The sequence below is a fragment of the Dermochelys coriacea genome, chromosome 8 (genome assembly GCF_009764565.3).
Source record: "Dermochelys coriacea isolate rDerCor1 chromosome 8, rDerCor1.pri.v4, whole genome shotgun sequence".
Taxonomy (NCBI): Eukaryota; Metazoa; Chordata; order Testudines; family Dermochelyidae; genus Dermochelys; species Dermochelys coriacea.
The window spans coordinates 89,998,319-90,127,047 of record NC_050075.1 but is presented as its reverse complement, the minus strand read 5'-3'; the positions used below and the strand labels follow the sequence as shown (position 1 = coordinate 90,127,047).

The following is a 128,729-nucleotide window of genomic DNA, read 5'->3' as shown; positions in this document are numbered from 1 at the left end:
ATCTGACACTTACTCATTGACTTTAAGGTCAGAAGGGACCCCCTGCACATTACTCCTGGGAGAATTCTGCATCACTATGTGCGCACATAATTGATAAGCCATGCAAATTTTAAATTTTTCTTGTGCAGAAAAAAGCTTCTGCTGGAAAGTTGCTAGAGTTCTGCCTTTTGTCCACCAGAGGGCACTATGGCAATGGAACAGAGCTGCACCTTCTGGCCAGCTAGGAAAGAGAGAGAGCCTGCCTTCTTCATAGCACCTGGGTCAGGAGATGGCATATGGGGAGATAGACAGCATGGGGCTGCTGGGGGGGGGGGGGTGTGTCCAGACAGAGTTTCATAAGGGCTAGTTGGGGAGGACAGACTGGACCAGGGGCTGAATGGGAGTGGAGGCACAGGGCCACATGGGGACAGGGAGGTGGTGTCTTGGGATGGAGGGACACATGAGCAGATGTGCCTTACTGAATGGGAGAGGCTAGGGGGCAGTCAGGGTCTGCATGGGGGAAGCTCCTTAATCCCTCCCTGCCCCCCTTCTTCCCCCCAACCCCCCCCCCCAATCCGTTGCATATTTTTCCCACCCATACCTAACAACCCTCCAGTTCATACCCAGGCTTCTTCCCAGAAATTACTTGACTCCTGACTCCCCCAAACCTTTGCACTGCTTCTGGGGGGTGTGGGAAATACATTTTCTGTATTGTAGTTTAAATGAATTATTATTCTGAGTTCTGTATTAATATGCCTGGTAAATCTGTCAAAACATTTCCTGAATCTTTTTTGTGGTCTGTATTGTTACAAACCCGCTTGCTGACACATTTTGAAATAAATGACCAAAAATAATTGAAACTGCTGTGATTCTATTATGTTATTTTGACAAAATATGCAGGATGTGAAATATTGTGCACAGAATTTATTTTGTTGCAGAATTTAATGTTTTGGCACGTAATTGCCCCACAAATAGCACATTGCAGGCACAGAACCTCACCCACCCACTGAGCTATAGTGGTAGGACTCCTCTTGAATAAATTAGGCAGCCTGACCTGTGGGGGCCTGAGTCAACTTAACTGAAGTCAGTGGGCTTGGGATTAAGCCCTCCCTTACCATATGTGCGAACTACATATGCTAAACAGTCTGTTCCACCTTTCATTTTGCTGTGACACTTGGGATTCCTTTCCCGGACCTGCAGAAGAGCTCTATGTAGCTTGAAAGCTTATCTCTCTCATCATGTAATTTGGTCCAAGACAAGGTATTACCTCTCGACCTTATCTCTCTAATATCCTGGGACTGACATGGCTACAACTACACTGCATTTATCTCCTCATTGACTATTTGAGATCATGTGACTAGTAAGGACATCAATGCATCATGAGCGTAGCCTAGCTTCAGTACGGATCTTTCCATTGACTTCCAAGCAAGTTGGCTTTAGATCCATCAACACTGATTATATACTTAGTGATTCATGAGAAGACACAATATAATGGAATAATTTGCCTGCAATAGCGGGGGGGGGGGGGGGAGGAGGCGGCAATCAGTTACTCAAGTTAAGGTTTCACAGAGGACCACAGAGCAGCTGAGATAATACTCTACCATCAACAAACCAAGGAAGGGTTATGGTTGTGTTTTCAGAAGCAGTTGTGGTGTAATGACTTTTTTCAAAAGCCTGTTGTATGTAAGACTAATTTTAGATCCTTTTATTATGGTATTATTTGGTATACAGTATGTTTTACATTATACTTAAACAGGCATTTTGGGTAATGTTTATGATAAATATTCCCATGTTTAACATTTTCACTACAGTCTTGTTCTTTATCTGAATGTTTCAAAATACTTTTGTCATCTCTAATTTGGTTTTCTCTGAAATAAACTTTCTAAAATGTTCTGTATTTAATATAAAAACAGAATGAGCTGTTTTATATCTCAAAGTACCTGGCCTGGCCCTGTGTGTGTCTGTCTAACTTTAGTGTTTAATATGTGATCCAGCTGAAAATACTGGTGTCTTCTGAAACTTTTCATGGCATGGGGTTTCTCTTCAAATAAAAAAATAAATAAATGTATTTATGTGACAGTTTTAATTAACTTACTTCTAGCTTCAGATTCTGTTATATAATGCTGCTGCTGACAAGTGATGGATGAATAAGTAGCTAATAATAACTCATGGCTATGCATATTACATTTTCTTCAGTGCCAAGAATAATTAGACTAATAGACCAACAAAAAGTAGACTTTCAGTATCACTTCCCATAGGGAAGTACTGAACTTTCTTATTCTTTGTAAAAGAGTTTAAGTAAATCAAAGGGTAAAACCCAATGTTTGTTCTTCCATTTGTTCTTCTGACACGTAAATGGACACTTTATTGTATACCTCTCCACTAAGTTATGGTGCCAGGTATTATAAGTTCCTGAAACTAATTTTATTTTCAACATTAAATCTCTTTTGTAATGTGAAGGTAATGAGGAAGCCTGTAGGTAAACTCATTATGAGGATCAGTCAATACATGTTTTCCTGTGGTGTTTCTAGTAATTGAATTAACTCAATAGCATTTCCCTGGCTTTCTGCAAACTTTTAAATTGCAGTAATAGACACTATTATTGTATTTTTCCTTAAATAAGATGCATAGGAACAGGTTTTAGGCTATTTTGCTCCCATTTAAACATCTTTGGATCAGAATTTCCTGCCAAAACTAAACATCTTTGAAGTTACTTTCATTAGTTGTGGTTGATTTCCTCCCCTTCCCCTCTCCTCCCGCTCTCTCACACAGTGGGATGGGAGTGAATGGAATGACAAGTGGCAAAGCAGAGGAAAAGTCACAGGTAAACGTTGGTAGAATTATCAGTGGGTAGAACATAGTTGGCATTAATTTAGGTGCCCATTAGTATCCCAAAAATATCCCCTGGAAGCCTGGTTCTCTTAGTACTTGAGAACAAAGCAGGGGTCAGAAATATTTGCAATTAGTATCTTTCATCCAAGAATCTCAAACTGACTTGCAAATAATATATTTAAGCCTTCCAACATTTTGAAGTGACGTGCCCAGCGTCCCACAGCAAGTCCAAGCCAGCACTAGCACCTATGACTTGTCTGTGTCCCGTGCTTTTATCCACTAGATAATGCTTCCTCTCTGGTTGGGAATGTGGTATCTGAATTGATTATTTAAAAATGAAAGGTTGAGTTCATAGGTGCCGGAACTAAGGGTATGTCTACACTACCCAGCGGATCGGAGGGCAGCGATCAATCTAGCAGGGATCGATTTATCGTGTGTAGTCTAGACACAAATTGATCCTGAGCGCGCTCCCGTCGACTCCTGTACTCCAGCTCCGTGAGACGCGCAGGCAGAGTCAACGGGGGAGCGGCAGCAGTCAGCTCACCGCGGTGAAGAAACCATGGTAAGTCAATTTAAGTCCATCGACTTCAGCTACGTTATTGATGTAGCTGAAGTTGCACAACTTAAATTGATTTCTCTTCCCCCCCCCCCATCCCCCCCAGCGTAGACCAGGGCTAAGGGTGCTGCCGCACCCCCGGCTCAAAGTGATTTCCATTATATACAGGGTTTACTGTTTTTTGGTTCAGTGGCTCTCAGCAACTCCCCTGTAAATATTGTTCCAGCACCCCGATTGGGTTTGTACTAATGTGTTTCATGTCCTCATTAGTATTTAACACTCTTGATATAACACGACAGAAAGAGAGGGGAAAAAAAAAAAGAGGTCTACTTCAAGAAAGTGATGGGAGGAAATACCTGTGATGTGGTGTGGGTTCTTATTTTAGTGTGTTAATGTAACTGCTAGTTTCAGTTTAACAGGCTGAGATAAGGTGGTCTCATATTTAAGCCCTGATTCTGCAATTAGCTCTGCTTGGATGAACCCCCATTGGAAAAAAAAAATAGGGCTCCGTATGAGCTCAGGGATGTCTATGCAGATTCAGTTTCAGGACATTAAACCGCAAGATCTTTGGGGCAGGTATGAGGCTATCTATGTATCTCTAAAGCTTCCAGCACACTTGTGGTGTGCTACACTGTACGCCTGGCTTGACTTGAGTAATTCAACATGGTGGAGGTGGTCTTATTTCTTGGGAGACAAGATTAGGGAGGTAAATAGATCAGCAGGCTGGAAATACATCTGTGCTAACTAAAATAGGTAAATGGGTCAAGTAAGTTTGAGACAAAATGTCTGAACTTGCCAAGATAAGGGTAAGGGGGAACCCCTGGAACCATTTATAATAGACAAGCCTGAAATGTAAAGTGAGGTAAAGAGTAAATCATGCATGGACAGAACATGCTGTACAGGGATGGGTTCCTACAAAGTAACTAAAAGTGCATTATGCATTTTGTGACAGTGTGATAATGTGATGTGTAAATTTTATATACACACACACACACACACACACACACACACAGAGGAAGAGGGTTTGTGTAACTTTTTTGGATTTATGGATCCTGCATCCTCCCCCTATGCTTGAGTCTGATCAACTCAGAGTAGCTTTGCTGTATACCCAATAAAAATACCCGAGTGACAAAATCTGAAGTTGAGCTGAGATCTTGGCAAGCCAAGTGGAAAGAGGTCTGAGGGAATCCCAACATACACAAGGATATTAATAAAGTAGTGACTTGGAAATGAGACTACTAAAATTAAGAATGAATAGGGACACTTTCAGTGGACACTTACATTAGTTGCCTTCTTGTCACCTCTTTCATATACATGGTTCTAGTCAAACAAGATATAGCAATCTCTTCTTAAGCTACACAAGTATCCTCTTTCTAGAATCTATTTATATGTAGCTAATATTTCCAAAATGACTAGTTCCTAGTGACTTTTTTTAAGTGCCCCAATATTTGGGTGCCCAAACTGAGATACCACACGGTGGCCAGATTTTCAGAAAGTGCAGAGTGCCTGCCCTTTCAAGATGAGCACCCAAAATCACTTGTCCCCTCTGAAAATTGTTTTTGGCCATATACTAATACTTGCACCAATCAGGAATAAATGAGATTAAACAACTGTACAATGTTGCTGAATCTTAAAGTTGCCTCTTAAAGTTCTACTTTCCAGTATACCGTTAGTGACAATCTATTTAAATTATATTTGAAGTAATTTGTTATAAAATCTAACAAAGCAACAGGACAGAAAATGCTCCAAAAGCCTATCATAAGATGTATGTTGGAGTAATACTGTATTAAATATGACCTTTTACTAGAAAAAGAGCCATCTCACCTAAATCAAATCAGACTTGCATTTGACACATTTCAAGCAAAGACCTTTTGGTTACAACATCTGATAAATAAAAGGGGATCATGTTATTCAGAGAGGAGAACAGCTAAAGGTCCAAACCAAGGGCTATGATCTTTTAAACAAGATCCAAGAACATAGGCTACAGGTGAAATTCTGCAATATGTTTTGTAGTTGAATTTTCTCATGGCTTTAATGTTGTGATTTCATGTGGATAGCTCGGATGAATTTGTATGCAGTGTCTACCTTTGCAGGAAAACCCATGGGAGGAGGGGGAAGTTGTTTTGAAACTTAAATTTTACCTCATGGTGTTTGACCTCAGACAGAGATGTGTGAGTGTCCTGTGGTTTCTTGGGGTCAGTGGGGTTATCCCAATGGACTCCATCATTAACCGCAGGGCAGGAATACAAAAGAGCTTAAGTTTCTGTGGTGCTCTCTGAACTCCCCAAAAGGAATCTTGATGCCAGAGGAAAATAGAACTGACAACCTCCATGTGTGTGAGAGGCTCAAAGACAGGAGTTAATATTGCTTGAAGCAGCATTAATTCCCATGTGGGTTTCCTGTTGAAATGGAAGAATACCACATAGAACAGCTGTTCCCTGGATCTGTCTGCCTCAGCGTAACAATGCACTACCATATACCTGTGGAGCTTCAACCACGCAGTGACAAGTGAGTGTCAGATGAGCTTCCACATGGCTGGGGGAGCATGCTGTTGGCATGCACCTTCCTTCTAAATATGCTTCCAGCTCTCTACCTATTTTTCCCTCTCCTGTCACAATTTAGGTTGAGAGGAGCATCAAGTCCATGGTTATTAAAACAGAATACAGTTGATATAGTACCTACCAGCATATTGCCTACAGTTTGTCTTCAGCATTCCAATTGCACTGTGAAGTAAACATATTAGCCAAAATTTTCTAACTTCAGTGCCTACGGTTAGACACTTCAACTGTTATGTCCCTGTACCCCTCTTTTCCGCTCTCTAAAAATGGAGATAATGATACTGACACTCTCTGTAAAGAACAGTGAGCTCTACAGATGAAAAGTGCAATATAAGAGCTAGGTATTACTAGTTACTTGATAGCTATTTGAGTCAGTATTGATTTAGGTGTGTGACAGGGTTCATTCACTAGAGCAGCACCTTCTGCTGACTGTCTTGGGGATTAGCTCTCTCAGCCGACATGCTTCCCACCACCACCTCTGCCTGTAGACCCACCTCAGTCAAGGAACCTTAGCATCCTCTTCATGACTCAGCCTCTGGTGTCACTATCCACATTTGCCCCACTTCCAGGGTTGGGGGCGGGGAGAAGATAGATCTCAGTCTAGTCTTGTCACTTCCCCAGTGGGCAGGGGGACCTGGACCATCCACTACTCTGGATTCTGGCCCAGAAACCCCTAGATAGCAGCCTCCTGCTACCTCTCCTTAAATTCTCCACCAGTGCTGCTTCAGTTCTCTGGGCCACTTCCCTTTGGCCCCAGCACCTTCATCTCAGCCCCTCCAGTCCACAAGTCCCAGGAGCTCCCTCTTGCTCCCTGGGTCCCTGCCAGCAACTCCTCTGTCCAAGATGCTACCTTCCTACATCTTGCTAGGAACACAGTTCTCTTTCCTTGAGCTCCCTGCAGCAACTGACCCTGCTCTGCCCTGCAGCTCCCTTTTATGTGAGCCCTCTGGGCCCAGATTGGCTATTCCCTGTACAGCCTCTCTAGGCTGCTTTTAACCCTTTCCTTTCTGGTGCAGTGTGAGCACCCCATCATACTCCACCATCCAGGTTGGCCAGTGTTGAGGGGGAGGGTATCCCTTCCCCTTCTTCCCTCACAGCTGCATTCTGACAGCATCCTTCTCCTGCCTTATCTCACCCATCATGCAAAGTAATTTCCCTTTATCGTCCATGGTCTTTCCTTAGTTTCTTTTGCAGGAACACCACGTCTTGCACAGCCTCTTGCAAGGTCTGCTCTGCAGCTACAACTCTCCCCTGCAGCTGCTTCACCTGCTCCACAGAGTCCTCCAGTACCCTTCTCCCAGGGTCTGAGCCTGGTATTGGTCCCTGCATCACTTGTCTCTCTCCTTGCCCCTGTTTCTCCTCATCTTCTTCAATATGCCCCGTGGGCTTCCCCACCTCACTGGTCTTCCTATTGGCCTCTCTTTTTCCCCTCTTTATATGGCCACTCTCCCCACACCAAAAAACAGGATTTTTCTCCCTTTTCCCCCCCCCAAATCCCTTTACTGGGTGGGGCCCCCGGGCCCTTGCTTCTGTGCTTGCTCTTGGTATGGCTGTGTTTTCTGAATTACATGGGGATACTCTGCAGGTGCCTCTTACTCCCACAACCATAACATCTGTGGGGTTTGGCCTATAGTCTCCCAGTTCTAGAGTGCCTTTTTGGTTCTTGGCCCTTCTGCCTCCTCCCACTTCTCTCCTGTGGCACCCAGCATGAATACTGCTGGTGAACTGGTACCTTCCCCAAGTAGTCCAGGATGTATACCAAGACATCCCACAGTCTTTGCTGATTTTCTATAATCAGTTTCCATGTGGCACAGACCTACTCCCTGTTGCTTCCCTACTCCCCTTTGTGGGAGCATCCACCCTTGTAGGGGATAATTTCCCTCAGTAAAGTACCGGGGGTATTTCCATTCTCTCTCTTCTCCATTTGGGATCCTTGTCCTGCTCAGTCTATCTATCTCTAACCCTTTGTATCAGGGCAACTGATATATATGCAGACTCTCTCACCCCCCCCCCCCCCATCACTTTCTCAGCAGTGACAAAATGCCTGCATTCTCCACCATGTGTGATGGGGTTCACTCACCAGAGTGGCAGCTCCTGCTGGCAGCCTTGGGTATTTAGCACACCCTGACCTGGTGGTACCTCTCCCACTGCTATCTCTGCTTGCAGACCCACCTTGGTCCAGGAACCACAGCATCCTCTTAATGACTCTGCCCTCTGGCTGTGTCACCATCCATGTTTGCCCTCTTCCAGGAGGGTAGGAGTGAGGATGGATAGCTCAGTCCAGTCCTGCCAATTCCCCAGGGGTGAGTGTGGAGGGACCTGGGTCCATCCACTACTCCAGGTCCTGACCCTGGGACCCTGTAGATAGCAGCCTCCTGCTGCCTCTCCTTAACTTCTCCATCAGTGCTATGTCAATTTCCTGGGCCAGTTCCCTGCAGCCCCATCGCCGCAAGTCCCATCAGCCAGCCAGGAGCTTTTGCTCCTCAGGTCCCTGCCAGCAACAGGGCTGTCCAAGCTGCTACCTTCCTGAAGCCCACTAGGAACACAGTCCTCTCTCCCTAAGCTCCCTGCAGTAGCCAACCCAGCTGTGCCCTACAGTTCCCTTTTATATGAGCCTTCTGGGCCCTGATTGGCTGCTCTGTGCAGCTTCTCTCCCATTGGCTGCTGCCTGTGCAGCCTCCCTAGGCTGCTTTTTAACCCCTTCCTTTATGGTGTGGGTTGAACACCCCATCACAAGATGCCTAATCTTAGGCACCCAATTTAACATTTTGGTCACTATCTTTTATAATGTAATTGTAGGAAATCTCTTCAGCATTTGATTACTAAGTGCTTTAAATTTGTGTGTGTGTGGGGGGGAGGGGGACTCCAAATCTGTACATAAAATGCCATGATCTTGCTCAAAAACATTTGACCTAATTTTAAATAAAGATCTGTTTTCATCATTGCAGTGACTCTGGAGCGAGTTAAGCAATTATGAAACACAGCTAGAACAAAGTTTGTTCTCTGTACAGTTAGCATACAATCTATTATAAAGTGGAGCCAAAACAGAATGAAGGCCTGATAGACCTCAAGTAAATAGGAGGCTAGAAAGTCGCATTAAAACAGATAACTGTTACTTGAAAACTACAATGGTTGTTTAACCAGAACTACAAGCCATAGGATAATACTTCAATGTGCTTGGATACTACAGTGATGGAAGCCATGTAAGTAACTGGACAGAAGTATGAACTGACACACGTTCTGTGTAACTTTAAGTGGCATGTACTTCTGGGTGCCATATCAAAAGTGAATTACAAAAAGGGACACCTTATTAGCAGTATTAAATGTCGTATGATCATTCTAAATAATATGAACCTTTTTTTTTTCAGCTGGTGATAAAAAAAAAAAAAAAAGCAAATGCTCTATGTAATGTTAGTGGCTCCAGCCATAGTTCTGATAAGCATAAACATATTCAACATGTATATGCAGGTGATATACTACATGATCTGTGCAAACCACTCATCAGTAATGCATCCATCCCAGACCCATGCCAATAAGAGTTTATATTGCCTAACCATATTCCAGTCATGTAGATAAACTCACAAGGTTCCCCAAAGAGCTTATAGGCTAATCAGTGTACTTATTTGAACACTGACAATGGGTTCAGTACTGTATGAGCCACAAAAATAAAGCAACTTTATCTCAGCAGTTTGGCCTTAAAGACACCGGGATAAGAAGATGCTCCAGGACATTTGGAGGGATGGAGTTTAAAAAAAACAAGTTAAGTATTAACTCTGAGCTAATTCGCCTTCCTCTCTATCCCATCATTACATTAGAAGTGATGTTTGATATGGGTAATGTGGAAGAAATGAGTCATCAGAATGGATTTGAAATAAGAGAATGGGGAGGTTATCTTATGCACAGGTACACTCTGTGCCTTCTTCCAGAAACAGGAGTGGGAGAAGAGATAATGTTAAAACTGGCCTTACTGGCAGATCAGAAGGAATGATGAAGGGACATAAGAGACATCAGTTGAGAGAGAGGCTCAGCCAGAGTTGTGCAGGGCCATGAATGAGGCCTAGAAGTGATGCATGGCACAAATGTTTGTTTATTGGTTTAGAATCTAATTCAACCACAGGTTGTTAGGCTTGATGCAGGAGTCACCGGGCAAAATTCTGTGGTCTATATTATGAAGGCAGTCACACTAGATGATCACAATGGCCTTAAAGGCCTTCTGGCCTTAAAATCTATGAAGCATCAATTGAAAGACTAACCTCAATGTTCTTTTAACATATACCTAAGGCTCAGAAATGAAATGATAATGTGAAATGAAATGATCATGCTTCAGACATATTTAACTGAGTGTCTTCAACCATCTTACAAGTTCTGATACTCCTGAATAATCCCATTGATGCACTACTACTACAACTGATGTTATGGCCTAATGGAATAGATTAAATCTATTTTATATTTTTATTTTAAAAATCACTAAGGACTGCTACTTAATACTGATTGAAACATCTTATCTTCTTGTTTAAAGTGTCTTCTTGTTTTATGTTGCAATGAAACAGCATGACACAAGAAAATAAGATAAGCACTCGGCGTAGTAAAGAGAGGAGCAGCTGTCTTCAATATCCTTGTATTAGCCTGGAATTATTTTCTAGGATATTGGAACACTTGCTCCTCTACTTACTACTCTGTTTACTCTAGTTTTCCCTTCCTTTTCATTTATTCATGAGTGTACAGAAGGGTAACTCATCTGAATAGGGCTGTACAAGTTGTTCTCAAAGCGAGGAGAGGATTTCTTGTTTGTCTGATTTACAAAATAGTCACTTTTTGAAAAGCCTGTGAAATCTTGTTCTAAAATGGGTCTGTTTTCATTCAGAAATGGTAGTTTCAGGTTCCCACAAAACAAAAAATGTTTGGTATTTTGTCTGGATGAATACCAGCTTTCACATCTGGGGTGAAATCCTGTCCCCACTGAAGTCAATGGCAGAACTCCAACTGACTTCAATGGGACCAGATTTTCATTATGGAAATATTGAATTCATTGATGTGAAATTTTCCAAACCTGCCTGGTTTCACAAGATGCAAGGCTTCTGAGCTCCAAAAAAGGCCAGGAATAAAACTGAATAGTTCTGCATGAAATTTTATAAAGTATTGTGATTTTCACTCACCACCTAGATGCTATGCAAGATGCTTGTGAAACTGGGTTCCTGAGCAACTTTTATAAAGCTCATTTTTGGAGTTTTTTTTTTCTGCATAGGAAATAGCATTTACCTTATTTTGGTGCTGTCATAAATATAAAGGGAAGGGTAACCACCTTTCTGGATACAGTGCTATAAAATCCCTCCTGGCAAGAGGCAACATCCTGTAAAGGGTTAAGAAGCTCAGCTAACCTGGCTGGCACCTGACCCAAAGGAGCAATAAGGGGACAAGATACTTTCAAATCTTGGGAGGGGGAGCGGGGGGGGGGGGGAGGAGAAAGGCTTTTGTTGGGGCTCTTTGTTTACGTGGTAGTTCTCTCTTGGGACTGAGAGAGGCCAAACAGAAATCCATCTTCTCCAACCCATCCTAATCCAAGTCTCCAATATTGCAACCAGTATAGGTAAGCCAGGCAAGGCAGATTAGTTTCTTTTGTTTTATGTGATTTTTCCTTATGTTAAGAGGGAGGTTTATTCCTGTTTTCTGTAACTTTAAGATTTTGCCCAGAGGGGGATCCTCTGTATTTTGAATCTGACTACCCTGTAAAGTATTTTCCATCCTGATTTTATAGAGGTGATTCTTTTACCTTTTCTTCAATTAAAATTCTTCTTTTAAGAACCTGATTGATTTTTCATTGTTCTTAAGATCCAAGGGTTTGGGTCTGTGTTCACCTGTACAAATGGGTAAGGATTATTATCAAGCCTTCCCCAGGAAAGGGGGTGTAGGGCTTGGGGGAAGACATCTCCAAGTGGTCTCTTTCCTTGTTCTTTGTTTAAAACGCTTGGTGGTGGCAGCATACTATTCAAGGACAAGGCAAAGTTTTTAAACCTAAGCTGGTAAGAATAAGCTTAGGGGGTCTTTCAGGCAGGTCCCCACATCTGTACCCTAGAGTTCAGAGTGGGGAAGGAACCTTGACAGGTGCATATTGTTGAACCTCAAGCTTATTCCAGTAGAGGATTATATGGCTAATAGATTTGACAATACTTTTTCCTTTTAAACTCATGAGCAAATTTTACTTTTGACTTAATTACAGCATCAGCTAAAAGGAACTTTATGTGACTAGCAATGTTCCTTCTGTGCCAGTGAACCATTCATGCACATTTTCACTACAGTCTGAATAAAGCATACATCAAGAAGGAAAATGGGAGGGAAAAACCAACTAGTCCATTGGAGACTGTTCTGTCTGGAGTTACTAATGCTGCTTATCTTCACTCATTCAATTATCTGCCTCTGCTCTCTTATGTTGTCCAATAGCTAATTCAAGGCAGGTAAGTGCATGATCTAGAGGCGTTTTTACTGGAATCAAGAAGCCTGGCTAAAACACCAGTAATTTTTTTCCCCCCCCATCATATAAAACTACATCATATTTGTTCTATATTCCTCTTCTTCCCCTCTCCCCCAATATTCCTCTCCCGTTTCTTTTTTAACTCAAGGCCCCTTCTTCTGTTCAGAATGGACCACTATAGGGAGCACACATGGCCTATTAAGTGTTGAGCACATTTGTACAAAACAGGAAAGTCTTGAATTACCTTATTCTGTTGCTGTAGCTTAGAAATCAATATGTGGCATGTGACTCATACATTGGTCTCCAAACAGAAAGGGAAGCATTAGGGGAAAGCCCTTCAGAAACTGGCCAAGTGCATCATTAGAAACAAGCAATGGGAATTGGGATTTTAGATTCCTTTTCTGTTTGGATCCAGATGTGGGTGTGGATCTGAATAGTTAGTGACATCTTCTGCCATCTAACCCCATCAGTTTCCATGAAGTTAGAACAAGGATAAATCGGATCATGGTATCATCCAAACTTGCGTTCACATTATGACTTAAACAAAGTAGGCTATATCTTTCCAGCCCTAAATAGGGATGCCAAAGGATGGCAGACAGATAGACAGATGGCCAAGGATCTGCAAAAGCAACACTACACAACAGTTAAGCAAGGGTGACAGGATGTGCTGCTCTTTGTAGTATTGAGCACAACAATGATGACGCAGACTGACAGGTGTCTGGCAATGTGACTATAATGGACTGATGCAGGAAACTGAAAATGCAAAAGTATTCGTAAGAGTAAGGGTGAAGGAATATAGAGGTAGCAAAAGGGACAGTGTGGACCAGGAAGCGCAGAGATCGCTTACAAGTCATCCTATGTTGCTACTGCAATGGAACAGGCAGCGAGAGAGTCTATTCTCCCAAAGGAATACTAGTCATCATTTTAACATGCTTCCCCCAAGAGAAAACCAAAGTTAGAACTAAACTGTTTGAAGCGTCTCCCAGCCCTGCCTGCTGCCCCCCTGGGCAATTTAAAAGGGCTTGGGGGGGGCCCCCCAGATACTGCCACCACCGGTAGCAAAACAAGGCTAAGGCAGCTTCCTGCCCACCCTCGCTCTGTGCTACTGCCGGAAGTGGCCAGCACGTCCCTATGGCCCTGGGAGGGAGTGTGTCTGTGTGCTGCCCCTGCCCCAAGCGCTGACTCTGCAGCTCCCATTGGCCAGGAACTGCGGCTAATGGGAGCTGCAGGGGCGGTGCCTGCAGGCAGCGGTGCGCAGAAACCCGACGCCCCTGTCTAGGAGACGCTGCCAGAGAGGTGTGCGGATTGCTTTCAGGAGCTACCTGAGGTAAGCGCCGCACCCTCTCCCGCACCCCAACTCCCTGCCCCAGCCCAGAGCCTGCCCCCTACACCCCCTCCCAGAGTCTGCCCCATTTCCTGCACCCCAACCCCCTGCCCCAGCCAAGAACCTGCACCCAAACTCCTTCCCAGAGCCTGACCCCTCACCCCTCCTGCACGCAAACTCCCTTTCAGAGCCTGCACCCTACACCTCCTCCTTCACCTGACCCCCTGCCCCAGCCCAGAGCCTGCACCCAAACTCCCTCCCGGAGCCTTAGGCAGGTGTTGGGGGGCGTTCTGGGCACCACCAAAAATATACAAACCTGCCGCCCCTAGAACTAGGGGTCACCAAATAAAATTAATAGGCAGCAGGTTTGAAACAAACCAAAAGAATATTTTTTCCACACAATGCACAGGCAGTCTGTGGAACTTCTTGCCATAGGATATTGTGAAGTCCAAGACTATAACAGGGTTCAAGAAAGAACTAAATAAGTTCATGGAGGATAGATCAATCAATGGCTATTAGCCAGGCTGGGCAGGGATGGTGTTCCTAGCCTCTGTTTGCTGGAAGCTGGGATGAGCGACAGAAGATGGATCACTTGATAATTACCTGTTCTTTTCATTCCCTCTGGGGCACCTGGCATTGGCCGCTGTCAGAAGACAGGATACTGGGCTAGATGGACCTTTGGTCTGACCCAGTGTGGCCATTCTTATGTAGCCTATTGTAAAACTAGGCAAATATCTAGATGAGTTGATGTACCCCCTGGAAGACCTCTGTGTATCCCCAAGGGTATGTGTGTACCTGTGGTTGAGAGCCACTGCTCTAAGGTTAGTCATTTAAAATAAAAGTAGCCCAAATGTATCTTAAATTGTAATCGAGTAGTAAAAACCTTAAGGACAAAAATGTCAGTTTTTTGGATAATAGGTTTGCCTTTAAAAACTGTGAAATACAAAGGTTCACATGTCAGGTTGGTTTTCTGTATCTTGGAGGCACCGTAAATACAAACTGTGATGTAAATGTTACTATAGTAACTTTTTTTTTTATTTAAAAGGCCAGTAAAAAGACATATGAAACCCATATAATTTGTTGATGTGTAAATTAAACTGCAAAACCCACCAGTCAAAGGGACTTTTTTGCTCTACATTGTAGTCACGCTGCAGCTTCCTCGCATGCATGTATTATCCATACTGGAATATCCAGCCCTTTCTTCCACCCCTGTTATCTATTTTTTTGAGTTGTACATTTCTAAGCGGTGCTTGTAGAGTGGGGGTGCTGGGAGCTATTGAACCAAACTGTAAACCCTGTATAGGATGGACACCACTTCAAGCCAGAGGGTGCAGCAGCACCCCCAGCACCGCTAGTTCCAGCACCTATGTTTCTGCAAAATGGTGAAATGGCCAGTGTTAAGGTCATGGTCACAGTGCTAGTCATCTGGGGCCAGGTTGTGCCCTGGTCCTATGCACCCATGTGGGGGCACAGAAAGGAACAAGGGTTCATCCCACAGCTTGTGTCAGGGTTCCCCAGATCACTGCTCTGGGCACGTGGCGTAATAGGGAGGAGGGACAGTAGGTGCTGTACTAGAGATGCTCTCCAACCATAGCTAGCTTGCCACATGGAGCAGGAGGGAATATATTGTACTCCATAAAGATAAGTCATAAATTCCTCCCTTGCCTTCTATTGACCCAGCACAACAGGGGAGAACTGCCAGGCACTGCATCTCTTGAAGCACCAAGCCTTCTGCTGCTTCCCTGCCCCCCGTGGTAGTGCAATATCATACCACCCCTTACTCAGTACAGTGTCTTAAACAGCACAGTCTAGCCCTCCATCTGTACGCATCTCTGCGCTGCAACTCTTGGTCCTCTGATTTCCAAAGGGGGCGGGCATTTCTATTCTGGCATCATGTGTGCATTACATGCTTCTTTTTCCGTCATAACTTACTCAACTCTGCACATGTTTCAATGAGAACCTCCATCATGAGTTAAATAATAAATTTGTGCTCAGGCCCTTCTATGTTGAAAACTTTTTCCAAGGATCTGTGAGTGTCAAGTGTTTGCCTAATAGTCTGAGAAGAGCAGGTAAGTGCTAAATTTTTACTTTCCTTGTTGCTTCACTCTTGTATACCATTGTTACTTCTGTTTTGGAAGGTGCTGCTTCTCTAATTAGAAAATCAGTAAGCTGTTAGCCAAAACTCCCTGGTCACATGCTGAGATGGAAGGAGATGTGGGAGGCAAAAAATACAATACAATCAGGTTTTGTGTAGCATATTTCCTGTAGTGTAAGTGACTGGAAGTGTCACAGGGTGACCTGGGCTTTTAAGGGGCCTGGGGGCAGGGCTCAGCCTCCCTTGTTTCAGGCTTAGCCTACCTCCCCAAGTGGTAGGAATGACACTAGAGTCAGATGGTGAGAGTATGTGACGAAGAACCAGGCCTGCTGGGAAATAGAAAGAGTAGCCTGAGTGAGGGATCAAAGAGATTCTCTTTAGCACCCAGGTGGCAGGTCTGGGAAAATGTATCCTGCCAGAAGCAGGAGCCAGCTAGGAATGCTGGAGTTTGAGAGAACAGGGCTATGGATAAACTCCAGTGAGGAGGACTGTGAGCCTGGAGGGTGGGCTCTATGGAAGAGGATGCCCTGATAAAGGACTGGAATGCTTTTGAGCCAAGAGGCCCTTTTATAAACTGAATATTGTTATTGAAGCCCATTTATAAACTGAAAAGGCAGACTGATCCCCAGGGAAGAGGGCCAGAAGGCTTTCAGTATTGTATAGTAATAAACCATGCCCAAAAAGGGAATGATATTAAGAACACCTGTAGGGTGAAGTGTCTTAACTCAGGAAGGAGAAACTGAGGCCATGGTAGAGTCTGAAACCATACTGGGTAAGGACATTCCCTGTACTGGTTAGTTGTAGAGAGCTATAAATATTAGAAGGAGTATTTGTGGCACCTTAGAGACTAACAAATTTGTTAGTCTCTAAGGTGCTACAAGTACTCCTTTTCTTTTTGCGAATATGGACTAACACGGCTGCTACTCTGAAACCTATAAATATTAGAAAAAAAAAAAAGGAAAATGTAAGAGTTAGAGGCAAGAAATAAAAAAGATGTTTTCCTCCAAGATGTGAAAACGGCTCAAAGATAACTGAAGATATTACATATAGCAAGGCTGGCCCAGGTGGCAGGAGCTACAGAGGAAAAAGCTCTTGGATCAGCAATGGCAAGAGTTTATTATGGGGCAGAGAGACTCTGAGGGTCTGCACCCACTGGGAGGGAGAACAAGAGGCAACATGCACTGCAGAATGCTATGTTCTTGAAGGAGATTATGAGAAGTAAACCGATGAGTTGTACACAGGACTGTGTGTAATGCTTGTGTTCTGATCTAGTGCAAAGAAAAATAAAGTTTGACTCCACAGAAGTATAACTAACTGGAGGATAATAAAGTGTGGATTGACTGTAATCCCTATTTCATGTCATGACCAGGACGTGTATGAAAGATTGCAAGGGTAAAATACCTAGCATCATTCACTTCCCTCAAGCTGAGTATAATCATACTATGTTAATGCCTACAGTCTGAGATCAGTGCCCCCATAGTGACAGGCACTGTAAGAGAAAATTCCTGCCCTGAAGAGATTGCAATCTAAACAGACAAGACGGAGGGAGGGAACACGATGCCTATATTATAGGCAAATAATTGAGATGCAGAAACTAATTATGACTTCCCCCAAGGTCACAGCAGGATGTCTGTGACAGATCTAGGAATTCAGGTATCCAGTCTCAATCTAGTGCTTTGCCCAAAAGACCATTTTCCCTCAGCATAATATAGTACACTATACATGCAATAATCCACAAAATTGTCTGTTACATATACATTTATAAAGAAGCAAAAGATGTATATTCCGAGTTATCTTGTTTAAAATAACTTTTCCAGACATTTAAAAATGTAATATGTTGACTAAATTGCGACACTGACCTGTAAGTAGTACTTTCTTCTTTTAATGACAAGATGTAACATCCGCTAGCCGGAGTGGGATGCATGCATCCAGAAGAGGATATATGCTTAAATAAGAAATCCCAGGAGGCTGTCCGGTTTCTGCCTTTTTCATTTCGTTTCTGCCTTTTTCGTTTCTTTAAACATATTACACACACTTTATAGATTAGTAAATAATAAATTTTAGAAACTTGAAAGTAGTTTACATGAGTACAGCTGAAACTTGGTGGATTAGAAAACTAAAGAACCCGGAGGCTCGGTGCTGGCTATTGGCTTCATTTACTAAATTGTGAAGAAAGCCTGATGCAAAACGGGGAAATTACAGTAGTACATGAGTCAAACATATTACACTTGTGTCATGAATAGTTATCTAATTCTATATTATCCTCTGAGATTCCTTATGGGTCTTGTATCATCACTTCATTTACTTCATCCTCTGTACATATTTTCTTGCCTCAGAAGCTTTAAGGTGATATGGCAACTGCAGCTTCTATTACAATGTGCATTTGTGTATGTATTTAGGGCTCTGTCCTATTTATTTTTTTCTCTGCACGCTGAAAATATCGTGTTTGGCTGCACGCAGTTCTATCTAGTGAACATCCCGAATATATAGCTGCATATAAATGTCTCGGGGAGAATATTTCTTATATTACAGAGAGGCAGTTAGTTTTGTTTCTTTTTCCCCGGGTGGAGGTGGGTTTTTTTTTTTCCAATCAGGCTTTTAACAACACCCTGCTAGATATCTTTCTAACTGCACCCTCTGAGTTAGTGACTGTATTCAATGTGGAATAATACGTCAATCTTGGAAGACTGGTATCATGCAGCTGTGTGCAAGGATACATTTGCAGTTTCTTAAAACTAGTGAAAAGCCAGATAAGATGAAGGTTGGGGAAGGAAAAGGTTCTAGCAAAAGCTCTGTCCAACATTTCTTCACTGTTTCCTTATGCTCCCCCCCGACTATCTGTATCCACTTGTTGTCTCTTGTATTGTATTTCATGTGTTTGGAGCAGGATCTGTGTTTGTATGGTGCCTGGAACAATGGGCTCCTGGTTCATGCCTGGGGCTCCTGGCACTACAATTATTATTACTTATTTGTATAAAGAGGCAGAGTGGAGATTGAGTAGATTTACCTCATTCTAAGAAAATTCCTTGCTCTGTGCTAGAAGCCAGTGACTTTCAGTAATTCTTTACTCTTGACATGACAGTGAATGCACTTATTTTTTAAATGCTAGCTACAGCAGTAGCCTGCAGGGAAAGGATAGGATGACTGTGTATTGAACCTGCAGGTTGCAATGGGGTATATGCAGTTCCTTTTTACACCTCAGTTATACAAGGAACAACATGTGTAACTTTACCCTGCATTCTGCCAAAGAGAGGCTGTGATAAATAGTGATCTGGACCTCAAAATGTTGGGTTTTTTGTTGCTTTCTTTTTTGTAGGATTCCTGAGATGGAGGGTTGGAACATTGGGGGAAGAAAAGAGTTTTATGTCTCCTCACTGCCGTATGACAGGGACATAAGCAATTGGTCCTAGTGGTCAGAGCAGGAGACCAACTGCCAGAGCTGAAGTCAAAGGTCAGGAATTGGAGTGGAGGGTCAGAGCCTGGCATGAAGTAAAGCAGGAACAGGGCTGGGAATAAGCTGGCCAGGCACAGGAGCTATCATAGCTATGAGCAAACATTTTGAGCTGCAGCTGCTGGGCTTAAGAGACATTTCCAACCAATCAGGTGGTATAGCCAATTAGGTAGCCTCATAGGCCAGTTGTGCTCATTAGGTTACCTACAGAGTGGATCTACTGCAAGTCCCAATTCCTGACACCTGTCACAAGACCTGTGATTGGTCTAACTGCTAAACAATCGACCATCGCTCACAGGGGTATTATCTTAGCTGGCCAGGCTGCCCAACTGGGAAAAAACCGAGTAGAAGGAAGACTTCACAGGTAGGCCTTGTAACAAAAAAGCATTGAGCGATATGATGATTGGGCTCAGGCACACACTGGGCAGGGGGAGGAGGCTTGGAGAAAAGGGAATTTTCCTGTGTGTGTGGCAGGGTGGGAGCAGAGAGGGGTCTATCTGGAAGGCAGAGACAGGACTAGGTCCCAAGAATCCAGCGCTTGCTAAAAGAATAGAAATGGGGCCTGTTCTGTTCCTGTAACTTGAGGGAAACCCATTTAACGTAGGGTACATCTACACTTTGAGCTAGCACAAGTATGTCTATTCGAACTTTGAATCACACACAGTGCTCTAACAAGGGTAGCCTCCCTGAGGCTGCATGGGAAGTGGTGAGTAGCTACTTGCCCCATGGACATACCCATGGAGTCCAGTCAGGTTTGTTCTCAGGGGGCGGTTAACCTGTGCTGCCATTCACCACTGCCCAGTGGTGCTAGAACAATTTTTACAGTGGGGGTGCTGAGAGACATTGAACCAAACTGTACACCCTGTATAGGATGGAAACCACTTCAAGCCAGGGGGTGCAGTAGCTCCCAGCACCTCTAGTTCCAGCACCTATGCCACTGCTTTTACTGAAATTGGGCCAGTTAGTAAGCTTAGGGAGGACTAATGACCCACCAGAGTTTGGCAGAAAGCAGCACGTTTATTATATTGATAGCTAAGCTCAAAAGAAGCGGGAGAGGGATCACACTCACATACTCGTGCTCCCAGGACAGGCCCAGCACTGGAGATGTCAGGATCCTTCAAGGTAACTGTCCCACAACGCAACGATGGATGGTGTGATGAAGGTAAGTCTTCCCGAGGCACAATGGAATGCAACATGGCAAACCACTAGCCAGGTGTCCAGGCAAAGGGCCTTCAGAGGAGGTACAAGCTTGTGAGTGCACTGCTGAGCACATGGCCCCTTCCTCTTTTAAGGACCTGCTCCTCATGACCTGCAACTAGAGATTACTTGGCCGCGTCTGGTTGGTTACACTCCACGTGGGCCAGTGTCCATGCATTGGGCATGTGATTGCTGCCTAATTAGAGTCCCAGACACCTTGTCTTCCTGGGAGCTCTTCTGATCTTCCAGCTGTTCAACCAGCCCATTCATCCCACAAGCATTCCAGGAAGGAGGAGGAGGAGGGGGAAAGCCACTTTGCAGGTATTCAAAGAGGGAGAGGAGACAAAAAGGGGGGGAAAGTATAACAGACCTTTTGAGCATACAGATTATACATAGCATAGTCATACAGATCACTGCTGCTACTACAACTGCTCATGCAACCAGGGCTACACTGCTATTTCTAGCATGCTGACTCAATGAAAGCTAGCACAAGTAAGTCTACGCCAGGTGGGAATCACAGCCCTCGCTCCCAGTATAGCTGTAGCCTGAGTTTGTAATGAAGCACAAGGTTAGATGAGCTTAAATGTGTGTATGTTGGTGGTTGTTGATTTGAAATTTTAATTTTTTTTCCAATGCTTTGTTCCATTTGCTAAATGAACCTACTTGCTTTAAGAAGGTTCTTTACCACCTGTGTATAGCTCTGATCACCAGCTCCCACAGGAAAGAATTGCTTGTGTTCCATTGGATCGCCATGGTAGTAACCAGTTGGCACAGAGGGGGTGTTGTATCCAGACCCCAGTCTGAGTGGGAGAATTGTGAAATTCCACTCCAAAGCAGGTGGGGCAGGAGGCCTAGCATCTGATCAGATGCACTCAGAGAGACCAGAATAGAGACAGAGGTGCAAATAGCCCCTGTAACCATGACAAGGGCAGAAGTCATCAGCAGAGGAACTGCCTGGATTTTTTTTCCCCCCTGGAAAATGAGTAGTAGACCTATCCTAGTATAAATAGGTTATGCTGACACTCTTAATGAGCCAGAAACTGTTGCCTACATGCAGCCTATTCCTTTTCAGTCCTGAAAAATGGGGCAATGTAAATTTCAGACCCCAAAATAAGATTAACAGAAATCTCAGTCAGTCCAAGAAATAGAACAACAGGGTCCTGATCCTCATTGGGGCCCATAGATGCTATTGGAATACAAAGGTGTGTATACAACTATATGGTCATAACTATTGGTTATGGGGAAGTGCACGAGACATGGCCTACTGGGTCCTTATCTCCCTGCCTCTCTACACCAGATGTGTATGCATGCACACCCATGAGATTTGGGACTATGAATCTACTCGCCATGTCCCTTTCATAACCTTGACTTGCTTAGATTTCCCTCCTCCACACTGAGCAGCACTAAATTGTTCTGGAGCTCTGTGCCATGCTGTGCAGAGGGGTCCTTAGTTTTCTTGTGCAGATTCTCTACTTCCCAACACTCCAACCCACACAGCAGGAATAGCATCATCAGGCAATGCTTTCTTTGTACCCTTTGTAGTTTTGAGTGTTAAACCGTAATCCAGTCTAAAAGTCACAAGACACATGGATAGCAAATGCGGTGAGGTATGGATCTGAGAGAAAGGACAGCCACTACAGTATTGCCAACTCTTTTGTGGTTTTGTTTTGTATTTTTGTTTCCTTAAAGTCTCAGCTCCTGGGGCTCACCAACCGAAGTGGGTTACCTCACTCACCTTGTCTCTCTAATACCCTGGGACCAACACAGCTACACCAATATTGCTTATCCCCTCAGGAGACATACATGTATAAGGTGGGAAAAAGACACCTACCTATCTGGCTCAAAGGCTGAGGAAATATGGATTCATTTAGTAGTGGACAGAGGGGCTAGAGTTTCCTAAAGCTACACAATGGGATCGCCTTTCTAGAAGCACTCATTTGGCACCCACAACCCCAGCTGGAGTCAATGGGAGCTGTAGGTGCTCAGCACCTTTGAAAATGAGGCCCTTGATTTTATTGTTTCAGAGGTAATAGTTTTAGTTACCCAGATCTGATTTTGATCATGGTGTATATGTGAAAGGGCAGCTTTCTTAAAATTTATTTTAAGAGTTTTGAGTCCTTGAGCAGTAAAAATGAAGTAATTAATCACTAGCAGGCCCAATCCTGCTATCACTAAAGTAAAAGGTAAAACTTCCATTGACTTCAACAAGAACAGGGCTGGACTGGCTCCTTGTTGAATTTGGAGAACTTCTTTCAAAGCCTGTGTTGTTAAAAAGTTTTTTCTCTTGATACTGGCGTAATAAGTTTGAGAGTGAGTCAGGGTTTGAAGGTCCCTACTTTGCTGCTAGCATCTCTGTCATTAGTAAACTGTGATTCATTCCTGAATGCCTCCAGGGTGAATCACTGTCAGTGAGGGGTAGACAGCTAATGATGAATGATTCTGTCCTAGAAGGTAAACAAATGTGCACTTGGATACCAGCAATTGTTTCTTAAGTTGAAAGTGATATTTTTCATTCTTCTTTAACAAAATGACTCAGTTAGATATCCTTCAGTATAGGTGCGGGGGAGAATCCTGCTCTCAGTTATGAGGCCGTAAATCTGGATTAACTCAGCTGAAGTCAATGGAGTTACACTGGTGTCATTCTGGAGTAAGCAAGGGAAATAGCATTAAGCTATTAAACATTTGCCGCAAACAAAAACATTGTGGGTAAGGCATATGACATATTGGCTGTAAGAACCTGGCATGGTACAGTGAGCCAGTTAGAATGAGATGTTCTACTAACAAACCAAATAACATGATTAGATTTTCTCATACAGTTTTCTACTCTTCATGCATTCAATCTTGTAGTCTTTACTTGTTCCTTATTTAGGCACTACTTCCATTGAATTCAATTGGAGTGTTGTCTGAGCAGCAACAATAATTTTAGGCTGCAAAAGTTACAGTGTAATCATTGTATATAATTCACAACTTTCCATCTGAGGATTTCAGAATGCTTTAAAATATTAGAAAGTAAAGCCACACAACACCCATGTAGGTAACTAATTACCATCATTTTACAGTTGGTAAAACTGAGGCACAAGACCAAAATGGTGCCTATAATTAAAGATCTGGCAACTAGGACCAGTATTTCCCAAGAAGTCCAAGAGAGTTAGGTGCCCAAGTTCCATTGACAGTCAGTGACAATTGGGCACCTAACTCTCTTGGCCTCCTTGGAAAATCCCCACTCAAAACCCATCTTTAAGCATTGAAGCAAGTGCCTGACTTGAAACCAGAGATGCTAAGTCACCACAATTTCCACTGCCTCTAAAAGAATTACTCTCATTGGTGTAAGCAAGAGGAGAATCAGCTCCACTGCATGACTCTGGTCAGTCAAACAGTGACCTCAGTGGGACTGCTCATCTGCATAAAAGTTTGCAGGATCAGGGCCCCTGTGAGCTTGGAAAACTTTCCTGGGAAGCAACACAAGAACTTTGGGTGTTTTGGTTTAATGTTGAGTTCACATTTGTTTAGGGCTACGTTCTTACCTATTTTGCCCAGTTGGAGCTCCCATTCGCTCTGTACTAATGGGACACATTGATACTCAAAGCTGAGATGTTTTCTCATGGAGACTCTCAGCCCATGCCCACCTCCCTGGCAACAGTCAGTAAGGAAGATGGGGATCCTTGTACCCAATATTTTAGTCTCTCTTTTCCCCCAGGATAAAGAGAGGAGGAAAATAGGAAAAGATCTTAAGAGGAGCTGAGGAAGAAACCATGGTTGATTCTTCTGTTCCTTTCCTTCTTATTTCTGTGGATGCTTGGGAGGAAGCTAAGTTTATTCTCCTTCAAAGGGGATCCTCCACTTCTCCCTTAGCTCCTATGTGAATAGGGATAAAAGAATCCCCTACCTGAGCTAGAAGTGCATCCAAGCCTGAACTCTATTCCTGTTTCTAACTGGAAGCCTAGCCTACACCTGTGCCTGGATCTGAATACCACCATCTCAGCACCTCTCTGTTCAGAAGGCTCAGGGGCTGCTCCCAGTTTCCAACCTCCAGTGTCCAATGGCAGTGGACAATGACAGTGTCCGAGTGGGTTGAAAATTAAGGCAAACAAGTTTTCTGATTAATACTGTACATGTTTGTAGAATAGCCTCTAAATATATTTCTCAACACTTTCAATGAGGTGTCAAAACTCTTTAAGAATACCACTTTGCTAACGTAGCAGATCGGATGCTACAGCACAGATAACCTTTGACAATCAGGTTTACACTTTTCATTAGATCATTCTAACCTTTCTTCATAAACCAAGTGATTAGCTTGTCCATATGTGTGGCCGTCTTTGGCCAGAATTTAATGGATTTTTTTGAGCAAGGTGACAAGGAGCTTTAAGCCTGCTGCAGGCTTGGTTGTTGAGATGAATATCAAGTATACGAATTATAGAAAAGATTGGATTCCTTATAGGGAAGAAAAAACAGAAATTCCATTTTGTTGACGCTTTTTAGTTACTTTAAGTTATCTTAGTTCTGTATGTCCCATCAAGATTTACTTGTACAATCTACACACTAAATAGAATAAAATTCCTAGTCAAAAGCCACCACAGTGCATTTAATTTCACAGATGTATTTGATAGTGATAGATCCACTGTCCAAATTTGCAGATGATATAAAATTACTTGAGATAATTAAGTCTAAAGCTGACTGTGAAAAGTTGCAAAGGGATCTCACAAAACTGGGTGGCTGGGCAACAAAAGGGCAGATGAAATTCAATGTTTAGTGCAAAGTAATCCACATCTGGAAAACACAATCCTAACTATGCATGCAAAATGTTAGGGTCTAAATTAGCTGTTACCACTCACGAAAGAGATCTTGGAGTTATCATGAATAGTTTTCTGAAAATATCTGCTCAATGTTCAGCAGCAGTCAAAAAAGCTAATAGAATGTTAGGAACCATTAAGAAAGGCATAGAGAAGAAGATTGAAAAATATCATGCCACTGTATAAATCCCTGGTTCACCTATATCTTGAATATTATGTGCAATTCAGATTGCTCTATCTTAAAAAAAATACTAGAATTAGAAAAGGTACAGGGAAAGATAAGAAGAATTATTAAGGGAATAGCACAGCTTTCATAGGAGGAGAGAGTAAAACAACTGGGGTTGGTCAGCTGAGAAAAAGAGGCAACTAAGGGGGGTTATGATGGAGGTCTTTAAAGTCATGAATAGTATGGAGAAAGTGAATAGGGAAGTGGTTATTTACCCCTTAACATAAGACAAAAACTAGGAGTCATCTGATGAAATCAATCGGCAACTGGTTTTAAACAAACAAAGGAAGTACTTCTTCAAACTGCTTACAGTGAACATGTGGAACTCATTGTCAGGGGATGTTGTGAAGGCCAAAGATATAACTGGGTTCAAAAAAGAATTAAATAAGTTCAAGGGGGAATAGGTCCACCAATGATTATTAGCCAGATGATCAGGATTGCAATCCCATGCTCTGGGTGTGTCTAAGTCTCCAAGGTCCAGAAGCTGGGACTGGACGACAGAGGATGGCTCACTCAAAATTGTCCTGTTCTGTTCATTCCTTCTGAAACATCTGACACTGACCACTGTCAGAAGACAGGATACTGGGCTAAATGGACCATTGGTCTGATACAATATGTTCTTATCCACTATATTTAAAAAAAATCTTGCTCAGTTCTACTTTCTTGTGGTTAAAATAGGTGTATTTAGTTTGACTTTGCTCCAAAACAATCTTAATTTGTGTTTGCATTTTCCCACAGTTGCAACTTGAGGCCAATTTATATCATCATATAAAGACATGGGACTATGCACAGCCTTGAGGAATAATGGAAGATGAATCCCTCAAGAAAGGGCATGCATTTTTGGGCAGAACTTGCCTAAACTCCTCCTGTGCTATTTCTAATCTGCACTGGGGATTGCTGACAGCAACTCTGAGGGTTCATGAACATTTAAATAAATTAGTTCAACTCAATTATTTGTCATTACCTTTAACTCCAAAAATTATCTATCACAAACTGGGTGTCTGATCTTGCTCCCGTTGTTAATGTGAAACCTTGATTAGCTGTACAGAATTGGGTGCCATTTGGGTACAAAAAACTTTTACAGCATCACAATTATCTACTGAATTAAAATAGCCCATAGTAGGAAGTGCCCTTCTTTGTATTTATCATATAGTGAAAATGGATGTTCTGGGGGATCCATTAGATGGCTTGAAAATCCCATCCAACATGAAGTAAAGTCATGCAGATGAACATTTCAGAACTAAACAGATTTTTTTTAAAAAAGAGAACGTTTCATCCCCAGGTTGGAAGCCACTCATGCAATACAGGTAAACTTTAGAAAAAAATAATCTTCAAAGCAGTTTTTCACTGCACACTTGTGCAAAAGAAATATGTAGCTATTAACAGATACAATAAATTAAATGCAGTTGTAAAACAGAACTAATGATATTTGGGATTACAACTGCTACTGCAATAATAAGTTCAGACTGAAATCCCCTAGTATTGATGGTATCCAGTATCATATGCACAACATAATGATTTGAGATGAAGTACAAGTCTCTTCATCTGGAATTGCATTACCTGGCTTGCCTATGTACCCAACAACTTGAGCAGCGAGGGGGAGTAGAGATCGTGTCTGGTGTATTTGTTGCACAAGGAATAGTAACAGCACAAGGCAGGGTTTCCATTAGCAGTGCAGTCCAGGTCAGGGGTTCTCTTCTTTGCTCCTTTCAGCTGGTGCCAATTTCTGTCTGGTCATGCTGCCTGTTTGCACCTGTTGCCGAGGGCAACATAAATCTGCACTGATTTGGGAGGCTAGAATTCCCCCTCAGTCTTAACCTCTCAAGGTCCTGGTTCGCTATGCACCTCAGAATGTTAGCTGGGCATATTTCCTCAAGTATTCTTGTGTGCCATGGAGTTAATCTAGCTTGGTGCTCAAATTGCACTCAAGGCTCTTTGCAATCAGTTTTGTGGAAGTGGACAATGACTTAAATGGAATTATTCATGGTGAAAAATACTATTCAACATAAATAAGGATGGTACAATCTGACACTGCATTTCTGCAACAAATATTACTACAGCATACCATAAACAGTGTTTTGCTGAATATATAACTATATTCATACTGCATCAGAGAGCACAACCAGTCTTTAACTTCTGATGTTTAATTTTGTGCAGAGCTTACATACAATGATAGACAGCCATGCTCTCCGATCTCCAAAGGGATTGGTGTAAAGTATGGAATTGTTTTTATGTCATCATTAAAAATATCATCAAGGTTAAATAGAATAAAGTGCTCTGTGACTTTGCTCTGTTAGTGAACCTTTGCTTAGAGCCAGATATTATTTCTTGTTCTTAATCCCTTGTAAAGTGTAAGCGTAGGCCATTGAAGTCTTCTCAATGGCCTTGCAAAACACTTGGAATCTGGTATTTCATAGTGAACATTCTTTGATGTGTAACTGTTTGAAAGGCTGCTTGAGGCTTTTGCTATTTAATCTAATCTTTCAAGAGAGAGTTCAAAACTGAACATGGAGGCTGAGGAAGATCTGGTGAAAAATAAGACTCTCGGGAAAACTTGTTTTATCTCAGTGTTACCTGGGGAATGATGCCATAGCTTTTCATATAGAAGTTTCAGACCTTTTTTTATAATTTGCCTCCACTCTTTTTTTGGAAATATTATTACATTGTTTCATTCCCCCTGCCCTGTCTTTTTGTGAAAAGCTCTGGATTGTATTTTTACAACAATCTTAAATTCTTTGCTGTGCAACTGATGATCTATTAGTTAGATGTGGAGACTGGGAGCTAGGGGGACTTTGCCCCAATAAGTTATGTTAAGGGAGGGGAATAAGTCTTAAAAATTTCTTTGAGGTTTCACATATGATCAAGATAAAAATACTTAAGGGCATAAGAGTACAGAGTATGATGGATGGCAAGATAAAGGTTTCAAAGAAAGGGTAATGGGAGATGGATGGAGTTTTATGTTTATAGAAAATACTATTAAAGTTACTTGGTTAAAATAATAAGGTAAGGGGGGGACTATACCAATAAAAACATATTAAATACTAGAATTCAAGAATACTTTTAAAATCTTTATTAAGTGAAGGTTGGTGACTAGTTTAATGAGTAAAGAGTCTGATAACCCTAGTCTGTGTACATGGATCATGAACTATGGAAAGTCAATAAACAAATTAAAATCAGCCAGTAGGTTTGTTTATTTATACGACTGAAGTGGGCTTGTCCACGAGACACTTTGATATTATGTTCAAGCCCACTTACTATGAAAAGATACAAAGAGGCTGTAAAATAGCTTGTACTAGGTGGAACACTGCTTTTTTCTTTTCAATAAGATTACTTTTAAAAATAAAAGCAAAAATAATTTAGTAAACATTTTTCCATAGCTCACCTCTCAGGAGAAGCAGTAAAAAGAGAGAAGCAAATCTAACAGTTGTTACATTATGTTTATGCAGAGAAAAAGTACAAAAACAAGCAACATCAAACATTATTACTTTGCTGTCCCAGGAATAATACATATTGCTCTTCTAACAGTGATGAATATTTTATTTAATTCTGGTGCTTTGATATTTTATTCATTACTTTTGATTTGTATTAAGATAGTATCTACAATATGCTTAGTAGCTGCTTTGCATACACATAGACACCGTTCCTGGTCCAAAGAGCTCACAATCCAAGAAGACAAGCAATAGGTAGATGAGATGAATAAATATACAATTTAAAAGGCTAACATAGAACCCACTATTCCCAACCATACCTCTTACCCAAGAAATTAGCCAGCTAAGAATGGCTATATGTATTATGAGAGAAGTGGATCTTGAGGAGGAATTTGAAGGAAAGGGTGGGTTTTTTTAATATGATAGAGGTGACAGGAAGAAGGATTGAAGATAGATGTGAAAAGTGGACAACTGGGAGGTAAAGGCTGGTATCATTGGCAGGAGGTGACATGATAACAGACAAGAGTGGATAAATAGAGGTGGCAGAGTTCTGAAAGACGTATGGTGAGGACAAGAAGCATAAATATGATGTGGTGAAAAGGTGGGGTAGTGACTGGATTCAGAGAGAGAGGTGAGGTGGAAAGAGTGATTGGCAAGAAAGGAACTTTAGCAGTAGTTGAGCAGATTCCAGATATTTTTCCATGGAAGTTATGGAAAAGGTTTAATGTAATGGAAAAATATAAGCACAAAGATCTCAAGTACAATTTCCATACAAGGCAGTGGCTTTAGTATTTGTCTCAGTGAAAATTGCATTGTGTGATATCTGCCTACTGTAGGTTGTTTTTGTTTTTTTTTTTTTTTTTTTAATTTGCCTTCTATGGGGTTTTTTCACCTTCCTCTGAGACATCTGGTGCTGACCACTGTCGAAAATGAATACTGGACTAGATAGCCCTTGGGCCTGATCCAGTATGGCAATTCATATGTATGTTCTGATGATATATGGGTTACTAGAATAAATACCTATTTATAAAGGATAGTATACTATATGTAAAGACTACATCTTATGGGTAGAAAATAAGATTGTGGGCATTACAAATTAGAGCATTTGTGAAGCTTACTATAACCCTTCAAATTAAATTCATAGTTAAATTCAGTTCTGGGTACTGAATTTTCTCTTTGCTACCAGTGGGGGGTTTCACCAATATTGAAGCCGAGTTTTAACTAAAAAAAAGAAAAACAAATATATGGATTGTTTTCACAAATGTCTGGTAGTAAATGTTATTAGTTAAGAGGTGTAAAAGGAGAGATGAAAAAAGTCACTAAGCATCCAGACAGCTCATGTAAATGAGTGTTCTAGAAATTAATGGGAAAAAGTTATCTACATTTTTCAACCTAATGGCTCATTGGCTGAGTTACAGGCTAAGCATTACTCTTATTTTTAAAACATTATCTTGGTTTTTCTGTGGTCTAGAGATTAGTTCTAACTGGAAATCTGCTACAAGGATGTTCTGAAGGAACATTGAACCTGTTCTAGGCCCCAGATTGTACCTTCTTTAAGAGAAAGTAAATCCCAAACAGCTTCTCTGGATGGTGAATTTAGAGCTATATTTAAAAAAAAAAATACTTTGGGCCAGATTGTGATACTCTCCATCACTCTGACTAGTCCCAAGAGTCTAACTGCAGTGCAGGGGTCTGCTTATAGAGTAAGGTGGTACCTGATTCCTGTTGGATATCCGAGCCTGGCCCTTTTTGAATGTCTTTGAGTCTAAAATTTACAGTGGCCCTTCAGTGATGGGCATACAAAAGTCATGAATTTAAATGTTCCATATGCACATGAAAATGAGGATTTGGGTGAGCAAACCAGTAACAAATGTTGTACTTTATTAACTATGTACCCAATCTGGACATGAAAACAGGGGCACTTGAATGTGTCCTACTTGCAAAATCACAGGCACAAATATTCCTGAAGACTACTTATACCCCAAAATATACCACCTTCAATGAAAATAAGAAAATTCTGCCCAATAATAGATATTCAATAATAGCCCAAAACAGTAGGGGTGGAATCCTGGCTGCTTTAAAGAAAAATGGCAAAACTTCCAGGATTTCGTCCTACATTTTACGACTGAAATTCTATGGCATCTTGGGTAATGTAGCGTTTTTTTTAAAAAATAAAGGTATTTTCTGGATAACAGATCTTTTAAAATGACTATCTAGGTATTTATTTATTTATTTTTTACAAGTACCGTGTTTCTAATCGCTGCTAGAGAGCAAAATAATGATCTGAAATACAAATGTTTCCTTTCATGTAATCAGTGATCAAGGCCTGTTGCATACTTTCTACAAGTTAGGAATAACTTTTAACATTTTCATCACTTTTTTTTAAAATAAGGTCATTTAGTGCCAAATTCTGATACCCTTACTCACACTGAATAGTACCTAGTTCAATGAGTAGTCCTATTGGAGTGGATAGGTTATTTGTGGAATAAGATACTATTTAACATGAGTAAAGTAAAGTGAAGTATCTGAATGGCCCATAAAAAAGCAAATAATCTTTGTCCTTCTACTCACACAATAATAGGGATATTTACATTGTTATAATAATTGAAAACTTTAATTTTATTACTACTTTATCATTTTGTGAAAATATAAAGATCATCTAGGAAACACAAAGTAGTTTTAAATAACAGGCAAACATTCCTCTGCTTTTAGTTCATGTCATCTTTTACATTAGTAATTGAATATTTGTGTATGCTGCCTGGTTAAAACCATTAACCAAAAATTTAAACAGAACATTAGTTTAATTCTTTACAAACGTTACTATGGAGTCAGACAGCACTGATTGTTCCCAGCAAATTCTCAATTTAGGTAAAAAACAGACCCACTTTGCATTAGGAAAAAGATAAATATTGTCAATACATGGTTAACACAGGGAAATACTGCAAATAAATAAATAAATCTAGGAATGCTTACTCTGGTTTTTTTTTTTTTTTTAAATGAATTCGTTTTGGCCAAACTCGTGTTGTGTGGGTTTTCTTGTCCCTCTTTCTCCCACTCTCTTACTTCCTGCCCAGTCAACCAGTCCGGCATTAATATCATGAATGTTTGAAGAAAGTGAATTTCAAAGATGAATACACAAACATTTGTGGAAGCTTCCCTGTGGAAGCATTTATGTGCTCATCTGACTGAGGAACAGGATCAACAGCACATGCTTAAAAGTGCCTGGTCAGTTAAGACAACTGCTTACATTTTAAATATTAGTATCCATCACTCTGAGTACCTTTCCCACACCTGAAGAAGAGCTCCGTGTAGCTCAAAAGCTTCTGTCTTTCATCACCAGAAGTTGGTCCAATAAAAGGATATTACCTCATCTACCTTATACCCCTAATGTCTTGGGACCATACTACACCTCAACAACTCTGAAAGTATCTATTAGTGGCAGTCAACTGTTTGTGATCAATCCTTAAGGAAAGAAATACAATATAAAAACAGGTTTCAGAGTAGTAGCTGTGTTAGTCTGTATTTGCAAAAAGAAAAGGAGTACTTGTGGCACCTCAGAGACTAACAAATTTAAGCTTACGCTCTAATAAATTTGTTAGTCTCTAAGGTGCCACAAGTACTCCGAATATAAAAACAGAAACCCCCAAACCAAAAATATTACCTTCACTTCATTTATTTGAATTTAAATGTGATTTCTTCACAGATATTAAGTGAAGATCTAACCTCAGCTAGATAAACTAAAAACCACAAGTCCGTGGCTCTCGCTATTGGCGTTGGCTAGATGAAGTCAGAAAAAAATCTCAAAGCCTTTTGCTTTTGCAGTTTTGACATGACACGTTTAAAGTTGTCAATCTGAAGCAACTTTTCATTGTTTGAAAGAAATTGAACATTAGTTTGAAAGGGGGGAGGGGGGAAAAAAAAAGCAAAGCTCAAAATGAAAAGCTTGATTTTGGGTCAAGCCGAATCCCACACATTTTTTATCTATTTCTTTCCCCCCCCCCCGCCTTGCCAGCAAGCGGAGAGATCAGTTATTTGCACAGCTCGAGCAAGGGCCTCTAGCCGCTTCCCCCCCCCCGCAATACCAATAAATAACACCAGTCTGTTAGCTCAGCGGCTCAGGGCTGGTGAAGATGGGAGTTTGGTTGGGAAGGTGACCCGCCAGGCACAGGGAGCGGGATTTTGCTGTATTGAAAGGAGGCATTTGGCGTCTCCCTTCGAAGCCAAAAGCGCCCCCATTTCCCCCTTTAACAGAGCTGGCAAGGCGCTGAGAGCTGCCCAGGGAGCGCTCGGCCGGGGGGGCGGCACGGGGTGAAGGAGGGGGGTGTTTGCCTTCAGTCGGCCGGGCCGCGCACGGCCGAGGGGCCAGTCTGCACGCTGCGGGGCTGGAGCGATCGGGGCAGGGCTGGGTGTGGCCCGAGCGGGGCAGCCCGTGGAGGCGGCTGGGTCCGCACGGAGGCAGGGTTTGAAGGCGCGGCAGCGGCCCGCCCAGACGCCACGGGCGAGGAGCAGCGTGCGCGCTGGGGCCCCGCAGCAGGCCCGGGCTCCGGGGACCGGGGGCGGGGGCGGTTCACGGCCCGGGTCACAGCCGCGGAGCGCCACGTGATGCTCGCTCCAGCGCTGGGCCAGCGGCCGCTTCCGACAGCCTCGGCAGTGGGAGCCGCGGCGGCCGCTGCCCAGGTGGGGAGAAGAGAGCAGCCGCCGTCCGGCCCCGCGGGCCGCCTTCCCTGCTCCTCCGGCGGGCGGCGGGACCCACCCCCCCGCTGCAGAGCGTGCACTGAAGGCGCTTTGCCAGCTCGCTCCGCCCGGCAGCAGGCGGGGGGCTGGACGAGGCGTCCCAGGGAGAGATGGTCCCCGCAGGGTGACCCCGCGTGGAGAGTCCGGGCGGAGGACGGGGCCGCAACAGCGGGGTGAGGCGCCCGCCCCCCCCAAAAGCCCTGAGGTGGCCGCGAGCCCGGCTGCGTGCACTCGGAAAGGTACGTGCCGGACCCCGCGCCGGGACCGCGCTTGCTGCCCGCCCTGCGGCGCATTCAGCTCCTGGCGGCGGGAACTTGGGGCTGGGCTGGGGGAGGGGGAGAGCGCGAGCCCCACGCGGCGGCCGTGTCGTGGGGAGTCCCTTCGTTTGACCTAGGGTCCGCAGGGTGCGCCCCGGCCTGGGACGGGAGCCAGGCGGGGGGGGGGGGGAAGCCCCCGGCGGCGTATTCATTCGCACAAGCTTGCTGCTGCTTCCTCCCGTGAGGGTCAGCCTGGTCCAGTGAAGCCAGGATTTAGGAGCCACTGAACTCCTCCATATGACAACAAAACAGATCCCCCTGCGAGTCCCGCTTTGTGAGATGGGTGACTTTTGTCCAGCTGTAGGACGGGTGTCAGGCAGGGACTGTACAGGGGATTGAATACTTCGTGACAGACGGGACCCGTGGGAAGTGCAACTCAGGATCTGCCTTCTAGTTAACTCTGCATCTCTCTAGAGAAGTCGGCAGCACTGTCCCTCTGGGGAAAGGGGGTCCGGGAGCTGGACACAGCCCTTTCAGCCAGGTGGTAGCGTGCCCAGCCGGAGACCCAAGTCAGCTTTGGGCTTGCTTAAAAATCCTAAGAACTATGGTTACAAAAGAGTTGGAAAGTAATATTGTACTCCTTAACCTGAAAATACCCTGGAAATAAGGCCAAGTTTGAACCCTGAGTTTACGATAGATACAGTATAATTTATATCGGTAATGCATCCGATGAAGTGAGCTGTAGCTCACGAAAGCTTACGCTCTAATAAATGTGTTAGTCTCTAAGGTGCCACAAGTCCTCCTTTTCTTTTTGCGAATACAGACTAACGCGGCTGCTACTCTGAAACCAGTCTAATTTATGGGCACCACAGGTAAGGGTGGCTCTTGTTTATGGACAGGGTAGCTTCTATGTCTGTTTTTGGCACTACTGGAATATGTGTATATTCATAAGAGTTGGAGCTAGGGATGCTGCAGCACCCCCTGGCTTGAAGAGATTTCCATCATATACAGTGTTTACAGTTTGGTTTAACTGCTCTCAGCATCCCCTCTATAAAAATTGTTCCAGCACCCTGGTGTATAGTCTTAAAAACAATAATGATACATCATATCAGTAGGTTTCAGAGTAGCAGCCGTGTTAGTCTGTATTCGCAAAAAGAAAAGGAGGACTTTTGGCACCTTAGAGACTAACACATTTATTAGAGCATAAGCTTTCGTGAGCTACAGCTCACTTCATCGGATGCATTTGGTGGAAAAAACAGAGGTGTGATGGTTCTCCCCCAAACGGCCTTCAGCCCCAGTTTTCTTAGCAGCCAATTAATGAAATGATGCAAGAGGAAAACTGAACTGTATTTTTATTTGTTTCACCAAATGTGAGTGCGGCTTGCCTCGTTTTATCTTAATAGCAATGAAAAGTGCAGCTTGGTTTTTGTGGAACAAAGACAGTCTGCATTGCATCTTCTTGACCAGCTTGCTATAGACTTTCTTTCCTACTTTCTTAAAAGTTGGAGTGTGTAAAATGTTAACAAAACAATCAAAGTCCGCTTTGCTATTGAGTTTAATTCCACAAGGAACCAGACATTTGCCAACTAAGTGATGTGTTGAGTTCTCCTGGAATTAGTCCCACCAATAGACGTTAACCAAAGAGATACATTTGAAGTCTGAAGTTGACAGAGAGAGAGAGAGAGAGAGAGTGAGTGAGTTCCGGCTCTACCTTGGTAGGTCTTGCGCTTATTGGCGGATTTGCTTGCCTTGGAGCTTCACGGCAGCCCTTTGTGTGGCTGTTTTCGTGAACCCACAGTTCAGGTCAACTCCTGTGTCTGACCAGGAGTTGGGAGGTTTGGGGGGAACCCGGGCCTGCCCCTTTACTCCGGGTTCCAGCTCAGGGCCCTGTGGAATGCAGCTGTCTAGAGTGCCTCCTGGAACTGCTGTGTGACAGCTACAACTCCCTGAGCTACTTCCCCATGGCCTCCTTCCAACACCTTCTTTATCCTCACCAGAGGACCTTCCTCCTGGTGTCTGATAATGCTTGTACTCCTCAGTCCTCCAGCAGTCCACGTTCTCACTCTCAGCTCCTAGTGCCTCTTGCTCCCAGCTCCTTACATGTGCACCACAAACTGAAGTGAGCTCCTTTTTAAACCCAGGTGCCCTGATTAGCCTGCCTTAATTGATTCTAGCAGCTTCTTGAATGGCTGCAGTGTTCTAATCAGTCTGTCTGTCTTAATTGTCTCCAGAAGGTTCCTGATTGTTCTGGAACCTTCCATGTTACCTTACCTATGGAAAAGGGACCTACTTAACCTGGGGCTAATATATCTGCCTTCTATTACTCTCCTATAGCCATCTGGCCTGACCCTGTCACAATATATATATAATATATAGGCTTGAAAATACAAATCTATGAATAGATCCCATGATCTGATTTTTTATTTTCTATTTACAATCTATTAGGCTATATTTTTTATTTTTATTTTTCTGAGTAACAATCTAAGGCAAAAGTAATGTGTTGCTAATATTGTAAAAACGACAGCCAATAAAAGGAGAGTTTTGAAATAATTTCAAAAGGGTATAAGTAGGACTTTGAAAATGAAAGTGAATAGGTCTGCATAGTTACTTTTTAGTTTGCAGTGTTGTTGCTGTGTTGGTCCCAAGATATGAGAGAGACAAGGTGGGCAAAGTAATTAATATCTTTTATTGAACGAGCTGTGGTTGGTGGAAGATAAAGATACAAGTTTTTCGAGCTTCACAGAGCTCTTCTTCAGGTCTTGAAAAAGTAACCAGAGTGTCACCAGCTAAATACAAGATGGGACAGATTGTTAAACATAAAGGGATAACACATGTTGGAGGAAACCACTTAAAATGAAGCACGCATTTAACACCTCTGCAGTCATAGGAAAAAGGAGGATTAGTATGTTACAAATTGTTGTAATGAGCCATAGAATCAGTGCCTCTACTGAGACCTTGATTTTTAGTATCTAGCAGAGTTATGAATTTAAGTTCCTGTGTTGGTCTTTTGAAGGCATTGTGCTAATTTCCTTTGAGGACGAGGACTAATAGGTCAGATATGGAGTGATTTGCACTGTGAAAAGTGGGTGAGGTGTCTTTGACTTTTATCATGTTTTTGTGTGTTCGTTCAAGAGCGTAGTGATTTGTCTGGTTTCTCCTATATACTCTTGTTGTTGCAGTATTTGATGCACTGGATTAGGTGGTACACATGTTGTAGGACCCAAGGATTTTGAAAGGTGTTAGTGTGTGTGTGCGAGGGAGGGAGGGTGGTATTGATCATTGTAGCAGAAGAGATGTGTCCTCAGGGTTTGCATCTGTTGTTCTGGCAAGGTCTGGTGTCCCTATGAGTTCATGTGCCCTGGTCTGTGGGGAGCATGCTTCTGATGGTGAGGTTGGGGGGTTGTTTGCAGGCCAGAAGAGGAGGTTTGGAAAAAAAATTCAGGATAAGGCCCCCATCAAATATGGATTGCAATTGTTTGACCAGACCCTGTATGGGTTCCAGTGTGGGATGGTAGGTGACAGGTAGGAGACTGTGGTTAGTGGAGGGGTTCTTCTTCTGTATTTCTCTCAGGGTATTTGGGTGGCCTGTTCCATGATGTGTTGTTTTTTTGGTTCCTTAGTCTAATATAGAATCATAGAATATCAGGGTTGGAAGGGACCTCAGGAGGTCATCTAGTCCAACCCCCTGCTCAAAGCAGGACCAATCCCCAATTTTTGCCCCAGAACCCTAAATGGCCCCCTCAAGGATTGAACTCACAACCATGGGTTTAGCAGGCCAATGCTCAAACCACTGAGCTATCTCTCCCACCCCTTGGCTAACTCTTCACTGCATTATGTGGAGCTTGCACATTTAAAAAAAAAAAAAGGGGTCAGAATCTGTACAGAAAGACCTTTCTTCTGTAAAAAAAAAAATACCGTGATTATTTATAAACAAAAATACAAGAATATTTCTTTAGAAATACTGTAGCTTGGTCAGAAGTTACGCTGCTGGGAGTTGCTATAAATGTGCCCCGGTTTTTTACATTTGTCAAAAATGCCTAAAGTTGTTCATCTAAATGATTAATTTAGGCATCTCCATAAAGGCTACTTGATTTTTCAGTAGTGAATATCCACATCTCCCAGAAAGTCAATGGGAGTTATGCTTGCTCAGCATCTTAGAACAATCAGGCCACCTTTACTATGGTGCCTAAATTCATATTTAGACCCTTAATTGTAGGCACCCAAATTAGAAAATGTATGTTCTTGATTATAGAGCTGTGCTGCTCCTCACCTGCTTTTTAGAGGTAACTGACAGCTAGGCCTGGTCTACACTAGGGGAGGGGATTGATCTAAGTTACACAACTTCAGCTAAGTGAATAACATAGCTGAAGTCGATGTACTTGGATCTACTTACCATGGTGTCTTCACTACGGTAGGTTGACTGCTGACGCTCCCCTGTTGATTCCGCCTATGCTTCTCGCTTTGGTGGAGCACCGGAGTTGACGGGAGAGTGCTCGGTGGTCAATTTATCGCGTCTTCGCTAGACACGATAAATTGACCCCCGCTGGATCGATCGGTCTGGAGGTAAGTGTAGACATGCCCTTAGTTTGGGTTATAGGGAAGAGGAATGGAGATATACACATTCAGTGCTGTTTGCTCATGTTAGTCAGCCACTGAAGACATTTCTTAAAGAAGTTGTAACCTAAAAGTGACCTGTCAAATCAATTACAGGAATTGGCCAGAGAGAGCACTTTACCTGATCCCTGGACCTCTTTCTCCCTTAGTATTGATGGGAAAAGTAGGAAAGGACCCATCTGTAGTTTAGAGATGTACAATTAAAAATATCTGTAAGTATTCCAGTGAGAACTACAACTTAAACCTGTGGATTTTTTTTTTTTAAACCTGTTTCTGCATTAGATAATATGTCAGTCTTCCACAAAGACAGTTAGCCTCTGTGGCAGAAGGCTACAGACGCTTTTCCCCCACCCAGTTCCTGTTTAATGTCCAAGTCACCAGAAAACAAGTCTCAATAAACATGCAGTAGATTGTTCATTAATCTGTGAATCACTGACACTATAGGAGCCATTAGGGTCCATAATGACAAAACAGTATTTACCATGAAATTTAATCCACTAATTACTGGCAAACAAGTTATAAATAGCATTTATAATGAAAACACTGAAAAACCCTCAACTACCACGTGCAGCTATACAGGAAAGCTTCAAATGTCAAATAGTTACAGCAGCTCTGCATAGAGGGAATAAAGTGAACGCATTCAATAGTGCAGAATTAAGTGCCGAAGGAAACATTTTGTGCCTACAAAGAACAATAGTTACAATTTTTTCTAGTAGTACTTTAAAATAGCCAATATTTGGGAAACCGCGGTCACTTCAGTGAATTTGCATCACGAGCCTATGTAAACTATAGATTATAGAGAATATTTATTTAAGGCAGAATAGAAAGTGCAAAAATTCTTTTATCAAATTTTGGCTTGGATTCCAAGGAGTGGAATGTTAAATGAGAGTTATGTGACAGTACTTTAGATGTTTAGGAAGTGAGCTGGTGGTCTCAGTCTAGTTCCCAATAAACAGGTGGCCTCAGAGAACCCACTCCCATGTTTAAGACTAGTTGGAGTTCTTGTTGACAGTCTTGGAAGAGAGGCTAATTAAAGGGCTACCTAGCCTTCATGTTCATTCAGTAGTTTCTTGAGGTTCAGAACTGAGGCACTTTGGTGAGATGATGTGGGGATACTTGCTCTGTTGCTGACTATATAGTACCTAGTGTATGGAGAAATGAAGGACCTTGGTCTTTATGATTAAAATTTTGGCATAATCCATAAGAAAAACTTTCACTAAAAATCAGTTTCACCACTATTTTCCAAAGTATTTCATTTACTTAGAATGTTCTATAAAAAATGAACAAATCTAATAAAAATCCAGTGGTCTGATTTTTCAGAGGTGCTGGCTGAGGACTCCAGGTCTTGCTGAAGTCAATGGGAGCTGCACATACTCGGTGCCTTTAAACATCAAGCCTGCTGCCTGTATGCATAAGCATTATTTCTAGGATGTTCAGTGTTTTTTTTTGTTTGTTTTTGTTTTTAAAGTCTATTTAATATTTAAAAGCAGCTGTGTTTTTTTATTTTTGAAGGCAGGGGCTGCTTGTGTGCTCACAATATTATGTTCCCATTTCCCATTAATTAGCAGCTGTTAGATTATTTTGTTTTTGTAAGCAAATGAAAGAAAACTGAGAAAATTGAAACATGATCTTCAGGTAATTACGTTTCTGTGGGATCCACCCTCTGAGATTCTTGGGTCTTCTGAGCCCAGCTTGGTCAATCTTTAGCCAGTTTAAATAAACCACTAGCAAAATAAAGCCCGGATCCTGAAGCTCTAACTCGCATGTTTGGGTGAATCCCTGGCCCCACTGAAGTCAATGGGAGTTTTACCATTGACTTCAGCGGGGCCAGGATGTCACCCTTTGTCTTTGGATGGGTAAAAGTTGCAAAATAGGCCTTAAACGCCTAACCAATCGGTCAAATTAACAATAACAGTTTAAGTAACTCAACACTATTAGTCACAAGACTATGATATTTGTCACTTAATATTCTGACTGGCTGGACCTTTTTGATATCGCACCCCTTATTTTTAAATTGCATATTTAATGTATAAAGAAAGTACATGTTTGCGTTACCAAGGCAGCTGGGGGATGGGAGAGAGAGAGAATCTAGAAGAAAAGTTAAGTTTTCAGCTCACTTCATCTGCAAATTACCAAAGGCCCTGTAGGCAGGAGGCTTTAAACCACCAGCTGTTTCCAACTGCATTTCTGCTGTAAAACTGATGGGTCTGGGCCTGGAATCCTTTCCCCTTGTAGTTATCCCAGTGCATCGTGCAATAAAGGCCACCTTTGTAATTGCCTGTCTTAAGTTTCATCAGCCTCCCCCTTTCCATTCTCTTGTTTGTCATACTTGTCTCTAATCAAGGCAGGGGCTTTCACTTATGAATTGTTTTCACAGTGTGTAGGATGTTGGAGCCCTGACCCTATAGTGCTAGATGCTATTGCAATTAAAAAAAACAAACTATTTGTGCATGGGGTAGAATAGCTCGACACCTACCCAGGATGTTAAGCTACAAGGACAGGCTACAGGAGACTTGTCTCCTTCCATTCCCACCACAACCAGCGCAGAAAGATAGTCAGGCTTCTCGTATTATCTCTTCCTGCACTGCATATGTGTGCATACGCTTACCTGAAGTGCTGTTACTGCATCTTGATAGATGGTGCTTGGATGGTAGCCCCTGGGTGATGTTAGGTTTGTAAACATTTTCTAAGCCCAGAACCTGGTCTTAGAAAAGTTGATTATTCTGCCCATTTCTCTACTCTGGCAAGCCACAGAACATTGCACTTTATAAAGCCTGAGTACCAACTAATTTATTTGGACAGAGGCCAAGGCTGGAAAATTTCAGCTTGAAAAGTGACTGAAAAACAGGTGGCTAGAATAGAAATGTTTAAACCACCTTTGTGATAGTAGTCGGTAGTGTTCCTGCAGTATCTGGTGCAGCTTTGTCTCTTGAAGATCATGACTTGTAGCATTTGTCATTGCCATAGTGGTTTGACTTCCCCCTGCTCCTTCCCTCCAACTAATTGTAGTCAGAATTATGTAAGAGACAATAAAAGATCCAGCTTCAAGCGTGTGGCATTCAAAATTACTCTTCATTTCCAAGTAAGGAAGTAACAAACCTGCTTATTTCAGAGTGCTTATATTTTGCTCCCTATTTTCTGTAACTGTTACTAGAAGATTTGCATTTTCCCCCTTAACTCTTTTTAGTCATCGTCTTTTTAAAAAAAAAAAAAAAAGTCATTGTTCACACTGGGGGGTGGGGAGGAGTCACTAAACTTGGGGTCCAATCTAACACAACAGGAGCAGCAGCTGCTATCTTGCCGTAAGTGTGCCCCTCTATGGAATCCCACAGGGCTCAGTTCTGTCATCCTTTTTTTGCCCAACTCTTATATCAGAGCTCTGGAGAGGTTCAGTGAATCTGCAGGTGACCCCTAGCTCTGTGTTTGCTTTACAAATGTGCACAGTACTGTTTCCCGGTTTCTGAATGTTATTGGAACTAAGATAAAAAGCAGCTGCCCAAACTAAATCCAAGTTCGATGGATGTGATGGTAGTAGGAAAAGGCGAGCACTCTAAGGAACTGACAGGAGCTGTGACTTCGTTTTCTATCCAGGACATCTTAGCGGTGGTCATATTAGTGCCTGGTCTCAAAGCCGTGTTTGATTAATCGCTGTCTGGTTACCCGGAATGGAAACAATGACCAGAAATTCCTTTGTCATCTTCCTCTAACCAGACAAGAATGACTTTTTTTTTTTTTTTCTTGGTTATGGATCTAGTTGTGGGGATCACCGTCAACCAGCTTAGTGTTCTCCTTAGGTTGTACTGTGAAAGCAACATGGAAGCTACATCTGATACATCAACCTGTGGTCTATGTACTAAGAGGGACAAATGAGAGCACATATTTCACTGATGCTCCATGCTCTACTTTGAAGTAGCACCATGAGAATCTAATGCAAACCAGAGTAGTGGCACTGATTTTTAAGCCCTTTAATGGGATAGGGCCCAGATATCTGTGTGTGTCAGCCTCTTCTCTGTGGCAGCTATTGAGGGGAACTCTGTGACTGACAGTCCTCAAGAGGAAACTCTAGGGACTTGGGTCAGGACCTGTTCTCTTGGCTGTGGAATTTCCTACCAGGAGATCAAGATGTGCCAGAGTCAAGATGAGATACTTTTATAGCACAATTGTGATGATACCTATAAAATATGGATAGTAACAATAATTATGTATTTCAGTGCAATATAAGTCTGATTTCCTGATACAACAAACACAGTATGTTTTCTGTGCTTCAGGGGCTGTTTTCTCACACTGAGAAACAGTTGGCCTACTAACCACCAATTCCTGGTGCGTGGTGAAAGAGGAACCCCCCCCCCCTTTCCCTTTTGTGATCCAGTTTCCACAGAAATATATAATTGTATATGTTGTTAGTAGTTATTATATCATGTAAAATATAACCCACCCCCCCATTTCTATCTGTTAGTAATATATTAGCTACAGCTCTTCTTCCAAACATGTCCGGAATCACCATAGAGTCTATGGTAATTCTGGACATGTTTGGAGGAAGAGCTGTAGCTAGTATATTACTTCCAGATTTCATGTCCACCTATTAGAGAATGGACTAGTGGAGGGAAAAGTACTGATAGATAAGTATTCTATGTTAATATGACCCTACCTTAACTCTGCAGAACTATAGGGGAAATCCCACATCAGTCCCCAGAGTAAGCCCGGCTCAGCTGTTTATGGTTTGACAGATTAGAACAATACCAACCAGAAGGGTAAATCTTTATCCTAAGTAGAGGCAGTGAAACACTAAATCTAAGAGATCTTGGGCTCTCTTCTTTGATCATTGGGATACAAACCAAAATGTACCCTGGCTCTAGTAGGAAGAGTACTGGCACCAGAGCCTTAATGAAGGGAGATTATCCTGTTGAAGTGTTCTGAACCTACTGGACTGGAGTCTACTTCTTTTGGGAATTTGATATCAGTGAATCAATTTGACTAAACTTTTCTCAGTGTCAGTAGATGATCAGATCTGGATGGTTGACAAAGCCAGTGACTCATTTGTATTTATAATTTAGGATTTTGAACTGAACACTTGTTGAAGAGTGATTGTTGATTATACAGGATGTGTGTGTGTTTTGTCTCTTAAGTCTGTAACAGGAATCAAAGCAGTAGTGGGGGCTGCAGATAGTTTTACCGAGAAGCTCCACAGTGAGACCAAAGAAGACCGATGCTAGCGTTAGCAATAATACTGTTTTCTTTATTATAATAAAGTTCTTTGTTCCACAGTGGATTTGATTTAAATGACTAGTCAGGAAGACTCTCAATTTAATCATGGATTTCTACATAAAAGTGCATTCTTGTTGTTTGTTATAACCTTAATACATACTCTTCACAACTCGGAGATAGATGTAGGTTTCATTTTTAGAAGGTACACGCTATACATTTTTAAAGTTTTTTTTTTTTTTTAAACTTTTCATATTTAGTTTTAGAGCTATATCAGAAAATGAATGATTGTTTAGTTATTTCACTTCCCAAAGGTAATTGAAGCAGATAGTTCATCGCCCAGTGACTTCATAAATATCTCCAATTCAACAGGTTAATTATTAATATTTGGAGGATTTTCTTGCCATGCTGTATTAGGAGGAGAACATCACCAGACAGACATTTAAATTGTTTTATTTAACTAAAACAACAACATTAAGTATTCTGGATTTTTTTCTTCAACAGCAAATGTATAATATTTTAACAAAACAAACATATGAATTTTTGAATTTAGTTAAACGTTCACGTTTTTTAAAACCTCCCCATCCCTCCTGGAGCGTGCTAATGCTGCCAAACAGTTGTTTGGGTGGGAAGCGCTGGGAGGTAGGCAGAGGAGCGGGGACGTGGCGCACTCGGGGTGGGGGGGAGGATGAGGTGCGGGGGTATGGGGAGCTTGGCTGCGGATGGGTGCAGATCACCCACTAATTTTTCCCCATGGGTTCTCCAGCCACGGAGCACCCAGGGAGTCGGCGCCTATGCAGTCAAGTTGTGTGTGTCTTAAACTGAAAACCCAAGACATCTGTTGAACAATCCATATCTATGCAAATGTAGATACCTCTATCATAATTATAAATGTGTTTTTGTAATTGGGTTTGAGTAGAATTTATGAGACTGCATGGTAAAAGTCCCAAACTACATCTTATATAGGTACTAATCCATTATGTTTTAATTGTAGTATTTAGCTAAATTCCACTGTTCAGATTACTTCTTTGTGGGTGAAAATGGATTGCAGAAATCATGGTGCTCAAATATTTGCTGTATTTTGGAAATTATTATCTCATAGTCATTTTAACTGTGTGGATTCAGAATACCTTGAAGAGGAAGAACAGGAAATAAGCCCCACGTAAGTCAGAAAATGCATGAGGACTGAAGAGCGCTTCCTAATTCTAATTGTTAGAGATTGGCTGTTTGATATTTAATCAGTACTCTAAGCAGTGTTACTTTTCTATTATGATGCTATCTGATCTGTCTTCCTTCCTGTAAAGGAGCAAACATTGATTTAAATAAAGTGCACAATTTTTTTTTTAAATTTAAGAATTACACAGACTCCTGGTGTTTTCAGGCAATATATTTTCATAAGTTTAGAAGTTTCAAAGAATACTCATTTAGAAGATGCCAAGATCCAAGCAGAATAATAGACATGTACCTCTGAAATGGAAACTATCTCTTCTATCCGTTCTTAATTTATTAAATTTTGGTTGTTTTTTAGATCCACTGTTCAGAACAAGATGTATTTGCATAAGCTTTTGACTGTGTTTCTGCACTTGGGTAAGTTGCCTGAGACAGATATTGAAACTGTTTGTTTGTCAAATCAATCGCTACAGAATTTTTATTTTTATTTTAAAGTAAAAGCTTGATCCTGCAAGATGCTGAATGCCCTCATTTCTCATGGAAATGTTGGATGCACAGTACCTTACAGCCTGGACAATAACTTTCTGATGATAAAAAACCTGCAACTGTAATACAGTAAGTTAATGTAGTTAGTCAAGACAAGCTAGAACAGCTAGCATAACTAGCATTCATACAGGTTAGAATTTTATGGGCAATCTGGACAATACCAACAACTGAGGGTAAAGTCCTGACTACACTGAAGTCATAACAAAACTTGTATTCACTTCAGTGAAGCCAGGATTTTACACAAAGTGTTTATTTTATTTAGTATGTTTTTGCGCTAAACCAGTCCCCCTGCTTCATATACAAAATTGTTGTAATGAGTGCTCAATTTATGGTAAATATAAAAGTTCAAATATGAGTTCTTCAGTTTTCCTTTCTAAAATAGAAGAAATAAACAGAGTAGATTAAATCAGACGTGCATAAATTTTCTCAGACGCATTCATGTTGGTATATGCTGTAGAACAGATTTCACTTGATTTTTGTTTTATCTGTAATTTTTGTTTATTTGGCAGAAGTTCCTCTAAATTTCCAAAGATGTTGATGAAAGATAAAGCAGATATTTTAATCCAATGCACTAAGTTTCAAAATTGTATCTTTCAGATCTTTGCAGTAATTGTAGGTTTTCTTAGAATTTCTTCATGTCTTTATTCATTCAATATCAAATGGGTCACTACATTGTTGAGACTTAATTAATATAACCTAAAAATTCTCTGCATTTACAGAAGAATCTTTTAACAGAGCAACTGGAGTGCTCAGGGGACTTGCATTGGGAGACAGAGCTGTTTGTCTTTAGTCACTGTTAAGTAGGTTTGTGTGAGCAACAGCTTTCACTGTTGCTACTTGTGCTGTACTTGTTCTGTAAATAAATTCCTATATCAGTGGCAAGTGAATATTTTTAATGCAGCCTACTGATTTATAACAAAATATTACGTGTTTATTAAGGGATAAAAATATATAATCTCATGCTAAATATTATTACAATTTTATTGTAGCTTATTCATTTCATTTACATTTCATGACAAAAATATTGTAGTAATGGCAGGCACACTGATCTTATGGGATTTTGTTAGTTTGTCATGTGAGATCCTGCAGTTTGATTTGTCCTTCAAAATTAAGCTACGCATGTGTAAAACAAACTGAAATCCCCTTTCAGTGCCAGCTGTAAAATGGGTAGCATATTAGCTATATGTCCTGTCCCATAGGAGTCATGTCCCTCATTTTGTTTTCACATCATGGATTATGCACTAATATTCTGTTCAGTCAACTGAATCTTCTACGTGGAGCCAGGAAACCTAATGAAGCTGATGTTTAACAAGGCACAGACTCTGCCTTGTTAAACAAGAGAAAATACCATTGAGGGTTTTGCTGATGAGAAAATGTGTATATCCAAAGAAATTGAACGTCTCAGACACTGAGGTAATAACATGAGTTTACTTTTAATCATCTTAGAAACCTATTTTTCACTTTGCATTGGTTTACTATTCAATTTATGTGAATATTTTAGCAAGCAGATTATGCCTGTGAAGGCAAAAGACACAAATTATCTCTCTCATTACTGTGGGATCTATTTGCAAAACATTCAGTAAGAATGAATTTGTATGTAATAAACTGTTTAAAATATTCATACATTTTCTAGGCATTACACTAAAAACAAGGACACATACAAATCAATTACATGCATTTTAATAAGTAAAGCTATTTTAATTCAAAGAGGCCTATTTATCATTATCAGAAGTATTATTAGCCCACTTCAAGCTCTGATTTATGAACAGTAGCCATGTAGTGTAACAAGTGTGCTCTTACGTTGTATAGGGTTTTATTTTCAAGGCATCTAAGTTTGATAGAAAATATCATCTTTTACTAGATCTCATTTTGTAGAAAATGCTTCTTTTGGGCCTATCTACCTAACTGGCCATGTATTAGTGTAAAACACATTAACTAATTAGTAGGGTTGCCAACTTTCTAATCACACAAAACTGAACTTCCCTGAGGCCCCATCCTTGCCCCACCTCTTCTCTAAGGCCTTGCCCCCTATGTCGCTTGCTTTTCCCCACTCTCACTCGTTTTCACCGGGCTGGAGGAGAGAGTTGGGGTGAGGGCTCTGGCTGAGGACGTGGGCTCTGGGTGGGGCCAGAAATTCAGGGTGTGGGAGGAGCCTCTGGGCTGGGACAGGGGGTTGGGGTGAGAGAAGGGGTGAGGGCTCTGACTGGGAGTGGGGCTGGGGATAAGGGGTGTGAGATGCAGGAGGAGCTCTGGGCTGAGGCAGGGGGTTGGGGTTCAGGAGGGGATCCGCGGTGCGGGCTCAGGGAGGGAGTTTGGGTGCAGGAGGGGGATCAGGGTTGAGGCCAAGGGGTTCGGAGTGTGGGAGGGGGTGTGAGGTGCAGGCTCCGGGAGAGAGGTTGGGTGTGGGAGGGGCTGAGGACCGGGCCAACGGTTTGGGATGCAGGCTCTGGGAGTGAGTTAGGGTGTGGGAGGGGGCTCAGGGCTGGGGCCAAGGAGTGCAGGATGGGGCTCAGGGCTGGGGCATGGAGTTGGGGTACGGGATGAGGTGCAGGCTCTGGCTGGGAGTGTGGGCTCTGGGGTGGGGCTGGGGATGAGGGGGTTTGGGATTCAGAAGGGGGTTGGGGTAGGGGTTGGGGTGCAGGTGGGTGGTCTGGGGTGCAGACTCCAGGAAGGAGTTTGGGTTCAGGAGTGGGGATTAGGGCTGGGACCAAGGGGTTCGGAGTGCAGGAGGGGGTGTGAGGTGTGGGCTCTGGGAGGGAGGTTGGGTGCAAGAGGGGGCTGAGGGCTGGGGCAGCTAGGGTGACCAGCTGTCCCGATTTTATAGGGATAGTCCCGATATTTGGGGCTTCTTTCTTTGGTGCTTATTACCCCGACCTCCTGTCCCGATTTTCCACACTCACTGTCTGGTCACCCTAGGGGCAGTGGCTTGGTGTGTGGGCTCTGGGAGGGAGTTAGAGTGCAGGAGGGGGTTCCAACCTGGAGCAGGGGGTTGGAGTGTGGGAGGGGGCTTGGGGTGCAGGCTCCAGCCGGGCAGCGCTTACTTCAGGTGGCTCCTGTAAGTGGCTGGCATGTTAGGCTCCTAGGCGGAGGGGCCAGGGGACTCTGTGCACTGCCCGTGCCCACAGGCGCTGCCCCCACAGCTCCCATTGGCTCCCAATGGGAGCTGCAGAGCTGATGCTCGGGGTGGAGGCAGCACATGGAGTCCCTGTGGCTACCCATGTACCTAGGAGCTGGACATGCTGCCACTTCCAGGAATCGCTCAGAGCCAGGGCAGGCAGGGAGCCTGCTTTAGCCCCGCTGTGCTGCTGACCAGACTTTTAGTGGCCTGGTCAGCAGTGCTGAATAGAGCCACTAGGGTCCCTTTTTGACCGGGTGTTCTGGTCGAAAACCAGATGCCTGGCAACCCTATTAATTGGGGATTTAACAATCGTAAATAGTATCTTTCTGGTGTAACAACACAAACAAAGTATTGTAGAAGCATTTAAAAACTACTGCAATGTACTCTGTAATAATGAACAAAACCTATCAGATGCCTCTGATTGGATGGGGAGGGAAGAAAAGACGTCCGATATGTTAAATGACTTGGCTCCATTGAACTGAATGGCAAAACTCCCAATGACTTCAGTGGGACCAAGATTTCACATATTATGAATAGAGCTTTTTATATTGTTGCTGTAAACAATAGGATTGGTTTTGCATGTTTTTAGAAAATGTTACTGTCAAGGCTGAATCCTCACTCTGGCACCTCGAGTGCAGGAAGTGAGGGTCCCGCAAGGATTTTAAAAATTAATACTAGCCGCTCCAGGCTTGTATTACACTCCCAAGGTTATAGTTTCTCTCTGACCTTGGCTTGGTAAACGCTGCCACGACCAAAATGCAAAAAACCCTCTTTGAACCCAGGAAGGAGCACTTGGGAATTCCTCCCTGTGGGGTACCCTCAAGCCCTTTCACCCACCCTCCAGGGAAGAGCTGAGAGAGAAAACAAAGGAAATTAGCTGTGGCTACCAGCTAATCAAACAACAGGCACAAACCTCTTAAGACACCAAAAATCCAATCCTGTTCTTAAAAAAGGTAATTTTATTAAAAACAAAAAGGAAAAAAATACATCCGGAACTTAGGCTTTTTGCTAGATCTTAAAAGAAACAATTACAAAAATTAAGCACCCAAAATAGCTTTCTTGGAGGTTCAGCTTAAAGGTTACAAGCAAACAAAAGCATCTGGGGTTAGCAAGGAGGAGATCCACAAGCCCTTAAAAATAAACAGAAATAAACCTGATTGCGTCTAGCTAAACATTCTGATCTACTTGCACATTTGGAGTTTCAGATAAGTAGTTCTAGGTATGATATGATGATTTATGATCATAGCTGGCTTAAAACTGTTTTCAGCATTGCTGCTCTGTCCCTGCAGCCCAGAGAGACAAAGGGAAAGCTTTTTCCCCCATTTTAAAAAGTTCTAACCTTCCCATTGGCGCTCTTGATCAGGTGCCCGCTCCCTTTTCTTTACCTGGGGACTTTTTTAATCCTTTACAGGTAAAGCATGCAGCCATCAAGAGGGACTTTATAGCTGGCTGGCTGGCGGGGTGTCCATAAAAGGGAGCCCCCCCCCTTTATTTATCACAGTTACAAATAACATTTTTATGCAATTTCTGTACTCACATAATACCCATTAGTGAGGAGGACAAAATATATCTTCATATATCAAGCTTGTGAATATCCCAAAGTTGGGTGTATCCAGGTTGTAAAAATATAGAAGATAGTTGCAAAATGTGGACCTGGGTTTGGATTTTAAGACCCAAGAGTTTGTGTGCCCAGATCTGGGGCCAAATTTCTGCTAAATTGGTGCAGCTTCTTTGACTTCAATCCCTGTTTAATACATTTGATTCTAATTCATTTACACCAGTTTAAGGCAGGAGAGAACTTTTCCCCCTCGAGTTCTTGTATTGGCCTATCTTGGGTTTTTTAAAAAATGCAAAAAGAAAAGGAGTACTTGTGGCACCTTAGAGACTAACAAATTTATTTGAGCATAAGCTTTCGTGACCTACAGCTCACTTCATCGGTGACTTCAGTCACAAGTACTCCTTTTCTTTTTGCGAATACAGACTAACACGGCTGCTACTCTGAAACCTTAAAAAATGCACTTATTTTGGAAAAAAGAGCAGGGTGACTTCAGTCAAGTATGAGGCATATGGATGAGTTCTGGAAGCCTAACTGAATAAAATACTCTATACCAATTCAGAAGAGATTGGCACTTGGAGATTCTTGTCCAATATTTTTAATCACACTTGTTTCTTTAGAACGGCAGCTGCTCTGTTTTCATTGTTCCAAGTAGCGTAACTCATTGCCTTCATTATTTCTTTGTATTTCCAGATTTTATTCGAATGGCAGTTGCTCACTGTATGGTACATCAGATTCCAGCATCGAGCTTCATGTTGCCTTGCATGTCACCGAATGAGACTTCTGTCATTCCTTTGACTGCTGGTGTTGTAGCAAGCAGTCCTGGGTTGCACGGAGAGCATGGAACTGCTGAAACCAACTCTCTGGTGCTGGTGGCTGAAGAGAGTTTTCTCTGTTGCCTTTGGAGTGAAACACACGCAAATTGTTCTTTGTACACAGCAGGCATGGAAACAAAGAAATTTACTTCCTCAGAAATAAGTAGCATAGCTCCTCAGCAAACAGGTAGGTTTATAGTGTAATTGTTTAAAGTAACTCAGTAATGGACATCACTTTTTCTTTGTTTTTCAAATATTTTCCTAATACTAGTATTTGTTTCCATTTGTGCCTGGATTATGCGGGGTACTGTACAAACATAAATGAAGGCAAAATTCCTGCCCTGGAGAGCTTGCCATGTAGAAAGGCAGACTAAAGGTAAGGGAAAGGGGTACAACGTGCAAATAAAGAGGTAGAAGTGGTGAATCGCCACCTCTTGATGATATAAATCCATTTTGTTAGCTATATAGATAACTATCCTCGGTTGCGCCCTCCCCCTTACCTTTACCACTCATTAGTCAGCTAACTCCTTGTGAGCATCATGGTAGAATTAGGTCAGAGGAATGTTGGAAATTGTAAATAAGGATGCAGACATTTTTAATGGATTTTTAGTTTGAGAGAGCAAATCTTGTCCCCACCTCCATGTCCATGTTATCATCTACAGTGACTTTATCTTGCATCCTGTAATTTGAAATGTAGTTGGTTACATTTGGGGTGGTCCTGCCCCTGGCACACAATGTATCTGGTGGGGAAAAAAATCAGTATCTTTTTGTGAAATCCTGGTCCTGTTGAAGGCAACGTCAAAAATCCCATTGTCTTAAGTATGGTCAGGATTTTACCCTGTATTTCTAGCACTGCCTCATATGTCAGGTGGTCTTTTCAAGAAGTAATCAGAATAATTGCATTGCTTTCTAATGATGCATAGAGGTTGTGGTCCTGAACTGTCGCAAAAAGATTAAAGAATATCAGAAACTTAACACACCCCATTTGCCTCCTACCCCCTCCACTAAAAATTATCCCTAGTTACAAGTAAGAAAGTTTTTATTATTTAAACAAATTTTGTGTGATTATAATTTACATTGATTTTATGTCCAGGTCTGTATATTCTCTATAGTAAGAGACTACCAGATCACTAAAACCCAGATTTTTAAAGGTATTTAGATGTTGCTGCATTAGGTGTTGGAGTTAGGAGCCTAAATCTTTTTCCAAAGGGATTCAGGCACTTAGGAACCAACAGTCAATGGAATTTTGCCTGCTAAATGCCTAAAAACCCTTTAGAAAAAGAGATTTAGGCTCCTAAACCAGTTGGGTATTGCAATGCTGAATGCAGCAAAACACAAATAACTTTTTTAAAAATCTAGGACTAATGCCCCAATCTTGCAAACAGCGGTGATGAACTTACTCACATGAATAGCCCCAAACTCCAAAGGGCTGGTCACGTGAGCAATATAACACGCATTCTTAAATGTTTGCCTGGTTGCAGCCCAAATGCAGATGAGAGAGTATCAGATTTTATTTCTTTGAAATGTCCTGTTCCTTTCGGTGCAGCATATGTGCTGATGCACAAGACTCGCTGGTAAATTTTATTTTATTTCTTTAAATGTCTTTGGTTTCAGTGTGGTTCAGAAAATGTTTGCCTTTTTAAATTTAGATTTAAGCTGGAACATTCAATGTTGGACTAAAGGAGACCTGGAACTGTTTGTTTGTATCCTGAAATTGTCTAACAAGAAGTCGTACTTGAATGGAGAATTTAAGATTAATCTTTTATATGTTCTGTAAGTAAAATATATCTGAAGCTTCCCATTTATGAGGATATCCTAAAACACCAGTAAAGGTCCTATGAGTTTGTTGTCTTACAGTAGTATTTGTGATCTGAAACACAGTGATAGCATTAGTCAGTACAATTGGATAATAATACTATATGCCCATTTGTTCTTATTTTGATAGGACTGTATGGAATTATCAGTCAGGTATATGTTTGGGGCTTGAATGGTTAACACAGGTTAATTTAATTTAAATTTAATGGTTAATTTCCTATCCTTTTTGTCCTTTTCTCATATTTATTAAACCGCTTATTTTATTTTAACTAGGTCAAAGGCTTCCTCAATCAATATGCAACCCATAATTTTTTAAGGTTGAATGCTTGATCTTAGTTCTGCCTGCTTGTGCTTTTGCCTCTTATCGTATTCTCTCTCCTTAAGAAATTTATTCTTCTTTGTCATTTTAATACCATACCTAATATAAAAACTAGAATTTTTGATGCATCTTATAGAGTTAACCACTCTGTAGCGCTCTACAGACACAAAAGAAGTCACCACTGTTCCAAACATGCTTTTGAAGGGTAAAATATGTTCATCACCTAGAGCTTTAGTGTCTCTCTCTTTTTTTTTTTTTTAATACGTTTAAACTTAATGAATAGATCCAGTGATTTAAAAGTGAATGTTAGATTACACTTCAAGAGCATGCTGATCTCTATAGGCTACTACTGGATTGAGTGGCATACATGCCTTATGCACTTTTGAGTTTCTGCATTCCCTTTTCATTTAATATTTTCAGTCAGCTAGTACTCATGTAAGGAACCATGTTATCAGCTGGAAGTCCACCTGCTTCTGCTTCAGCTCTGCATAATACCTTGAGGTAGGAGAGTCTCCACTAACAATGATAGAAGAAGGATGGTCTTGTGGCTAATAGACTTGGACTCAGATCTTCTGAGTACAGTTCCTTTCTCTACCACAGACTTCCTGTGTGATGTTGGGCAAATCCTTTAATTTCTCTGTGCCTCAGTTCCCCATCTGTAAGATGGGGATAATAGTACTTCTTTCCCACCCCTTGTTGTTGTATTTGTTTAGATTGTAAGTTCTTTGGTGTAGAGACTGTCTCTTATTACATCCTAGTGGGACACGACTCTTAATTGGGTCTCGTATGGATCCTGTATTGTAAATAATAGATCAAACAGGATTTATAGACTATGATCCCTGTTTAAAAAGTCAGCACTAACCCACAGATACCAGTTACCACAGTTATTACTATTCTGAACGTAGGAAATAAATGGGATAACTGGTAGCAAATGTGGACTTCTAATTGGCAAACATTATAAGATAACCAAAAGCCAAAGTCTTAACAGGCTTCCATTTCTAGCATTCTCTATGCTTTCTGTGTCTGAAGTACCATTACATCTAAAAATAGTTCCCACTTTCTTTCTTTTCCAACCAGGGCTCATCACTAAATAGAAAAATCTTAGATGATGGGGATAGTTGAGTAGATTAGGCATGCCTAGCCCCCATGGAAACACAGGTTAAACTCCCAGCTGAGCTAAAAAGGCTTACCAAGGCAGATATGTTCAGAACTATACAATTCACTCTGTGCATTTTTCAAATAAGAGCTTAAAAAGAGAGGCCCTGGATGACTAAAGACCTCATGAAACTCCCATCATCTTTTTAAGAATAGAAGGTTTTCTCTGGTGTTCATGACTAAAATTTGGTCTCCTGCTGCAGCCATGTTGCATACTGTGTGCTGTTAGGCTCTCTAACTACCCACAGATGGGTGCATTTCAGTGGTGGTGTATTCTAATAGTTTGTGAAGTATTTTGGGATCAGCCAGTAGTAGTATTGTACAGATAGACCATCTTATATTTTTGAGAAGAAATGTCTTATTTCTGTCAGTAATCGAGTTTTCTGCTAGCTGTGCCTCTCTGAAAAAATTCATCAGTGAAATGGGTGCACAGGCACACCACCCTGAAAGAGGAGAAGAATAAACAACTCTTACACTTTGTTAGTGAAAGTGATGAGTCTTATAAGAGGTAGAAAATGAGGTGAGAAGATCTGCAAAGACATCAAGACACAGGAGGAGCAGGGAGACGCATACTGGAGCACCCCAGAAAAACCAAGGGAGATTCAGAAGGCTTCAAGTGCTTGATGAACTGATTTTTTTGGGGAGACCAGCAGAATCTGCAGAAGAAACTCTCAAAGGGGCCAAGAAGACCTGACAGTCTGTGGGTTATCCTGTAGAGCTTTGAGAGAGGCTTGAAAGATGAGACTTCTGTTTTCTGTTTGTTCCCCTCTTAGTTTTGCATCCTTTTGCAGATCCATCCTGTAGTCCAGGAAAACATGGATTTTCTGATTTTTTTGCAAGGATCTAAAGCAGAAGTGGGCAAACTATGGCCCGCGGGACACATCCAGCCCATGGGATCGTCCTGCCCAGACCCTGAGCTCCTGGCCAGGGAGGCTTGCCCCCAGGCCCTCCCCCACTGTCCCCCCCCTCTGCCACAGCTATGCCGCCATGCAGGTAGCGCGGCTTGCATCCGCCCACCTCCCAGGCTTTCCAGCAAGCCTGTCGTTTCGCTCTGAGTGGCATGGTAAGGGGGCAGGGATAGGGGGGGCAGGAGGTCCCAGGGTGCAGTCCCGGGGGGGACAGGGGGCGGTCGGATGGGGCGGAGGTTCGGGGAGGGGGGTGGTCAGGAGACAGGGAGCAGGGGAGGTTGGATAAGGGGTGGGGTTCTAGGGGGGCAGTTAGGGACAGGGGGTCATGGGAGGGGGTGGTCAGGGGACAAGAAGTGTGTGTGGGGGTAGATGGGTCACGGGTCCTGGGGGGCCTGTCAGGGGGCAGGGGTGTGGATGGGGTTGGGGTGGTTAAGGGACAAGGAGCGGGGGGGTTAGATGTGTCGGGAATTCTGAGGGGGCAGTCAGGGGGCAGGAAGTGAGAGGAGGCAGATAAGGGGCGGGGGTCAGGTTGTTTGGGAAGGCACAGACTTCCTACCCGGCTGTTTTGCGCCCTGATGTGGCCCTTGGGCCAAAATGTTTTATTCCAATTTCTAGATGAAGCTCTTCCCTGCCCGGGAAATTTAGCAATGTATTAACAACTGTCTTGAGCTGCACCATTACCCAAGGGTGAGGTCTCTGTAGGCTCTGCTCTCTTCAGTATCATTTTCTCTGGCACTTCAAAAAATTACTGTAATTGCTACCTTGAAAGAAACTTGTCAGCTTTCTACTCCAGATTCCCTAAATTGATTTACACATCTCCTCCAAATTATCGACTTGCTGCTAATGCGGTCATTCTCCTCTCCAAAGACTATCTTTAGTATTTTTGCTATTGTTTTTACCATTATAGAGCAAACTTATTTAACATTCCTCATGTGGCGGTAGTATTTTTTTTTCTCCCAGGAGTGAAGGTCAATTACAGTTTTCTTTAGCAAGGCCTGATGTTCCGAAGGAATAGCTGACTTGTTTATTTCATATTTTGGTAAGGGTAGCTTCCTATGTTGACTCACTGATGCCTTTCACATGCAGGCTAGAATAGTTTGAAAACAGTCCCAGCTTTAAAAGTATGCTTTCATGGCATTTGTTTCTCTCTGGGAGGCCTCAATTCGTGAACAAGTGCCAATATTCTCATATTTAGGCCAAATACGCAATGAAAATGATGGCCTTGTTTTGTTATAGGCTCCTCAATGGTTCACATATGGTCTTTGAGAGCTCAAGTGTTTCAGCATTAAAAAAAGAATTTTTGATTCATCCACCCCCCCCCACCAAGTATGATAGGCTTGATCTGACATCATCATGAACAGAAAGTGCTTCATGCTGTCCATTTCAGAGCAGGTCTGAAGAATAGAGATCCGTCAAATAGGACTCTGAAAATATACTGCAGAAAAGATACTAGTAACGAGAGGGCTGCCAAGACGGAGATAAAGTCATTGTCAGAGAGACCTTTACCTTTTATGGCATAGCTTCCTTGGAAGGAGAGACCTATTTCATCCTGTAGCTTTCATAAAATCTTAAAAATGGAGGGCTGGAAGTGACCTTGAGAGGTCCTGTACTCCAGCTATCCTATGCTGAGACACGACCAAGAAAACCTAGCCCAGTGCCAACCTGAGCCTGTGAAGGAGCCAGAATTTACCAATGTACATTGCCAAAGAGCCACAGTAATACGTCAGCAGCCCCCCATGAGCTCCCCTCCCCCTGCTCCCAGTGCCTCCCGCCCCCTCGATCAGTGCCTCCCTGCACCTCCCGATCAGCTGTTCTGTGGTGTGAAGGAGGGAGGGCACGGCAGGCTTAGGGGAGAGCGCGGGAAGGGGTGGAGTGGGGGCAGGGACTGTGGCAGAGCCAGGGGTTGAGCAGTGAGCACCCCCGGCACATTGGAAAGTTGGCACCTGTAGCTCCAGCCCCGGAGTCCATGCCTATACATTGAGCCGCATATTAACTTCTGAAAAGCCGCCTGTGGCTCTGGAGCCACAGATTGGCCACCCCGACCTAGACTATCCCAGACAGGTGTTTGTCTAATTTGTTCTTGAAAACATCCAATCATAGGGGTTCCACAGCCTCCCTTGGAAGCCTATTCTAGATTTTAACTATTTGTATAGTTAGAAATAGGGTGACCAGATGTCCCAGTTTTATAGGGACAGTCCCAATATTTGGGGCTTTCTCTTATATAGATGCCTATTACCCCCCAGCCCCGTCCTGACTTTTCACACTTGCTTTCTGGTCACCCTACTTAGAAAGGTTTTCCTTAATATCTAACGTAAGTCTCCCTTGCTGTGGATTGAGTCAGTTATTTCTTACGGATATGGGGAAATCATTTATCACCATCGTCTTTACATATTTGAAGAGTGTTATCAGGTTCCCCCTTAGTTATCTTTTCCCAAGACTAAACATGCCCAGTTTTTTAAAATTTTTCCTCAGAGGTCAGCTTTTCTAAACCTTTTATTATTTTTGTTGCTCTTCTCTGAACTTTCTGCAGTTGTCCACTTCTCTGAACTTTCTGCAGTTGTCTGTTCCTAAAGAGTGGCACCCAGAACTGGGCAAGGTACTCCAGCTGAGGCCTCACTAGAGCCAAGTAGAAAGGGACAGTTATCTCCAGTGGTGAGCTGGAGCTGGTTTGCACCAGTTCATGCGAACCGGTTGTTAAATCTTGAAGCCGGTTTAGAACCGGTTGTTAAAGGGGTTCGGCAGTCTCCGGCCCTCAGGCCACATGCAGCCCGCGGGACCATCCTGTCTGTCCCACCTGAGCTCTCGGCTGGGGAGGCTCCCCTGAGAATTTCTACTCACCCTGCGATCCTTTGGTGGCACTTCGGCGGCACGTCATTCACTCACTCCAGGTCTTCGATGGCACTTCGGTGGTGGGCCCTTCAGTGCCGCTGAAGACCCGGAGTGACAGAAGGAACTGGTTCTTCAGCTTCTAGCAGCTCATCACTGGTTATCTCCCATGTCTTACATATGACACTCCTTTCATTATGTCCCAGAATATTAGTCTTTTTTGCAACTGTATCACATTGTTGACTCATTCAATTTATGATCCGCTGTAACTCCCAGATCCTCTTCTGCAGTGCTACCACCTCTCCAGTTATTCCCCATTTTGTAGTTGTGCTTTTCGTTCCTACGTGACATACTTTGCACTTGTCTTTATCAGATTTAATCTTGTTGAATTCAGATCAATTCTCCAATTTGTCAAGGTTGTTTTAAATGCTAATCCTGTCTTCCAAAGTGCTAGCAATCTCACCCACTGTCGTATGGTCCACAAATTTTGTAAGGCATTTTACTCTCTCCTGCACCATTATGCAAGTCATCCAGATTGTAAAGGACTGAACCTTGCTTAGTCTCCCTCCACGCTGCTCTTCTTCTTCAGCAAGTAGGCAACACAGCTCTTGGGTTGCTACTCTGCCGTTGGCTCCAGGCCATAAGCTGTTCCTTGAACACTCTGAACATAAGAACGGCCACACTGGGTCAGACCGAAGGTCCATCTAGCCCAGTATTCTCTCTTCCGACAGTGACCAATATCAGGTGCTTCAGAGGGAATGAACAGAACAGGTAATCATCAAGTGATCCATCCTCTGTCACCCATTCCTAGCTTCTGATTCTGAGATTGCACCAGCTAGTTTCTTTAATATCCTATGAAGAATTTCTTCAGGCTCTGCTGACTCGAATACATCTAATTTCTCTAAATGTTTTTTAATCTGTTCTTTTCCCTATTCTGGCTTGTGTTTCTTCCTCCTTGATGTTAATATTATTGTGTTAAGTATCTGGTCACAATTAACCTTTTTTAGTGGAGATTATAGCAAAATAGACATTAAATGCCTCTGCCTTCTTGATGCCATCTCTGGTTAGCTCTCCTTCCCTACTAAGTAGTGGGTCTGTACTTTCCTTTCTCTTTCTCTTGCTCCTAATGTATTTATAGAACCTCTTCTTATTGCCTTTCCCCTGCTAGGTGGAACTAATTTTGTATCTTACCCTTTCTGTTTTTGTTTGTACATGCTTGTGCTATTTTTTTGTACTTGTCCTTATGAATTTGTCCATGTTTCCATTCTTTGTAGGATTATCTTTTGATTTTCAGGTAATTAAAGCATTCTGATAGAGCCATATGGCCTCTTACTATTCTTCCTATCTTTTCTTCACATCAGGATAATTTTCTGTTGTGCCTTTAATATTGTCTCCTCAAGACACTGCCAGATCTCCTGAAGACCTTTTTCCCTTGTATTTTCTTCCCATGGGATCTTGCCTACTAAGTCTTTGTTTGTGAAAGTCTGCTTTTTTTGAAGTTCGTGGTTCTTATTCTACTGCTCTGACTCTTTCCTTTTCCTTAGAATTCTGAAATCATTATTTCAAGGTCACTTTCACCCAAATTGCCATTAACCTTCAGATTCACAACCAATTTCCCTCTCTTGTTCAGCATCAGGTCTAAAATGGCTGCCCCCTTGGAAAAGTAATACATAAAACTCAGTATGTTCAATTAATTCTTGGAATGTACTAGGGAACAATTTCTTGTTTCAGAAGGTAGAGGAAATTTCCAATAGATATCTGAGTAATTAAAGTGTCCCCATTACAACCACATCTTGTGTTTTGGATATTTCTGTTCTAACAATGCCTCATCCACCTTCCTCTCCTGATTTGGTGTTCTATATTAGACCTTTAGCATGACATCACCCCTCAGTTTTTTCACCCAGGGACTTTCAACTGGTCTGCCTCTCACCTCCTTCTGAACTTCAGAACAATATATATACTTGATGTATAAGGCAACAGCATATCCTTTTTTCCTAGCCTGTCTTTCCGGAACAAGTTATACTCCACTGCATGACTAGGATACTTGTATAGAGATGTCATATAAGTCAGAATTTAGCTTACGGCTAATACTGCCAGTTCTTCCTGTTTATTCCCGTACTTATCGCATTTGTGTAGAGACATCACTCCTTCACCCTTGCTCCCAGGGCCCTGTATTCACTGCTGATATGCTCGAGGTCCTAGAAAGGCATTTGTGGTGAACTGTATAACCCACCTATGCCTTTATTTGTCACCAATGGGGCAATCTGATATTCGTGCCAATAAATAATAGTACTAGACAGTCATGCATTCTGTCTACAATTGAATGTATGCAGTGGTCCACTTCTAAAGTTTTTTCCATTTTAAAAGATACTTTCAGTTTCAGAGGTATTTCCTAAACTTAAAATAGGAATACTGCTGATATTGCAGAAAATGGACGAAACCTTGGGCTGACTTCCTCTGTGTTACACTAGTGTAAATTGCAGTTATTGGGGTTACATGAATGTAACATGCAAGGGAGTGGAGAATTAGGTGTTTTAATTGCAACTTGTGTGTATGTATGTAAATGTATGTATTGGGTGTCTGTGTAGTGATGTGTACATTAGATATACTGACTGCCCTCTCAAGTTTGTAAAATGGGTCGTCTTGATGCCATCTCTTGAAAGGCAACTTTTACATATGCTTTAGGAAGTGTGATATAATGCCTGTCTGAATCAAGTACTAGTAAGAATTGAATGCGTTTTGACTTAAATTACAGTGTGGCAGCATACATCTCCATTTGTATGCTGCATATAACTTCACATCAACAGTAATATATTGTACAGCTGGTATATTTCAATATGCCCTAAATATTTTACATATGTTTCCTTTAAAAAATTCTGAAAGCATAAATGTGTTCTTCCATCACTGGAAACATTGATCCAACTATTTTTGTTAAATAAACATCTTTATTTCTTGTTAGCAGTTCAAGTGCTATCCATTTAACATTTTGCAAGGTTTTATTAAACCATATATTTTTTTCAAAGATTTTTGTAATAAGACTATTTTCATTTCTATGCTAATCTCTAAAGGAAAGTATTCCAACATGTGAAAAATTCATGAAAACAAATCTGGAGAGTTCAGCCAGAAGTAGTCTCTTGGGCTGTACTTCAGTTTAGAAAGAAACAAAACAGAATACTAAAGAGTTAGTTACTAAATACTTTCCACGAGCCAGTCCAAAGCAATAGTACTAGTGATGCCTAGGATTAAATGAGATTTGCTTTGCTAAGAAAAAGTCAAATTATCTAAGAAATAAACATGGTATATCTTCAAAGTAAACAAAGCTTCATCATCTTGGAAGTAATCACTTAAAGTTAGATTTTTAGAGTACATTCTTTGTGCTGTGTATATACAATATTTATCAGTTACAATCGTGTGTAGTTGATAAGTAATTTAGAAACATATCCTAAACCTGGACCAAATTCTGCAGCTTGTTGCGCACAGAAAAATTCTGGTTTGGGCTGAATAACTTCAGGATATTGTATTATTATAACACTTAATGATACATTTTGGAAGGGATATAAAAACTCATGTTTAATCAGCATCTGAATATTAGGGATTGGGATGAGACCTTCATGAGTGACAGATTATCCTACATCTGCCAAATGGAGGGTTTCTTAAACTTTCCTCTGATGCAGCTGATTCTGGAAACTGTCAGAGACAAGATACTGGAGTAGATGGTCTGATCCAGTCTGGCAATTCTGATGTTGGATCAGGCCTCAGAAATATCTTTCATTTGGCTCCTTCTCCGTCCCCAAAGGTACAGCTGAAGAAAAAGCACACAGACTGATCTGTCTCTTGTACTTTGCTGTTTTCAGTACTGTTTAATCCAAAGAGGTCAATCTAATAGAATATGCAGAAGATTGTCCAGGACATGATGCTTTTTAAATATTGATCTATTTTTTTCAATATAGATCAGAGTTGTCATTGGAAGACATGTCTACAGATTCTCTAAAAGGCAATTTAATGGTTACTCCCTGCAACTGCAATGGGTCTGACAAGTACGAATGTCACATACCTTCACTGAAACTCAACCACACTTATATTACATGGTTAAACATCATAAATGGGGTAACACTTCTTCAGTCACCTTTAATGTCCATCAGACCCATAAATATTGGTAAGTTTTCAATTTATTATATACCTTTTTTATAGAAAGCAGTAACAGGAAGTCCTCATTTTGGTACTAGTCAGTTTTTGCAAGGACTTCAGCTGCAGCTGTGTTAATTCTTCAGAGTAACTTCTGCAGGCTGATGTGTATCCCCTCCCCCAGTCTTCCTAGTCTTTGCCCTTCTTCAGTGCAAATCTAGGTAGAAAGAGGAACAATGTCTTGGGGTACCTGAGCATTCAGTTTGAATGCAGGGAGGTAGATCAGTATGTGGAGAACAATGGTCTGGTTCATAATTATTAACTAATTGGTAACAGAACATTTTTTTTTTGCTATTTGCTTTAAAAATAAATCTGCAAATTCTCATCAGCAGCATTTGCATGTACTCTTGCTCTCATTTTGACACTTCCATCATTAAAGATACAACTTCCGCATTTTTTTTTTAAAGTGGAAGATTTATTTTTGCTATTTCACCAGCCCATCAGCTCAGTGAAATCAGATGACAGATACATTTGATGTTACTTTGTTGCCATCCAATCTGCATAATTAATGGTTGATAAATATATAGCCATTTTCTGAATAGTTGGGACTTTTTTAGCTATAATGAAAAACTGTTTGTATTTTCTTATTAATATTACTTTTTGGAAAGCAGAATTAAAAACCTTTTGGATGAAAACTTCATCTGAGTTGCAAATGAAACTAATATTTTTGGAGATGAGGTGATTATACTGATATTTCATTTTAATTTTGTCACAGGATCGATTTAAGTTTCACAGCTGCATCTGCCAGTATTAAAAGTGACCACAGATATAATTCATGCAATATGTTCTTAGCAATAAGTAAGGTCAGAAGGTCATTTTTGAAATGTATAATTTTTTAATAATATGTTCTCCCATTAGTGATCTTGATAAAAGGAATAATGAGTTTTAAAATAAAAAGATGAATATTAGCTAGGCGAGTCGTTTGCTTTGCGCACACAAGCCATAGCAACAGAATACATGGCAACAAAATGAGAAAACATTGTCTACCCATGCAACCACTTAGATTACAATATGGTAATGTTCAGTCTTTTTAAGAGCGCTTCTGTACTACCATAAAGAAATTATGTGATCAAAATTGCAGAATAAAGTTTTTCTTTAAAAGCAATGGACCACATCCTGAATCCTTTACTCTTGCCTGTCTCCCCTGAAGCTAGTCAAAGTGTGGACTGAAATAGAGCTGCCACAGACAGACTGAGATTTGGCCCTAACTATTTAGTTTACAGTGACTCAGATATTGATACATTTGGACTAGGTACTGATACTCTCACCAAAGCTGAGTAGTTCCTTACTCCTTGAATACTCCTATTGATTTCAGTGAGACCACTTGTAGTATAAGTAGATCAGAAAATGACCCCCTTGTATTTAAGGACCCAAGTCTGTAATCTGATGCATGCAGGTGGACTCCTGTATTTGACCAGAGCTCCATTAAAGTCAAAGAGTCTCCATGTGGGCTCAGGAGGTCTGCACATTCAGATCAAATTGCAGGATGCAATATTGCTTTTAAGATGGCCTCTGAAGCTCTGACTACAAAACTCAGAAGTTCCTCATTTTCAGGTTACAGACACCTGCTTGGCTGTTTACTCTAAACTGAAAAATATCATTTGTGGCGGGTTCCCCCTGATGTGCCACCTGAAACTGTGGTACCACTGAGCACGCCTGACCAACCAGCCTGGGTTCCCTTTACATTGTACTGCTGTGCAGCCTGCCAAGCCCTCCCACAGGCTTCAGACTGCACTTGATCAGCACACATACAGGTAGGGACACACCCAGCTGCAGAAACACCCAGATGCTGAAATCAGCTCTGATTGGGAAAGCTCAGCTAAGGAACTGCCCAGTATTCAAGTGTATACCCACCCCTCCTGAGGGTTAACCCAAAATTATACTGTCTTGTGCTGCACAGAGATCTATACAGTGTAAGCTCATCAAATTTGCCCTCTCAATGTGAAGAGGAATATACACAGCTTTCTGCCCCAAGTATGCTTTCCATACACTGATTTTATACAAAACAAAAATAAATTTATTAACTACAAAAGAGAGATTTTAAGTTATAAGGGATAGCAAACAGATCAAAGCAGATTACCAAGCAAATAAAACAAACACGCAATCTAAGATCAATATACTAAAGAAATTGGATATAAGTAGCAAATTCTCACCCTAAATGTTTTAGGCAGATTGCAGAGATTCTTGAAAGCAAGCTGATCTTGCTTACAGCTTAAAACTCTAGATATTCCTTTCACAATCTAGAAAAGCCTCTAGCCTGGGTTCAGCCCATCTCCCCTAGTTCATTCTTTTGTTTCTCGGGTGTTTCCAGCAGTCTCCTTTCTTGGGCAGGGAGTCAGTGAAGAACGAACCACGATTATGTCACTCTCCTGCCTTAAACAGCTTTTGTGTAGGGTGGGACCCCTTTGTTTCCCCATTTGTTCTCGTGCCCGGTCAATGGAAAAACACTGGTATTCCAAAATGGAGTCCAGTATCCGGTGACTTGGTCATATGTCTCTGTAGGCCATAACTTGGAGGCTGTTAGTAGTGTCCTTTTGGAAGGCTTCCCGGTGAGAAATTAGCATCTTCAAAGACTTATTGTTTTCCCTAACGGCCCTTCCCAGCCAGCCATCGAGACTGATTGCATTCTCTTTAGTGGGCGTTCCCCAGGGGTAAACACATTTGTAATAGATGCATAGACTCCTAACTTCAGATACTAAAATGATACATGCATACAAAAAGGATAATCATATTCAGTAAATTATAACCTTTCCAATGATATCTTGCATGCCTTATCTTGCACAAAATACATCATAATTATAATAATATAACCACGAAGACTGTGGGGTGTAATGGTACACCATTTATTAAAGGTGTTTATCCTGAGTGAGAGAACCTCAATGTTTTCTTAACAAATGTGCCCGAAAAGACAGGCCAACCACAGTTATCAGTGAACAGCGATAAATAAATTTACTCAGTACCTGGTAAAAGTAGAATCCAAGCTTCTTGATTTTTACCCAGCATGATTATTATTCCTAAGTAGTTGTCCATTTCCTCCCTCTGAAATGTTCTCTTTATCTCAGTTAGAGTCCTGCAAAACCCTCATTTTCCTTCACCCCATTTCAGGTCTCCAACAAGGCCAAAATCCTAATACTAGTAAAATGGATGGGGCTACTTTACGAGCCAGCTCCCATTCAGCAAAACATTCGTGTGTGTTTTGAGTGCTTTGTAGAATTGGGACCCTGGATAGCAAAAAGCTGATTCTGGTTTAAGGCAACTACTAGGCCAGGAGTGGCAGAACTTACTGACCCTCCGAGCCGCATATAACAATCTTCAGAAATTTGAGAGCTGGGGCACGTCATCTGGGGCTCATGGCTTCAGCCCTGATCCCCAAGATCCCCTCTCCCGGCTTCCAGAGGTGACATGGAGGGAGTCGCATGGGGTCATCTCTCCCCTAGATTTTTGCCAGGGTTTGCTGGCTCCGCTCGGTCACATGGTGCTGCCGGGTCCCCTCCCTCCATGGCAGCTGCTGGAGCCGGCAAGCTGGAAGCTGTGGTCATGGGGAGAGGCAGCGGCAAACAACTGGGAGCTGCAGGAACAGCCACTGTTTTTGCTTCTGCCTCTCACCACAGAGCGAAAGCAGCAGCCCCTCCCTGCGGCTCCCAGCTGTTTGCCTCTGCCTCTCCACTGGAGCGAACACCTGGGAGCTGCAGAGAGGGGCCACTGAGGGTAAGGGGGTGTGTGACTCAAGCTGTTGGGGGCCAAACCTTTAAATTGTGCCTCCCTCCCCCAAGCAGGCTCTAGTCATCTCTGCAACAACATGACCCAATAGTTAACCATGTTTGCTAAAATACTGCTTGCTATTCAGTTTTAAGAATAATTTAGGCTTCTATTATTTGCTGTAAGTATATTTAAATCAGAGTAGAGCATCTTCTAAAACACAAAGCTTAAGGACAAGACTTAAAAGAGAGAGAGGTGACTGATTGAATGGTGGTGAATACAAACATCTTGGCCAGCAAACCTTGACAGTAACTATAACAGATAAAATAGAAGCTTGGTTTTAATATTTTTACAGTAAAGCCTGAACCTCCATTGAACCTGCGACTAGAAATGACAGATAAAGGACAGTTAAAGATCTGTTGGTTCAACCCAGTACTAACACCATATCCGCTTCAGTATGAAGTGAAGTTTTCTGGGAATGCTACTCAAAATGCCTGGCAGGTGAGTGTACTTGTTCTATTATTATTATTATTTATTATTTATTTTATTTTTATTGAAGATGAAGTCATTCTAATGTTGTATTTAAGGAGAGACTGCTGCAACTGTTTGTCTAGATTCTACAGTGGCCATGATCTAATCAAAACTTGAGGGAAGAATCCATCTCAGGGGCAGCTGTTAGTGCTCATTTCGCCAAACCTGCTTGGGTCAACAGCAGGCTTTGAATTCAGGATCTAAAGCGCTGAAATTGTTAGCCTCTGGTGAATGAGCAAAACGACTAAATTGCTTAGCCAGAAGCAGTAGCAGACTCATAAACCTAGTATATAGGGCAGCCACTAGAAGGGGACAAAGACCCACCCCCTGCATAGTATGGGTTTCACCTACAGACCACTAAACCCTGTCCACAGGTAAAACCTAGTCCCATTGAAGTCAATCACAAAGCTGCAATTGGCTACAGTGGAGCTAGGATTTCTGTGTGTGTGTGTGTGTGTGTGTGTGTGTGTGTGTGGTTCTATTAATGAATCACTTTCCCCACTGCCATAATGCAGCTATCTCTGGAGTGAAAAGCAGCATCTATTTAACGGAACACAACAAAATATTGTAGTTGTTTTCTGCAGGCGTATGTACTTCTAACCTGCTTGATTTAGATGTGATAAAGTTTAATGCTTTTGAGCAGTCCTACTAACCCTCAAAATAAACAGCTTCTTTCCTTTTGATTTCTCTCGTTTTTCTGAAGTGGTGCAAAATGATAATGTTAATGGCTTCTGATATAATTTAACAGGTGGTTGAGATAGTCACAGAAACCTCCCTCATCATAGGCAATGTACTGGTTGGTTCTTCATATTTAGTTCAAGTACGGTGCAAGAGTCTTCATGGTCCAGGATTCTGGAGTGATTGGAGCACACCTTATAATTTAAATGCAGAAGGTATGTCCTCTACAATAATTTAAATAGCTGTTGTTAGGACTGGAATAGACATTTCTGGCCTATTTTGTTTTGTGGAAATAAATGTGTGCATATATTATTTGATATGTATTACACATGGATAAAGTGTATATACTCTTTCTACTACAAAATCCTACAGCACATGTAGGCAACAAAGGTGCATAGTAAATGCTATAAATAATGCACCAAAATTTGGCTACACCTAAAGGTTCCATTGTCATTATGCCAACCCAAAACAGTATTCAGAGGAACCTCCCATTCTTCAGTGAGGAGCCTTTACTAAGTTTAAGTAATGCAATTTAAACTCACCTTTTTAGCAGATGGTATAAATAAAATCAGTTTCAGAACTGGCACAAACTTGATGTAGAATTCAAAATTTCAAAAATTTATTACACACACCAATTAGGCGAATAACCTTGAGTTATGAAAGCACAGATTCCTGACATGTTGCATGGTAATGGCTCCTCTGAGGCCAATGAGATGGGTTGGGTCAAAGGGGGTTCCACTGAAAGAATATACCTTAATGCCTCTTGTATTCTATTGTTAAAGTCTACAGTGAGAGAGAGAATTTATTTGGCAGCTCATTATCCATTCATCTTGATTGCTCATTTATATTGACAGTGTTGCCAACTCCATATGTTCAAAAATCATGAGTCAGCCTCACCAAAAATCATGAGATTGGCTTTAAAATCTTGACATTATGTAAAAATAATAGATTTGGTGTTCTTTTTATTTGCCTCTGCTTTTTGAGCCTTTAGGATGCACTGAGGTTACATTTTGAAGCTTTCTCTGCAGCCAGAAGGGCCAGAAACTTTACTTATTCTTTAAGAATGAAGGCTAAAATCATCACATGTCCACTTGACTCCAGGAGCTGGGGTTTAAGGAAAACAATAATTATCATGAGAATTAGCAACACTGTATTGTAAATTGTCCTGTGTGGTCAGTCTGGGGATGTTGACAATTTTCTTGCATTGTGTTTCCCCAGTCTTCCCCAGAGGGGAGATGGAGGTGGGGGGAGGGGCTTGTAATATCCTGAACTTGATAGTCATTAGGAGATTTGTATACAGGTTCTGGTTCTGAATGCATAAATGTATATATGTGTCGCAAATTGTAATTGTAACTATATTAACTACAACATCACCTCCCAGTAGTGTGGTGAGGCAATCTGGCAGGGCCAGGCCAGGTATTTATAGGAAACCGGCTCAAAGCACCTAGCATTGTCCAGCCAGGAAGCGACCATGGCAGACCATTAAAGTTAATGGGAAATATTGAAACAACTTGAAACTGAAAAGAAAATCCACATCTGGGAAAATCCTGTTCTGTATAACCAGGAATTTCCATAGTCTGAGAACAAGGGGGAAAAATAACAAACCTGCAAATGCTGTTAAAAGGGAAAGTATTTGGAGTACAAGCTATCCAGAAATGGAGGGCTAGACTCTAAGCGGGGTGCTGTCTGTGAAGCACTGGATCCCGTCTAGGACAGAGGGCACATTGGGAAACTGTTCTGGGGCAACAGGTAGCTTGTGTTAGAAAAGGGAATTGAGCTAATGTAAAAGGGTAAAGCCAGAGATTGCCTCTTTGTTTTCTGTGTAACTTGTGTTTGTTTTTTCTCACTATTTTATCTTTAAATCTCTGATATTTCTATTAAATAAAGATTTTGTTTACTTTCACCTCAAGCAGGTCTCTTTTCAACAGTGTGGAGTGTATGTGCCAAAGTGAACTGATAATTGGGGGCAAGTTTCATACCTTCGGGTGTGACGAACCAGAGGGGAAAAGTCTGTGTGTCTGGTAGTTAAGATCTCAGAGAGATGGATCTGCGAGGTCTCGGAACCAGAAGGGATTCTTGAGGTCACCCTACAAGAATTAAGTAGGCTGGTGTAAGCCAGGGTGGGACCTAATCTTTGTCAGCTGGCTACTGGTGTCAAAATGCTCAGGCCACAGCAGCATATCATTACGTTACAAAGCAGGGGGTGACAACACCTTAATGAGCTGGTGATCCCAAGAACATTATAGGAGCGTAGTCATTGCCGAAATTGCACCCCAAGATCAGCGAACAGAGGTTCATGCTCCAACCACTTGCAATAGCAGATTGTAATGGACTCAAAAGCAAGGGAGCAAAGTACAAGTTTATTATTTTCTTCTGTTTATTTTGCGTTAAGAGAAATAGAACAAAGAAAGGGGGAAATGAGCCAGTTAGAATCCTTGGACACAATGGATAAAAAGCATCTTGGGAGCTTATGTTAGAAATATGGTTTACCCCACAAGGGGAAATCAGCAGAGGATCTGAAAACCTGACTCATGAAGTATTTTGAGCAGAAGGAGAGAGAGGACGCAGGTTTGGGAAGCCAGTCAGGCTTTACTTCCCTACAGGAAAGGGCCGCTCTGGTAGAACTGACCAAATAACTGATCTGCAGAGACAAGGAGGCGTATGAGCACCAGGCACAGATGGCAGAGCTCAGAATGCCGGAGAGGAAAGCCGTCAAAGAGGCAGAGAAACGGGCCCACCAGAGATGAATTAAGGCAATCCAGGCAGCACAGGCCGAAGAGGAGGCAGTGGAGTAGGCCCATTAGTGTGCTCGCCGCATGCATGCACCCACGCTGCTCAAAGTGTTTCTAGACTGGGTGCCTCAAAGTAACCTGATTCTTTTCAGAGGGAATGGTCTTCAAAGAGAGTTGTCACCTTCTGATTATTAGGTCAGGTACTTGGCTACCTAATTCCATATTTATGCACTAACTTTAGGCACTCACATTTGGAAACTTACACTGTACCTCTATACATGGGGTGTGTGTGTACATATATACCTTCAGAGAGATTATATGCACATATAAAAATACAAATATATACAGTTCATGGAAAACATGAGATGCAGTAGATAATTTCTCTATTTAATATTTTATTGTAGGATATTAATTGTTTTAAACGCATTTCACTGGCCAAAAATCATGTTGTAGAAAGCGTGATGACAACCTTAAAGAGAGTAATTTCTTCTCTGCAGGGAGCTCAAATTTGCCTAGTCTTCCAATGACTAATGTTAGCATTAACCAATGGAAGAACAGTAAAACCAGCAGGATAGTTAGTAGCAACAAAGAGGCTGCTTTGCATTCATGCAAGCAATTTAAGACTGGGAGTACAAAATGCTGAAATCAGGCAGTTATATTTTTATACAACTGATTAGCATTATGCCCCGATCTGTTTTTAATCAGAAAGTCTATGCTGATGACAAAGAGAGAGTGCTTTGCACCACTGTTCGAGAGACTGTATTTTGGGAGCATCTTGGTCCATTATGAGTGTAATTATTCCTTGAGGAGTATTAAGGAGAATTGTTCAGTTGATGCATGTCTTCAGCCTATTATATGCTCTTTGCACATATATATATATATATATATATATATATATATATATATATATATATATATATATATATATGTCCAAATAGTTGAGTTGATGGATTTTTCAAAATAAACTTTAAAATATGGATCTTCTCACCATGATGTATGCATTTTTAACTGAGCGCACATGCACCTTTGTAGTGTGTGATTGTACAATATATTTTGTATGTTTTGCATGACAAGTATTCTATAGATGGGCCTGTTCTTTATTGCAAACTCTTGTCACAACACTGAAATTTATTACTGTTTTTCTAAAGTTTGAAAGAACGCCTATTGACAGAGGCTTTTTATGTTCAAGTCAGCACACTGAAGTATGTCTAACTCTTCGTGCAGCTTGCAGTTTACCAGCGTTTCCTTTTCACTTGCCAACACAGTTGCTCATTCACTTGTACAACTGCATGTTTGTGTATGTAACATAGGTGCACCCTCCTTAAAATGTACTCCCTTTGTAAGATTATACAGCATGTTATATGACCTCGCATTTGTTCCATTGCATTTATTCCATCATGAGTAAGGATATTAAAGGTGAAAGTCCATATAGATAAAAATGTTCAAATAGATATAAAGAATGATAAAGTAAGAAGTCATGGGGTCTCTTCTTCTTCTGCTATCCCTGTACCCTGGCAACCCTCATTAAAATTGTAAGAGTTGGACTCCTGTGTTTAGGAGCAAGATTTTGATAGCAATAAGCATTTCTGATTGTCCTATAATTTTGTAAAGCTCCCTTTTTGTGTGACGTTTCATATCTCTTAAAGTTTCTTTTGCTGTTTTTTTCTTTCCCTGTAACAGATGTCATGTACTTCCCTCCTAAGATACTGACGAGTGTTGGTTCTAATGTTTCCTTTCATTGCCTCTATAATGACAAAAACAAGATGATTTTGTCCAAGAAGATTGTTTGGTGGCTGAATTTAGCAGAAGAAATCCCAGTGAGACAGTATACACTTGTAAATGATCGTGTTAGCAGAGTTACTCTTTTCAACTTGAATGCAACGAAACCTAGAGGAAAATTCTTCTATAATGCATTGTACTGTTGTAATCAAAACAGGGAATGTCATCATCGATATGCTGAATTATATGTAGTAGGTAAGATTCCAGATAACTTCACTTTTTTTTTTTTATAAACTTCAGAATACTTGATATTTTCAAGTCAGAACATTTCAGTTTGTGATTCCAAGAAGCTTTTTGCAGGTGCCAGTGATTTAGAATGCATAGTTTTGTCTCCTTAAGTTTTATCTTTATTTGTATTAATATTTTTAATGTGTTTTAAATAGATGTCAATATCAATATCACATGTGAAACTGATGGGTACTTAACTAAAATGACTTGCAGATGGTCCGCAAACACAAATACATTGCTTGTGGGGAGTTCTTTACAGTTAAAATACTACAGGTGTGTATAGTTTTTAATGTATTATTTGTTTGGAAACTGTTACTTTGGAAATATGAATGCAGTAATAAATGGTCAACAAAGGTGAATATAAAATCTGCTGAGCCATTGTGGATCAAACTTTCACCTGGTCTTCCAGCTGGCTTCCAAAATGGAACCCATAGGTTCCAGCAAATCTCACATGTATTCACAAATTAGGTCATAAGAGATCAAAGTACCCAGTATGGGGATTGTATTTGCACATTATTCAGCACCTGCAAAATTTTTGGACACAATTTTGGAGGCCAACTTTGAAAATGTGGACAAAACGTGTTAAAAACTAAAGCAGAAAATATAACTAAATAACTGCTGTGAGAATTTGGTTTGATTCCACTGGCAGCAGGGATGAGTCCTGGCAGAGCAAACTAATATACCTTTTAAGCCTTCTGTTTTCTTTCAAACTCTGTTCCAGTTTTGCAATATAAATCCCCACCTTGCTTTGCCACAATGGATTTTGATTTGTATGGCTTTTCACAATGGGAAAATTTGCTTGAATCATAATTTGTATGACTGAGACTAGTTGTTCATGTGTATTAAATTACACCCAACTTTCCACACATACATGGTGATTAAATATCTGACGGCAGAATTTGGCTCACTCCAAAAGAAAAAGATCTTGTTCAGAAGGAGATTGTTACTTCATAGTTTTAACAGCTTTAGTGGCTGGAGAAGTTTTCAGTTTGCTACTAATAGTCATGGTCTAATTTTTCAGAAGGTTTGGCCTGGCCCTTGAGTCTTAGAGTTGAACTGGAAGGAACATGCAATCTTAGGATCAAATTTTGATCTCTGCTATGCCAGTGAAGATATTGGAATCTTCATAGATGTTCACTGGTATAACAAATTTGGTCTCTTGCTTAGAGACATTTGGTCAATAGAATTCAAATCCCTGCTGCAGAGCTGGGAAAGCGAGGTTCCGTTTAGACCCAGTTTTCCTCTTGTTCCTGCAGTTTCCTCCTTATTTATTCAAAACAATTCTGAGCATCCACATTAGGTAGGACCTAAGAGGTGGGTTTCCTATTTGCAGAAGTGGAGACCATTTCACCACAGAAGTTAGAACAATGCTTCATATATCCTAAACCCTTCCCCCTACATCAGCTTCTCCAGCCATTGGTTCTTTTCTGCAGTCATGATTACTTTTTCCTGTCATCCCCTGGTACCAAATACATTCAGAGAATGTCATATGTTTTTGTTTCTTCCTTAGGTCCCCAAAGCTTTCATTTTTGTCTGTCCTTAGGACAGAGTAGAAATGCTACTAGGAGAAAGATCTGTGGTATAGTTGATTCACCATTCATACCTATTTCATTTCAGGTGTTAGTATTTCACATTTTGTGAGTCTTTAAGCCACCGTGCAGCATCAGAAGGTTGAATAATATAGTCTAATGTACCTTATAACTGGCAGTGGAGAGCCAAACTTTGATATTCTGTATTGTCCCAATGGCCATTCCAGTTAGTGCTTTTGCTGTGTCCTAAATTCACCTCCACTCCTTGATTGCCCTTCTAGAATAGAAGAACTTACTTCCCTTCCTACAGTTGAACAGGTAGTTGGGACAGAGAAGGAAATCCACTGTATTAGTGTGTCTTATATACTTGGTGTCAGAAATCAACAAGACAGTTGGCTATAGAAGGGCTCTAAAGGAGTCGGTGGAGGGGTGGGGGTGCACTGCTGTTTGCGGCGGCGCTGCCTTCAGAGCTGGAGAGAGGTGGCTAATGGCCGGGAGCCCAGCTCTGAAGGCAGAGCCGCCATCAGCACCAGCGCAGAAGTAAGGCTGGCATGGTATGGTATTGCCCCTCTTACTTTGGCACTGCTGCCTGCAGAGCTGGGCCCTCAGTCAGCAGCCGCCACTCTCTGACCACCCAGCTCTGAAGGCGGCAGCAGCACAGAAGTAAGGGTGACATGATATGGTATTGCCATCCTTATTTCTGCGCTGCTGCTGGCGAGGCGCTGCTTTCAGAGTTGAGTTCCCAGCAAGCAGCCACCACTCTCCGGCTGCCCAGCTCTGAAGGCAGCGTAGAAGTAATAGTGGCAATACTGTGACCACCCCTCCCCCCAAAATAACCTTGCGACCCCACCCCCTGCAGCACCCTTTTGGGTCAGGACCCCCCCAATTTGAGAAAAGCTGATTTCCCCTGTGAAATCTGTATAGTATACGGTAAGAGTACGCTAAAGATCAGATTTCATGTGGGGGGGGAGAGGGGGAGACCAGATTTCACAGTCCATGATGCGTTTTTCATGGCCAGGAATTTGGTAGGGCCCTATTGATAGTCAAAGCCCTTTAAGCGATTGGCCCTAGCTATTAAGGAGGTTGGTTCTTTTTTATGATCATGACCTCCCACCAAAGCTACATTCCACTGGCCCAATGAAACTGTCATTCACTAGGGAGAGACTCTGGAGTGCAGGCAACAGAACTGCCCCAGGTGCTGAAACTAGACAATGAAGTTCACTGTCACAGAAGGGAGAAAGCCCAGGAACATACTTGGAACTAAATGTGCAAATCCTATTTTGACTCAACTTTACCTCAGTAATTTCATCACTTCCCCCGCTCTCTCCCAGCACATGCGCGCGCACACACACTCACCCTCCCCAGGAACTCACTATTCAATTTCTCCTGGAGGCTGGGAAGAAGAAAGAGATTGTTCTTGGTGCTTCAGTTTTTAAATACATGGGAGGTGGTCGGATTCTACAGAAATGGTGGGGAGGGAGTCCTATAAATCTCTACATCAGGTTTAAAAAAAGTGTAAACTCTTAACACTACACTGCTAGCATTCTCAACTGTGCCCTGAAGGAAATACTTCTGGAACTCAGAAAGTAATTCATTAGCCACGGGGCCTTTCAGTGCCTGATCCAAATCCCATTGACTTCAATGGAAGGACTCCTATTGACTTTAGTGAGTCTTGGATCAGGCCCAAACTTCTTTTCCTCTCTCCTGACACTACCCAAAAAGTTGCCAGTTAATAAGTGGCAAAATGTGTAGGTGATCAAGTTCTATGAAAATCCTGTCTTCTAGATCAGCAACTTATTTTACATAGGCCACAACAACAGCCATAACTGCTTTCAGTCAGGCATGGGCTAGGTTTGAAGTGGTAAACTAGAGAAAAAATCTTTGGTATCTCATTACCATATTGCCTTGAGCCATGGAGTGCAATTTTAATTAAACCAAGCAAACCCTCAAACACTGAGTCAAGAATGATTATAACAGTTCTAATTTTGTAAGCACAGCTTGGACACCAAGAGGATAAAATATTTTTTCCTGTGTTTAATTGAAAGTAGCATTTCTTTTTTATGTTTCAATGTTACTTTGAAAAGGATGATCCTCTACTGTAATTTTGGGGAGAGTAGGAGAAGTGTGCAGTTGATAAAGAAATGTTGTTATGACTTTGGCTTAAAACATGGCATGTGAAGTTCAAGATTTCCAAGCAGTATTATTTCTGAGCCTCAGCATGACAACATTTTCTTTACTTTTTTTTTTGGAGTTTTATTCATAACAGAAACAGTTCTTTGTTGAAAATTATTAATTGAATGTTTTCATCTCTTTTAAGGAGTAGTATCTATTGTTCTGACTTTCCAAGTATTCCTCCAAATTCCGAGGCAAAAGAATGCCATTTACAGAGGAATCATTATTACGAGTGTACATTTCAGCCTATTTTTCTTTTATCTGGATATACCATGTGGATAGAGATAAAGCACCAACTAGGAACACTTGAATCTCCACCAACCTGTGTCATTCCAGCAGATGTGGGTATGTCGAAATATTTCTTTGATATCTTTTTCTTCCAATAGTGGTCTTGGACAGCAATGTCTATATGCTGTAGGTGGAGCTGCAAGGTCCTGATTGTAAGACCACTGAAGTCAATGAGACCCTTTCCATTGACTTCAGTGGGCTTTGGATTAGGCCTTAACTTCGCACAATACGTTTTCAGCTGAAAGAACCAGTTTTATGTGTTTATCAATTTGTGGCCATTGCAGACACATTTACAAGAAAGACTGGATTTAAAAAAAGGTTGTTGGTTTTTGTTTTTGTGGATTTTTTTTTAATTCATGGCATGCAAAAAAGTGCATTTTCAATTATTAGTGGTATGGAAAGGAAGGAATCATCTTCTACCTTACCTTGAAGTCCCTCCATAGCTCTACCTCTCCCTGTGTGATTGATTGCTCTTATCTGATTGTGTTGTCCTGTGTCCTCTGCTGTGCCAGTGATGTCTGTCTTGTTTGTCTGTTATTTTCTACCACAAATGTCTCTACACTTTCTTCCATGCTGCCTTAAGCATGGAACTGCCTGCCTGAATTGGTCCATAAAGGTTATTGACTACTTCTTCAAACCCTCCTCCAGACACACCTCTGCTCTGATGTTTATAAGAAATTACCCAGGCACGGATGTCTACATTTGGTGGGTGCTCGGGGTAGCTGATGGCCTTTAAATAAATAAAAAGATAAAAATAAAAAAATACAAAGAAGATGAAGTTTAGCTGGAGCTACTAGAAATCACTGAGCAGTTGGCTATTACCTCTGTAACTGCAATTCTTATTTCCCCTTCCCTCCTTTTGTTTGTCAGACTCACCTGTCGCACCTTGTCTCAAATTATATTGAAAGCTTTTAGGGTCAGGGACTGTCTCTTACTGTGCTTGTAGAATGCCATGCACAGTGGGACCAAAATCCTGACTGGGGCCTCTAGGCGCAGTACAAAGGAAAACTAATAATGCTAACCTGAAAGAGAATTGATCGCCTAGTTTCATTCACAAGCTGATGTTCACTGGACAGTGTTTCTTTCTGATGTATATTTCTAAACAGACCCCAACTAATATTTCAAGATTAGTACTAAGGAGATGGAATAATTATACATCCACTTAGAAACCGTGTGGCAAATTCATATTGGAGTGACTTCAAGGACCATGGGTGAGTCGGGCCCCGCGGATTTGAACATTTGACTTTCACTCAAATGTTACAGGGTTCACATTTGCTTAGAAGCGGCTTTAAAAAAGGAGCAGAAAGAGAAAAGAGGAGAGAGACTACTGAAAAAATAAACTATAAATACTAAAAAGAATACTTGTGGCACCTTAGAGACTAGCATAAGTTTTCGTGAGCTACAGCTCATTTCATCGGATGAAGTGAGATGTAGCTCACGAAAGCTTATGCTCAAATAAATTTGTTAGTCTCTAAGGTGCCACAAATACTCCTTTTCTTTTTGTGGATACAGACTAACACGGCTGCTACTCTGAAAACTATACACAGAGGCACTCATTCACCTCAGTATAGCTTTTGGGGGAAAATATGAATGTATCCCTGCATAGCACAGAGTTCCATTCACTAGAATAACTTTTTTTAATTGTGAATTTCCCTTACAAAACACTTGGGTTTAAATTTAAGGATAAAAGTTTCACACACAAGAACTAGATTTGCTAAGCCAGGGCTTGATCCAGATCCCTCTGAAGTCACTGGGAGTTGTATTGGGCCCTAAACAATGCCTCAAGAGGCTTATAAAACCTCAAACCTTTTCCCCATCCCTAATTATGTGGTACCTACTCCTTTAACAACTGATCTCTCCCTAAATACCTGTTGAAAAAATAGGGTTTTATTCCCGTTTTAATATCTATGCTGTGCATCTGTATATTTTCAAATCTTCTCTTAATTCTTTGCTATGAAGGTTAATAACACACATGCTCCCAAAAAGGTTGCACTCCAAAGTGTTACTGGGAGCCTTTGTTTCCCCCTCACTCCAGCTTTGAAAGTATCTTGTCTCCTCATTGGTCATTTTGGTCAGTTGCCAGCGAGGCGATCGTAGCTTCTTAAGCCTTTACAGGTGAAAGAGTTCTGCCTCTGGCCAGGAGGGATTTTATAGCACTGTATACAGAAAGATGGTTACCCTTCCCTTTATTTTTACGACATGAGTGTATAACTCAGACTTTTAAAAACTCTTCAGGCCAAGTATATCTGAAAGCCTTCATTTGCCAGCACTCCTCAATGTACAATATGTATCCTAGGAGTACTCTCCTCTGCCTGAAAGCTAATGGATATTTAATCTGTTAGATCCTATTAAGAACTTAAATTACTTTAGAGCGATAGTCGTGTTAGTCTGTATCAGCAAAAAGAATGAGGAGTACTTGTGGCATGTTAGAGACTAACAAAGTTATTTGGGCATAAGCTTTCGTGGGCTAAAGCCCACTTCATCAGATGCATGCAGTGGAAAATACAATAGGAAGATATTATATTAGTGAGCTTTTTGACAGTTCTGCTTTGGGGGCTCAAGTTTTGGCATGTGAGAAGAAACTGGTAGTGAAAACCGATGTTTTGTGATTGACTTTTTCCTGATTGCTCAGCCGAACTGACATAAGAACCATAAAGAGTCTGTGCCTTGAATTTCTTCTAGGCTTAAATTAAAAAACAAAACAGCAAATTAAAAAGTAAGCTGTAGCTCACGAAAGCTTATGCTCAAATAAATTTGTTAGTCTCTAAGGTGTCACAAGTCCTCCTTTTCTTTTTGCGAATACAGACTAACACGGCTGCTACTCTGAAACAAATGAATAAATGTTTCTGTGAAGGCCTTGTGCCCCGTATTATTACCTTGAACATTTCATTGTATAGGTCCTAGACTCCCTGGTAGATTAGATTGTTAATCTAGCAAAACACTTAAACACATGCAACTTTAAGCATGTGTGTGTTCCGATTAAAGCTGATGGGACTCTTCATATGCTCAAGTGCTTTTGCTATTTCAGGGCCTTACTAAGGTTTCCCCATAGCGCCTTTGCAGCAAGCGGTATCCCATAAGTGGATTTTTTTGATACAGGTGTAGGCTGCAGGTTCAACAAACTTTCTTCTGTAACACTAACAGAATTCTTTGCTTAAACTTGTCTTGAGGCTACAGGCCAAACCAATGTCTGCTAGGAGTTTTCAGGAATGGTGCCTTGCAAAATCTACAGAGAAGGTTTACAGTTTGGCCCAGGACTCACCTAGGTCTTAAGCCCCAAGTAGGTTTTCCAAAGGACAAAAGAAAAAGAGTTGTGCATGGGGCAAATTTGTGCTTCACAAAATTTCTGCCCAAATATTTTTCAAACAGTATATGAAAGCAGAAATAGCATTTTCCCACCCAGCTCTAGTCAATATTTGAAACAAGCATTTCCCTCTTTTTTCCAACTAGACTGTTAAAGCACAGCATGAGTAGAATAGAGTAAAATATTATGGGATGGTCTTCACTATTGCGGGGATCGATGCTCTGAGATCAATCCACTGGCGGTCGATTTAGTGGATCTAGTAAAGACCCGCCAAATTGACTGCAGATCGCTCTCCAGTCGACCCCTGTATTCTTCCCCGAGGAGTAAGGCAAGTCAATGGGAAATTTTCTTCCGTCGACCTCCCCGTGGTGTAGATCCACGGTAACTTGACCTAAGGTACGTCGACTCTAGCTATGTTATTCATGTAGCTGGAGTTGCGTAGCGTAGTTCGACTTACTGCGGTCATGTAGACATTAGCCTCTGTTATGGGAGGAGAAGACCAAATTCACACAGATAGTAAGACTTCAGCATAAATTAAACCAAATCTTCCATTGCTAGCTAAAATTTAAATGGAGGGAACAATGACCAAAGGAATTGCCCAAGGAAAAACCCCAATACATTATGGCCATACCACTTACCTAAGAGGTTTTGGGATGTAGAAATGTAAATGTGTTTTATGTTTTGCTTTCTGTATTTGGTTTTCCCAAGCACTACAGAGAGCAACAAGTTAATGAATGATAGTACAGTGACAGTGTGGGCTAACACTGTGGCCATTTTTGGAGTTCACAAATAGTTTTGAGCATTCAAGCATATTTAAATGAGTGCAGTTCAAAGAGGTTTTCCAGTTCAAAAACATAATTCAGTCTTTTCATCCTGTTTTGACAAATGTGTTTGCAGATTCTGTTGAAGTTGATGTTAGTGACACTGACATATTGTAATCCTGGCCTTCGATGCTCTTTCTCAGATATGTGTGTACCGTTGCGCATAGTGGAGTATGCAGGGCTGTGTTGGTCCTGTACTTGTACTGCCTATACAACGTGCCAAAAGAATCTTGCCAACACAGCAGCTGCAAGTTACTAAAGTAATCAGACGTCAAGAATTATAACATTCTAAAACTAGTCGGAGAACACTTCAACCTCCCTGGTCACTCAATTACAGACCTAAAAATCACAATTCTTCAACAAAAAAACTTCAAAAACTGACTCCAACAAGAAACTGCAGAACTGGAATTAATTTGCAAACTGGACACCATTAAATTAGGCTTGAATAAAGGACTGGGAGTGGATGGGTCATTACACAAAGTAAAAACTATTTCCCCATGCTAATTTCCCCCCTACTATTACTCACACCTTCTTGACAGGTTTCAGAGTAGCAGCCGTGTTAGTCTGTATTCGCAAAAAGAAAAGGAGTACTTGTGGCACCTTAGAGACTAACAAATTTATTAGAGCATAAGCTTTCGTGAGCTACAGCTCACTTCATCGGATGCATTTGGTGGAAAAAACAGAGGAGAGATTTATATACACACACACAGAGAACATGAAACAATGGGTTTATCATACACACTGTAAGGAGAGTGATCACTTAAGATAAGCCATCACCCACAGCAGGGGGGGGAAAGGAGGAAAACCTTCCATGGTGACAAGCAGGTAGGCTAATTCCAGCAGTTAACAAGAATATCAGAGGAACAGTGGGGGGTGGGGTGGGGGGGAGAAATACCATGGGGAAATAGTTTTACTTTGTGTAATGACTCATCCATTCCCAGTCTCTATTCAAGCCTAAGTTAATTGTATCCAGTTTGCAAATTAATTCCAATTCAGCAGTCTCTCGTTGGAGTCTGTTTTTGAAGCTTTTTTGTTGAAGGATAGCCACTCTTAGGTCTGTGATCGAGTGACCAGAGAGATTGAAGTGTTCTCCAACTGGTTTTTGAATGTTATAATTCTTGACGTCTGATTTGTGTCCATTCATTCTTTTACGTAGAGACTGTCCAGTTTGGCCAATGTACATGGCAGAGGGACATTGCTGGCACATGATGGCATATATCACATTGGTAGATGCGCAGGTGAAGGAGCCTCTGATAGTGTGGCTGATGTGATTAGGCCCTATGATGGTATCCCCTGAATAGATATGTGGACAGAGTTGGCAACGGGCTTTGTTGCAAGGATAGGTTCCTGGGTTAGTGGTTCTGTTGTGTGGTGTGTGGTTGCTGGTGAGTATTTGCTTCAGATTGGGGGGCTGTCTGTAAGCAAGGACTGGTCTATCTCCCAAGATCTGAGAGAGCGATGGCTCGTCCTTCAGGATAGGTTGTAGATCCTTGATGATGCGTTGGAGAGGTTTTAGTTGGGGGCTGAAGGTGATGGCTAGTGGCGTTTTGTTGTTTTCTTTGTTGGGCCTGTCCTGTAGTAGGTGACTTCTGGGTACTCTTCTGGCTCTGTCAATCTGTTTCTTCACTTCAGCAGGTGGGTATTGTAGTTGTAGGAATGCATGATAGAGATCTTGTAGGTGTTTGTCTCTGTCTGAGGGGTTGGAGCAAATGCGGTTATATCGTAGCGCTTGGCTGTAGACAATCACACCTTCTTGTCAACTGTTTGAAATGGGCCATCCTGATCATCACTACAAAAGTTTTTTTTCTTCTGCTGATAATAGCCCACCTTAATTGATTAGTCTCGTTAGAGTTGGTATGGCAACATCAATTTTTTCATGTTCTGTGTGGGTGTGTGTGTATGTATATGTGTATACATATATATACACACATATCTTCCTATTGTATTTTCCACTGCATGCATCTGTTGAAGTGGGCTTTAGCCCACGAAAGCTTATGCCCAAATAACTTTGTTAGTCTCTAACGTGCCACAAGTACTCCTCATTCTTTTTGCTGATACAGACTAACACGACTATCGCTCTAAAGTAATTTAAGTTCTTAATAGGATCTAACAGATTAAATATCCATTAGCTTTCAGGCAGAGGAGAGTACTCCTAGGATACATATTGTACATTGAGGAGTGCTGGCAAATGAAGGCTTTCAGATATACTTGGCCTGAAGAGTTTTTAAAAGTCTGAGTTATACACTCATGTCGTAAAAATAAAGGGAAGGGAAACCATCTTTCTGTATACAGTGCTATAAAACACCCCTCCTGGCCAGAGGCAGAACCCTTTCACCTGTAAAGGCTTAAGAAGCTACGCTGGCACCTGACCAAAATGACCAATGAGGAGACAAGATACTTTCAAAGCTGGAGTGAGGGGGGAACAAAGGCTCTGTCTGTCTGTGTGATGCTTTTGCCGGGAACAGATCAGGAATGCAGCCTCAGAAACTCTGTTAAGTTAGTAAGTAATATTCTAGAAATGCGTTAGATTTCCTTTTGTTAAATGGCTGGTAAAATAAGCTGTGCTGAATGGAATGTATATTCCTGTTTTTGTGTCTTTTTGTAACTTAAGGTTTTGCCTAGAGGGATTCTTTATGTTTTGAATCTGATTACCCTGTAAGGTATTTACCATCCTGATTTTACAGAGGTGATTCTTTTACCTTTTCTTTAATTAAAATTCTTCTTTTAAGAACCTGATTGCTTTTTCATTGTTCTTAAGATCTAAGGGTTTTGGTCTGTGTTCACGTGTACAAATTAGTGAGGATTTTTATCAAGCCTTCCCCAAAAAAGGGGGTGTAGGGCTTGGGGGAATATTTTGGGGGAAGATGTCTCCAAGTGGGCTCTTTCCCTGTTCTTTGTTTAACACACTCTTGGTGGTGGCAGCATAGGGTTCAAGGGCAAGGCAAAGTTTGTACCTTGGGGAAGTTTTTAACCTAAGCTGGTAAGAATAAGCTTAGGGGGTCTTTCATGCAGGTCCCCACATCTGTACCCTAGAGTTCAGAGTGGGGAAGGAACCTTGACATGGTGGCAGAGCGGTGGGATCATTTTGAGATTTTTTTTTTTAGATCATTTTGAACCAGAAGCACAGCAGGATTTTAAAAGGTTTTGTAAAAGAGGATTGCAGCTGTAAATTCTGTGTCTCTGCCTGGGGGACAGAGCAGCAGGCATAACAAAGGGATTTTTCTTTTTTGAGCTGGAGTTTTCTCTGCCTAAAGGCAGGGTAGTTAACCTCCTGCAGGGAAATTCACAAGTTTTTCACAGACCTGAAGAGGTTTTTTTTTAGCTAAGAGCAGCTAGAGGGTTTTCTGTCTATTTGCCTGGAGACAGAGGTGTTAGCTATTCTCAGCCTACAGAAAAATCCTTTTAAAAAAAAAAACCTATCAGAGAACATGGGTATCACAGTACAGCACAGCAAAATTTTACAAGCCAGGTTTTTTGTTTTGTGGGTTTTTTTTTCTAACTCTCGGGTGTAAAGTTAGTTAAAAACAAAGAGGCTAGGATGACAGAAACCAAGGCACAACACAAACTGGAGTTAACCAGACTGGAGGCGGCGAAAGAGGCAGAAAAAGCCCAGGAGGCTGCCCGCAGGAGAGCTATGGAGGCAGCGAACAAGGCCGAAAAAGCCCAAGAGGTTGCCCACAGGAGAGCTATGGAGGCAAAGGAAAAAGAGTGGAAGCATGCCCTGGAGATGGAGAAGGCAAAGGCTCAGCAGAATATACCAACAAACCCTAGTAATCCTTCTCCAGGTACTGCTTCCCATCCCAGAAAGATCCCCACCTACAAGGCAGGCGATGATACCAAGGCCTTCTTAGAAAACTTCGAAAGGGCCTGCCTTGCGTACAGCGTCTCTACAGACTAGTACATGGTAGAGCTGAGGCCTCAGCTCAGTGGACCCTTAGCAGAGGTGGTGGCTGAAATGCCTAAGGAACATATGAACAAGTATGAACTGTTTAAAACCCAGGCGAGAGTCAGAATGGGGCTAACACCCGAGCATTCCTGTCGGTGGTTCAGAGCCCTAAGGTGGAAACCAGACGTATCATTTAACCGACATGCCTACCACATGGTGAAACATTGGGATGCCTGGATATCAGGAGCAAGTGTTAAATCTCCAGAAGAGTTGCCCTTCCTAATGCAAATGGATCAGTTCTTAGAGGGTGTTCTTGAGGAAATAGAAAGATACATCCTAGATGGGAATGTAACTGTAACTGTGGTGGGGGAGATTGGAGCCAAATGGGTGGAGGTGGCAGAAAAGAAAAAAACTAGTAGCAGTTGGGGCAAATATCAGAAAGGTTTGTTTCCAGTTGCCCTATCACTGGGGGGGCAACCCAAGGCCCCACCTACATCCCAAGAAAAACTCCAGATACCTTATCGTCCCACCACACCATTCTCCAGCAACCCACCTCGCCCCAGTGACCAGTCAACTGGGCGATGTTTTAAATGTAATGAGCTGGGGCATGTGAAGGCTAACCGCCCCAAGAATCCCAACAGATTACAGTTCACTGCACCGGGGTCACACCAAAGGTCCTCAAGCCCAGGTGCCTCCCAGATACCCTTAGAGCGAAGGGAAACTGTGTGTGGGCGGGAAGAAGGTTACAGCATGGAGGGACACTGGAGCGCAGGTGTCAGCTATCCATCAATCCTTAGTGGACCGCAGCTTAATCAACCCAGAGGCCCAAGTGATGATTCAACCCTTCAAGTCCAACTCTTTCGATTTGCCTACAGCCAAGTTACCTGTCCAATACAAGGGCTGGTCAGGAATGTGGACTTTTGCAGTCTATGATGATTACCTCATTCCCATGCTGCTGGGGAAAGACTTGGCCAACCAGGTAAAGCTGGCCAAGAGGGTGGGAATGGTCACCCGCAACCAGACTAAGCAAGCTTCCACACCTATCCCTGTTCCTGAGCCTTTCACCAGGGCCCCGTCTGTGTTACCAGAGACCCAGATGGAGGTGGAGGAACAGGATCCCCTGCCAACAACTGCGACGGCAGTAGTGGATCCAGTCCCAGATACCCAGCCCAAGCCAGTCCCCAAACTGAAATTGGCGAATCAACCAGCACCAGAACCATTGCCAGCACTGAGTCCAGCGCTTGCAACCCCGTCTACAGCTCCAGCACTAGAGGGCACCACGGAGCTTGCACTGGCAGCAGCAGGAGATGACCCTACACAAGAGGCTCAGCCAGAGCCTGAAATACCGCATAGAGCACCAGCGGAGAGCGGTTCACCATCAATGGAAACAGCCCCATCACCTGCATCACTTCCAGAGGGACCAAGTCTAGGTCCACAATCCAATGAGGAACTGATGTCTCCAGCATCAAGGGAACAGTTCCAGACTGAACAGGAAGCAGATGAAAGCCTCCAGAAAGCTTGGATGGTGGCACGGAGCAACCCACCGTCTCTCAGCTCTTCTAATTGATCCAGGTTTGTTGTAGAAAAAGGATTTTTATACAGGGAAACTTTCTGGTGGACACCAGGAAGACTGGCATCCTCAGAGACAGTTGGTAGTTCTCACTAAGTACTGGGTAAAGCTATTAAGCTTAGCCCTTGATCAGTAGCCATGCTGGGGTGAACAGAACCAAAGACCATTTGGGAAAGTCATTCCACTGGGAGGGAATGGGCAAGGATGTTTCTACCTATGTCCGGTCTTGTGAGGTGTGCCAAAGAGTGGGAAAATCCCAAGCAGGTCAAAGCCCCTCTACAGCCACTCCCCATCATTGAGGTTCCATTTCAGCAAGTAGTTGTGGATATTCTGGATCCTTTTCCGAAAAAGACACCCAGAGGAAAGCAGTACATACTGACTTTCATGGATTTTGCCACCCGATGGCCGGAAGCAGTAGCTCTAAGCAACACTAGGGCTAAAAGTGTGTGTCAGGCACTAACGGACATTTTTGCCAGGGTAGGTTGACCCTCCGACATCCTCACAGATGCAGGAACTAATTTTCTGGCAGGAACTATGGAAAGCTTTGGGAAGCTCATGGGGTGAATCACTTGGTTGCCACCCCTTATCACCATCAAACAAATGGCCTGGTGGAGAAGTTCAATAGAACTTTGGGGGCCATGATACGTAAACTCATAAATGAGCACTCCAATGATTGGGACCTAGTGTTGCAGCAGTTTGTCTTTGCCTACAGAGCTGTACTACATCCCAGTTTAGGATTTTCACCATTTGAACATGTATATGGCTGCGAGATTAAGGGGCCATTACAGTTGGTGAAGCAGCAATGGGAGGGGTTTATACCTTCTCCAGAAACTAACATTCTGGACTTTGTAACCAACCTACAAAACAGCCTCCAAACCTCTTTAGCTCTTGCTAAAGAAAACCTATAGGATGCTCAAAAAGAACAAAAAGCCTGGTATGACAAATATGCCAGAGAGTGTTCCTTCAAAGTAGGGGACCAGGTCATGGTCTTAAAAGTGCTCCAGGCCCATAAAATGGAAGCGTTGTGGGAAGGGCCATTCACAGTCCAAGAGCGCCTGGGAGCTGTTAATTATCTCATAGCATTCCCCACCTCCAACTGAAAGCCTAAGGTGTACCATATTAATTCTCTAAAGCCCTTTTATTCCAGATAATTAAAGGTTTGTCAGTTTACAGCCCAGGGAGGAGATGACGCTGAATGGCCTAAAGGTGTCTACTACGAAGGGAAAAGTGCTGGTGGCATGGAAGAGGTAAACTTCTCCATGACCCTTGGGCGTATGCAGTGACAGCAGATCAAGGAGCTGTGCACTAGCTACACGCCGACATTCTCAGCCACCCCAAGGCTGACTGAACGTGCATACCACTCCATTGACACAGATAATGCTCACCCAATTAGAGCCCAACCTTGTCGGGTTTCTCCTCAAGCTAAAACTGCTATAGAACGGGAGATCCAGGATATGCTACAGATGGGTGTAATCCACCCCTCAGGCAGTGCGTGGGCATCTCTAGTGGTTCTAGTTCCCAAACCAGATGGGGAGATACATTTTTGCATGGACTACCGTAAGCTAAATGCCGTAACTCGCCCAGACAACTATCCAATGCCATGCACAGATGAACTATTGGAGAAACTGGGACGGGCCCAGTTCATCTCTCCCTTGGACTTAACCAAGGGGTACTGGCAGGTACCGTTAGATGAATCCGCCAAGGAAAGGTCAGCCTTCACCACACATGTTGGGCTGTATGAATTTAATGTGCTCCTTTTCGGGCTGCAAAATGCACCCGCCACCTTCCAAAGACTTGTAGATGGTCTCCTAGCGGGATTGGGAGAATATGCAGTCGCCTACCTTGACGATGTGGCCATATTTTCAGACTCCTGGGCAGAACACCTGGAACAAAAAGTCTTTGAGCACATAAGGGAGGCAGGACTAACTGTTAAGGCTAAGAAGTGTCAAATAGGCCTAAACAGAATGACTTATCTTGGACACCAGGTGGGTCAAGGAACTATCAACCCCCTACAGGCCAAAGTGGATGCTAGCCAAAAGTGGCCTGTCCCAAAGTCAAAGAAACAAGTCCAATCCTTCTTAGGTTTGGCTGGATATTACAGGCGATTTGTACCGCAATACAGCCAAATTGCCGCCCCACTGACAGACCTAACCAAAAAGGAACAGTCAAATGCTGTTCAGTGGACCGAAGAGTGTCAGAAGGCCTTTAACCAGCTTATAGCGACACTCATGTCTGACCCTGTGCTAAGGGCCCCAGACTTTGACAAACCGTTCCTAGTAATTACAGATGTGTCCGAGTGTGGTGTGGAAGCAGTTTTAATGCAGGAAGGACCGAATCAAGAATTCCATCCAGTCGTGTTTCTCAGCAAGAAGCTCTCTGAGAGGGAAAGCCACTGGTCAATCAGTGAAAAGGAATATTACGCCATTGTCTACACTCTGGAAAAGCTACGCCGATACGTTTGGGGACGGCATTTCCACCTGCAAACCGACCATGCTGCGCTACAGTGGCTTCATACTCCCAAGGGAAATAACAAAAAACTTATTCAGTGGAGTTTAACTCTCCAAGATTTTGATTTCAACATACAACACATCTCAGGAGCTTCTAACAAAGTGGCTGATTCACTCTCCCATGAAAGTTTCCCAGAATCAACTGGTTAAAATCATCCTTGAGATGTGGAAAATATTGTTAGTCTTTATACAGTTGGTAGTATATTTAGAGGTGCATGTGTCTTATTAATTCTGTTTTCTCCTAGAGCTCCAGGAAGAATTCACAGCCAGTGTTTTCACCCTATCTGTGATTTGGGGGGGGGGGGCGTGTCATAAAAATAAAGGGAAGGGTAACCACCTTTCTGTATACAGTGCTATAAAATCCCTCCTGGCCAGAGGCAGAACCCTTTCGCCTGTAAAGGGTTAAGAAGCTAAGATAACTTTGCTGGCACCTGACCAAAATGACCAATGAGGAGACAAGAGACTTTCAAAGCTGGAGTGGGGGGGAATAAAAGGTCTGTCTGTCTGTGTGAAGTTTTTGCCGGGAAGAGATCAGGAATGCAGCCTCAGAAACTCTATTTAGTAAGTAATCTAGCTAGAAATGCGTTAGATTTCCTTTTGTTAAATAGCTGGTAAAATAAGCTGTGCTGAATGGAATGTACGTTGAGGAGTGCTGGCAAATGAAGGCTTTCAGATATACTTGGCCTGAAGAGTTTTTAAAAGTCTGAGTTATACACTCGTCACTCTAAACACAGTGGAGATAAGATAAAGCTGTTGAGCTACAGTGAGTGAAGCATGCTCTGCATCGTACTGCTAACAAAGTGGTCATTCTAGTTCTCCTTACCCTGTTGTTTTATTGCTTTTTAGTAGGGTTGCTCAAAGAACTTTGAACAAAACATTCTCTTGTTGAAAAATAGGACTTTGTTGAAATCGAAATTTTTCCATAGGAAAAGAGCAATTTTGGCAGAGGTTTCCATCTGGAAAATCAAAACATGTAATTTCAGGTTGACTCCATATTAGTTTCTGCTTCTGCCTGAGCCACTGCTGTGCATCATGGGAGTTGTAATTCTGGGTTACTCATGCTCCCGTTTTCCCCTTTGGCCCCCAGATCCTAGACTACTTCATCTTCCATGATGCCACGCTGCAAGCTCCCTGTGGTAGAGCCTCCAGGAGGCAGCCTGGTAGCTGAAATGGATGCAGACATCAGTGCTGACTTTGACCCCACATGAAACGAAGATAAACCAAAATGAAATGTTTTGACATTTCCGAATTGAAATTTTTCTGAATTTTTCATTCTGTGGAAAAAATTTTGATATATCAAGCTTTTTGTCCTGATTTGGGGCAATATCTCAGGGACAGACATTCAATTTACCAATTATAATTTAGTTATGTCTGTAGTGAATGTGTAAGCAAACCTGTATGGTGCACTAGACATTAAACTGAGAAGATTTTGATTTGATAAACCAGAGAAAATCTGGAATAACCCCTGATACCAGAGGAGAATTTGCATTGCAAGATCACAATACAGTCCAATGTAGAGGAGAAAAATAGATTATTAAGTACCATTGGCTTCAATTAGATATTTCAGAGTCTACATTTCAGTGGCTTTTTCTCTTCAATTTTCTAGTGAAGCCGTTTCCTCCCTCTAACGTTAAGGCAGAAATCACCAAGAATGTTGGGCTGCTGAATGTGAGCTGGACAAACCCAGCGTTTTCGAACAGCGATCTTAAGTTTCAGATTCGGTACTCTGTGAACAGGGAAGAAATATTATGGGAGGTACTGTTATGCTTAATACAAAATAATGTTTTCATGCTTGCAGTGTTTGTGCATGCAAAGTCCATGTCAATCAACCAATGTATGTTGAATTCATTCTATATGATAAAGTATTTTAGTTTGCAATAGAATTTATTTTCTGTGGCAAAATTATATTAGTGAGCTGTCTTTTTCATTGGACTCAGTAGCAGGAGGTCTGAATTTACCAGTTTGAGGAATTAAGATCTCAATCAGATGCCTAGAAAACTGTGTGGTGTTCCTAATCTAAATATTTTTAATTCTTTTGCAGATATTTGAGGTTTCAAATGCACCAACAAGATCAGCCATGATAAAGGTACTGGACCTTTGTGTTGTATATATTGTTCAGGTGCGCTGCAGTGGACTAGATGGATTAGGTTACTGGAGTGATTGGAGTAAACCAGCGTATACCATTGTACAGGATATCCAAGGTGCGTGTAGTTTGTAAATACACTCTGAAGATTATAGTTTTATGTATGTGTGAAATTGTTCTCCTTCTTAAAATGGATGTAATTTTGCAGCTCCCCTGAGAGGTCCTGAATTTTGGAGAGTTATTAATGAAGATCCCATAAGGAAGCAGAAAAATGTTACTTTAGTTTGGAAGGTATGAAGAATTGTATTTCAGCTTCTGTCTCTCACTGTCTCTGTTTCTCACTCATGATATGGATGATGCCACAGTTTGATAGCTTTGTGGGATGCATGATTCAAAAGTGTTGGTGGAGTTACTGGAGGTGGGCATAGAGCAAGCACGTGCGGTCCTGAATGACAGACTCAAACGTTCATTATTCATGGTCCTTTTATAGGTAGTACAATTAGGACACAGCTTCATTAATTTTACCACCTGTCACTCAGCAGCGCTATCCGGTAGTAGAGGTTCCTAAAAAACATTGGTGGCAGTACTGCAATATAATCAGAATATAGTTCTTATCTCTTTTTCCTCCAATATCTTTCTCTCTTCTCCTTACTGCTCTCTGCAGTTCTCTCTCCCTCTCCCTTTTCCTTATACACTGAAGTCTTTTCTACCACAAGCTGGCAGAGCTGTTTTTCTTCCCTACTCTCCAATTTAATAGGACAGAATCTTTCCCTCTGCTGTTGCTCTGGATGGTTATGAGGTCACAGTGACTCTCTGTTCGCTCAGTCAGTCAGCAGCCGTTTTCATTCAGCAGCAGGGCAGGATTCCAGATTTACAGTTCAACAGAACACTCGCCAGTGTCCCAGCTAACTGCCCTGGTTGTCACACCAGAGGCCCATCTTGGGTGAATAGGATCTGACCCTACCCTAAGCATAGTTACATGGGGCAATCAGTAGCACAAGCTGTATGGGGTTATTTGCTGCTCGTATTTGTTCATCACCCACACAGCATATACTGTATAGACGTAATCCCCACCTCTCAAAGCAAGCAAGTCCTTTTGTTCTGCTAAAGAACCACTGCATTGCCAGCTCCTCTTTCCAACCTCCCAGCACCCAGGATAGGAAGGACAGTATTTTGTCCAGAGTGTAAAGCACTCACCATCCTTCCTGTCTAGACAAATCTTGCCACCTGGGCTGAACTGATTTTCAGCAGTTTGGAGGAATAGAAACTCCAATATCATATGTATAAGTCAAGTCATGATATCTTAAGACTTGATCAGGCAATACACAATAAAATATAATTGCAAAGATTTACCATTCATTTATTTTAAAAAGTTTTTTTAAATATTGCACTTGAGTCTGATGCTTACATGTGCCAAAAAACAAAGGCTTCAGCTGGCTACCTGCAGGTGTCAGGAAGGGATCCCCCAGTCCCCTCACCCCCACGTATTCTATTGTGCTGTTTTTTGTTTCCTTCCTCCAAAGCATCTAGATGGCCACATGGAGATGGAACCATGGACAGGGTAGGCCAGTGCTCTGAGATGACACTGAGACTTCTCTCTTTCAAAGGCTTGGCTGGCTGGTTCTTGCTCGTATGCTCATTGATCGCCATGTGTGGCATCAGGAAGGAATTTCCCCCTGGTCAGATTGGCAGGGACCTTGGGGATTTTCACCTTCCTCTGCAGCATGTGGGTTGTTTTCCAGGATTATCTGGGTATACCTCACTTAGTCATTTCCCTCCCATTGCAGGACGATCGGGCATAGTTGCATCTCAGTCCCTCTTATTCTCTGCCTGTGGCACACAATCTAGTCTCCTTTGGGCTTATTTTTGGTTGTGAGGCCCTTCTGGCCTTAAACTCTATGATTTGGATTCTTTAAAAACAGTGGATGCAAGTTATATTGAAAGATATTAGTCTCCATTTGCCAGATTCTCAGAAAAGGAGCCCAAGGTCTGTGTGCAGAATTGTTGCAGCAACTATAAACCATCCCCTGTACAATTGCTATGACTCTACATGCAAACAGTGTAATTGCACATGCAAACGATTAGTTAGGTGACTGACTAACTACCCTTATTTGCACATGTAGTCATGGTAACTGTGCCTGAGGCCTCACATACATTATTGTATCTGGTCCTGAGCCTCTTTTACTGAAAATATTTCCCCAAATTAGGATCATGGCAATTCCTTCTGGCTCTGCATCCTTTAAAAATAATAAGATAAAACAATGAGTTACCAGAGCAAACTAAAGGTTTGCATTTCCTCGATCACATTTGTCTTAGGAGCTATGGTAAGTAGAGATGTCAGGCGTCAGTGATTATGGAAAAACTTTAGCCTGTTTTAAATGCACAGCAATATTTTAGGTTTCAGAGTAGCAGCCGTGTTAGTCTGTATTCGCAAAAAGAAAAGGAGGACTTGTGGCACCTTAGAGACTAACACATTTATTTGAGCATAAGCTTTCGTGAGCTACAGCTCACTTCATCGGATGCATATTTTAGGTATAAGAAAAGTAGTCTCACTGATGGGTATCATTTAGGGTCCTGCTCTCTCAGAACTAGAAGGCTGTTCTCTACTGCCCAGTGAAAATCAAACCCCAGCAAGCTAAAATATATTAATATTCCCTGCAGCCCTTGATGAAGAATTACTCATCATGCAGTGTGTGTGGATATATTGTAAAGCATCACACTTCAGAAAACATCACTTGGACTGAATATGTCACCAATGACACTACCTATACATTTCCATGGACCGAGGGTGCACACACCGTTACAGTTCTAGCTGTTAACTCGATTGGAGCTTCCTCAGTGAATTTTAATTTAACTCTGTCGCAGCAAATGAGCACAGGTAAGAACAACAGGTTAATAATAAGACTGATGCATTCAGAAGATGTTTAACATTAGGACTGCCTCGTGTGCTTTGGTCAGTTTGCTTTTAACAAAAAAATCTTTATTAAGGAGGAGAATGTACATCTTACGATGACTTTCTCTGCTATAATCGGAATAAAAAGCCTGAAACTCCACATTTTTAACAGAACCCGAAATTTCCCAATATTTAGTTTCAGCAACGCCAAAACATTCCCACTGTGGGAACATTTTTGGTGGTTCTGAAATGGAAATATGCACCCCAAGATCCCTGGCCTCTCACCTGGGGGATGCTTGGATCCCTCGGCTGCCAACTGCCTAGCCAGCTGGGCAGCCCTGGCAGCCTGCTGTGTGAGCTGTGGGGGACCCAGAGAACTGGATAGCCTGGCAGCCTACTTGGTGGACTGCAGGGGAACTGGAGAGCCCAGGAAATTGAACAGCTTGATTGACGTGCCCCAGCTTTCTGAGAACCCTCTGCAGTAGATGAGCCGTGGGAGAACTAGGGAGCCAGGTGGGATGGCAGGAAACCAGGCAGGCGGGCTCGCTGGCCAGCTTACTTCTTCTGTCAAGACTTTTGATGAAATCAACGCCTTCCTGTGGAACATTTTGATTTCCATTGACTCGGCATTTTCTGACAGCTCACTTATTCGTTATTGACTTTACACTTCATAGTAGCACCCTCTTTGTTGATTCACCCAAATTCTGCCTTGCTAGGTGGTAGTCTGCATTTTAAATGTCGTGGGAAGCATTACTGCAATCTGTAGGCAGAGCTGAAATTTTGTCAACTATGTGCTTTCTACGGGTTAAAGTCTGGCTAATGGTGTGCATGAACGTACCCCAGAAAGGCTGCAGCTAGCAGTAGGAGTGCAAGATGGAAATTGGCCACCTAGGTTCCATAGAAGAGCGTAATAGCACATGAGCTGTAGATTTACGCTCTGTTTTGCTAGCGACATTTTGATGGTTTTTAGCTATTACGGTATGTCTCAACTAAGGGGTGAAAGTTTGAAAGATCGAGGTAAGAACCAGGAATATTGCTCAAAACAGGAATATTGCTTAAGGAGAGAACACTGTGTGAAATGTGGTGGGAACACAACCCACAGATTTGATCTGTTTAACACCTGGAGCCAGATACTCAGGGCTTGTCTACAGGGTGGGCTAATATGCTCTACAGGGATGTGATTTCTCAAGTGCACTAACTATTTTCACATTAATCGGTCCATATAGACGCTGCTGGTGTGCTTTAATGTAGTGCTGTTTCAAACAGTACTATGTTAAAACACACTAGGGTACCTTCAATATGTACTATCAGAATCTGCATAGACCAATTAATGTGCAACACGTTGGTGTGCTTTAGAAATCACATCTTTGTAGAGCACATTACCCCACCGTGAAGATAAGTCCTGTGCTAGTGTAAAACAATGTCACTTCATTGACTTAAGTGGAGATGCAAAAATAAACAACAAAGAACCTAAACCATTTTAGTCTTTTTCATCTATGTGGGATCTGAGATTTAGCATGTATAATCCAACTCTGATTTGGTATAGCTGATCTCATTTTAAACATGCTTTTTTCTGTTTTATCAGTGAATATCGTGCAGTCACTCAGTGCTTATCCAGTAAACAGCAGTTGTGTAATTCTGACCTGGACACTTTCACCTCAAATGTATGTGATAACGTCTTTTTTTATTGAATGGAAAAACCTTAATGAGGAAGAACAAATGAAATGGATACGAGTTGCTCCAAATATTAGCAAATACTATATTTATGGTGAGTTTGTACTTGAAAATAAACATACATGATATTTTTACCTGTGTTACAGTGTGATGAAAGGTTGCACTTTCTGGGTACATGAATCTAGCCTCTCTGCTTCATCCTTCTCTTTCTTTTTTTTTGTAATGAAAGAATAGTTTGAGTGTTAAAGATTGCTCTTGGCTGTACTGGATCTTACCTGTCAGTTGAGGATCAACTATAGAGTTAATGACTTGGGCTGATACAGGATTGCTGACTTGTCCTTATCGCTGTTAAAAACCCAGGCCTGGTCCTGCATCACCTTGTGTGACGTAGGCATTGGTCCACAAAGCAATACAGACCTTAGTCGCTGCACACAAAGGAACTACAGACTAGTTGATTCAGATCTGCACAAACCTCCATATAGTATACTCACTCTGGGCCTGACCCTCCTTTCAGTTGCACCTGCTTTATGCTGATATATCTGCATTGATCTGAATGTAATTGCTCCTGATTTACATCCATATAAGGATCATCATTGCCATATTGAACTTGGGGAAAAAGTATGCTTCATCTTTATTACATCCTGTATATGTGTGGGTTTGTATTTGGTTGTGAGGAAGTGATAAAGAGGAAAGGTCAGTTGTATATGTTATGCTAATACCAATATATTACCAATATATGCTGAATGAATGTTAAATATAAATATTACATATATCTACTGTTTATCCAGATTTAATGTATGTGCTTTAGGGCTTTAATATTTATAATTTTTTCATCAAAGCTAATAATTCCATAAGAAGAAATTGCGAATATATCCAAAATAGATTGTTGGGTCTACATTTGAATCCAAAATTTCAAGGATTAAAAGAGAGAAAATAATTCTTTTTTTCTTGTGGGCTTCCCTTGAACTGCTGTTGCATGAGATCAAAGCCTCTCTAGAGGCTAGTATTTTATAGTCTTACTAAATTGGAATTTAAACTCAAAAGCCTGATTTCTTCCTTCCAGATCATTTTATTCTTATTGAGAAGTACCAGTTTAGCCTGTACCCAGTATTCCCTGAAGGAGTAGGCAACCCCAAAACGATTGATGGATTCATCAAAGGTGACCAATATGATCTTAATTATTTTTTTATTAAGCAGCAGCTGGTTAGTAAAAGTTCTCTTTGGATATGATATGGACTCTTCCTCATGTTTTTATGAGAAACATCCAGAAAATAGTTGAGAAAACACAGTGATTGTGGTATAACTGACCCTAGTTGAGTTGGTATAAATTGGCATGGTTTAGTTGAAGTCAGTGGAGTACCCCCACCAACTTCTCCTGGCACTGACTCTACATTTAATTTAATATCATAATGCATTTCAAGTTTTGACCCACGTTTGCAAAAGGGTCAGTATTCTGCAGGGGAGGGGCATATGTTGGGACAATCCCAAGGGGTTTCTGAGGTCCTTTATTCCCATGGTTCTTCTGTGTATGGGCTACTCCCTTTATTTGCCTTGGTGATGATTCTGAGTAACAGAGGAACAACGGACAATCCCACAGAAACGTGGGAGCCACTAAGTTTTTAGAATAATTTCACGTTTTGTGTATTTGTACACACGTCAGTAGTCCCTGGTGTGACACAGTACAATTTACTTAAGGGTGATACAATAAGCATGTATAACCTACTAATGTACAGTGAGTAATTTGTTTCTGATTTGTATGCATACTGATCATTAGCTAATCTGTTCTATTTATAGATATTTTAAATTGCAGTAAAGTTAGGACTGATGACTGGAGAAATATTGCAAATAGATTGAAACAGATTCCTTTCGTTTTCAGATAGGAGTGAAAAATGGAATGATGCAGGCATCTATGTGATTCTACCAATAGTTATTTCATCCTTCGTTTTGTTTCTTGGAACTTTGCTGATCTCGCAACAAAGGCATGTTGTTTATTTCCATATGCGATTCCCTAAATGTGCTTATCAGAAGACACTGCAGCTTAAAAAGCGTGTGCCTATAGAAACATTCACACCTAGTTAACTTTTGGGACCATTTATATATTTGAGATGTACACTATCTGAAAGGCAGCATAGTGCAGTGGTTCTCAAACGTATTTGATCGCGCACCCCTTCTTCATGTCTGTAGTCCATTATATCCCCCACACTCTACAAGTACATATGCCGATAAAATAATCAACATGCAACTCTCACTAAATATTAAAAACTGTAAGGCATTGATTCAAACAGAGCCATTTAAGTATGGAGTAATGTCAATTTGAAGTGAGATAGTGCTTACTGGCATCACACTGGTGTTACTAGTATGATGGGTGTGCCTTTTTTTTGAAGCAGAGCAATTGCATGAATGAGCCAGTAACCCATTGTAATAAAAGCAGAAGCAAAACTGCCATCGTGGTCGATGCTTACAATTAAACGTGCACGCCGCATCGTAGCAAACAGATTAACATACAGGTGGCAACGACTTTGTATACATTTCCTAAGCAAGCTTAACAGATATCCATCACAATGCACGGCACCATCAAGAGTCAAAGGTACAGCACCATCTGTGGGCTGATATGTCTGGAAGAATCAGCCCTGCTAGTTATTCATTGCTGTGGGTAAAATGAGTGCAGCAAGCTTCCCCACCCCGCAAAGCTTTTCGTGCCCCTGCCCCCCCCCCCCCCCCCCCCCCGAATACAACCCCCAATTTGAGAACCTCTGGTTTAGTGGATTGAACACAGCACTGGGAACTAGACATTTCTGAATGCCCATGTTCAGTACCTTTGAAAATCAGGCCATTACCCTGTCTCTGCTTATGTCCTTGTGCTGCCATGATAGTGAGCAGTTCTATATTTCGGTCTTGAGCACTGCCATATACAATGTGAATATTCAGTACTAAAACAATGCTTTGTCTAAACATTTCAGAATGAAGAAACTGTTCTGGGAGGATGTTCCAAACCCCAAGAACTGCTCCTGGGCACAAGGAGTTAATTTTCAAAAGGTATGGGTTTCGATAGTGATACTTTTTTTAATATGGATATATGTGTTTCACACACTTTCGTTCAGTTTAAAGTGTTAAACTGTTAAGAATTATCCAAATAATCAAACACAAGATCTTGAAGCCATGGAGAGTGGCAAAACACAGGAGTTTTCTTCAGCCGTAGAAAGCTGACAGTTGGATGTGGGCCAGAACCTCGGATCAAGACCTATTTTGAAATTCATGGGCAATCTTAGGGTATGTTTACACTGCACTGAAACCCTCGGTCTATGGACCCAGTGTTTCCAAGCCTGTGCTTGAGCATCCACGCTGCATTGTAATTGGGCTTACAGTTGCTGGACCCAGGTCTCACAGCCATGCTAATGCATTCACACTGCATTATGCAGACCTTCTGACTCTAGTCTGCAGCATGAGCTGCATCCACACTGCAAAAAAGATAGGGCTTGGATTCGAGTCAGAGCAGGACTTGGGCTCTGACCCACTCCTCCAGCAGCATGCCAGGACACAGGTCCTGTATGTTTGCTGACCTGAGTCACACTGATTTTTGTGTGGGTGGAAGTGGGGGCTAGGACTCAAAGTTGAGTCAAAGTTCAGACTTAGGGTTTAGTAGAATCATCTCGTGGCAGGATTTAGCTCTTAGTTGTATGACACCCTTTGAAGTCAGGGGGAGGAGAGGGCACATGTCCAAATTCTTTGCTGGTGCAAACTGGCTCAGCTACAATTGACCTGTGCCAATTTACAGACTTAAATGGACAGGCACCAGTTCAAACCAGCTGAGAATTTGTCCCTCTGTTCCAGAATTTGACACTTACTGTGTAGTCACTGAGATAGTAACTTAAAAATTTAGGATTATTATTTCATAAAGAAACTGCATCTAATGGACCATGACTGTTTGATTTTTTTCAGATATTTAATTTTCATTCCCAGTGAAGTTTTCTTTTCTCATCTTTTATTTTATTTCATTTCATTTAAACAGAGAATGGACATTCTTTGAAGTCTAATCATGATCACTTCCTGCTGAACCATTGTGCCAGCTCCCAGACTTCATATACAGAATTGTTAGAAGATTTTTCTGTTTACATTCAGAAGACAGGAAACACAGATACAATACATGATGATTGATTTAAAGATAGTCCTGGAAATAGTTTTGTTCAAAACTTAAGATGCCCATGGAAAATTAGGGACAATTGCCCTATTGCAGCTTAGAGCAGGGTTTGCTACACATCTAGGCAAAAATCTTGCTTTAAATCACATTTTTAGTAACCTGTTTATTAAGACTCTGACTTGCAGAGGGCTGAACACTTTCATCTCCTAGGCTTCAATAAGAGATGAGAGTGCCCAGCACCTATGAGGCTGGAGCCATAGAAGCAGAAATCAGAATGGTCTGAGATCAGCTAGTTAAGTGCAAGACTTGCCCAGTTATCATCTTAAAATATATTTTTAACAGAGTTATTGGTTCTTTAGCCCAAGAACTAGCCTGATTCTGATGCTGAACATCTTTGGGAATTTCCATTGACTTCAGGCATGTTGAGGAGGCCAAACCCAACATCTGGATGTGCACAGCACTCCCATAAAGGTCAATGGGAGCTGATCACATGCATCTGAGTGCAGAATTTAGTCCAAAGAATCTGCAGAAATAATTCAGAGTGTTCATTGCGCCTCAGTTTTCTCTGAGGAGCACCATTGTCCGTGTTGTGTTGTGTAGACAGGTACTTTACTCACTATCATTTAAACACAAAGCTATTATCACAGCCACTTTAATAATAGTGTCTGACATTAGTGTGTGTGTGTGTGTACGTACGTATAAATCTGTTGTTACCCTTAGTATGGCAACTTCTGCTTAGTATAATCTCCATTTAGCATTGTTTCCTGTTTATAGCTAACCTATTAAAGTCTTTTTGTTTTTTGTTTGAGGTGTTGCTGTATTGTTAGAATGCAAAATATATCATTTAATATTAAACAAAGTTCGCTGAAATATATAATACAGGGCCTGATCCAAATCTCCCTGAAGTCAGTGAGACTTTTTCCATTAGATCCATGGAGCGGTGGACTAGCATCACAGTGCTGCTATATTGACAAGGATGGCGAAAATGCCTTACAATTTTGAAAAGTATCAAATATGGCTGTAGGGCTTTGAACAAAGATTTGCATATTGCTGGAGGAATAAGCAGATGTGAGTGCTACTGTGAGAGTGTGAGTAGCACAGAGACCTTTTTATTTACTTAAGTTTCCTTTTCTATATATAGCTAAGTTAATTATCACCACTGCCCCAATTACTCACATGTTGGATCAGGGACTGTGGGCCTGATTCTCCTCCCACGCTGGTGTAAATCAGGAGTAAGTCCATTGAAATCAGTGAAGTTAGACTAATTTACAAACAGCCAAAGGAGAGTAAAGGATTTATACTCCCATGACATTATTCCATATTCTAAGCTAGCTAAGGAGAAAGAAGTTATGCATGTGACTATAAAGTGTTGTGACAAATTTCTGTCCTTGCCCCTGTGGGTCTCGCATTTCCTGGCAGATTTCACTAGCCTCAGAGGCTCACTGTGACCTTCCACGTAACCCTTCTCTCTCTAGAGACAAGGGTCACAGTCTACTGAGCCATTTTCATCATAAGCCAAGAGAGAGGTGAGGAGAAGTTATCCTTCCTTGCGCAGTCTCTGTTGTCTCCCAGGCTCAGTGATTAATCAGGGGGCAAAGCGGGGGGGAGCCCAGGCCCACGCCCTACTCCAGGCTCCCACCCAGGGACCCTAATAGTATCAGCTATGGTAGCTGACCTTTTAGAAACATGACATGTACAATTCCCTGGGCTACGTCCCCCACAGCTGCCCTCACTTCCTCAAGCTCCACTTCACCCTTACCTCAGGGCCTCCTTCCTTGTGCCTGATATGGTGTGTACTACTCAGCCTCTCCAACAGCACAACTTCCTCCCACAGCTCCTGACATGTACAGCCACCTGACTGACTGGGAGGCTTTTAACTAGTTTCAGCCAGCCCCTGATTGGCTTCAGGTGTCCCAATCAACCTAGCATTCTCCCTGCCTTCTAGAAAGTTCTTAATTGGCCCCAGATGTTTTAATTGACCTGGAGCAGCTGCCATTTCACTTATCCTGGTATCAGGGATTTGTTTAGCCTGGAGCTAATATATCTATCTCCCACTACTTTTCTATAGCCATCTGGCCTTGCCTCATCACAATGTATTGTGCTGAATGGGAAATTGAAGGGTCATGTGATCTTTGACAGCTTGTACTGCAATACAGTCTATATATTTAATGCATGCTTCCTTCATACACTTTATTAATCTTAATGAAAAATGGGCCACATGGGTATTTCTACAATGCAATAAAAGACTCATGGCATGTCTGCAGCTGGCCCAGGTCAGCTCACTTGGGCTCGCAAGCCTAGGGCTGTGGGGCTAAAAATTGCAGTTTAGGCATTGGGCAAAGGCTGGAGCCCAGGTTGAAACCTTGCAATGCAGGGGTGTCTCGGAGCCCAGGATCCAGCCTGAGAGGGAGACTGTCTACACTGCAACTTTTAGCCCTGCAGACCAAGCCCTATGAACCAGTCAATTCACCACACTCTAAGACTCGTTATTTTTATTGCAGTGTAGATGTACCCATACTGTCCTCAGATGAGCACCGTTGTGGCTGTCTGATTCCACGTGCATCCAAAGCCAGGGCCTATACTCCTTTGAAAATAGAAGGAATTTATGGAGCTGGGGCCCAGATGCTGCCTTCATTTATTTGAATGCAATTTCCAGTGGGAAAAATAAGTGTAGAACTTGTACTGTAACTCTCATTAGCTTTGATACCCATTGCCTGGATAAAACTTCCACATATCAGCACTAGAAACCTCTAACGTCCTTATGTCTGAAGCCATGTGTAACTCTTATTTTCTTTTGATACGTCTGTCAGAATGCAAGATTAACTAGATTCAATAATTGATTACTAATGTGTGTATTTGACATAGTATGTTCTGTGATTGATACTGCAAGGCTGTATTTATGGAGTATTAGTTTAACAAAATATTATCATTTTTAACCATTAATGCAGTACAGCATAGGATGGGTAAATCCCTGCGTTTGTACTGCAATCTTGCAAAAATGTACACACGTGCTTAATGTTAAGATCATGGGTGATCCCACTGATTTTCCAGTGAAATGACTCTTGTACTTAAGGATAAGGATGTGAATAAGTGTTTGCAGGATTGGGTCATAGGGGCTATTCCTGCAGACCTTACTTATCCAAAGCTCCAAATGATTTCCAAGGGAGATATGGCTGAGTAATGACTATGGCACTATCCCTGAAAAGATTTATGTACATGTTTAACTTTGCATAGTGTGAGTAGTCCCATTGACCTCAGTCGGATTATTCCCAGTGTGTAAAATTAAGCAGGACCTAAGGACTGCAGGATTGTGAGTGGAGCAGGTTTTGTAGTCTCCTTGTGTCTGGCAAATGAGTGTGAATTAAATTTTACTCTCTGCCACCTAAGGCCATGAGTATTCCCTTTTGGTTTCATAGAATTATGTTAACTGCTATAAAATATTTTGCGCAAATCATACGACACACATGTTGAGAACATATTTTACAGCAATATTTACACATATTACTCTGTCATTTACAGTATATTATAGTATTACATCTTTCTCAGGAGATTGTATATTCATTGTATTTATATATTCATCTAATATATTTTACTTAGTGATGTGTTTGATTCAGCAGAAAGTGACCTTTACTAATTGAAATGTCTATTTTAAAAAGTGGTATTTGATCATTTAATTTTTGATATTTGATAATACGTGATAGGCAGTATTCTTAATGTGATTCTGTAGAACTCATATCCAGAGTTATGCTAATGCTTCAGAGCATAAGTCAACCTTTAGTAATTGGTGGTCAGGAAGAAACATGCTTGCCGAGAGGTCCACAGCTGCCTACTGTGGGGTTTCTGCTTTGAAGTATCTTGTACTGGCCACTGCTGATGAGAGAATACTGGACTAAATGGACTATTGATCTGATTCATTACAACAGTTCCTACATTCCTACCTGGATTCATAGGTGATCTGCCTTAGGGAAGGATAAATTTCAGTAAGGGACATTCAATATGAATTAAAGACATTGCTTGGTATATGCATTGTAGCAACTGTCTGCAGCTCATTTCAGTAATCAGTTTGCTAATTTTAAATGTCATATTCACAGTACTTTTGAAGTCCATGAGAGTTCTGAGCATGCAAGCACTGCAGAAGCTATCCCAAATCAGCATTTAGGCTACAATTCAGCAAGGAACCAAAGCAAGTGTTGACATTTAAATGTGTGAGTAGTTTAAAAACATGCTTAAATACCTTGCTAAATCAGGGCTTAAATGCTATGGTGATGGCTATTCTAGGTTAAACGAACAGCCACGAGCCTAAGATAGATAAAATTGTACCATACCTTTTTATAATATACAACAGTCTAAGCATTTTGAAATATTCCTCATTACTTTGGAAGGTTTCCTGCTGTGATATAATATCTGTATGGTTTGTTAACATAAACACAATCTGTTGTTTTTAACTAATTGTTTTTTATTTGTCTTAATTAAACTCATCAGTGGGTATACACTTTAAAGTGAACTTTTCGTAGTAGTAAATAGGAAAGCTAGTGTCCTATTATCAATTTATACTGCGGTATATTTGAAATGTTTATATATATTTCACATCCTTTATGATATAGGATAGGATGCATTTCCCTAAAATGTGTGTGTGTGTGTGTGTGTGTGTGTGTGTAAATTTCAAACATGCAGTCCTTACTCACAGGTGAAGAGCTTAAAAAAATATTGGATGGCAGGATTTGACTCTAGATAGTATAATTGTAACAGGCTGGGTCATTTCAGTTGTTTGTAAATGATTTTGATTCATTTCTAATATGCCAAATTGTTCATGCAATTAAAATAAAATGCCAAAAAAATCCTGTAGCATATAAGGCTTTATCCTGCAAAGCACTAAAGTACTAGCTTCATTTTAAGGACATGAATAGCGCCATTGAAATTAATGGACTTTGCTGAATTAAGCCAGAATGCTCAACACCTTCCAGGAGCAACCCTTCCCTGCACATATAAGACACAGGCATGTGCTTGCTTTCTCTATCCCCAATTCCCCCCTTCAATACCCTGCCACATAGCAGACTTAGGTTTTGTTTGTTTTTCATCAATGTACTTTTTATATTAAAATATACCATACTAGTTTTCATCTGTGGCTCTTAAGTACAGTAACTTCATATTGAAATAAAGCTATTAACTGATAGATGAGCATTAAAATATGTCTTTTCTTCTAGCCTGAAACTTTTGAGCATCTTTTTATCAAGCATCCTGAAGCAATATCATTTGGGCCTCTTCTTCTGGAGCCAGAAATAGTTTTGGAAGACATCAATGTTGCTAAAGCATTAAAAAGTGAAGACAAGCAAGATTTATTAGCAGTTGATTCAATGTTCACAAAGATTCAAGACTCTGAGCATGACTCGGCTTGTTCTAGCAGCCATTTCAGTAACAGCCTTTCTGAGAGTTGCCATGATGACAAAGTCAGTGAAGGAATTACGAGACAGTCCAATATTAAGTATGCTACAATTATCAGTAATTGCAAATCAAGTGGGCTTTGTGAACAGCAAAAGAGTCTAAGTGGTTCATTTAATGGATGCTTCCTAGGTGAAGATTCCTTAGTTACAGATCCTTTCTCTAGGTCATGGGAGGTGGGAAATCAGGCATTTCTAATATTGCCTGATCAACATCCGTGCCAAGCCAGCAAAACGATATCCCTTTCTGTTGTTTCTTCTGAGGGCTTTTCAGAACCTTCAGACCATGATAACATTTTCAGTGATGGAGACAGTCCTGAGAGGAGCCTTTATTACTTAGGGCTAACATCAATTAAAAAGAATGAAAATGAAATTTTTTTAACAGAAAATTCTAGAGTGATGTGTCATCTTCACACACATGGTTTATTCAAAGACATGGGGTTTCTTCAGGATACTACTTCTGATTTAAATCCCTTTATCAAAAATAGCCTTAAATATGAAAACTCTGTTAAAACCTTTGTACCATACATGCCACAATTTCAGGCAACCACCATTAAGCTACAAGAGACAACAGAGACTAAAACTTAAGTCATAACAGCATAGTTCCATATATCTACCTGATTGCTACTGTTAGTATTTTTTTTAGAAGGGTCAATATCTTCCCCACCCACCTCTCCCCACAGGAAACTCTCAAGACTAGTGAACATGTAATGCCCACATTTTGAAGTTGGATGCCTGCGCCTACCTTTGACTGACATAAATCAGCACTTTGGCCCCACAGAATTCCACATAGTGGCCTAATTTAAAAACCTCAGATTAGGGCTTTCATTTCCTTATTTTGTTGTTTCAAGTATTTGGTACTTAATTAGCTATTTGTGGTGCCTACTCTACATGGTTCTCTGACAATGCCCTGTTGCAAACACTCAAATGAGAAAGTTGGTCTTGGAAGGTCCAATGACAAGGATTCCAAAGGTGGCATTTTATTTAAACTTATCTTTGTTAGGCCAGATGCTAGTCTAAGGCTTGTCTTGGGACAGGCCCTTGGCAGCATTATAACAGTCCTGGACCACAGGTGATTCCATCAAATGTGCATGGCTACCAAGCCCCTTCCCTTCTGGGAGAGAGGAGCCCATTGTAACTGAGGAACTGAGTGATGGCACTGAAGATGAAGTGCTTGCCCAACACCACACACAATAGCAGACTGCAGTCCCAGCACACAGTGCCAAAGGAGCCATCTGTCAACGGAACCACAACTCTCAGTAGAGGTAAGGATCCAGGCAGAGGCCAAACACCTCTAAAAAAGCTCTTTGAGAAGGCAGTGTTTTCTCTTCCCCAACTTCCACCTGCTGCAGCAGCAATGGGTTCAGGGTTATTGCAGGCCTAGGGCTGTAGTAGCCCATGCTTCCCCAGCTGGAGGGGGAAGATGAAAGCAGGCTGCACATAGGGAGCATGGCCTTCCTGATCTCTCCCCCTTGCACAAGCAGCTCTGTAGTGCCTAAATGCAAAGATGGAAAAAGTCTCCTTGTGGACAGTTCTGCACAGCAATTGTCTGTCCAAAGTAGAAGCCACTTGTTCAGCTACCTGGTGTGGTAACAAGGGGCCAGGCTTTCATGGTGCGGGGAGTGCACACGTGTCCGCTGTAATGGCCTGAGGTGTCTTGCTGGCCAGTGTGGAAAATGTTTACAGCACACATGCAAACCTCCAGAGCAGCCAGGCAAAAAAAAAAAAAAAAAGAAAAAGAAAGAAAAAGGAGGTGGCGGTGGGGTGGGGGAAGAATCAGTCACCGAATACAAACAAAAGGCAGAGCAGCAGCTGTACAATGCGCCCAGACAGTTAGCAGCTTGTGTAACTGTCCTGCTTGCTCACCTCTAGAATTGGCCCTGTGTGTACACACACCTGTCCGTACATGCGGAGAGTATGTTCACCATTTAGGAGTGAAGCACCCATCCCATTTATATAGTGCATATAGTATAAGGAGAGCTCATCATCATCTCAGGCTGATTTGATGAGAGCTCCCTCTCCAGTTTAAATACCTTTAAGTATAAAACAATGCTCCTATAGAAATCAGCACGTCCGTTAACGAAACTCATTTGTGCTGGGTAGAGTCATACACAAAGCCCCAGCATATTTATGACGAGTAACAGTGAGTATACGCTGGTTGTTTCAGTGAGGTCTACATTAAATTGAATATGTAAAAAAGACCGAGCTGGTAGCAATGATTACTTTTCTTTAAAGTATCCTTCAAGTATGGCATCCTTGGCATCCTTCAAGTAAATCCGTGACAGTGAGACGTTTACCAATATAGGGGGCGGGTTAGGCCTAGCTTCCCCCACACTGTCCCTGTTAAATAAAAATGAAGGCATCTACCATTGGGAGTGGATAATTACAGGGAAATTATGCCTGTTAATCAAGGGAAAGTGTGTTAAGTAGAACAACAGTATATAAAGCATTGCCAGAAATAAGAGAATGTATCAGTAGCTAGAGATATACATTTAGTGCAGTAAGTTAACAGGAATCAGACTTCTTGTGGAAGGCTTTATAGCCTCCCCGTTTTTTGCCGAGGCAAAATAGTGCATCCGGAAATAAAATGGGCACATTTTTGGAGGCCCCTTTTGAAAATGAGGCTCTAGTAGTGAAGGTACCACAATAAAGTACCACTTTTTCCAGTCCCATTTCATGAGACCCCATTATAGAAAAGCAATGTTAAGAAGCTAGTGTGTTCAAATGGCAATCAGGTAATGATTGGGAGCAAAAGGGTCTTTCCTATATTTTTAATCCTACAGGGATTAAGATTCTCTGTGGGAGCTCAGGCAAGTCACTTCACCTCTTTATGCCTCAGTGAACCCAGCTGAAAAACTGGGTAAGAAGTAGGGTCTCGGAGAAAACCAGATATTGCGTCTCATCTGAATTTTCTATGATAAATTACAAAACAAAATAAAAATCCAAACCTATTCTTAAATCAAATATGTATTTTCTAGTCTATAATGACTAATTATTTTTATATTGAGAATTTTTCAATTAATTATTTTGAAGAACTTCTAAACAGTATTCAAATATGTAAGGGTATTGAGTTTAGAAATTATTCTAAAATTTAATCTACCCAAAAGCAACGTATGTGATTTAAAAACAACAACAACAAAAACTTTATTTAACTAGGAACAATAGGAAATGCTATAGAGTAAAAGGGCTCTGAACAAATATTTTACATTTTCGAAGGTATCTACTGATTTTGGTTTCCATTTCTAGGTGCCTAACATGACACCTTAAAGGGTTCTTACGTTCACAGGTTGGGGTGCTTTGTGCTCTCTGAAAATCAAGTATCTCAGGTTGAGCACCCAAAATCGTTAGTTGCTTGAGAATTTAGGCAATCAAAGGCCTGTTGCAAAGTCCACTGAAGACAATGGAAAGACTGCTATTGACTGCAGTGGGCTTTTGGTCTTGCTCATTGACATGCCATAAGGATTGACTCTTATATGTGGTGTTAGACACTGGAATTTAAAGATAACATTAGTAAAATAAATGAAAAGTTCTTACTAACATCCATGTGAATATATCAGTCACCAGCTGCCCAGTTAGACAACACATGAAAAATGAAATTCATCCCTTCCTGCACAAATATCTGACCACATGGAATGTGGAGAATTCTCCAAGGTCTGGGAAGGATGGCATTTCATCACTTGAGTGGCAAGCAGACCTAGGTATTGCAATGCAGCCCTTCTGACTGCTATTCCTGCAAATCCTGTATCTTCCTTCATAGCTTCTGAAGGCCCCAGGCAGTGAAACCAGTATGGTTCTGCTATGCAGAGGGAGCCTTGCATGGGTTCTACACGCATCCCAGAGTACGGTGGAGCTTAGCTCTGAGGGGACTCCTTCTGTGTACCTGTGCAGCAGGATTTTAGGATGGGGGAGGGGAGGAGCAGTCGCAGAACTGGCAGAGCCCACAAGCCTTTTTTTCCTGTTAATCCAGGATGCTGAAATGTTCTGAACTGCTGCACCCTCAGCAGTGGATTAACTGTTACAGAGCAACTGTATCACCACTCCACGGCATGGGGGAAGGATCCTTTCCCACCCCAGGACCAAAAGAATCCCCTGCCACAAGCCAGGCTTCTCCGACTTGGTGCTGGAGGCAGAAGGGATTCAGTTCATTACGAAGACTGAAATAACAGACATTTGAAAAGATGGTGTATCTCATTGAGTTTCATTTTGTTTTAAACTCTGGGTATTGTTCAGATTTTTCATATTACCAAAACTAGCTGGTAGCTTTTGAAATAAATGAAGAGCTAACTGCAGTTTTGAAAATCCTGATGTTGATCACTGCTATAAGGCCCTGATGCAGCAAAAAGCTTAAGCACAGGTGAAACTTTACGCATGTGAGTAATCCCATTGACTTCAAAGAGGCTAAGGACTTTCCTGGATTGGAACCTAAATCAAAAGGGATTCTCCTTCTGGTTCTGTGAACATGTGTATCATAGAACAAGCAAGTTGAGACTTCTACCACTGATCTTGTTTGGGTCAGTATGAAATAACATGACTAGGTGTCACTGCCATGAAAAGTTCCAGTGTGGAATCATCACATCTTCCATATTGCCCTTCTCTCTACAGCCTCCTTAATTTCCCTCCCTGCAGTGCCTCTAAACACTGTGCCTTACCATTTATACGTTGCTTGGCTAATCCTGCCACCCAATGGCCAGTGTGCTCAAATCGAAGTGCAGGCTTGGAAGCATTTGGGGGGCCTAATTTTTCAGAAGCGGAGAGTGCCCACACTCCAGTTAAAGTCAATAGGTGCTTCAAGTACTTAGCGCCTCTGAAATTCCAGCCCTTAGCCTGGTGTGCCTTTTTATGGTCCCAGCCATCTTCCCCCTACACAACCATGCATAACAACTGGTCATCCTTTAAAAACCTAATTGCTTCAGTATTTGCAGAATTCTGTATGACTAGTGAAAGGAATACTGCAAATTCTGAGAGTGCCTCTATTTAATTAAGGGGGGAAAGGCAGGCTTGTATGGGCAGCCACTGTACAATTTATACAATTTTTAATCCCTTATTTTATGTGTTGCATCTCTTTTTTTGCTAAAGCAACCTCAAACCACCTCTAAATTCCTATATTTTTGATAGCTCAAAAGCAACTCTTTCCCTGACCTTGTGGAGTAAGGCAGGAGAAATTTCTACCATCCCATTTCACTACATGGCATCTTTAGCGTCATCTGTATAAAATATTAAATCCCACTCTTTATCTCTACACTCTTCTGTAAAAAGGCAACACCTGCATATCCTGGATCCACCATCTGCTCCCCGCTGTCTCTGTGCTCCGTTAATCCCCTGTAATTATTGCTAAGGTGAGCGGTGTGTGCTATTTCTTTCTTTGACAGTGAGGATTAAGAGTTGGCAGCGGTTATGTAATTCTTTTCTTGAAATTACTCTTAATGAGTCTCCTTCAATTTTTCCTCTTTCTGTTGTACTTTAACAGAAATTGGATAGCTGTCATATCATCTCAGATAATTGTTTTTAAATTCACCCTTTCTACATTAACAACAGCTTCACGACATTTAACATGCCTGGGGTTGGCAATGTCATTTTAAAAGTGACCAGAATCATTAGTGTCTATTAATTATAAGGATAAACAAGTAGATTTTATGCATAAGCAGATACAGTTACAAAGTAATTTTGGAAGGATGATTCACCACATTAGCTCAGAATTCAGAGAGCTGTAAAGGGAATGGCATAGAAATTCAATGGAGAGCCTACTGCTATTGTTTTCTTTGATGGTTGGTTTGTTTGTTTTTGCTTGATTCTCTGTGTTACACTCTATACAGGAATTCTGGACCAGTTAGCTGAATGATCACACATACAGTCTGTGAATCGGCAACTGGTAAATCCATATATAGGTCAATTGTAAATTTCAAATAGCTATTTGTTCTTGATCTCAGGGTGGAAGTTTGGTCATCAGTGATTTGGGGCCAGATTCACCTCTGTGTGAGCACAACTCCACTGAACAATGGAATTGCACCTGCTTATGACAGAAGTGAATTTGGACCTTGATCTTCTAAGTGCACATCTGTTGGCCCATACTCTAAATGCTGCGTTGAAATCATATTTGCAAGCATGTTTTGGGAGCAGGGGGGTTCTGGATCTCATTTGCATGTGCGACAATGGAACTTAAATACCCTATAAATATACATATATCTTAACATGGGTTCAGCAGCTGGGATAGGGACATATAGGAAACTGAAATCCTGTATTGGTTGCATTGGGCCAAATCTCTCGCCATGATTAAGTTTAAGGAGTAGCTGAAGTAACACCACACAGACGAGTATAAAATAGCTCTGTATTGAGCCAACCATGACCTGGTCCTTGAGGAGAAGTGGAGGGGATCATAGAATCACAGAAATGTAAGGCAGGAAGGGACCTCAAGAAGTCAAGTCCAGCTCCCTGAACTGAGGCAGGACCTAGTGAACTTAGACCATCCCTGACTGGTGTTTGTCAACCTATTCCTATAAACCTCCAGTGACATGGATTCCACAGCCTCCCTTGGAAGCCTATTCCAGTGCTTAATTACCCTTATAGTTAGAAAGTTTTTCCTACTATCTAACCTAAATCTCCCTTGCTGCAGATTAAGCCCCATTACTTCTTGTCCTAACTTCTGATCACCATCCTCTTTATAACAGTCCTTAATATATTTGAAGACTCTTATCACATCAGCCATCAGTGAGAGGATGTGTCCCCACCCAGATGTGAGGGGCCATGAAACTGACTGACACGGAAAAGAGACAAAATACTCAAGTAAATGTGTTTCCTACTCCATATTTCTCCTTCTGAGCAGAACTTCCTGGAGTCTGACCCCTCTTTCCTGCTAGCCTAGGGAAGTTACTGTAGGCCAAGGATAATAGGAAGATGGGGAGAAAGAGGTGATCAGGAAGAGGGAACCTGCCATCATCCTGTGGGGAACTGGGTGAATGGAGCAGGGAAGGAGGGTGGCTGAGGGAAAGAGTTCTTCTCTTCTGTCTTCTTCAACTTGATAACCTTCATCTTCATCCACTGGATGATAGTATCCCTCAGTCACCATATATGGATCTTGAGTAAGTGGACTCCTGAACTCCACCTCAGTAAAGAGATGGCTTAGCCCTAGGCAGCCATCTACATTCAGAGGTAAAAAAGAGTTCCCTCAGGATGAGTGGAAAAATCGTGACTGTGGAGCACAGGCTGCCGAGGTCCTGAGGGCACTACACCAAAGATGGATCATAGGCTATGACTTGGCCCAGAAAAAGTACAGCATGGGTACTGGCAGTCAAATACTTTCCTATCAATATACCTCACCTTTTGCTAAGAATAATTCAGATTTAAGTCCCTTCATTTGCCAATGCTGAGACTGCCAGTAAGATTACAAATTCTGTAGAGTGATTTTTGTGGTATGGTTACTTATCCACCATGAAAACATTTCAGTTTAAACTGCCTAGCAAGCAATTAGGAGGAACATATATGACTTCTGAAGTAAATAACTATAAATCTTAGAACTAAATGCTTGCAAATTAATTTTGAATAGCATTCAAGAGTTAGACCAGTTATGTTAAAAATATATGAATTAATCAAATGTGGTGTTATTGCAGTTATGGGTCATTTGCCCTTAAAGGTTAAATGTGCATTTTATTTTTGCTTGCAGTTGATGTTATAAGTAACAAGAATCTGTTAAAATAACAGGAAATTGCTTTTTCATGTATTCTGTATATTTGTGGCTTATTAGTCTGTTCAGTTTGAGTCATTGTTTTGTCTAATTATCCTTAACTTTGAACGTATGCAATAGAATGTTGGGGGAGGAGGGAGGGTTCCTGGCCAAAGCTGTGAATTAAATTTTTATGTGGCTTTCACTTTTGGAATATTTTCAGTTATTTAAGTAATTATTTCTCGCTTCTCAGAATGTAACTTTAAACAGTGCTTTATAACAATAGCAGAGTAATTTTGTATTTATTTTTGTGAATAAAATGTTTATTGGTGAAGTTATGTTTAAATACCTGTGTGCTTCCATATTTGTATGGTATCTCTGCTTAGCTTTTGGAACCAACAATTTCCAGGGGAAATAATCAAAGTATTCCATCCCATTTCTTTTTGCTGCTTGAGCACTGATGGTATTATTTAAATGGAAGAGAAGAGCCTTTAGAATTTTACTTTCACAGCTTGCACAACTCACTTAACTTTGAAAATGACAGAGGGCCGGAATTATATATAACACTACCAACGTATAATCTAATCCAGTGGCTGTGGATCACTTCTTAATGTATCCTCTCATGGACACCCAATCTTGAATCCTGTACTTCTTCTGTGGTAGCTATACTGCTTGGTTATAAAGAGAACATCACTAGATGGCAGAATTAAGGAAATACTATTTAAAGAAACAAAACAAAACCCTACCTGGCTTTATTACAATGGGTGAGGATGTTTGGTTACATCCTCTTGTTTCATATCTTCTGCTTTTAATTTCCTTTAACTGCGTGCAGGGTTTTACCAAATCTGTTATTGTCTTCTACTCCAATCACTATTCCAATCTCTCCAAGTCATTTTGCAGCTTTGTCCTAGCCTCCACTGTGTTCGCTACCTTTCCAGTTTTTGTGCCATCCACCAATTTGGTCAGGGATGAATTTACACCAAAGACACAAATCAGCTGTACTGGATGCAGAGAGCTGCTTGGATTTGTTTGATTTACCTCAGTTGCTCAAAATATTTTCCACAAACCTTTTAAAGAGCCCTGAACAATGCTACATCTAGTAGGAAGCAGCACTAGGTGAAGACCAATGGGTGCTTTCCCCAACTGAGAGAAGCACCTGGGAGTGCTCCATGAGTTAGCAGTGGTCGATGGACTGCAGTTTAAGAACTATGGCATAATCATACGCTCCCTGCAATGAAATCACCATATATTTTTCCATTGATGTAATATGAGACTCAGCACACATAGCTGCGGGATTATCAAAATGGGTTTGTTCGTGGCAACTGGGTAATATATTCTGCAATTCTTTAGTCCTTTAACCCCATACATAATTAGTTACCTCCCTAAAAGCTTAACTCAAATCAATATGTTTTGATCTCAGTGATGCAGAGCTGAAGAAATTGGCTTCTTGCCCAACTGGCTGATTCAATAAGAAATGTTATGAAGTGAAGATGCACATTGAGAAATAGAAACATTCTTTTCTCTGGTTTCAGAGTAGCAGCCGTGTTAGTCTGTATCCGCAAAAAGAAAAGGAGGACTTGTGGCACCTTAGAGACTAACAAATTTATTTGAGCATAAGCTTTCGTGAGCTACAGCTTACTTCATCGGGTGCATCTGATGAAGTGAGCTGTAGCTCACGAAAGCTTATGCTTAGATAAATTTGTTAGTCTCTAAGGTGCCACAAGTCCTCCTTTTCTTTGTGTATTCTTTTCTGAGTCTCAGATGGAGAAAAGTCCAGAGTCAAGCAGAGGTGACTACTCCAACATATGTCCATGTTTTATTCTCCAATGGTGCTAGTGGTCTTTATGTTCTGACCAAAAATGTTACCCCTCACTGTACAGGATTTTTCAAGTTATTCTTCACTCCTCCTTTTGAGAGGTTATCATATGGCTGCCATGTTTAGCCCACAGATGAAGTTAAAGTTAGAAATTCCTTTATAAAATGCTCAGGGCCAAATGGTGGCCGTCCCATGTGACACAGGGAACCCACTCTCACCTAGCGTATGGCCAACATTCTACGGTTCCCTGTCCTTAATCATGCCTAAAGGGCATGGCCAGATGAGGTGAGGAGTGACCATGGCTCCACCCCTGCTCCTTTGGTAAACTATGGAGGCCAATGCTATGGGGAGTATAGGCTGTACCTTTTTTAAAAGGTGTAGTATCTATTCTGAATATACCCCTACAGCACCCTTGGAAACATTTTTTCGTGCTTTTGCATTATGTAGGCACTATGGTTCCAACCAGCACTGCTCAGTTTTTCACCCCCTTGCCCCTCCAGTTGTGTCTCTGGCAAAACAAAAGCAGTATTTTTGTTGGGAAAAGCTTTGTATTTTTGTTTAAGCAAGTTGCTAAGGTCACAGAGAATTAAGCCCATGTCTTGATCCCCAGTCCCCTGATGTAAACAATATAAGAAAAGTATGTGGATAAATACCTCTTTATGCATCTCTTTCCTGAGTATTACAATCAAATAAGACCTCTCTCCCTCAGGCAGGCTCCTGTATTCCTGTGGTCCTTTTAAGAGAAGGCCAAGGTCCAAATACTGTTTTCAGTTCACATGTGCTACTCCACTGAAGTCAAAGAGGTTATGTGTGTATATCTGAGAGGCAGACTTGGCCTCACATGTACAATACATGCAGTATTCCTTAGGCACCAAGAAGATCTAAGCTGCTGGTGGCATGATAGCTCTAATCAAGAGTAGGTTTGCTTTGCCTTTTTGGCATTTGTCTTTTCATTTTAAAGTCTATGATAAGTATTCTACAATAGACATTACAAGGTTTTTTAATGTAATCTAACAAATGCATTTTTTTGGACAACCACTGAGCTATTTTTTCCTTTTCTCACATAGTAACACAAGTATAGGAGTTTAGTGCAATTATATATAAATGTGGCTAAACAAAATTACCCCTTGAGGGCTCATAATTGACCCTATGCATCCACTAAAGGGTCACTTAGGTGAACCTTGAACCTACACTCTTATTCATCTTGCCTTGTAACTGAAAACAAGCAGAAGACAGAATTCTACAGGAGAGAATATTTATAGCTCTAGTTAATCATTTTCTGACAAGCTTCTCCTATGTGTGTTTTATTATATTGCCATCTAGTGGCTGCTTAATTCACTATGTAGTGCACACTGTTCTGTGTGAAAGAAGAAACCCCCCTAGAGACAGTGTACAGTAATGTATTTCACATTTTGCAAAGCCAAACATTTCTTTTTGCTCATGAAGGGGAGGAGGACATTCTGTACACTCATCTTTCCTTCCAGTGTTGTGAATCTCCATGCAAAATTTGTGCACTGCTTAATTCAAACTTACTACTTGACTGCAGTTAAAGCAGGAATTACGCTGGTTACAGTGGTGAAAGTCCAGAGTGATTCCCTACCTGGCTGGCCCAGACTGGTGATCTCATTTACTCGGTGGAGTAATACTGGTCAAATGTGCTCAGTAGCTAATGATGCCCAGGGAAGCACATAACTAAGAGTATTGTCATTGGGCCGAAACTTCATGTGTTAAGGAAATTATACACCTCTTTAGCCAATTCTTCTTTTTTTAAAGATATGCACATTTTTGGAAGTTTAGGAAAGCCATTCTGTTTAAAGCAAGGAGGAAAGAAGACCAGGAGCCATACCAAACTTTAAAATGTTATTGTATAGAAAGTTTGCTATGGACAATGTTTCCCAAGTCTTCGGTTGTGGAGGAGCAAAACCCCTCTTCCTGGGTCTCTCTCTAGTATAACCTTCAGCTCCAATTGAGGAGTATGTTAGCTGACTTCAGTGGGTATATGAACGGGGCTGTCATCTGTGTGCCCAGCTGAGAGCAGTGGGAAGTGGAGGAGAGATGGGGGCCAAACCCACCTTTCTCCCTCCCTTAAGTATGGGGGATGCTCCCAGGTCATCCTCCCACAGTGGAAGCTCATTCGCTTCACTCATTTGTGAGCAATGTCACTAGAGATGCTCCTCAGGCCTTTGCAGCTACGTGCCTTTGGAATTGACAAGATGGTCTTATTAGTGTTTTCCATCTCTAACTTCTGCAGTCCATGTATTTCCCTTGCAAATAAAAGTGAGTGGGATGAGAACACTTACCTGAAAGCTTGCACAGCAGCCAGGACTGATTAGCATCACCACATCCTCAGTGCAGATAGGTACTGCACACAAGGGAGAGACTATGATGCTGAATATGAAAGCATGGACCCACAGGTTGTAAAGGGCTAGACCCCCACTTAGTCTCCCTGCATGCTGCTCTTCTTCATCGGCAAGTTGGCAGCTCAGCCAGCGTGGGTTGCTACTGTGCTGTTGGCTCCAGGCCATAGCTACTCTTTGTGAACACTCTGGCTGGACTCATGAAATGCCAAGGGATGCTAAGGCTGCAGTGATTATTTCCTCTCTCTAACTCTGTATCCAGGCCTGCATGTGTGGAGCAAAGCATCATGCTGAATGATTTTCAGTTACCTGGCCCCACAGGGGAGCTTGTGCAGAGTATGGGAGAGACAGTTGCCTATGCATAAAGTCTGGGTGGTTAACGTGGGTTTGCTTCCCTCTGCGTTGCACAGGGCAGTTCCGCATATAGGCACATGTTTTTCTGTAGGACAGGAGAGGTAGACTAGGTAAAGTGATGAACTGCACCATCTTAGACACTCAGTAGTAAATATTAAGAGTGTTACCTTTAGAGGGGTGCCCAAACAAGAACCCTGGCTTCTAGCACTCCTAAATGTGAGCAATGTTTGGACTTAAACTTCACAGATCAGCCCTCCTGCTTAGCTGTCACATCAATATACTATTGTTGTTGAAAACTCCATGAGTTGGTGCAGAAGAGTACTGGTCTGACCGTTCAGAGGACAAAAAGCACCTTGAGATCATGTTCTAAGAACAATTTCAAAGTCTCCCACTTATTTTGGTGAAAAAGCTGGACCATTTTTTGAGCAGCCAGTCTCACGCTGTATGAGTCATTTGTTTGTCATCCACTCACGTACACGGTACAATGGAAAAGGACTGGAATCTACACCAGCCCAGCCTCCTCTGCATCAACTGCTGCTGTGTTCTCCCAGATTGGAAAACATCTCCTCAGAAAACCTTGATTGGCTTGACTCAGAAACCTGCTTTTAATTTTTACAGCAAATGGGGTGTGTGTGGGAGGTTTCGGGGGGGGCGGGAGGGAGAAATTGTGTGTGGGTGTTGGGGGTGGGGGATGAGTAGAAATCCTCTGCGGGAAAAGAAGAAAAATCAAGGTTAATACAAGATGATAGAGTGTCTCTAGGCTGAAAACTAGAAACCCAAAGCCAGTGAGTTTGTTCCATGCCGCTAAACTGACCAGTACAGTTCTGTGGATGATGGCGACAAGACTAAATGCTGGATTTCCACCCCCCCTTCCATAGGACAAAATTGAAGAGCTAAAGAGATGCTCAGTCAGTGAATGGAATCAGAAAAGACAGAAATTAATCACTGGACAACCTCTTGATGTTGTTTACTTTGTGATGGTGGGTCAGTGTGTTCTATGCTGTTTGGCTCATGATAATCCTGCTATGCCATTGTGAGGCAAATGTTGTTAACCAAAGCCAGACCATTGTAATCGCATTATTTTGTGGCTGGCTGAATCCATCTAATGCAATTTCCTCCCTCCACCATCATGCTCTGTGCTAGCTAGGGAAAGTGTTTTCCTGTTCCCCTTTCTCTGCTGCCTGGAGGCAAGAGAGTCTCTTGGTCTCCCTTGTGCACATGCCTTATAAAACAGTCTTTAATTACATGATCACATACTATTTTTTCCGCAGGACCACAGGTTTAGTTAGTGCACTGGGCAGATCTAGGCTGACCAGACAGCAAGTGTGAAAAATCAGGACCGGGGGTGGGGGGTAATAGGATCCTCTATAAGAAAAAGACCCAAAAATTAGGACGGTCCCTATAAAATCGGGATATCTGGTCACCCTAGGCAGATTTGCTGTGGGGACAAATCAGGGTTATGTAGGACCCCTGCCTTGTCTGTTGAGGAAATTGGAAGGTTTGTACCTACTGTGGTACTTGGAAACAGCAGGCCGAGGCCCAACCAAAGTTAAAGGCCTGCCCATTCAACTACAGAGGAGGAAGCACCAGGCCACAAATGACTACTTGGGACAATGAATGGGGGGGGGAGGGAAAACCCAACCAGGAATAGGAGTTAAGGTCAAAGGTTAAAAAAAGGGGACACAGAGCAGAGGACCTCTCACTGTGCCCACTGCTCTTCAAAGGTGTGTAAGGAGTCAGTGGACACCATCCAGAGGAACTCTACCCAAGGTGTGACTGGAGAAATGATTGGAAATAAATCTCCATAGACAGAGCACCCCCACCCCTCCTCACCCTAGAGCTTCCTCTTCCGGGTCTGCGGGATGGCCTTTTTGGCCATTGCTAGAAGGATACTGATGAAGTAGTCTCATGACTTCATGGGGCCATGGATGGGGGTGCCAGGATAAATAAGGGAGGGGAAAAGTGCAGCCAGAAGCTGAGTAAGAAGTTCTGGAGGAGCTGGAAGCAGGGCTGTAACCTGACACACACTATGTAGACATGCTGGCTGAGTGCCACAAAGTCCACCAGGCCCTCTGACGGTAGGCCAGGAGGTCTCAGAGTCTGGTGACATGTGCCAGGGCTATGCTCTTGCTGCAGAAGGGACAGACATTGGGGGAGTCCATGCCTGTGCCACATTCACACCCATGCTCACGCTTTCATGAAGGAGCCTCCAGCACTCCATGGAACTAGAGTGGAGTACAGACTGGCCTACTGGGACTCCCCACCAGCCACTGGTGGCAGCAGCTCCTGCCAGTTGGTGTTGAGGTGGGGCCCGAGGTTGTGGAAGTGGATGGTAAGAAGCACACATGCGGTTGGATATGGATCAGCTGGATGGTATTTAGCCCCACTCAGGTGATGTGTTGGGGGCAGCCAAGGAAGCTTGGGGCAGGGGCAGGGGCCTCTTGGGGCAGGAGCCTCTGATGACAGGCACTGGAGGGCCAAGGGTAAGGGGTGGGCATGAAGCGTCCTCCTGCAGGACACGCTCAAGAGACGTAGGGGGTCAAGGCTGCTCTCACCTCCTGGAGAACAAACAAGGGACATGCAAAGTCAGCAACCCCATGTACTGGCTGAGTGCCACAGGGTCCACCCAGGCCCTCTGACTATAGTCCAGGAGGTCTCCGTCTGGTCACATGAGCAAGGGCCATCTTCTAGTGTCGGGGGCGGGCAAACTATGGCCCATGGGCCACATCCCGCCCATCAGACCATTTAATCTGGCCCTCAGCTCCTGCCAGGCAGCCCGGTCATGCTTCCCCTGCTCCGCGCAGCTCCCAGGAAGCAGCTGGCATGACCCCCCTCCAGCTCCTACATAGTATGTGGAGGCATAGCCAGGTGGCTCTGCACGCCGTCTTGTCCGCAGGTACCGCCCCCGCAGCTCCCTTTGGCCACTGTTCCCGGAAGATGGGGATGGGGCAGGGGCAGTGCACAGAGCCACCTGGCTGTGCCTCAGAGCCAGAGCGGGGACATGCTTCTGAGAACTGCTTGCGGTAAGCACTGCCCGGAGCCTGCGCTCCTGAGACCGCCCCAACATGACCTAATCCCCTGCCAAAGCCCTGATCCCACTCCCACCCTCTGAACCCATTGGTCCCATCCGAGAGCACCTTCCTGCACCCCAAACCCTTCATCCCCAGCCTCACCCTAGAACGTCACCCGCCCTGTACACAAACCCAGAACCTCCTCCTGCACTCTGAACTCCTCATTTCTGGCCCCACACTAGAGCCCACACCCCCAGATGATGCCCTCACCCCTATGCCTAATTTCATGAGTATTCATGGCCCATCATACAATTTCTATACCCCAATGTGGCCCTCAGGTCAAAAAGTTTGCTCACCCCTGCTCTAGGCACTAAGGGGGACTGCCACCTGCCCATGAAGGCATGGGTTACGTAGCAGAGGTTCTGCCAGAAGATCCTTCCTCTTAGCTGCCACTATGGACTTGATCACTGAGACTAGCTTCCAGGTCCTGGCAGAAGACCAGCAGCTCAGCTCAGGCAAGATCTCTCCGGTGTAGATAAATCCTACTAGTCATATCAAAGCCCTTAGAGGGGTGGAGGAAGACATGCACAAGCATACTCCAAGCCAGACTATGTGCAACTTAAGGAGTCTCTGCAGGGCCTGAAGGCAGAACATGTGGGCTTGGCTTCAAATACAGACCAGACCCTATCTGCCCTCTCCCAAGGGGAGGCTCAGGACATCCAGAAACCGAGTGCACCCTTGGTCAGGAAACTCTAGGATCTTCTTTTGGAGAATGACCAGAGTGCTGAAGTGCCAGAAAATGACAGGACTAGTTGCTCACCAGCACCCTCCTCTGAAGGTAAAGGCACCAGAGCAACTTAATCCACTTCTGCAACTGGTCAGGCACCCTGGCTTCCAGATCGATCTTGTTCTCGAGCAGGGAGGATCAGTGGCAGACAGTTTTGTAGCACTTTATAGTTTACTTCAGTAAACTAAAACTATAATGAACACTTAAGCAATAGAGAACATCTTGTTCTAGTGCTGAATTAAAACTTCATCTTGGGAGGGAGGGAGGCCCAGTTATTTTAAAGCTTGGCTCATCCCTGATAGGTGTTTACCCAACCTGACTCTTAAAAGTGATGGGGCCTCCACAACTGCCCTTGGAAGCAGACTCCAGAGCTTAAACACCATTATAGTCAGAACATTTTCTCTTAACACCTAATCTAAATCGCTCTTGCTGCAGATTAAACCCATTATTTCTTGTCCCACCTTCAGTGGACATAGAGAACCATTGGTCAGTCCTTTTTGTAACAGCCCTTAACATATTTGAAGGCTTATCTTTCAGTCTTCTTGTCTCAGAACTAATCATGTCCTGTTTTTTTTAAACCTTTCCTCAGAGGCCAGGTTTTCTAAACCTTTTATTTTGTCCTCCGGACTCTCTCCAGCTTGTGCACATCTTTCCCAAAGTGTGGCACCCAGAATTGAATACAGTCCTCCAGCTGAGAACTCACCAATGCTGAGTAGACTGGGACAGTTACCTCTGTGTCTTAGATATGACACTCCTGTTAATACCCCAGAATTATATTGGCCTTTTTCCACAACTCAATCACATTGTTGACTCATTCAATTTGTGATGCACTATAACCCCCCCACCCATCCTTTTCAGTCGTACTACTGCCTAGCCAGTTATTTCCCATTTTGTAGCTGTGCATTAGATTTTTCCTTTGTAAGTGAAGTACTCTGCACTTCTCTTTATCTTGATTTCAAACCAGTTTCCCAATTTGTTAAAGTTGTTTTGATTTCTAATCCTGTCCTCCAAAGTGCTTGCAACTCCTCCCAGCTTGGTATCAGCTGCAAATGTTATAGACTCACTCTCCACTCTATTATCCAAATTATTCATGAAATTATTGACTAGTACCAGACCCGAGAACTACTCCAGTGAGACCCCATTAAATACTCCTCCCAATTTGACTGAAAACTATTAATAATTACTCTTTGAGTACGGCCTTTCAACCAGTTGTGCACCCATCTTCTGGTAATTTCATCTAGAAGACATTTCCCTAGTTAGCTTATGTGGGATGTTCCCAAAAGCCTTATTAAAAATCAAGATCTATCACATCTACTGCTTCCCTCTTGTAATGTGGTTCACTCACTGTTGGGACACCTCGTTGTGGCCATGCCTGGGGATTAGCTCTGTTCAGGCCAGACTCCCCCCACCCCTCCCAAAATTCTGACAGTTGCTCATGCCACATCCCTCTTAGCTCTCTAGGATTCACAGTACTCCCTCTAAATAACTCAGCACTCCTCTGAGGTCACCTCCCTTTCCAGGTTATCAAATTCCCACTGGATCCGCTATTCACATGCCATGCCAGACAGTCTTCCAGTCCAAGGCCAGGTCCAGTGCCACTTTCTCAGCAGCTGGTAGGAGAACCCGGGCCTGCCCACCACTCTTGGTTTCAGCCCAGGGACCCTATGCCCATCAACAATGGTTTGTTCAAGCTCCAACCACGTTGTTGTTACCCTGGACTCTTCCTTATCTCTCTTCTTATTTATCTTCTAGCCCTCCTCTGAGTTTACCAGTGGGGCTCCCTGGGGCTACTTCACCCCTCTTGGCTTCTTGCCACAGTCTGTAGTCTAAGGCAGGATCCCAGGACCTACTCTCCCTCTAAAACTCCTCCTTGTACTGGGTTAAATCCTCTCCTCCCTAGGGAGTGATTGTGGAGCTACCCTTTTCCCCTACCACCAACTTCCTCTCTTTATAGGCCCATCCCAGCTCCTCCCCCAAGCAGGTTTCATCAGCCATTAGGCCTTATCAGGCCCTAGCTTTGCTCCAGGTGCAGCCTATGAGGTTAATTGGCCAATTTTACCTGTTCAGACATTGTGTGGGGTGCACACCCCAGCACAACCCTGATCCTCTAGGCCAGTAACCCTATCAAAGAAGGCAATTAGGTTGGTTTGGCATGATTTGGTCTTGACAAATCCATGCTGGCTATTCCATATAATCCTATTATACCCTAGGTCATGGATTCTCAAACTGGGGGTCGGGACCCCTTAGGGGGTCATGAGGTTATTACATGTGGGGGTTGTGAGCTGTCAGCATCCACCCCAAAGCCCCGCTTTGCATCCAGCATTTATAATGGTGTTAAATATATTAAAAAGTGTTTTTAATTTATAACGGGGTCGCACTCAGAGGCTTGCTATGTGAAAGGGGTCACCAGTACAAAAGTTTGAGAACCACTGCCCTAGGTGCTTACAAATTGATTGTTTAATAATTTGTTCTAGTATCTTTCTGAGTATCTAGTTTAGGCTGACTTGTCTATAATTCCTGGGTCCTCTTTGTTCCTCTTTTTAAAGATAGACATGATGGTTGCCCTTCTCTAGTCCTCTGAGACCTCACCCGTCCTCCATGAGTTCTCAAATGTAATTGCTAATGATTCTGAGATTGCTTCAGCTAGATCCTGAAGTACCCTAGGATGAATTTCCTCAGGCCCTGCTGACCTAAATACCTCTAGACCTAAATACCTCTATCTTATCTATATATACTTTAAAGAACCTCATCTTTTCTCCTTTTAGATCCCTTGTTCGGTGTAACTCATTTTGTGCCTTAGCTCTCTTATTTTGTCTCTACATGGTTTTGCTGTACTTCTGTACTCCCCCTCCAATGTGTTCATGTTTCCACTGTTTATAGGATTCCTTTTTGATTTTCAGATCACTAAAGAGCTCCTGATAGAGCCACTTTGGCCTCTTACTGTTCCTTCCTATCTTTTCTTCCAGTTTGCAGCTGTGCCTTTAATATTGTCTGCTTGAGAAAGCACCAGCTCTCTGCCACTCCTTTATCCCCTGAGATTTTCTTCCCAGGGGACCTTACCTACCACCTTGCTAAAGTCTGTTTTTCTAAAGTCCATTGCCCTTCTTCTGCTCTCACTCCTTTCTTTCCTAAGAATCATGAAAACTATCATTTCATGATCACTGTCACCCATACTGCCTTCCACATTCAAATTCACTACCAATTCCTCTCTTTTGGTCTGATTCAAGTCTAAAATGGCTGTCCCCCTCCTTACTTCCTCCACTTTCTGAAACAAAAAGTGGTCCCCAATATATTCCAAGAACTTATTGAAAATGTTGTGTTTTGCCATATTACTTTTCCAACAGATGTCTGGGTAGTTAAAGTCCCCCATTACTACCTCTTCTGGTGTTTTGGATATTTCTGTTAGCTGTTCTAGAAATGCTTCGTCTTCCTGATTTGGTGGGGTACAGTAGACCCCTATCATGACATCACCTCTATTTTTTTTTACCCCTTTTATTTTTAACCAGAGACTTTCATCTGGTGTGGCTCTCATCTCCTTCTGGATCTCTGAACAAGTGTATGTATCCCTGATGTATAATGCAACAGCACCTCCCTTTTTATCCTGCCTCTCCTTTCCAAACAAGCTATACACTGCTGCACTAATACTCCAATCATGAGACTTATCCAACCAAGTCTCTGTGATGCCAGGTAAGTCATAATTCAGCTTATTTACTAATATTTCCAGTTCTTCATGTTTATTCCCCATACTCATTGCACATTCCTCCACCGATTTCCCTCTTGTTGCTCCTATGACCCTATTGTAATTTTCCACATCCCCCTCAATATCTAATCCTGTGTTAAGGTCATCTCTTTTATGCTTACCTAACACTGAACTTTTGTCACCTGACCTCTTTGAACCTACTCTAAAGCCTGCTTCACTAGGTTGGCTATTCAATAGGTGCAAAGATGCTCTTCCCCTTCTTGGTCGGGTGGTCCCATCTCTTTCCAGCAGATCTTCCTGGAACCAGCATCCCATAGTCAAGGAAGCTGAAGGCCTCTTTCTTTCACGGTACTGTACAATATTTTCCCAGAATCAAAGTACATGATGGCCAGCAGGTGGCATCATGGAATAGAAAAGAAATAAAGAAATCATTCTTCTTTGTTAAACTTGCATACATTTTAGCTCATTTATCTGTAATTTAAAGAATCACACACCTGATTTATTTCATTTCCAGGGCTAACTGCCCATAAGAATCAGACAAGAAAAGGCACAAGCTTAAGATATTTTTGTTAGGCAATTACAGCTCCTTCCCTGAGAAATGGACTTTGAATTTCTGTTGCAAATAATAGTAAGATCTAGTCTACATGATTAAACCTCAGCATTCTTAGTGATTAAATCAATGCTCCATGCACATCTATGTAACCAGGGCCAGTTTTTGCTGCAGGAAAGCAGGGTGGCCACCTGGGCGCCAATGTCTAGAGGGTGCCTGTGATGAAGCAGAGAAACTGCCAGCCAGCACACCAGGAGTTAAAGAAAGCCTTTGGGCCAGCTAGCCTCACCCCGCTATACCTGAAGCCAATCCCAGGTCTGGAGGAGGGATAAAAGAAGAGAGTCTGGCTCACTTCAGGGCTGATTGGTGGAGAGGCAGGAGCTAAGCCAGGGCAGCCACCTGGAAGTAAGCACTGATTTCCTAGACAAGGGGGTCTGTGGAGGACTCCCCAGCCTGGGAGGTACCTGACTGAGCAAGCCCCAGAGACATTAGGCGGTTTCCCTCACCAGCTGGCGGCTGCCTCACCCAAGGGAGACTGGGACTGCAGCAAGGTGCTGTCTGATGAAAGCAAGCTGCCTGGTAAATTGGACTAGGGGCTATGCCCCAAACTGAATGGACTGGTATGAAGTAGCCCAGGGCAGTGGATTCTGACTCCCTGCTGGGAAGGACACCAATCTCCCTGTTCGTAGGTTGCCATACATAGGGCCAGGGCTGGGACCTGTTGGAGAGGGGCTGAGTATCTAGCAATCTAACCCCTAGGCAGCCCAGCCACCAAAACCTATTACAGTGCCACACCACTGTGATGCTCTGTTTTGATGGGCTGGATGTTTTTGTTCCACCGATTGGCTGTGGGTTTGTTGGTTGCTTGGGGGGGCAGGAAGAAGTAGTGGTGCTGGCAAAAGTGTCTTCTGCCCTGGCTGGGATGTTCCTGTGCGTAACTCATTTTATTTAAGAAAAGTACTGCTCTTTACAAGACACATTGACAGTGTATGGCCAAAAGATAAGCTACAAGACCCTAGAGCCTAACCAGTATGCTGATAAGAGAACAAATGTTGCTCTGAGTAAAACAGAGCAATAGTTACACTGATCACTGCTGTCAGAATCTTTTTTCAACATTTCTGAATAAGTGTTTTAAAAAAAAGTAGCTTTTTGAATAAAATGAAGACAAGGCAGAAAGGGGACAACTGAGAAGTTGGCTAATTTTAAAATGGTTAATAACTGGTATTATTAATAATCATATTTATTATGTTTAATGCAGTGGTGCCTAGGAGACCCAGTCGTAGACCAGGACCCCACTGAGCTAGGTGCTGTACAAACACAGAACAAGACAGATGGTCCCTGCTCCAAGGGACTTATGCTCTAAGTAAACTATTTCCCATTAGTTACATTAATTGCTTTAAAATTTAAAAACATCTTTTGATACTTTTGCTGTTTGTATTAATAGGAGTCTGAGTATTTAGGCCTAGGGCTAGAAGACCTAAACCTGAGTTTTGCTGTTCTTCTCCTGAACTCCAATCCAGGGACTCTTATGAACAAGGAGAACCTTGAAACATTCTATGGCCCTGATCCAAAAGTCAATGGAAATACTCCCCATGTCTTCAGTAGGGTTTTGAGCAGGCTCTATATGCATATTATGTTTTTTAAATATACAGTTCAAGAATGTACTTCTTGAATATTAAAAATATAGCTAAGCAAGTGGAACATTAGCTACTGATGCTTCAGTTTAAATGAGTCCCATGACAGGACATCCTATTTAAACTGAGGACACTATTCCAATAAGATTTGGGAAAGGGAAACCCTCCTCAAATGTGAATTTCAGAAAGTATCCTCTGAGGACGAAAGGGAAAAATAATTTTCCATTCCTCTTTCTACTGGGCACGCGAAAGGGCGTTCGTTTGGTGAAGTCTTGTAAGAACTGATTACTCACTGATGTGAGTGTCAATTGTGCTACTATACAATAATAAGAACATTTTGTTTACAGCACTTGGTCCATATGCTGGAAGTTAGAGTTTTCAAAAACTCAGTTGCAGCATTGTTTCTCACAATAGAACTGCACATTATTTTGGACACATTGCCAGGAAGACCAAAATAATATGCAAAAATGATTTTTTTTTCAAGGTGAGTCCAAATGGAAATATGTAACATGCTGGATAGTGGAAAATTGTCTGGTTTGGGCACGTGTCATTCTGTTAAGTCACTTTTTTAAGGATAATTAATTGTCTGTGTGAGACTCCAATTGATTACTACCCATCAAAAGCTTCTCATGCCAGAGCTGTCATCAGGAAAGCAGGGAATAGGATTGAGAAACTCCCTGGGAAATCTGAAAATCAGTTTTGACAGTTTATGGAATAATGCTGTCCCTGCTGGAATTGGGTGAACAGAAAAACAAGTGAGGAAGAAAAGAGGAGACAAAGGCTTTGTGGGTGACTTTAGTTATGGTGAAAGATACAAAATGTCCAGCTTTGGAGAATGGGGTCTCCTGATTATCCATAGAACAGGTATTACTTACATATTGGCAATTGTAAAGTTATCTATCTTCATTTGCAATGTGCCCATAATTGTAGCATCTTTCCCCTCAATTCTTAATAACAATAATGCACTATGTGGCTCTGCCCGATACTGGAGGGGTCACTTGTGAATGCAAATAAGCAGTTTGTTTTCTACATCTAGTTCATTTTCTGTACTTTTGGGTCCTATTTTTGAAAAATCTTAGTGGGAGTCTCTACCTGTGAATTGAATGAATTTGATCTTGAGTCAGACATGGAACCTCCTGATGCTACTCAGCTGCTTTTCAGAGGAGAAACTCATTTAAAATTGAAACTGGCCATTTGTCAGTTTATGCACACTTGTGTGAAGAATGGATGTGACCAGAGAGCAAGTGTGGACCAACTGTTACTGTTGCCAAATCAAAGCTGGCAAGCTAACGGAGGGCCAGAAGAATACTGACAATGAAATGGTTAGCTGGACCTCTGCCTGCCTGATGATATGTCAGGAGAATGTTCTAGATACATGATGCTGTTCTTTACAGAATAGTTTGCAATCACTTTCATGAAAATGCTTACGGAAGAGGTCTAGTTTGTAAGTGACTGACTTTTTTTAATGATCTGAGCCTGGATTGTCCCCTCTCTTTTGGAATTAAGAGAACCCATCTTGGGTAGTTCTCACCTGGAGATGTGGATTAGTGAGCAGGACAGCCACCTCTTCTTCTTTATTGTGCCCATTCCCAGTAACCCAGTGATAGCTCTTCCAGCTGGAATGCCAGGAAGGAGAGAATGTTTGTTTGTAAAATTGGGAGCTGGAGAAGAGAAGCCAGTCCTCATGGCACTCTCCCCTCCCACAGTGGATAATATGACTAACTTAATGTTGCGTTGGCATTAATGGTGACATCACACCAACATTCCTCTGGGAGGTGAAGATCTCACAGAACTCTGCAAGGTGAACTTGTTGAATTCCCATTGAAACAATAAGAGTTGGAGCTCTCAGATGCTCATTATTTTATCTGCATAGACAAATGACTTCATAAAATTACCTCTAAATGTGGGGGAAATATTGTAGATTTTATTTTATTTTTTTTGCTTGTTTTCCTTTTCTTCACATCATTAGGATTTTGAAATGTTCTATCATACAGATACAAGGTGCATTTATTTGCATGTCACAGTAATGTTGGGTTCCTTTTGACCTTTTTCTTATTGGCTGGATTTAAAAAATATATGTTGAATTAGAGGCTGTTCTGACCATGTTAAGTTGTAACAGTGCCCTCAAAACCACTTAGAGCTATCTTGCAGAAGCAGCTGCTCTGACAATGTTACATTAGCAGGGTTATAACTGCATTAGCCTTTACAGAGATTAAATTCAATACATCTAAAGAGATATTTTAATGCAGATGCTTCTTTGAGACACTGCACATGGTGCTAGTCCAGGAGAACAAGAAAGTGAAAGTGACCAGAAACACAAAACCATATCGGGTCACTGTCCATGATGGGTGAAATGCCCCAAGTATAAATGAAAGCATAATTTGACCTGTAATTTTTAATTTGACAGTGCAGCATTTAAAATTCTCTCTCTAGTAAAGATGTGAACTAGATTATGCTTCCAATTACTCCATTACTGTCAGTCATAAAATAGCTGGACACATAGACTGTTCTATCTGCACTTCACTGTACTAGTACTTAATCTAAGGGAAAACACTGGTGTTTAAGAGAGCAGAATGTTTTTGTTGCACAATGTTTTATGATGGCAAAACAAATACTTATGATTGGGCCTGAGACCCAAAATTTAGATTGTCATTTGAATCGTTCTTTCCCACAGTTCAGGGGTAGTTGGGGAGTTGGTTGTGCTCATCTCTGTAAATAGCTGCTGTCTGTGTTTGAACTCTTTTTGTAATCATCTGTTTTTCTTCCTAAATTACTTATGTGATTCAGGA

General features: G+C 42.1%; 1 protein-coding gene and 1 long non-coding RNA gene across 3 annotated transcripts; both read left to right on the top strand.

Moving 5' to 3' along the window:
- Positions 1-19,428: 19,428 nt before the first annotated feature.
- Positions 19,429-28,634, top strand: LOC119860586. Its single transcript, XR_005294576.2, has 3 exons — positions 19,429-19,628; positions 20,350-20,426; positions 26,216-28,634. It is a non-coding gene; the product is annotated as an uncharacterized LOC119860586 (long non-coding RNA).
- Positions 28,635-33,356: 4,722 nt separating this feature from the next.
- LEPR (leptin receptor) lies at positions 33,357-108,443 on the top strand. 2 transcript variants are annotated; one of them, XM_038414792.2, is made up of 19 exons: positions 33,357-33,878; positions 45,241-45,299; positions 50,795-51,103; positions 52,566-52,689; positions 61,890-62,095; positions 66,179-66,324; positions 67,103-67,247; positions 71,445-71,738; positions 71,927-72,044; positions 75,618-75,817; positions 89,455-89,603; positions 89,890-90,049; positions 90,140-90,222; positions 92,593-92,809; positions 94,410-94,592; positions 95,562-95,657; positions 96,375-96,477; positions 97,459-97,534; positions 98,508-103,128. In XM_038414792.2, the coding sequence occupies exons 2-19, from the start codon at positions 45,260-45,262 to the stop codon at positions 98,523-98,525; spliced, it is 2,667 nt and encodes an 888-aa protein (XP_038270720.1). In that variant the 5' UTR covers positions 33,357-33,878; positions 45,241-45,259; the 3' UTR covers positions 98,526-103,128. The 2 variants fall into 2 exon arrangements, with proteins under 2 accessions (XP_038270720.1, XP_038270718.1); XM_038414790.2 differs by lacking the exon at positions 98,508-103,128 and adding an exon at positions 103,841-108,443 and having other exon boundaries at positions 33,375-33,878.
- Positions 108,444-128,729: the final 20,286 nt, after the last annotated feature.

Excerpts from the sequence above, each read along its gene's own strand:
- LEPR (XM_038414790.2), top strand. The coding sequence starts at position 45,260 with ATGTATTTGCATAAGCTTTTGACTGTGTTTCTGCACTTGG. Across the intron at positions 62,096-66,178 it reads CATCAGACCCATAAATATTG|TAAAGCCTGAACCTCCATTG; the intron begins GTAAGTTTTCAA and ends ATATTTTTACAG. Across the intron at positions 75,818-89,454 it reads TGTCATTCCAGCAGATGTGG|TGAAGCCGTTTCCTCCCTCT; the intron begins GTATGTCGAAAT and ends TCAATTTTCTAG.